Raw genomic sequence first — 144,179 nt, 5'->3', positions numbered from 1 at the left:
ATATTTCTCACCTTGTGGGTCTTCGCTACTGATCATTGTTTCTTATTTTCCCAAATGCACAACAGATTTTGACTTCAATTGCCTAATCCCTCTTTACACCTAGATCGTTGGTTCTTAAACTTTTGACTGCTGTGGACTCCCACTTAAATCGTTATTGCAATCTGGGGACCCCCACTAAGTCATTACTGGAAGCTGGGAATGCCATCTTAAGCAGCTTCGAAGATTTTAACCTGAAAACAATACACAGATACAGAAACAAACATTCATCAAACAAATACACAATTCATGAAATATTGTATTTAGTTCCATTTTAATTTTAAGGTTTGGGCTTCTCTAAATTCTACTGAGGTCCACCGTTATCCATACTATAGTATGTTGGATTCATTTCCGCTGGTGCCGTGGATACATCTGAGAATACCAGCTTAATTTTTAGACTCTAATTTCAAATTCCAAACACATTTACTGATCTTTTTAAAAATATAAATTTTTCATTTTGTTTCCTTATTTATATACACTTTATAAATCTATTATTATCATTTAATTTTCTAAGCAGATGCAGAACCCCTGGCTAGGCATCGCAGACCCTCAGGGGTCCCCGGACCACAGGTTAAGAACTGTGGCATAGAGATTGTCAACCAGCGTAAAGTTAAAATCAAGGACAGACAACACTTCACTTCGGTGACTATTTCAGTTCACTGTTGTTTGTTTCTCATAGACTCTAGTGTTGGCCCTCAAGATCTTGACCAGGTTCTAGAGGGAGGCTTAGATTGGAAGACGCTTGCTTTGCCCATCTCGAAATATTTTAAAAAGAATTTGGCACTTGTGAATATGACTTGAGTGATAATTAATTCAAAATCAACAGGGAGGGAGGAGGAAGGTTAACAGTCCATTCAGCTTCGTTGCTTAATATTAGACAATCAAAGTGGGGGAGAATAGACAACTTGTAACTGCGTTTCCAGGGTTAATTCCTTCTGTATTCAAAAACCCTCATACACGCATGTGGTTCGGGGCGGTATATTTCGATTCTCCGCCTGTAACAATGCGCTAATGCTTCATCATCGGGTCTTTGTTTGTCGTATGTTTACCTCTAGCCAGAGGTAACCACTGGATACATAGTAGTGTCCAGAAATGGTATCTACAAGTGCTCATTAGTGATGTGAGTTAAAAAATTACTGCTCATCCCAAAATAAAATCATTTAATCCAAAGAAAAATGAGTCAAAATTGTTAAAACCACTGGTGTATAGATGTGGATCGGGTAACTGGATCCTCTATACGTCGAGGCCGACATGTTTCTGCCCCATTATGCCCAGCCGGGTCTTTCATCAGGACCAAGGTTAAGTAGCTTCACAAGTTGTGTAAGTACTTACCCTTGGTCCTGATGAAAGCCCCATAGACGTATAGACGTATAGAGGATCCGGTTACCCGATCCACATCTATACACCAGTTGTTTTAACAATTTTTACTCATCTTTATTTGGATTAAATGGGACTGTAGAGAAAACTATATCAACTGACCAATCATGACAAAGTACAGTAATAAGAGACACCACTGACTGCGCAGCTTCCTCTTTTCTTGCTGCTCGCAGTCAGATAGGTGCTCTTATCCTTTGCTCTTATATTGTGGTTTCGCTTTCCACCTCATGCTTTGCCCGTTAATCATATCGCCCGCTCCGGTGATTCCTCCCGCGAGTGCTCTGGCTCGCGCTACTGTCGTTTCGCTCGGCGCTCACCTTTGTGTTCTGTTTGGTGGCGCGAGCGTTACTTCTTGTCTCCTGAGGCCCCTTTCATTTGCGTTTTTTCCCACACAGCTGCCGGCTGCTTCTCTTCACTGCCGCAGCGTGTTGCCTGCTCCGACTGCCCTTTAGCTCCTTCTGCCTTCCGGAGCCTTCTCACTTTGGTCACGCCCCTGGGAGTGGTTTTGGGCCTCTAGTACCTCCCATACCACAACTGTTAACCCTCGCTTACCTTGCCTTTCCCCACAGTTCTCAATATGGAATTAGACAGCTTTCCCAAGCGGGTCCAGGATACTGATGAAGGTGAAGCCTTCAAGAAAGATTTAAATATGTTTATTAATACTTCTGTTGAAAAGGCTGTCGAAGTCTCCATGAAACGCATGTCCAAGTCTATGGAAAATACCATGGTGAGCCTAGTGTCCAAAGCTCTGGCCCAGTCTGCGGGGGAAAGCAGAAAAAGAAAGGTGGTTTCCTCTGCTTCTATAAGTGCTTCTAAGACTGCATCTGGTTTGTGTAGCGAGGGTTCCTCGCATCTGAATGAGGACTTAGTGCCTCCCAGGCCTCCTAGAAAGGATGGGTTTGTTGGTACCGAGGGCAAACGAAAACATATGAGAAGCACGCAGAGTCACCCAAACAAAAATTGGTCTTTTCCACCATTATGGACACGGATGATGACGACGATATGCCTGACGCAGAGGATTTATTTAATGCCTTTGATTTTTCTGACCCATCCTCCCCCCCCATAAAAAAGCCAAGCCTGATTCTTTCTCCTTCAAATCTGTTTTTGACTCTACAGGGCTCCCTATGTTCGACCCCTCGTCCATTCGCCATCCGAATTCCCCTGAATGCATGCCCACTTCCCATGTGGGAGAGTACATATCAGCCTGACTTCGCCTTCCCCTTGAGTCCACTGTTAGGCCACTGTTAGGTCTAGACTAAAATCTGAGTGTCCCAAACCTTCCCTGCCAGAAAAAATTACTCTTGTTCCTGCTATTGATCAGCCTTTACTCACCTTCTTTTCAAAATGTGGTAAAGATCCGTGGAGGGGAGTTGACAAGGCCTGGTCTACCTGCCAGGACAAACTTTTGGACATTGTGAGTCCCTTAGCACGCATTTTTGATATGGCTGAGTCGGCCCGCCTCGATGGTTCTGACCTCTCTGCGGAGGACATGTCCATGTGGGCTCAACGTGCCTTCTGTTTATTGGGGAATGCCAATGCTGCCATCACGCACAAATGGCGTAAGGGCCTTCTTATTAAATTGGATCCCAAATTAGCAAATCTTGCTCCTTTAGGCCCGGGTTCCAAAGCTAATGGCCTCCTTTTCGGCGAGAATCTTATCCGTGACCTCAGTCGTTTGTCTCCACCTTTGTTTCTCTTGATAAAGCACAGCAATCAATAAAGAAAGTGTTCACTCCTCGGGTTTTTGGGCGGGCCGGCAGAGGCAGGGGTCGCTCTTTCGGCCATCCCTACAACAATCAAGGCTCCAGAGGTTCATACAACAATCCACAGGACTACAAATCCCAGTTCTACCCTCCGCGGGTTAGAGGTTTTCGAGGCAGAGGACAGAAGAACTACTGTCATAACAACTCCAATCAACAAGGTAAGGCTTTCTCCTTCTCCTCTGGTAGGGGGTCGGCTAAAACTTTTCTTACCAAAATGTCACACTATCAGCACAGATCCTTGGGTTCTCAACACGGTTCAGGGTTATCTTAGAGAGCTCTATTCGCCACCTTTCCAGACTTCTTTCTCCCCTCCTCTAGTTTTCTCTTCAGACATGGCTCTGCTAATCTCAAACGAGATACAATCCCTTCTTCAGAAGCAAGCCATACAGATTTCTCCCTTTGACTCCCCGGTTTTCACAGCTCCATTTTTCTGGTCCAAAAGAAAAACAAAAAGCTCCGTCCAGTAATCAATCTAAAATGGTTCAACCAATTCTTGGTTTACCGCCACTTCAAAATGGAGACAATTCTTCATCTCCGGGACACCCTCCGTCCCAATGATTGGATGGTGCGGCTGGATTTATAGGATGCTTACCTTACAGTTCCCATACACCCCTCCCATTCAAAATGTCTCCAATTCCAGTGGTCAGGCGTGACGTACAGATTCACTTCTCTTCCTTTCTGCCTTTCTTCAGCACCCTGGTGCTTTACAAAACCCCTGAAACCTGTTGTCGCCTTTCTTCAGGCTCTCGGAATACGTCTAATCATTTATCTGGACAATGTTCTTATTATGAACGCGGACAAACAGCTTCTACTGTCCGAACTACACACTACCCAGACTCTCCTTTTGGATCTAGGGTTTCTGATGAATCTCGAGAAGTCATCGCTCATCCCATCCCAGAACATGGAATTCTTAGGTTTTCTGGTAGACTCTGTCGCAGCCTCGCTCCGCCTCCCTCCGGCGAAGATCTCCACTTTCAAAGCAGAGATCGCTTCAGTTCTCCGAACTTCTCTTATATCCCTCCAGTCCTTAGCGAGGTTCGTCGGTCTCCTCTCTTCTTCTATTCAGGCCATCTTTCCGGGCCCTCTGCATTATAGAGCCCTTCAGCATTTAAAAATCAAACACCTGCGGCAAGGTTTGGCCTATTCCGATCTTATGGCCTTAGATCAAGAATCCCACGACGAACTGCAGTGGTGGACAGCCCATTTAGATGCGTGGAACGGACGCACTATCTTCGCTTCGGTCCCAGATCTTGTGTTAGAATCCGATGCCAGCCTGTCGGGTTGGGGCGCCCGTTGTGGTCCAATATCGACTGGGGGTACATGGTCTCACGAGGAGTCCAGAGTGCACATCAATTGTTTAGAGATGCTTGCAAGTTCCTTTGCAATCCAAAGCCTCTCAAAGAACAGGATCCGCTGTTCCATCTTTCTCCGAATGGACAATGTTTCTGCAGTCCGTTACATAAACCACCTCAGCGGTACCAAATCCAAACCTCTGGCAGAGATGGCGAAAAGTCTATGGGAATATTGTCTATCACACCAACTTTCCTTGACGGCGGAATATCTTCCAGGAGACCTCAACTCGGTGGCGGATTGGCATTCTCGTTTTCTCTGAAACTCCAGCGATTGGAAGCTGCTTCCGTCCGTTTTCCTTTCTCCAAAATGAGGTCCTTTCTTCATAGACCTTTTTGCATCCCGTCTCAACTCTCAGTTGCCCCGTTTCTTCAGCTGGCGGCCGGACCCTTCAGCCTTAGCAACAGATGCTTTTCTTCAGGACTGGTCCCGCCATCTGTAATGACCGGATTTTCTGACCAAATTATCAGCTCACCCAAACACCACAAACCCAGTCATTATGTAACTTCATCACTTCCCAGACCCTATTTACAACAGTACCTGGGGTACTTACCTGGGAATGGGGAACCCACAATATATACAAGCTTACACAGCAAAAATACCACTAAATCCTATAGGAACTACAGAATTCCATCCTATTTCCTATGATCTTACCTTATAGCCCCACAACAATCTGGCTCGGGCTAATCTACTCTCACTCGTGTCGGAGAGCAGCTCTTTATAGTGTTCCCACTTGTAATCCCACGGCAATCCGACCCGTACTACTCTACCCCCTCTCTCTTCGGGGATCAGCTCCAGTATATAACGCCCTATCCTGAGCGATCTCTCTTTATAGTGTCCCCACTTGTAGTCCCACGGCAATCCAACCCGGACTACTCTACCCCCTCTCTCTTCGGGGATCAGCTCCAATATATAACGCCCTATCCTAAGCGATCTCTCTTTATAGTGTTCCCACTGTCCTATTAATACCTCCTGCTCTCTATTCTATGTGGGGTTAATCTATCAACAATTTGGGCATTCCCACTTAGGAGCCGATTTACTTCCGCATCTACAATTACTTACCAGAGAGGAATCACCCATCTCTCTGTCAGCATTTGGTAAAAAAGGGTCCCGATCTTCCTCCACAGAAACTAAGGGCAAATTATATGTTCTGTCTTGCAACCATCCCTGATCCTGAGTAGTGTACCTAGTTATCAACAGTTACCCGCAAGTGGGGGTGTCTCCCAGCCCTCTATACATCAGCATCTGGTTAGAAAGGAACCCTTTACTCTCTCTCAGAGACAATAAACAAACAGGATTTGCAAACTGGGGTCTCTTTATTACACAATGATAAAATGACAAGGAGCTAAACAACTAATGCTCTTTATTGAATAACAACTAACCAGCAATCACCAACACATACATTTATATAAAGAACTGAAAAGTAAAGATGGTTAAACATCAATGCTCTTTATGACACAATGATAGAATGAGGGACTAAAAGGAAAGTGATCAATTGTGGCATACACATAGGTAGCTGAAAGAAAGGTGATTGATTATGAACAGATATAATGAAAGTATTCTTAGAACACCTCACCCTCAGAAAGGGGATCCAATTCTCTCTGTCCCTCTCTGGTTGAATCAGAACTCTCTGCTCACTGAGCCACCATGCCAACCTCTGTTGTTCCTCATGGCTTCTGCACTTCTCTGGCTCCAACTGCACTTCGGATATAATTTCACCAACTGTCCTTATCAACTCCAAAGAATCATCTCCAACTGCCAGCTCCTCCTGGTTTCTCCAACAGACAAATCCTTCTAACTCAAATTGTAGCTGGCTCTTTCTCAGCACACTGCACGTTCCCTTTTGAACATGTAATTCCAACCGCTCCAAAAACCATCTGCCCCCTCTGCTCTCTTGGCCTCTGATAATATAGAATGCTCTCTCCTCATGGAAATTTCCAGTAGCAGGCTGCCTCCCACCGAATTCCTGTGCCAGCTGCCAGGCTCTCTGCGCAAACTCAGTGGCCACTTGCGTGTTGCGTCTAGGACCCAAGAGACAAACACATTCCTTCGATAAGAACCAGTTTTCACCGGCTCCTCACTAGCGAACAACAGGCTAGACTCTAAGCATTACCTTTACCCTCCAAGCACCTCAGACAGCTGAGGCAAGAACAAAGATGGCTTCTCTCTAGTTTAGGCCTCCAGGCCCGAAAAGAGGCAAAGAAGGCACAGAATTATGCCAAAGCCAACAGGTAAACCCTACAAATAGGCACAAATAAGGCTGAAATAAAGGATTCATGAGTATATACTGAGATGGCGGTGGACCACAGTCACCATCAGTCCAAATAGGACAAATTATCCGGGCACTACACCATCTCAATTACGCCTTCCCCCCTTTCTCATGATCAGCAGAGTTCTGTCCCAGGTTCGTCGTCAGACGTCCTCCTTGGTCTTGTAGTAGCCCCCTTCTAGCAATCTCAAATCTGGTTCCCTTCTCTACTGGAGATGGCAGTGGACTTCTCTGTCCTTCTTCCGTCCTGCGACGACTTGCTCTTGAGTCCCCAAGGTGTTCAGCACAACCTCATTCTAGACAACTCCTTGACTCTGTCGGCCTGGAAAGTTTGCGGCCTGTCCCTCCTGAGGTCCTCATTTCACAAGAGGCTGATCTCTTTATCAGCCAAGCCTGGGCTCCCAGAACTTCAAAGGCCTATAAATCCGCCTGGTCTCTTTGGACAAGGTGGTGTCTGGAAAGGAATATCGATCCTCTTTCAGCCCCTCTGAACTTCGTGGTAAATTTTTTGGCTTGGAGGCCAGTTCAGGTAAGTTTTATCGCACAATCAATCTCTATCGTTCAGCGATTTCGCTCAATCATGTTCCTATTGACGGTAAACATGTGGGCGTTCATCCATTGATCTGCCATTTACTAAAAGGAGTTTGTTGTTTCAAACCTCCATTGGTTAAGTATTCCTCTTTATGGGATGTTTCTGCTGTTCTCAAACTGTTTACTGATTGGCCAGATAAGTCTGCTCTTTCTCTCAAGATGTTATCTGCTAAGATTACAATGTTGTTGTGTTTAGTTTCCATCAAACGTGTCTGTGATGTTAGAGTGTTGTATATTTCTTCTCGCCATTTCCCCCCTACAGGTGTAGTGTTCAAAATCCACAGACGGACTACAACACATTGTATTCTGTTTTTTACCCTTATTTCCCGTCTCATCCTAAGTTGTGTGTTGGACAATGTTTAAAAGTCTATGAACAAAGGACTTCTGATCTCAGGTCGTCCTCTCATTCTCAACTCCTTATCTCCTTCCGTAAACCCCACCTTCCTGTTTCCTCTCCTGCCCTTGCCCATTGGGTTCGTTGGGTTATGTCCCTTGCGGGCATCGATGTCTCCATTTTCGGTGCTCATTCTACCAGAGGAGCCATGGCCTCCAAGGCCTTTGGGCTGGCTCCCATCTGGAGGACATCCTGAGATCAGCAGACTGGACCAATGACAATATTTTCCGTATGTTCTTTTGCAAACCGATTTATACTGTGGCTTCTGTTGTTGTTGATATGCTTTAAACAAGCATAATAGGAGCCTCCAGTCTTGCCATAAAATGTAGATTTTCCTAGTTGTTATGACGGAAAGTCTTAATTTTATTAAAGACAAGGAGGCAAGTATTATCCCACCGCTACACTACTAATTTTGTGTTCTCCCCTCCTTCAGCGAATCCGGCCCTGCCGCCTGCTGCTTCGTAGGAAGACTTCTCTCGGCTATCTTAGAGCCTCACCTCGACAGATCTTCCCTCCTGTCTGTCCGTATCCACCTCCTGGAATTCAAGCTGGTCGTTTCTTCTGGATTACACGGCTTCAAGAAGTTTGTTCCAGGACTTTGGCGTTTGTTCTGTTGTTGCAATTTTTCCCTTGTTTTCTGACTGTATCTAATCTGCTCGTCAGCAAAAAGAGGAAGCTGCACAGTCAGTGGTGTCTCTTATTACTTTGTCCTGATTGGCCAGTTGATATCGTTTTTTCTACAGTCCGATTGGCCAGTTGGTTCTCTGAGGCCCCTGAGAACTGTAGTTTTTTATCACTTATCTTGGCTGCTGTTTGGAATAAAGCAAGATAAGAAAGCTTATTAATACTCGCCTCCGTGTCTTTAATAAAATGAAGACTTTCTGTCATAACAACTAGGAAAATCAACATTGCTATTTGGACTTGGTACATACAAAAATGCCTTTTTGCATTAGCAAATGGCCAGATTCTGCAAACCACCTCATTTGGAACCACAAAAATGCCTCGTACATGTGGCCCAAAGTTCAGTACTGGGACCCTCAGTTTTTTCACGGACTCTTATCAGACGCACAATAAAACATAGAAAGCGACACCCGGCATCGTCTTGCTGGGCCATCAGTATAGAATTGTCCTTATGTAGCTTGTGCATTTTGGCCACCCATTCTCCACAATGTGTTTGACATATGTTATCATTACCTCCGCCTCCTTTACTCTGTCCACTAACTTTTTATGGTCCTTGCAGAGTAGTCACATGTAAATAGCTACCGCCTTTGTTTTGTGCTAAAAGGAGAGTCTTAGGGTTCTGGATTGCTATAGGATCCTCTTTTTGTGCGCTGTCAGTTCTGATTCTCCCTCTGCCTTGGCCACTGTGGCCTCTGCTTGGCAGGAAACATCGTGTTCGGTGCCATTTCAGTGTGCCTAGGTCAGACCAATCCCCTACACAGCACAGAGGGCAGTTCATTATTTAAGAGGAAATGGTGGGCAGCAGTCCCGCTGACATCAGCACCCACCCGATGGGAGGCAGTGTGCTCCTGTTCAGGGTCCATTTCCTCTGCCAGGCAATGGGCACTATTTATATTATGGAACCTTCTGGTGCTTCCTGGGGCTCTGACCATGCTATTTTTTATCTGGCCTAGTGGGTTGCTAAGTCTCCTTTGACCCATCATCTGGGGTAGGGTCTTCACTTTCTGTCCAGGCCTAAGTGGTGCTTTTCCTCTCCTCTACAGCCACCAGTGCCTCATCTTGGTGATGCTCATGCCCCAGGGAGGAGATCCAGAGAGCCCCTGGTGTGCTGCCCTTGGACAGTCTTGGCCTGTCCCCAACTCAGCGGCACTATGTGGAGTCCCAAGACACTACTATTAACAGGAGGCTGCACCCAACCTCTGATGCCTGCTGGACTTCCAATCCGGTGCTCCCCTGGGCTGCTCAGCCCACAAGCCACTCCAGTCATCTCCAGCCCCACCCCCCCCTCAAATCGGATTAATCACAGCCGACCACAGATATCTCTAGATGCCATCATGTTACTGGCGCTTTTTTTTCTGCTCTGTCTGCGTTCTCCCTTTGCCACGCTCTGGGCCAGACCTCAGCTGACCTTATTAGAACAACTGGGCACTGTCGCACCTCTCCGTGTGGGAGGCAGATTGGGAAATGATCAGGATATATGAACCAGTAGGGCTCGGAATCTGAAGTCCCATTTTAAGCTGCCATTTTCCTGATACTTGCACTGTTGATGCTTCATTCATACCTTTATTATGAGAATTGCACGCTTACCGTGTAGCTACCTGTGTTGTACCTGTTATGCATGTTTGCCAGAACTTTGGCCTGCTACTCCTACGGCTGCCACCTAACCTTTACCTACTCACTGTGTGAGTAAAGTTGCACTGTTGCTGCCCATGTACCACTGTTGTTGCCCTTGTGCCCTGTTGTGTGTTAGATAGGCTTGGTATAAACCTTTTAACTATACAAAAATGAAAACAAGTGGCATAGTCAGGCTTATTTGAATACTGTGAGTGGAAGAGTGACTCTTTACAAAATATGTGAACGGAGTTTACTGTTAGCTTTTCATGTGAAACAACAATTACCAGAATGGAATGACCACCTTGTAAAATTTTAAAACACAGCTATCAGGGCGGAAATAAGCAGAGAGCAAGATGCCTCCTCTGCTCTCAGCTGATAGCAGGGTTCGATCTGGGGAATGCATTTTAGCACATTACACTGAAAACAGTGTGCAAAGGTAACAATGTATAGTAGAAACAGCAGTATGGTGATGAGTTTTGCCTAGGGCAGGAGAATAGCGATTCTCCAAATGAAATGGTAAGAGAATCTGAATTTCATTAACGACACAGAGGCTAACAGTATGCATTATTCTTTTAATGCCACTCCACACAGCACTTGAAAGAACATTATATCATAAAACAGAAGTAATCTTTAATAGAACATCCACACAGTATGAGTAGTCCATGCAATGAACAACCTTCCTCTTTAAAATGCTAAACTTGTTCTCTGCTTTCTTGTTAAATGAGGATTGAGTAAACAGCAATGGTGTCATTTCTTACAGCAATACTGTAACTCCTCACAGGAACTGTGCCATTGAGTATTATCTGAAAAGATTAAGATTTGTGAAAGTGTCAATGTAAACAAAGCTTTCAATAAAAACTTTCAAATACAAAGATAATCACTTACATATGCAAATAAATATATCAATTTCAAACTTTTTTATTTACCAATGTATGATTTTCTTTTTCTTTTTTTTATATAATCAAGAAAAAACATCCCACTAGATTGGGATGGGAGGGTGGGTTAATGTTAGTCTCCATGTCTCTAATGAATTTCAGAGTTTCTTGACATTTTATTTGGAGACTTGCTATTTCATCACAAGACCAGAGGCTACCATTATGCATGTTGGTAGCCCTCTAATACCACATCAGATTTGTTCAACTGGCATTAGACCAACCTGTTCTTATAATATCTTTAATGTGTTACCTCTTCAGAAGCTTTGAGTAGCCAGAGAATGAGCTTGAACCTTTTGCAAATTAACACCAGTTTGCTGCATGGAACATTTCATCCCTCTTGCGATAGAAACTGTGGTAACTGCTTCAAAGGTTTCAGAGAGGAAATCAAAAATTGGTCAACACCATCAGGTTTAAACTCATTCATTCGAGAATCATAATTTCTCATGCAATCCACTACATACAATTTCTTGCACAAATCAACTCTTGGATAAAATTATCAGCCGTGGCCGGCAGTGGGAGGAAATGCAAGGCGGTGACGTGGGGAGGGGGAGGGGCAGGGTGGGGGGTAGTAATGTATGGATTACGGAGTTTTACAGGTAAGTGAACATTTAAATAAATAAAACAAATTTCGTTGCGCGCACTGCATCGCATTTTGGGATGCAGTGTACTCAACGAAATTCGTTTTTATTTATTTAAATGTTTACTTACCCGTAAAACTCTGTAATCCATACATGACTACCCTCCACCCTGCCCCTACCCCTCCCCACGTCACCGCCCTGCATTTCCTCCCACTGCCGGCCGTGGCTGAAAATTATCCTGAAGTGGTCATAGCACCTGTTACTTACTTCCAATACCTAAATATCTGAAGCTCAACAACAAGAGGTTAGACCTAAAAAAGAGGCTAGTTGCGTGGAATTTCTTTCAAATATAAATATATTTTACCTGCCCATCTAGTAAATAAGGGCACAAACCAAATTGACATGTGTTGAGGAATCTCTCAAACCCCTTGCTGGGGTCCCTGCCAATTGGGCATTAAGCATACTTGTCATGGATGACTGGCCTAGAACATTCGCCTTTAAGACATTCCTTACTACTTTCTCTAGTCGAAAGCCAATGCACCTCTCAATTAATTTGGCCATATGTTCAACCAAGCACCTTTCAGTGCTTATGGGATGTTTAATACTGTGGGGTGAGAACGAATTGTCTCCTAACGGGATTCTCAAGTTGTCTTTGGAGGTAGAAGGAACTTGATCCGAAGAGGCGATCTCCATCAACACCCCCTTGGAGGTCGAGTAAATACTCCTTATAAAGCTCATCATCGTCTCTCTTTAGCTCCTCCTCCCCATACTCAATTTCTTGAATGTCTATGTCTTGTGTATCGCTCAGGACACCCATTATCATTGTATTCATGTCTTGTGTGTCGCTCAGGATGCCCATCTCCATTTTGCCACATCGGACACCTCTCTTTTTTGTGCTGCATAGGACACCATTCCTCCATTGTGCCACATCAGACACCTCTCTTTTTTGTGCCACATAGGACGCCATAAAACCATTTTGCTGCATCAGACACTTCTCTTTTTTGTGCAGCATAAGACACCATTCCTTTGAGGTGCTTGAGCCTCCTTTTAGGAGTAAAGATCATTTCTCAATATGATTGGTCTTCCTCTTTCATACCAACTTTATCCCCACAATCAGAGACTTCCCCTGAAATAGACCATCATTCACTGTCAGAACCACTCTTAGCTTTCTTCTTGAGCATTACTTGCCAATGGTCTCACATACACAGATATGCTTCTCATATTAGAATAATTACTTAAAGATCTCCTCATTAATTTTTGCCTCTGGGATCTCAGGATATTCCTTATCTTTCTCTGGCGTACTGAAAATAAGGAATAAACGTATAGGCTGTTCTTCTCAGGCATAAGGTAAAAAAGGTGCATGTTTATAAAAAGTAGACACAAGTTATAGGCTTAAGGTAAACCTAAATGAATAAAATCCCTAACAAAGAAAGGGACTTTAACTGAAAACTTATTAAGAATAAGCCCTATAAATTGGCTTTAATCAATATCTATTCACCATATTTAATAACCAATGTATTCTATGGAAGTAAAAGGAGATTAATATGCCAGTGAAACAAAGTTGCAGGATGTGGCATGTGATGCGGCTGGTTGATTAGCTGCTTGCTGGGATAGATGGAAGCTATGATTTGAAGGCAAGTCTTAGGGTTTTCCAAGCTTTTCATGTAAGAGGTATGCATGTACTGTAGGAAGGTCACAGATATATATCTATATGAGTAATTACACAAATAACCATATCTCTAGTACTTAATAATGGGTACTTATTACCATCCAAAGGAACCACTTAAGCAACAATAAAAAAAGAAAGATTAATGAAAAACCAGCAGATTTCTACTCCTAAGCTTTATAGTTTGCATGCAGCTTGTTCATGCTAGAACATAAATCACTGAGTTATATTGGAAGAATTCAAACTTGTGACCCACGGGGGTGTGGCTTGGACGCCGAGACAACATGGCGATCCTGCCGTGAGCTCCGCTTGGACGTGGAGCTTCTTCAAACAAATATGCCTCTAGACACTGAGTTATTCAGACTCGGACAGAAGTCCAGCTTACACGATGTGGCGGTGAGTCTTCATGCCGCTTATGGCTTCCCTAGCATAATTTTTGAGCCCTGGAGCAGCAGCAGTGTTTTTTCTCTTCATAAAATGCAAGCGCCGGCCATCTTGAATCACGGCGATCGCGCAAATTATTATTCTTCGTGACTGGATTTCCTTCACCATTTGGGATATCATGCATTCTTTTTTTGGCACCAGGTCCTTAATTTTTACACGGTCCTCTGTTCTTACCTGCACTTCATGATATGGTGAGCTGGAACTGGTGATGTTGATTTCCCTGCAGTGAGTTACTTCTTTGGGTCTCTTGAATCAACCTGCACTGCATTACAGGGTGCTGTCACCTCATTATTGTGTACTGAGGGAGCCTTTTCTTTGCTATGGCTTAGCGCCGGGACACCCCCGTCGGGGGTAGCCACGTGCTTTATAAGCTTCAAAATAAATAAATAAATGGTGTAACACAATATATTTCTGCTGACACTGGACATTTTCTGATGTGGCGATTCTTTTCCTCGTTGGGGTGATTATTAAAGACATTTACAGTCAATACACTTTGCTTCTACCCCTCTGTTTTATTTCCAATTTGCCTGTTTACTTTGAATGCTCATTGATATTGCCTTCTTCTTCGTTGGCATATGGGAAGAACCCATCCGATTCTCCTTACTTTTCATCATTCTTATCAGCAAACTAAGATGGCCAGTGACCCTCACGCCACTTCTAAACCTTCCTTGTCAGGAGCAAAGCCCAAAAGGCACAAAAATGACCCACCTTCTCCTATTTTCTCCTCACAAAATCCGGTACTTGACTATTTTAGATGGGGGACGGGGTCTTCAACCTTTTATGTCTGCTACCAATGAAAAGTTACAACAAATAGAGGACCGATGGATTGTCATGGAGTGAAAGGTGTTGGAACTTGAGCAATGTGTGGGAGACCTTCAAGATGTTACTACAAAAATTCCTCTACTGGAGCAAGAGATCCACAAACTGAAACTACACACCGAAGACCTTGAAAATCATAATCGGAGAAATAATCTTCGCCTTTATGGTCTTCAGGAAAATATTGGCATGGATATACTATCCTTTTTGAAGAAGTTCCTCCCAGATCTCTTAGACATTCAATCCTCCTCACCTCTTAACTTCCAGCGTGTAGATCATTTGGGTCGTCTCCACCCTAATTCCAGCAAACCACGGGGTATTTTAATGCTCTTCCTGGAATTTACTGAACTTACCCCTGTTCTGAAGGCAGAAAAACTCAAAAGACGTGTCACTTGGTTGGGACATAATATCTTAATTTCACAAGATGTCTCCAATGCAATAAATGCCTGATGTAAAGAATTTCTGGCTCTTCGCCCTCAGATGAAACATTTGAACATTCAAGATGGCATTCTCTATCCTTGCCTTTGCAAAATCACTCACAAAGGAAACTCAAAATCTTTTGATGATCCTGAGAAACTGAAACTCTTTCTAAACAACATTTCCTCTTGCAATATGGATACTAGTGCTTCATTTTCTCTTAGTTTACTGGTTGATATTGCTCTTCTAAATTATATCTATTTTGTTTCTCTATTATTCGTTTTATTTTTTCTCTATTTCTTTCTAGTACCTTTTCATTCTTTATTCTTTTTTATGACTTATATTACTTAAATTACTTATATTCTTTAATTTTCCTTTTACTATTCTTTATTTCCTAATATGTGTTATTTCCTTTAATTCCTCAGAGGCCTTTCATTGCCTATTCACTCTTGCCGCCGTTCTTGTCTTCGGCGTCATCATGCTCTTCTCACATCGGTTGCTGATTTTTCTTCAGGTCTGGATTATTTTCCTTGATCTGTCTACTCTTCTATTTTTTTATCTTTTTCTCCTTCTCTCTCCCCTTTTAATTTTGTTCCTTGGCTGTTTTCCCTAACGGATTTTTCTTATTATCTTATTATCTCTATTAGTGTCTTTATTTTTCTATTTATTTTTTACTTTGTGTTTCCCTGTTTTCATTGTCTATCAGTTGACAAATGTTGCCTCTTTTTAGTTTTTATTGGTCTCGCAGCATACTGTTCCTATTTCCATATATCTGCCCCCAACCCTCAACATGTTTAATTTTGTCTTGTGGAATGTACATGGTCAAGGTCATCCTGTCAAGCGTCAAAAGGTATGATCTAATTTATCCAAACTTAATGCTCATGTTGCCTTTCTACAGGAGACTCATTGCAATGATGTAGAATCTCTTAAGCATCAATGGGTTAATCAAATTGTTTTCTCTCCTGCTGTTGCTGCCATGGCGGTGTTGCCATTTTATTCCATAAATCAATTAATGTACAGATGTTATCAACTGAATGTGATTCCAATGGGCGATGGGCTTTGGTTGACACTATTATTTTTTTTAAAACAAATCACTTTCTTTAATATTTATGGACCAGTTAAACCCGATCCACAATTTTGGCATTATATTAAATTGAAATTATCCTCTATCACTAACCCCAATTTAATCATTGATGGCGATTTTAACAATTGGCTGGATCCTTTTTCTGACAGAAAATCTAAATGCAAATTTAAACCTGATAATACCCATAAATCATTTCAATCTGCCATTGCATCTCGTCCCTTGTCTGATGTATGGAAAACATGTAAATTATATTTGCAAAGGTACTTTCTTTACACCTGTTCACCATACTATGTCCCGTATTGATTATATTCTGGTTTCTAAATCACTACTCCTGTGTATCCGTTCCTCTGAGATTGGTTCTATTTTTATTTCTGACCATGCCCCTATGTCTGCCTCCTTTGATATGTCCCTTAACACTTGCAAACATGGCTGCTTGTTTTTAATGAGGTTTTTTAATTTAACAAACCTCTGGATACTTCAACTCATAAAAATTGGGATGCTTTTAAAACATCATTTACAGCCTTTACCATTGCTTACTCTGCAAAGAAAAATAAATCACTCAATGCTAAATATCAGGAGACTCTTCAAGAGGTTAAAACCCTCGAACACAACTTCTCTTTCTCTGAATCCTCCTCCATTCTGCAAGAATTGATTAAAGCCAAATCTACTTTGAATAAAATTGCCACGGTTGATGCTTGTGACATTCTACTTAAGATTAAATCTAAATTTCATGGAGGCCAAAATAAGGCGGGGAAAATGTTAGACAAATATTTAAAAAGCAAATCAGAACTTAAAAATATTGGGCCTATCCACTCAGAAACAACCAATAAACTTCTTTCCTCCGATTCAGATTTAGTAGTTACATTTCAATCCTATTATGAACTTTTATATACTGAAGACACAACTCCTTCCGAAAATGATTTTGAAACTTTTTTCCAAGGTATCCCTAAACTCCCCCCCGCCCTGATACTTTTTTACCTCTTGAAAATGATATTTCCCTCCAGGAGATAGCAAATACGTTTAAATCTTTAAAAAAGGCCAAAGCCGGATGGTTTCTCAATTGAACTTTTCCTAACTTTTTCCATAATTTTTGCCCCACAATTAATGGACCTTTTTAATTCATTCCTCTCCAACTCTAAAGCATGAGGCTCTTTTTTAGAAGCCCTTATTTTTGTTTTCCCAAACCGGACAAAGATTCTCCATTCTGTAAAACATGTTGACCCATTTCATTGATTACCTATGATTGTAAAATATTGGCAAATATTTTGGCTTCTTGCTTGGAAAAGATTATTCCTCATCTCATCAAAACAGATCAGGCTGGCTTTGTTAAAGGCTGACTTGCCTCTGACAATGCTAGAATGTTTTCAAATATTTTTGCCCTTGGAAAAAAGTACTCTTCTCCTTTAGGTGCCCTCTCATTTGATGCCAAAAAAGCTTTTGACCGAATAAATTGGCAATGCATGCCTTATACTCTTAAACTGTTTTGGTCAAAGGTTTATTTCTTATATCAGATCACTATACACTGCCCCACATGCCTGTGTTTTTGTCAACTGTCTTTTTTCCTCATACTTTCACTTGCAAAGGGGCACTCGTCAGGGCTGTCCTCTTTCCCCATTTCCCTTTCGCCTTTGTTTAGAACCATTCCTTGAACATATTCGACATAACCCTAATATTACTGGTTTTAATGTTAATTCCCATCAAATCAAACTTTCTGCATATGAAGATGATATACTTGTTTACATGTCCTATCCCTGTATCTCCCTCCCCCCCTTTTTTTTGCAAGAGATTCTTTGTTTTCCACTGTCTCTGGTTACAAACGCAATTTTTCCAAAACTGAGATTTTTCCTTTAAATTCTTCATGTTATCATTACATGTTTGATAAAAACCAATTTTACTTGGTGCCCCCAAAAGATTAAGGGCCATATGTATCAAGCCTTTTGTGATTCGCAAAGGCCGAATTTCGCAGAATTTCGGCCTTTGCGAATCGCAAACGGCCTTTTTGCATGTTTTGGGATGTATGAAACATTCCCAAAATAAGGAATTGCAAACTTGTGCGATTCCTTATTTTGCCATAGCATTTAGGGAATCGCAATTTTGCGATTCCTTAAATGCTATGTATGTAGCATTTTTGGCTAGCGAATTTTGGTTAAGAATTCGCAAATTACCACCAACTTGTAGTTGATGGTAACTTGCGAATTCTTCAAAAAATGCACAATTTGGCATTTTTAAAGGTGGCATGTGATGCACACACATGCCCATAGGGCATGTATGTGCGCCATATGCACACACATGTACATTTCAGGGGTGCAGTAGGGTGTCTTTGAGACTCCCCTGCACCGTTGAAATAATTCTCAAATTGCGATTAGCAAATTGCGAATTCGCCATTTGAGAATTATTTTGCAATCATTCCTATGGGCCTCCTGGAAGATTAAGGAATCGCTAAAAAAAAGCGATTTCTTTTCATACATACCATTTTGCAATTCCTAAATAGCGATTCCTTAAAAATCGCTATTTAGGAATCGCAAAATACTTTCTTGATACATATGGCCCTAAATACTTAGGTACATGGTTTTATTCAAATATTCCTGATACTTTAAAAATAACTTTTTGGCCTTAAAATGCAAACTTATCAATTTAATATCTTCATGGTGTCCATTATTTTTATCCTGGTGGGACAGACTTGATACGATTAAAATGATGATTGTACCCCAGGTGCTTTTTACGCTCTCAATGCTACCTTTTAAAATCCCCAATTATTATTTCTCTCAGATTATTTCTATTTGTACCAAATTCCTATGGAACAACAAACTAACCTGTATTGCCTTCTCTAAACTAACCCATCCAAAATCTGAGGGTGGTGTTGGCTTTCCTGATTTTAAATTGTACCACACTGCTTTTTTGATTTGTCAATTTTATGCTATGTCTAAAGACTATCAAGACTCTCCTATGCCAACATGGGTTGCTGTTGAACGTTCATTGTTAAATGATTTTACTTTTCAAGATATTACGTTTATGACCAATTGTACTTTAATTTCCAAATATCCTATTTCAAAACAATCTCATCATCTACTACATACCCTTTTTTGCAAGATTTTGATCCCTATCAATCCTTTTTATCCTCTTCCTTATAGTTTAATACACATATTACATTCCGCCACAAATCTTTCTACTACAAGCACTGGAAGGAAAAGGGCATTTTCTATGTATATCAGTTGATGGCTAACAATTCGATTGTACCCTTTCCTCAAGAGCAATTTAACCATCCTGATTCTTGTATTCATCAATATATATCTATATATATATATCTTGTATTCAGCAATATTGCTTCATGTTCTCCAAACCTTTCTCCAAAACTTTAATTCCAACCCTATTCCTATTTCTTTTACTCCTGTTACACCCCCATTTACATTTCAAACTGCCCTTGACCCAACTCCAAGTGCATCTTTTATATAAAAAACCTTATCCTCATCTAATTACACTTGGAGTAAATCTCCCATCGAGTTACTTTAGGAAAAAGATTTATCTCAATCACTTTCGGTTCATCAATGGGACTGAATGTGGCAAAAGATTTTCAAAACCTCCAAAGCTGCCAATATTACACAATCCCTATATTTTATTTATAACAGAGTTGTAATTATTCCCCTCTTTCTACACAAAATTGTCCATTCTATTTCTCCATTATGTTGGTCATGTCTCTCTTCTGAAGGCACACTGATGCATTTACTTTATTATTCTCCCAAAGTTTATGATTTTTTGGAAAGCTATATGGTCGAAATATTTATTGATTTTTACTTGTGATGTACCATTTACTATTCACAATTTCTTTTCAGATACTGTATCTGCAGATTCCGACCACCTGCCTTCTAAAACTATTTTATTTGACCTCTTTATTGGCATTGCCTTCAAAGTTATATTAACATGTTGGAAAGATAACTCTAAGATATCCTTTTTGCTTTGGTGGAATTTGATTTGCGATGAACATAGAATTGCTTCTGTTTCCCATTCTTCTATTTATCTAAAGATTAAAACTGACTTACTATGGTTACCTTTTACTACATTTTTATCTTCACACTCATCTTTATTCTAACACCCATTTTCCATTTTTACCCTATTCATTTACCCCTCCCTTCTTCTTTCTCTCTTTCCCCCTTTTCTCTTCTTTCTTTCTCCTACATTATTTCCTCTATCTCTTTTATATAACACATCATTTAAACATAATATTTTCTCTAATGGAACACATTCCTTTATTACGATTATGTAACTTCTTTCTACCCTTATTTCTCCTTTCCTCTTACATATTTCTTTCTTTCTTACTAGAATATTTGGCAATGTTATTGTGTATTACTCTTGTTCCAAAATATTCATGTAATGTTCCAATTTTGTGTTCACTCTCTCACTAAAAAATTATTTAAAAACAAAAAAAACTTATGACCCACAGGTAACACACGAATCTCTGCAGCAAAAGTTTCAGGTCACTGAGATGTCTACATAAAATATGAATCTGCTTGTTGCACGTTTTGCTTTGTAACAAGCTCATTAATGTTCAATGCTATTTTACATAACACCAAAACTACTGGGAATATAAACACCAAAACTACAGGGAATAAACAAGAAGATGTTTCCATTGAATGCAAAACAAAGTATTGTTAAACAAACCAAGTGAATAGCAATAAAAATATGAAAAGCTTGTTAAGATAAAGAAGTACTTTCCTGAGCAAATAGCAGCATTTAAAAGAGAAAGGTTTTTCAGTGCATTGACTACCCATGCTGTGCGTATGATCTATTCTAGATTTCTTTTGTTTTATGATGTAATGTTCTTTCAAGTGCTGCGTGAAGTGGCAGTAAAGGAATAATGCATTATTTTAGCCTCTGACCTAGTCAGGGCTTTAAGTGGGATGGAAAAACTGAGGGGTCTCTCAAAAAGCTGTGGCTAATGTAATTAGGGACGTGGCTTACAAACTTAAGCTAAAAATCTGTTCTTAACATAGTGTGTCACCCGACTTTTATTTTGCTGTTTCAGTCATTGCATCCAGATATATGATACAACAAGTATCATCATACCTAGAACAAGTCAGGCCCATTGGCTTTGTCAATGGCTGTTAGTTGCATAAGATAAACAAGCAGCAACTATGGCTTGTATATATTATTGAAAAAGCTTCAATGTAAAGCCTTGGTGACACCAATGACGATTTTGCAGTTCCTGAGTTTCAAAAAGAAAAGGGAAATCCAGAGAGAAAATGACTCTCTTTAAAGGATTTACCTTACACTACGACGCTCACCTGTCATGACGTCATGCCCTAACTTCTCCACTAGTGAGAAGTGAGCAGTGGGAGCACGCGTGCATTGATGGGCCTGCTGGCACTGTAGTCTGGAAAAACACGGACCGCCTATGCCTGGGCACAAAACAGAGCCCGATAGAGACCCATTTCAAGCCCCCCTTTAAAAAACTGGCAATGCTCAGACCCGGTGAGACCCGTCCCACTGAAAGCGCTGGGTCTTGTAATGAAATTCCCTCTTTGCTGTACGAAGAAGGTCAGAGACTGTTCCTAAGAAGATAGAGCCCCACTGATACGGTGGATTCTGACCTACTCATTTGTAAGAAAATTTCACCATGTGGAGGGGAAGGGCCTTGGAGGGGCTGGGGCTTAGCACTGAGAAAACTTGAGGTACTTCTAAAATGCCCTCTAACACCTCAACAAAAAAAAGTTTCTAAGGTCCTGCTGGAACTATCAAGTTATGCTGTTTTTACAATACTTACAATACTGAAAAGGAATTCAACATATAGCTGTTAAGTGACTTCTTTTTGTCCAGAACAGCTTTGCTTGTTGTAATTTTTAAGCCCATAATGAAGGTCTGAGGGCTGCAGGGTTGATGCTGTGAGGAGATTCTGGCTAAACACTACTGCAACTGTCTCTCACTACCGTTCCTGACTCCGACTACGATTCAAACTCATCTGAGCCGCGTGGAGACATAATATCACACAGATGCTCCAGACACACTGAAATGTGGAGTACCGAAGGACGTGCAGCACATAGTAGAGATTCATCAGGTAACAGGAGATGCTGGGGAGTGAAACTGATTGAAGCAGCTTGCATATAGCTTCCTCCTAGTGTTACCGTTACTGCCCCACGTTGCCTGCTGTCACCGCAGGAGAGGAAGATTACTCCTTTGTGACCACTGGTTTGTGACCAGTATAGCGGTGCATCACTGGGAGAATTAACCTGCTCATGCTCTTGGGAGACAGGAGAGCTGTGGAACCGATCATCACCGCCCGCCCAGGACCGCACTTTTTACTGCTACCGACTTCTTGCCATGACCTCACCCAAGAGACAGACCCTTGAACTGCTCCCTATTGCTCCACATTGTTTGCTATCTCCACAGGAGAAAAAAGTAGCTTGTCTGTGATCTGGTCGATATCTGTTACAACCACCACTGGATTTGGGTGCGTCCCAGCTGACTACTCTCTGGCTGTGGGGGGAGAGGTTTACCTGGATAAAGCCAGAGGAGAGACTACTACAAAGCCCTCTCCATACCTGCTACTGTTAATCTGCAAGTATCTTTTATCAATAATGGGGCTGAGAGTGAGATGCCCCTAAATCTGGGGTGCCACTTTTTTTCTACCCTGTGTTACCCTCATTGAAGAACACCCTGGTCCTAGTCCCCATCAGTGAGCAGCTGATGCCACCCCACCTAACATTGCCTTCTGATGCCCATTATACAAAAGGGTCAAGAATAAGAGCAAGTGTAAGAGCTATTGTAAGAAATAATTTTTGGCAAGGAACATATTTACCCAATGTGGAAGTGCAAAGCTGCAGATCCCCTTACCAGCACCAAAAACATGAGATAGCTGCAGGACCAGTATTGGCTATGGACGATTGTCACTCTGGACCGATTTGATCAAATAATTGAGTAAGGGTGCACCCTCCTGACCCAGAACATCAAAAGTGCACCAAATAACTGTGCAGGTGGGAATCTCCGGAGCCTAGTGTCTGCTGCAATGCCATAGCTCTTCAGAAAGAAATAGTAAAGTAACTCTAACCCTGAATCTAACACTCCTAGGCTGGGGGATGATTCATCTACAGCTACTAGCAAGAATAGAAAGTCCCAAGTATTATGCTCAAACCTTTCTGAACGGCTAGCTGTCCCTGACATTGAGCCGAGTACTGTTGCGAGGGTATGTTATGAAGGTTGTTATTGAACCCCCTAATAGACAACCTCAGGGCTGAGATTAGAGACCTGAAGGTCATAATGGCGACACTGTCTAATTCACTTGCTGTAGTAGTTGGTCTTTTAAAACTGGTATGTCCCAAAGCGCGGGACAGCACCAAAACATATCTCTTTGAAGGGAGTATTGAGGGAGGAATGGCTGACAATTTATCCCTCCAAGTGAATCCACTGTACATTGTTTGCAGCAAAGAAGGCAGCCTGGAGGCTCATCAAAGGGGGTAGTAAGATCACCATCCACGATGAGAAGTCCAAGAAATGAGCTAACAGCCCCTATCTCTATTGATAAACATCTTACCCCTGATCGGCCATTGGAAACACTTCCAATGCTGTGTACTTAAGGTCATCCTCTGATAGTACCAACGTGCTGTACAGACCCATCAACATACATAACTTGAAACTAGCCATTTCTCCCAAATTTGCATGGGAGATGTTACAGCCCCATGGTTGCCCCTATGATTTTACCCCTGGAAACAATAGGTTTTGGATAATGTGCCAAAAGTGGGGGAAGACTAGAGGATGAGAGTGTAGTGTAGCTCCTATCTTCCCAATAGGCTCTGCGCATTGGAATAGTACCTACAGCAGTAAAGGCCTAGGCCAGACGTTAACTAGGTCTACTACTGTCGATGCTAGACTTAATTTTTGGGTTTTGCCAGCTAAGCTCAGAGTTCGCTAGAAACTTTCTCGAATGTTCAAGGAAGGGATTAACTCCCCTGATTAGACAAGAAGGGATTTAGTTTCTGACAACCATAGAACATGACAACTTTGCTCTCCCCTAATCAAGAGTCAATCTCAAGAGTCGTGTGAGCACAAGGCAATTATTTTACTCAGTCAGTACGTGCATTCTTAGTCTCATCAGAATGTAGAGAAAAGGAAGAGACGGGCGTGTTCAATAAAAGATGTTATTTATTGATCAGTCTCTTTTCTCGTACAAGAGAAATGGATCGATATTATTGCAATACTTATAGTTAAGTAAAGTGCATACATTAGAAGCAATAGTATAAAATAATACTGTAAAAACATTGATATGGTTTCTGAGCCATATGATGTTTAAAATGATTAAAATATATTTACATACACATATACATTTGACTAAACGTACTCAACTGGTGTTTCTAAATACGCCTACCCCGTGTACCTGACCTAAGTCTAATGCGTGGGCGGGAATAGAAAGTTACAGTTTAAGTTAAGTTTGTTTTTGCCAAGTGAATAACTAAAGAATTCTCTGTGAGGGGTTATTCAGTTCTGTACCTGGAAGTTAGGATGGATGAGGAATAGTATCTCTTTCTCTGCTCTCGATATTCCAGGCTGCCTGCGAGGGCTGCCCGAAAGCGCCGGTGCTGGGTCTCTCGGCTTGAGATAGCAGCGCGTCTCTCAGCGCGTCAGGAAGGCGGGGCTGCTGCCAGCGGGGTCTGCTTCTGCTCTCGGCTTCGGCAAGTATGGCTGCTCCGTCTTGTCACCACGCGTGTGTTTGCATAGGGCAAGGTCGGCAATATTTATACCTTAAAGGTGCCGAGATTGACGTAAGGATGGACATAGGTACGTCAATAAAGATGTCATACGACTTGCTCGTTAGCACATTCTTTTGCAAAAGTTCTCTGTGAAATCAAAACAATGGCCGCACGGATTTTCCAGGTTGTCATAGGTTTGATTTGTTATGAGAACGTCGTATGCCTTATCAGGGGCTGGAGGAATGTCGCTTGTCTAATTAGATCTCAAGCGTTATGACCTAATCAGATAACACGTTCCTGTGCCGTAGTGTGACTGCGTCAGATAACGGTATCTGCATCATGGGGGTTTTCTTGCCTCATGGGCTGACTGTTAGTTAACTTGATAGTTAGTTTAACCAGAATAGGGTCAGGAATAGGGGGACTGATTCAGAACCTATAGAAATACACGACACCCACTCCACGCTAACTATGGTCATATCTACTAATCTATGCATAGTATACCATAGTACAACATACTATAGAGTAAAGTGTATACCTTACCACCCCAAAATACATAAATGCATTTCGAAATTTTCAAATATACAGAAAAATTGCAGTCATATATATTGTATGCACTTAAGCTATGAATTAAATGCAAAAGTAAACACGCATTGTTATGCATTATTGCTTATTGGTATATGAGAAATACACATGAAATGGCTCTTAATATGGCTATACAGAAAGGAAGTTCGAGACCATTTCATCACATGATAAAATATTTGTGAACCTACCAGCGGGCAGCTAAAGTCTATATAAAGTATCTAAAAATAGAAATCTTAGTTCTCTAGGAATAGTTTCTTACTTTAAGCAGAAGATCAGTGTCCCGGGAAAAAATATGTAGAAAAATATTTTAAGGGGCATGCTGAAAAAATTGCTGTCCGTGAACTGGATTGTAATTGTTCATGTGACTTTATTTTTAAAGTTGAAGGCCGAATTCAGGGAACGCCGTGTGCGAGTTTACTCAAAAGTCTCTATTTCTGTTCTGGAGAGAACATCATATCATTCAGGCTTTCGAAAAAACTGTCAACAGCTTCATGGGAAAGTTCCACTAAGTCGGAAATAGGGGTAACCATGCATTTGTGCGCATGATTGTCTCCATTGACATTCTGATTTGCATTGCTGACAGAAGGTCGTACCTGTTCGATGCTGCTTTCATCTTGAACTTCACTACTCTTCAATCGTAGTGGTGAAGATTCCAGGAATGCCGTCATCAGGATTGGCAGCCTTTGAGGGCAGCACAAAGCGTGAACCTTGGTAGGAAGCAACAGTGTATCTGCATCCACTGGCGCATCCGATTGTAGCGTCAGACAGGTGTCTAACACGCATTCTTCTCCGCATAGCAGACACCTTAGTACAGGTAAAACACACCTTTGCCACATTGGTCGAAATGATAGAAACCAAGTCATGTTCAGGTCTCTAAGCCGGGAGAGTCCCAGGATTTTTGATATCCGGTCCCGGTATCCAATGGCTAGGATCGTATCTTCCATTGTCGCGAGAGTTTGATCTGTGACATGGGTTGCCATAACGAAAAATAAGGACTAGGAATAGGATTCCTGCAATTAGTCCCAGGATCAGGGGAAGTCCGCCAAAAATCGAATGGACGAAATCTGGAAAAATACCCAGTATGGCTTTGAATGGTGTTAATGCCATCGAAAATACTGTCTTAAATACCTTTGAGACCCCTGTGGTATCAGAAATATTTAAGATTTCGCTCAGGATTTCCGCAAAATGTACGGGGGAATTAGTTGATAATAATGTATGTATCTCTGCAGTCGTCCTTGCGACTTGTAGATCATACGTTTCTTTTGATGACGTGAGCCTTGTAGGCGTCTGAAGAAGCACTGTTTTCATTCTGCTTAAAGTGTCTATTCGAATAGAAGTAATTTTCAAACTGGGCCATGCCCTTGCCTCCCTGTCTGGAAAGGAGCTGGGGAACAAAGAACGTCCACAGCACTTGACCTTCGCTGTTGTAGTTACTAGATAAGGAGTCCCGGGCATAAGACTGCAACATCTGCGGTCTACAATAAGAATGTAACTCCCATTATAGAGTCTTTGAAAGAATGGTTCTATTTCAGTTGCAGGTGCGCCTTGCTGGTGACATGAAAGGTTGTATGAATTCCCTTCACAGGCTCCATGCAAACTAATTCCGTTACACAGAAGCGTGCCGCTTAGTGACATAGCACAATTGTTGCCACTAAGAAACACTTTCTGTCCTTTATTACTGACACATGCATGTGAATAGGGCAGGTTCCAAGTTGTTTTAAGGTACCCCTTTCCCAATTTCTCGTACATGCCAGCCTGTATATATTTTTGGCAGTATTGAAACCTGAAGGTTGAGATTGGAATATTTATGATTCCGTGGATTATCCATTCACTGACAGGTCGTTCTGACATTGTCATTGGTAATCGTTCTAGTTTTTCAATGCTCAAGATTGTATAATCAGCACCCTTTTGCGCCATACCGATTTGTCTATCAGTAAGGTTAAAGATTTGGAATAGTGACGTTGTGTTGATTAAACGCCAAGGCACATAGCCTGAACGCAGATTTTGTAACGTCCAGCCAAGCTGTACAATGGAACGCAATTGTGACTGTCCATGTTGTAATAACAGTAAGTCTTGCGATAATATATCGATTGCTGAAGACACAATGCTGTCCAATGAAAAAATTCTGGAGGACAGAGTCATTAACCCATTGTCCACTACAGAAAGTGATTTTTCCAAATTGATACGGTCAATTTCCCGTATTCTTTCTGCTGTCTCAATTTGAGTAACCTTCCAGGCCTCATTGTATGCTGCATATACAGAGGCTGCTATGAAACGCTTTTGACGCTGTTTGCGTGGTCCCAGTATGAAATCACGCAAGTCAGCACCATCAGTAAGTAAAGTTAGGTGTTGCTTAATTTCAGGCAGTGTGGAAGTCAGTAGCCATTGAAGGCATAATTTGCCCACACTGTAGGTTGTTATTATCCCTGGGTGATGTCTTTGGGGATATCTAGGGTCTGGCCTGGTCATTTTGAAACCCTGTGTTTTATTCAGGAATCTATCTTGACAGTAATTTGTATCTGTGGGCCAGATCAACCATTGTTTCCAATCAGGATGTGTTCTGTTTTGGTTTAATATATGGTTTACGTCTATCTCTTCATCTGTATCAGAGCTATTGCTAAACATTGTTGGCTTCGGAATAGACGGGTTATTTAAATCTTTGATTTTGGCTAAGCCAAGACAGGTGGTTTGTTGAACAGTGTCATTTAAAAATATCATTTGTTCTGGGATCATGCAGGCTCTAAACAAAGCTTCTATACCCTGTACTTGCCATTCTTTTGTACCCCAAACACTTTTCAAATCAACATTTTTGTCCCAATAATCAAATCCAAAAGTATTCATTTTTTCAAAGAATGAATCTGAATATATCAATTTTGTGTTGGTTATCATGGTTTTCATCCCTGTCTTGTTTGACAATTTAAAATAAAATGTTTCAGCATTACTTGTGTTAAAACCTGAAAAATATGAATATTTGTCGTAAACGGTTCTAGAGCTTCCTTTTGGAGGCGTAGCACAATGTTCCCATTGATTATAATTTAAAACATTTCTAGGTTGTGCAGATTTATGCAGAAAATGGTTACCATAATGGTTATAGCAATACATACTATCATAATTTGTAGAACCTTGCAAATAATCATGTTTTGTAAATTTAGCAGACATTACTAAGTCAGACATCATATTGTTAATACTTTCAAAGTCCCAATCATCAGCAAATGAGTTTGGTTTTGCAAAGTCACTCAAAGAGATCTTGATTTGGTGTGGATATTTCAGGATCTCGACCGGACCATAAATTTCATAGTCAGTGTTGTCCCAGGCTACCCCACCAGGTATAGGATTGGCTGTGAAGTTGGCTGAAGAAAGTTCTGAAGAAAGTTCTCTTTTCTCGACGTGTGAAGATGTGTGTGGTTTGAGGACCAAGTTGATGTTCTGACTTGCTGTGTCCATTTTAGCATATTTTCCCTCAATGAAGCGTCCCAAAGTAAATACCATGATGAGCCAAAGTATGAGGATAAATGCACCAAAACCCACCCAAAATTCAATCCATGGAGAAACCAGATATGTTTCTTTCAGTTGTTTCAAAAGTTCCTTAGCTTTGTCCTTAAAGGATTTTGATGATGGCTGTGTCTTTGATTCACTGAGGCTTTCAGAGGAATCATCGAAGTTGATGAAGTAGCCGGATGCAGTTCTGTCAATTGTTCCAATTGGTTCAGGATTTCTGTTTTTTGCATTTTCACTTGGTACTTCAGTATAGATTGGTGTGTCTCTGCTAAATGTCTTTATTTGGGTTTTCAGAGGTCTGAGTTCTATTGCATTGTTGCATAGTCCTTCTTGTTCTTCTTTAGGCGTTTCGAATGTGATGAGCCTTTTTGTTAGGACCTCTGTGCTGGTAGCAAACCTTGGTGTTCTGCTACTTATTGGGAGTCCACTTGGCCTACTGTTTGTTATTGGCCACATGTTGTGGTTTTACCAGGTCGATGGATACAACTCGGTTCTCCTTTTTTCCAGCAAGTGGCGGTAGTACAACTGATCTTGTCCCGTTGACAGACAAGACAGGAACTGCTTTTCTGTAAGAAGGCCCAAATTCCTTCTTTACCGCGATCTTCTCCCTGACTAGATCCCCGACTTTTGGAATCCAGACAGGTCTTGCTGGGACAGGTGGTGATTCTTCAGTGGTCGTTGGCTGTTGTTTCAACTGTATGTTGCTCAGGTCTTTTCTTGTTTTGTTTAAGTCCTGCAAAATAGCCAAACGGTCTTTGACATCAAAGGTTTTTTCTATTACCACTGAAGTCTGACTATCAAGGTCAGAGATCAACATCCTAGTTCCGAATAATAATTCGTACGGACTGAATCCCTTCAGAGAATTTCTTGGCAAGTTATTTAGACTACGTTGGACACTTATTAGATGTTTGACCCACCCAGCTCCCGAACCTAATATCCTTTCTATTATAGATTGCTTTCTGCCTTGGTTTTTTCTTTACACCATCCCGTACCCTCAGGAAGGAAGTGAGAAGATTCCCGCTGGGCTGTGCTCATTTGGCCATGTTTCCCCCCCCAGGCTGGATTGCCTGAGTGAAAACAATGGTCGAACGTAGCATGCTCTTAGCGTATATGCCATTTAGACTCGCAAATCTTGTATAACAGTCCGGACGTCAGCCGAGTGCTGGTGATCTACATTATAAGTGGAAACTAGCCTGTATATGTTAATCGCAAGCCATTCTTTTTGCTGATAATATTATCTGCCTTGATTCAACGAGGTATTAAACTGCTTCTCTCCCCACTGCGATCTCTGTTGCAGTTTGGGCAGTTTTTTACAAACATGGTGTAGTGCAGGCTCATGCCTGGCCACCAGTACCGTGATTGTAATTCTTCCAGAGAATCTTTTAATTTAAGGTGTCTGAGACCCTCGCCCATGTGTGCGTCTGCGATTAACAAGCTTCTCCTGTCCATGTTTGGAATCACTCTATCCCCCACTCCAGGGATTCGAGCAAAAGGGACGGAGTTTGCATCGATTATGTATGTATAATTGAGTGGATAGTTGATTGGTAACGCTGAGCAGTCGCCTTTTGATGACGTTTTCACCGCCAGCATTGTTTCACCGTCAATGTATTTTAATGTACGCTTTTTTCGATCTACGGGAGCCGATTTAGTGGCAGCCGCTGCGGCTGTTTCAGCCAATGAATTCCCTGCAACGTGAACGCCATCACGCTGATTACTCAGTGAGTGTGTCACGTGAGTCTTTGGTAGTTCTTTTTGTAAAATAGCTATTTGTTCCCAGAGCAGTCTCTGCTTTATTGGTGCATCTGTGTCATCTTTGTAACCGTTTTGAATCCATGTCTGCAAATCCTTGTTGTATGATTTGACGCAGTAATATGAATCTGACACTATACGTGTCGGGAATTCGTGATCCGCATTATCTAGCGCCATTTTCAAAGCTATTATTTCAGTTTGTAGTTCTGAATTAGTTTCTACTGAGTGTGATTTTGTTAATAGAGGTCTTAGTTTACCTCCGCGCCACACTTCTTTTGTAATCTCACATGTGGGATTGTATGCATGTTCTCCCCAAACGGAGGGTTGAGCATGTCCGTCTGTATAGATTACACAGGCGTAATGTCGTAGAGGCAGAATGTCGATTGGCAGAGGATACGTCTTTTCGTATTTTAGATTTTTTAATTCTTCTAGTTCTGGATCAAAGTAGTAGTATACTTTGTCTGTTGTGATTGAATTCACCCATTGTATCCATTCTGGATCCAATGTTGTTGATGGTAAATTACACGGTGTTGTTAATGCCTCAAAGGCTGATTCAGCTGTTCTGACTGTGATATGTCTACCGTCAGCTATGTCTTTTTCTCTAGCTATTGCGGTTTGAACTGCTTGAACAATTTTTCCTTGGTTGCTGAATCTCTGTTCAGCTTTTGTGTACAAGTGTGATTTGAATGCAATTGGTACCTTTTCTCCCTAATTAGAGGTTAGGTATGTCAATCCGCATCTCCCTGGGATGACTCGGATCACAAGGTTGCGTGTGTTATCACGTGTTTCTAATTTTGTTTTAATTAGCATGTCTGTTTGTAAGGATCTCAAAATTTCTGTGTGTGTTTGAGTCCAACTGGATTTTTTAAAGTCTGGTTTAATTAGGTCATAAAGGGGTTTGACCCTTTCTGCGTAATTTGCAATGTATGTTCTTCCGAAATTTAGGAAGCCTAGAATTGACTGTAGGTTTTTTAGTGTTTTAGGAGCTTGGATTACGGCACATTTCTCTAGGAAATTGTCTGCCAGGCTTTTGCCTTCACTTGATAACTCATATCCTAAGAATAGGACCGTCAAATGGGCAATTCTGGACTTTTTGAAGTTAAATTTGTAACCCTCTGCAGCGAACCCAAGTATTATGGTGTTCACTCTTTTCAAGTGAGTATCCAAGTCATCATCTGTTAAGTAAATGTCATCGACATAAGATAATGCTTCATCATCATATAGTTGTAGTAATTCTGTTACTCTCGCTGAGAATACCCCTGGGCTGTTCTTGTACCCCTGGGCTAACCGACAGAATTGTTTTTGAGTGCCATTTACTGAGAATGCAGTTAAATATCTGCTCTCTGGTGCTATGTTTTGACAAAAGAATCCATTGGAGATGTCCAAGGTTGTTTTGTATTTTTTGCGCACTATGTTATTCATTAGTGCAGCACTGTGTGAGTTTTGCACTGCAAAGGTTTTGCAACATGTGTTAAGGTGTCGGTAATCCAAAACTAGACGGTACGAATTGTCTGGTTTGGAGACCGGAAACAAAGGATTGTTCATTTGTGAGGTGCAAGTTTCAATCACCCCCTGGTATTCTAGCTGATCTAGTATTTCATTTACTTGTTTTTTAGCTTCTTGCTTAATTGGGTACTGCCTTTGTGCAGTTGGTTGTGATTTTAACTGGATTTTGTGAGGAGGAGAATCCTCATCCCATCCTACATGATTTTTATATAAAGCAGGTGCTAAGGCCACTGCCCACTTTCTAGCAAGTGTGTATTTTTTATGAATCGGTATTTCATTCGAGAAGGCAGGCATAATTACTTCTTCGCCATGAGGGCACTCCCTGACAAACTCTGGTGGCCAGTCTTTTTCAGCTAGAAGGATGTCATAGCCTTTGGAGAGGTTATCCCAAAATAGTCCCCTTATTTTCCTAGTCTTATCTCCCTCTATACGTAATGTTATCTCGTATATCTTGTGGGGCTTGCTAACTCTGGTGTCTGCAGTTTCCACTTGAAGGTATTCATTCGTGTCCACTGTCTCCAGATGATTCATAAGGACTTTGCGAGCTATGCTCACCTCTGCTGCGCTGTCTAGCATTGTCTGAGCCCACTCTCCGTTTTTCAGTTGTGTCCTCAGTATTCTCGGCATTGTTAACTACCTTGATACTGGCTACCTTCTTTTTTGGAAATTGTAATTTCTTTTTTTGTTGAGCAGGTTCCTTGTCTTTGGACTTGGCGTGCTCTTCTGATCGTCCTCTTCTTTCCGATTTCTGCGAGGAAGTCTGAAAAGATTGAGAGGGACGTGTATCAATGTCTTGATATCTATCAGGTTTTTTAATATTATCCCTATTTCTAAGGTTATATCTATTCCCAGAGGGGTCACTCTGCGGTGACCTCTGTCTTTGGTTTGGAGATTTCTCTCTTCGCCTAGGAGACCTTCCTCTGGACTGGAATTTCTTTTCTTTAGGATTGGATTGTTTGTTTCCATCCCAGTTCTTTTTTGGTGAATTATTATTATTAAAAAATATTTTTTCTGGACTTGTAGTCAGTTGCGGTTTTACTGGTATTCCACCTAGACTATCTCTGCCTAGTTCTTCATAGGATTTTTCTATGATTCTGGCAATTTCAGCTGGTTGGTCTGCTATATCTGTCTCTTTTAACCTCTGGCGGATCGCCACGTTTGCTGCTTCACCTTTTATGTTGGCTAGTAATATAGCCGAGACCTGTTTGAAGTCTTTTAGTAATTTCATACCAAGAGTTAAAGCAGGTTCTGGACCGTATTCATCTTGAATTTGTTTTAGCACATCTGGTATCACCGAAATGGATGGGACACCGTGCGTTTTTGTGTAGATGGAAGCAAAGACTGTACCCCAAGTGTCACAGTCCTCAATGTGTGGTGCGATTCCCATTGGGAGACATATAGTCAGAATCCTGTGTTTTTCCAGCGGGGTGGTGTCAGGAAACACCGCCTCTATTTGGGTGATTTTCTGTGCCAACCAGAATGGTATCTGTTCCCGTTTAGCTGGAACTTTACCTAGGCAGGATTGGATGTTCTGTGGTGTAATTTTATTTGTGTTCCCCTGGTGAGGGGTCAGCTGTGGAAGTTTAATCGCTGGCTGAATTGTTGAAGTCCGCATTACATACTGAACTAATTGTCTGTGAATTTTTAGTAGTTGTTTTAGCTGTATTAACAGCTCTGCTGCAGGCATTCTTTCGATGTCTGGATGTGGTGTGTATCCGGCTAAGACCGGCCACGTTGCTCCTGGTCTTCCTAAAGGACCGAGCCTTGTAATGTGATTGTTATGTTTTAGGGCGCCATCAAATAAGAGCAAATGCTCTTGGAATTTGAGTGGTACTTCCACCTCCTCGAAAGGAGTGTACGTTTCAGGAGGTTCCTCTACTTTGTAATAGTGGAAGTACTTTGTTACAGCATTTGCTGCTGGAAAATGTATCCATGAATAGTATACCTCTGTCTGCCGATATTCGTGTGCCTCGATTACGAATATGACTGTGCCACCTCTAGGTGTCAGTCCATTTTCTATAAGTTTTAAGGTTATAGATCTCCTTTTAATGACCGGAATGAGTATTATATCCGCGTCTGCTGCTTGCATGGTAGCATCAGCATCTGCGAGTTCAGTTGCTAATCTAACTGCCTCTCTTTCATCATCACTCTCTGCCATTTTACAGACAGGATGGTATTATGTTTGTTTGCAGATCAGGTTTCTTATGGAACAAAGATAAGATGCACAATATTTCGGAACTGTTTTATCCTTCAACGTTGACTTGACCAAGAACCATACATAGGAGTTCCCTCCTGCGAGGTTTTGGAGGATATAACCTTTCACCCACTCCAGACGTCTTTGGAGTATTCGGGAAAAGGGGTCTGAGTGAGAAAGCACGACTGAGTTACTCTAAATGTCTTACGTTAGTTTTATCGCCCTTTCCAAACGCGTTGGGCGCCATGTAGTGTAGCTCCTATCTTCCCAATAGGCTCTGCGCATTGGAATAGTACCTACAGCAGTAAAGGCCTAGGCCAGACGTTAACTAGGTCTACTACTGTCGATGCTAGACTTAATTTTTGGGTTTTGCCAGCTAAGCTCAGAGTTCGCTAGAAACTTTCTCGAATGTTCAAGGAAGGGATTAACTCCCCTGATTAGACAAGAAGGGATTTAGTTTCTGACAACCATAGAACATGACAACTTTGCTCTCCCCTAATCAAGAGTCAATCTCAAGAGTCGTGTGAGCACAAGGCAATTATTTTACTCAGTCAGTACGTGCATTCTTAGTCTCATCAGAATGTAGAGAAAAGGAAGAGACGGGCGTGTTCAATAAAAGATGTTATTTATTGATCAGTCTCTTTTCTCGTACAAGAGAAATGGATCGATATTATTGCAATACTTATAGTTAAGTAAAGTGCATACATTAGAAGCAATAGTATAAAATAATACTGTAAAAACATTGATATGGTTTCTGAGCCATATGATGTTTAAAATGATTAAAATATATTTACATACACATATACATTTGACTAAACGTACTCAACTGGTGTTTCTAAATACGCCTACCCCGTGTACCTGACCTAAGTCTAATGCGTGGGCGGGAATAGAAAGTTACAGTTTAAGTTAAGTTTGTTTTTGCCAAGTGAATAACTAAAGAATTCTCTGTGAGGGGTTATTCAGTTCTGTACCTGGAAGTTAGGATGGATGAGGAATAGTATCTCTTTCTCTGCTCTCGATATTCCAGGCTGCCTGCGAGGGCTGCCCGAAAGCGCCGGTGCTGGGTCTCTCGGCTTGAGATAGCAGCGCGTCTCTCAGCGCGTCAGGAAGGCGGGGCTGCTGCCAGCGGGGTCTGCTTCTGCTCTCGGCTTCGGCAAGTATGGCTGCTCCGTCTTGTCACCACGCGTGTGTTTGCATAGGGCAAGGTCGGCAATATTTATACCTTAAAGGTGCCGAGATTGACGTAAGGATGGACATAGGTACGTCAATAAAGATGTCATACGACTTGCTCGTTAGCACATTCTTTTGCAAAAGTTCTCTGTGAAATCAAAACAATGGCCGCACGGATTTTCCAGGTTGTCATAGGTTTGATTTGTTATGAGAACGTCGTATGCCTTATCAGGGGCTGGAGGAATGTCGCTTGTCTAATTAGATCTCAAGCGTTATGACCTAATCAGATAACACGTTCCTGTGCCGTAGTGTGACTGCGTCAGATAACGGTATCTGCATCATGGGGGTTTTCTTGCCTCATGGGCTGACTGTTAGTTAACTTGATAGTTAGTTTAACCAGAATAGGGTCAGGAATAGGGGGACTGATTCAGAACCTATAGAAATACACGACAAGAGTGCACTTATTAACAAATGCACCAATTGGTTTAGAGCAAGTCGAGGCTGCAAGTCGATTATACGGGAGGATATCGTAAGTGCGGAAAGATTTAGTTGTCCTACTGAGGTGGTTGACTATATACATATTCCCCTAGAAATTAGAACGTTATTTGGAGGGCTTAATTGTTCAGAAATTAAGAACAAGTACTACCAACACAACACAAATTTGTTTCAAGCTTAGTCCACCAGCCCAGCATCAGCCAACTTGCCACCTGCCCCCACAAGTCCAAAGCCCCTGGTTAGCATGTGCATTGATCAATCTGAACTCTTGTTTGAGGAGTTCGGATTGACTGTGCGTACAGTACCCTGTATCTGTGCCATTTTCCCCCATTTAGTCCATGGGCCACTAGCTAGCCAACAGGATAGGCCTAGAGTGTATGGGCTGGGTTTACCACATTGGAGTTGTATGGCCCATGGCCCGATTGCTGATGCAACCACAGAGATCATTATCATCCTGTCCTGGAACATTGCAGTTATGAAGTCTAAGCTCGATCATCCAGAAAAGGCTCAGTCCATTGAGGGCTTTGACATCTGTGTGCTAAAGGAGATGTGGAGCTTTGAGCCGCTCTACAAGGTAAACTATTCTAACATGTGGGTCCCACCGTTACCTAGCTTATATGGTCATCCTTCTGAAGGCCTTGTTGTGTGGATAAAATTGGCAGCCAATGTAACTGGAGAAGAGATTAGGGTTAATTCACCAGACATTATGAGAGTTGATTTGCATTACTCTACTGGCAGAAGATTGTGTTTTTATCTATAACTGCATTCCCAAGGGCAAAGCTAAATCCTGTACCCTGAGGACCCTAGAGGAAACATTTGGATATCAAGAAACTTTTAAACCCAGTTGTTTGGCATGGGATTTAATATCATGTTCAAGCCACTCGGGGGTGTGGGGGCTGAAAAGGAGGGTAAGCAGTGGGGCATCCCTCAGATTGGGATACAACAGGCCTGCAGTAGTTCGACAGCAGCACTGGTGTTATAGTCACTTTCACTGTCTAAAGACTTGAGATTGTGGAATGGCTGCTCCAAATCTGACCCGCTAGGGGCAGTGACTTTTAATACAATAAATAAAACTTGTAGGATTGATTATATTATATTGAAAGTCAAGCGTTGGTCACATGTGTTACATACGGAGGTAATATTAAAGGGCAATAGGGAACATATGCCCTAATCTATCTTTGAAAGGGTTTACCAACATAATCCCGGGGCCTCATAATCTGCTAAACACAATGAAGGTTAGCTCTGGAAACAATCGGCGTATGCTCAAATGGGATAAAGTTGTCCATAGTGCACAGGTAATTGAGGGCAGAAGGAATATTATTTGGGAAGCATTATTCAGTTTCTCAATAAAATAGAGAGAGAGGGAGGTAACTTGGCTGGTATAATGGTTGACCATCAGGATCATTTTAATACCTTAGAATCACAATTTTGGGGTGACACTGGGAAGAAGAGTAAAATTTCACGGGATGATCAACACATGGTTCAATAAAAACGGCAGGATGGTCAAAATAAAACTTTTAAAGCAATCATTTACAGATCTCCAACCAGAGTTGCACTTGCTAGGAAGGCCTAGAAGGTAACACTGGGGAAAGCCAAAAAAGAGTGGAATGACACCTTATGGGGCAGCCTCATGGAGGCAGACTGGAGAAGGAACACACAAGCTTCATGGCAGACTGTGGCCAATAATCATTCAAACCACCCCGAGGCAATTGGAAACTCCATCCAGCCGTCTGTCTTGTATAAACATTTTTTCAATCTCTACTCTGTTAAACATACCTCACCTGACTCCCCATTCAACAGGGCAGACCTAGCAATGTCTCTGGGAAAATCTGAGCCCCTACTATTTGACATAGCAGATACAACCAGGGCAATAAATAGCATTAATACCAGGGAGTCAGCCAGATCAGACGGTATCCCAGGGGACCTATCTCAGTATGAGATAGACAATTTGGTGCTTCAGATATATTTCATCACAAATGCACTTTCTATGGATGCACTAATGACTGCTTCATGGCAGGGCACAAAAATAATTCTAATCTTCAAGAAAAGGGTCTCATGATTATCCATCTAACTACAAACCGATTAGCCTGATCGATTGCTTGGAAAAAATATTTTGTCGCCAGGACAAGCTGATCAGCTGGGTTGAGGATAATAGCATTTTATCTCCTTGCTACACTGCCTTCAGGGATAACACCAGCACAATCGATCAGATATCTTGATATTTTGCCCTTTATTGGAAAACTGTAAATGGGGTGGGGGCCACCTTTATGTGGCATTCATGGTCTTAAAACCAGCCTTCGATCTGGTCCCCTGGATACGTGGTCTGTTCTCAGTAACATGGAGATTCCGGACAATATCTTGCTTCTTACCATGTGTCTCCATCAAAATATGTCAGCAGGCATGCATTGGAAAGCACAGGTCCAATTAGCAGAGGAGTTCCCTATATATATCAAAGTATGCAACACCGCTGCGTTACGGCCCGACCCTGTTAATGCTATTTTTGAAGTGTGCATTTTCACATCTGGAGGGTTGTGTCCATGATGCTCTTCTCAGACCATACATTACTAGTGTCAAAGACTCCTATGAGGCTGCAGAATTTTATTCATTCCTTTGTAGACTTTTGCATTACACATGGTTTAGCAGTCAGCGGCGCAAAAACAAAGTTCATATGTCTGAATCCCCACGGCTCCTTCAAACATACCATGATGCTTGTAGGGAATCGGTTGGAAAAGGTCATCAAGTTCTACTACCTTAGGGTAAAATTATTATCAGATATGACCAACGAGTACCCCAACATTGCCAATCAGATTGGATTTGAGTCTCAAATCCATTAAAGCTAAGGCTGTGCTTACATTGCAGATATATTTAAGAAGACTAGGAACTACTTCTAATCTTGCTATTTAGGTGGTAGCCCTGAAAGAGGTAATGACCCTGGATAGCCATCACAAAATTCCCTGGTTTTATTATTTGCATAGTTCCTTGGCAGCATTGGGGCTAGACTAGCGTTGGCTAAAGGGAGCTGTTACTACAATTCCCACAATGCAGGAACTTAAGGCATCCTATTGGGATGCCATGGTGAATGAGGAAGCTATGGTCACCTGCCTGCTGAGGTGTACAGAAGCAATCCTTGAACATAAAGACAACTATTTCTATGACCTATACTTGGATATGATTAGCAATCCATCGGACAGGAAGCTTTGTATTTAGTTTATGGTGATTCCCTTCCCTTAAACATGTTCTGTTCTGGATTGACATTGCCGTCCACCCACGAATGGTTGATTTATTGGTTGATTGTTGCATTTATGAAGCGCGGACTGTCACTCGAAAGGAGCATCCTGGTGCTCCCACTAGTAAGGAGTCTTTTTATTGGGTGGAACTAGCAAGCTTGAGAGAGAGCCAAGGGGACCCTATATGAGGGATAGGCAGAATTTGTCTGAGGATCCGAAAATCCAAGTTTTCAGTGCATTCCTGAACTGTGTTTCTGTCTTCCACAACCTCAGGTGTGTTAGCATGAGATTCCAGGTTTTAGTTCCAAATGTGGCTACTGTTTTTTCTCCTTTGGCTTTGTACCTAAAACAAATGTGATTGAGGAGGTTAGCTGATGAGGATCTGAGAGTCCTGGCCGTGGTGTAAGGGGTGAATCTGGCTGAGAGGTACGTAGGGCCTAAGTTTAGTGATGGTCTGAAGGAGATTAAGAGTATCTTAAATAGGATTATTTAGTGGAAGCCAATGGAGGGTTTTAAGTGCTGCGGATGCGGAGGACTTACGTGGTGATTTCAGGACTAAGAAGGCCGCAGCGTGTTGTACCACTTGTCATCTCTTTAATGTTTGTTTATTTGCTCCCTTCAGGAGGCTGTTATAGGAGATCAAAGGCAGGAGAGGATCGTTGACACTGCAACTGTCTTCCTTGCAGGAAGGGGGATGAAATTGAATTTTTTTTAAATGATTTGATAAGGTTAAAGCAGGTCCCTGCCACTATCAATGTGTGTGGTCGGAAGGAGACAAAGGTGTCGAATTGCACTCCCAGGTTTTTTGCTACTTTAACAGTAGTAGGAGGTGGTGTTGCATCTTCCTACCACCAAGAACTTGACTTGAAGGGATTGTCCTTTCCTATCAGTAGGATCTCAGTTTTGTCTGTATTACACCTGAGATGGTTGGCCTTCATCCACTGGATGACCTCAGCTAGACATAGTTTGAAATTGAGTTCAACATTAGTGGAGTCATTTTCCAGGGATTGGATTAATTGTGTATTGTCTGCGTAGGACAATTCTAGTTACCTGTACTGTCTTACATCAGAGAAATCGACTGCACCATTTCTGTTTTTCTGCCTGATGGAAGTAGTAGTAACAATCTGCCATAATTTGAGAGTAAGAGAGCACATAGAGGTCACTATTATCTACGCTATGGTGAAATATCTTGGGTGTGCATTGCGGACCAGGGGCAGACTCCTGCCAACTAATAGCTCCAGAATAGAGCTATGAATTAAATGTACAATGCAGAGGCTTCTCAATTTTATCTACTGAGGGGAGGGGCGAGTGTCATTGCAGGGAAGCCTTATGCCAAGTAGAGAAGTAGGTCTAACAGGGCGGACCTTGAGGGATTTTGATGTCTGCTCACCCCAGAAAAAGGCCTTGTTGCCAGCCCCCCTTCCCAGTGTTTATAGCTAGATTATTTTTTGCCAAAAACATTGGTACCATGTGTTTTGCTGCCCTATAAGTTATTTTATTATGTTTTTTATATTTTTTTGGCATTCATCACCAAAATCAAGTATTTTATTCTACGTGTTGTGCTCCCACTAGTAAGGAGTCTTTTTATTGGGTGGAACTAGCTAGCCTGCCAACCTGGGGGTAAATGAAAGCAGTGTGAGAAACTAGTTGTCATTAGCATTTTATAGGCTGGGGCTGTCTTTTTGGCCTAATGCAATGTAGCCAAGGAATTTCTTTTATGTAAATATTATGCACCTTTGCACAAAGTGCCTTGGTAGTTGTACATATTGAATATATCTTTGTCTAATGTACAGTGGAGGCAACACATTGTATTTTTACATATATTTTTTATGTTGCTTTTATGATTTCTAACCTAAATAAAGTTTGTTTGACTGTTAAACTTCATAATACAAGCTCCAGAATGTGCCATGATGTTGGCTACAAAGTCAGGACTGATTTATGGTATCACTTGGCACTGAGAAACATGATAATTTTGAGGAATGCAAAATAAAATTCTGTTCGTAATATTCCGACTTTTTTCTTTGTGATCTATGATGACCTTCTAAACTCAGCCACCAGTATGCCAGACAATACTCCATTAAATATAAATGTATGGGCAGTAACTGGCAGACTTGCATGCTTCAGGGCTTTCTGCGGAGGAGGTCCAGGACCTCCTGATATCCACAAAATCTGGGTCGCCAAATGACCCATGCCCTGCAGCAGTTATCCACCTGGTATCTAAGACTGTTAATACACATTTCACTCCTCTCCTGAACCAAGTTCTTGAAACGGGTAAATATCCCAAAGTCTGGAAAAAGGCCTGTATAAGGCCAATTCTTAAAAAGCCAGCCTTGGACCCGTTAGAACAAAAAAACTACAGGCCTATTTCGCGATTACGTTTACCAGCTAAAATACTGGAAAGAGCCGTAAATACGGAGCTAATCCACTATCTAGAGGACAATCTTCTGCTGGATCCAACACAACATGGCTTTAGGCCCTGCCATTCAACAGAAACAGTGCTAGTGTGGGCTACGGAGCGGATTCGGAGGATAGTGGATGGGGGTGGCAGAGCAATCCTGGTCCTACTAGATCTCTTGGTGGCATTCGACACCGTAAATCATAAGGTGTTGATGCAGCGGCTGAGAGATGTGGGGGTGGAGGATGCTGAACTAACTCCCCTCTCCTCCTTTCTAGAAAACAGAAAACAAAACATACATTGGGAGAACATGAAAACTGGGACTTTTCAACTCCCATGTGGTGTCCCGCAAGGATCTGCTCTTTCACCAACCCTGTTCAATATATATGTGTCCTCTCTGGCTAACTTAATCAGAAAACATGGCTTTTCTTTGATTATGTATGCCGACAACTCGCAGCTCACCATTTCAGTTTCCGAACCATCAGAGCCAGTAGCCATCAGCTTCCATGCATGTCTGAAAGGCATCATGAGCTGCATGAGTGTAATTTCTTTTAAAATAAATATGGATAAAACTGAGGTTCTAGAATTTGGTAAAGGACCATCAGTATGGAATACTATCTGGTGGCCCACAGAGGAGGGAGTCTGTCCTACCCTGGTTACCAAGGTCAAAAACCTGGGGGTGATCCTTGATGAACAGCTCAATCTATCGGCCCATGTTAATCAACTAACTTCCTCCTGCTTTTTCCTCTTAAAATCCTTGAGGAAAATCTTCCCATTCATTACATATGAACTCCAAAAGACAGTTGTACTTATACTCTTCTTAAAAATTGGATTACTGCAACGCAGTGTTTATGGGAATTGATAAGGCACAGGAGAGGAAGTTACAATCATTACAACATTTCGCTGCTAGATTGCTCAGAAACATCCCAAAGGGTCGCCCCACCTCAGAGGCCATTAGAGTACTACATTGGCTCCCTGTTCATCATAGAGCCAATTTTAAGTCTCTCTGTTTAGTACATAAGGCCCTCTATGGAGGAATATCTGTGTACTGAAACTTTTCACTAGGTATTCTCCAGCAAGAACTCTTAGATCCTCTACTGAGGACTTGGTCTGTGTTCCAAAAAACATGCAAGGCCAGATGGGGAGCCGCACACTGTCTTTCTGTGTGGCAAAACTCTGGAATCAGATGCCTCTCACCCTACACCTTCAACCAAACCGATTAGGTTTAGGAAATAATTAAAAACCTGGCTGATTGCTAAAACCTAAACACTGAGAGTCAGGTCGCTCCAGTCAGCTATGTATCACAGTAAGTGCCAAGACGCCTCAGCATTCGCTGCGCTATATAAATAACAATTCATATCAAATCAAATCAAACCATTGGGTGTCATACAGTGCAATTGGGGAGACTGTGGAGATGGTCTTTTGTTCTGCATGATTACGTCTTATTGCAAATAGCTTACCACCTCTAAGGTCAAAGCAGCACGACAAAACTGGGACCGTAAATAGTTATTTGGTATATTTAAACACTGCTCTTTCCTCCCATGCAGTTTCTTCAAGTAGCAGCAGCAGGTTTGACTGGAAACAACCAAAGGAACCAATGTGCTGGTAACCCTTTTCCCAGCTAAGAGTTTACAGCACTTTATGTGCACATCAGCCACACCTCAATGAAACACCCTGCCACAAACTATAAAGCAGGTGCTGTGCCACGAGGGCTGCAATAGACAATTAAATGCAATACAAGGAAGTTGATTCACAATGGTGTTTCAGATTTACAAAGGAGTTCCGGTTATTACTTCCAGCAATAAAAGGAAAATTAAATGGCCTCAGAAAATATCTGATGATTTGCTCCGATCAGCTATCTATAAAAGAGTCGTTGAGGCCTTAGAAGTATTGGGAAATACTGATCTAAATGAAGATACCATTTTGTCCACTTTTTTTGAGCTTATCATCTAATATAAAGACTATTGTTAGCAGACAGCGTAACATCCAAAATAGCCACTGTTAAAGTAGCTCCATAGTACAATGAAGACTGCAAACAAAGCAAATCAGCTCTTTCTAGGGCAGTAAAAAAGGAGTAAGGATCGGCTATTTAATTAAAGCAGAGCCTATAAGAGAATTCAGGGGAAGGGCAAAAGGGCATGAAAGTAAGAGAATTGGCGGACTCTGGTGGTGGCGTCAAGAAAGAGGACTTCCAGTCATTCTGGCACTTGCTATCGAAAGGTATGAAACAGCCCGCTAGCGAAACAGATTTTTATATACAACCTGAAGTGTGGGTATAGCACTTCCAGAGTCTGTTCTCGGGAGAAGTGCACCTGGAGGAGGATGATACAGTAGCTCTTAATATGGATCCATCTACAGTGCAATGTGTGGAAGAAGTTCATTTTTCACTAGAAGAAACGCTGAATGTGATTTCTTCTCTACAGCCAGGGAAGGCGCCAGGCCTTGATAGGTTACCTGGGGATCTGTACGTTTCAGAACCCAGTGTATGGGCCCCTGTACTCCATTCAGTATATTCAGCTATCACACATGGGGGGGACATCCCTGACTCATGGAAAAGCCCAGAAATGTTTCCCATATTTAAAAAAGGCGACATGGGTGACTTGATGGTATCTATAGGCCCATTAGCCTTATAGATGTATCCCAAAAAATATTTAGTAAAATGATTTTAACACACATCCAAGGCTGGATGGAGGACTTTTGTATACTTTCTCATCAGCAGGCTGGTTTTAAACCCTACACGAGTACCCTAGATCAGGTGTTTCTGTTTTTATTATTAATTTGGAAAGAGGTAACCATTTTCAAGGGCCATTTGTACGTTGTTTTACTCGATTTGAAAACAGCGTTTGATTCTATAGATCACTCTAAACTATGGGTTGCCTTAAGTGAACTTGGTCTCCCAGTGGGGTTTCTTCAACTTCCAGTCCGGTTACACACTGAAAACTATGCTAAAGTTAGATGGAATATAGATGGTAGTCTAACAAAAAATACCCTGGTTTTAAAAGGGGTACGCCAGGGATGTGCCTTGGCACCTACCTTGTTCGACTTATATATGAACGGCTCATCAAAGATCTCCACGATTGTGGTGGGATCCTCCGAAACTTGCGGGCAAACAAACCGCGGTTTTTAATTTGCTGACGACATGCTGCTTATTTCTAAAACCCCTATGAGGATCCATAAAGTACTCACTGAGGGCCAGATGTAGGAAGCCCTTTAACGGTAGGTAACGGCCGAAAATCGGTATTTTCGGCCGTTACCGACCGGTATTGAGCTTTCTGGATGTAGGAGACCAAAAATCGTCTGAATCGGTAAATTTACCGATTCGGTAAAGTTACCGAATCGGTAAAATACCGAATCGGAAATATTACAGAATCGGTAAATTTACCGAATCGCAACGGTTTGCGATTCGGTAAATTTACCGATTCGGTAAATAAGAAGTGGTATAAATGGATATTGAGATGTAGGGAAGCTCTGAAATACCGAATTTGCTTAAAATTCGGTATTTAAGAGTCGGTATTTACCATGGATTGGAATCAGGTGGTAAACAGGTGCAACCTATATAAATGGACCCAAAATGCAATTCTTCTTGCACAATAGCGGCATTTTATGTCATTGCAAGACGGCTACGGCTACAGGAGGAAGGAGAGAGGGAATGGCAGAGAGAGGAGCAGGTCTACAGACAGAGGATAACCCTGTTCATGCTCACAAAGGCAGAGATACTCCAGAGGTACAGGTTGGCCCCAGACACCATCACGGAACTCATCAGGGACCTTCACCCACTGTTGGAGCATACTACCCCGAAGGCACACGCTATTCCTCCCCATGTGCAGGTGCTGTGCAGCCCACACCTGCTTGCGTCTGGGAGTTACCAGAGTGTGGTTGCTGCGGTAGGTGGGGTGACCCAGAGCAGCCTGTCAAGGTTTTTCCACAAATTCCTTGACGCCATGTTACAGAGGATGGAGCATTATATATCTTTTCCTGCAACTCATGCTGAACTGGTCCAAACAAAATCAGACTTCTACCAGATGGCACGTTTCCCCAATATAATTGGCTACATTGATGGCACGCACATTCCCATTTGTCCCCCTGCTGCCATCGAATATATATACAGGAATAGGAAGTCCACCCACACCATCAATGTGCAGGTGATCTGCAATGCAAAGTTCGCCATTACTAACCTTGTGGCAAAATTCCCTGGGAGTACCCACGACTCCTATATATTTCAAAACAGTGGCATCTATGCACGGCTGAATGCAGGTGAATTTGGTGAAGGATACCTCCTAGGTAAGACACAGTGTGCGACCCCAATAACACCTATTGCAGTAAGCAGCACATGTATGCCTGTGAGTAAATTATTCCCATTTCCTTTTAGGAGACAGTGCATATGCCCTCCGCTCCTTCATACTCACCCCCTACCTCAACCCCTCAACACCCAGCCAAAGGAGATATAACCGGGCACACAAGAGCACACGCAATGTTGTAGAGCGAACATTTGGTATCTGGAAAAGCAGGTTCAGATGCTTGCACAAGAGCGGAGGTGCAAGGCAGTATACCCCCATCACCTGCTGTAAGATCATTGCTGCCTGTGCTATGTTGCACAATCTTGCTGTGAAGAGGGGGACTGAGGTGGAGTTGTCAGACTATGAGGATCATGACGACGACATTGCTGTGCCTGAAACACAACCTGCTGGAGTGTCAACACCAAGTGATGGCAGATACAGACGTGAGGAAATAACACGCAACTATTTCTGAGTAAGTGATGACACTGAGAGCTATATTGAAAGCACAAGCTTTTGTTTTATTTAGTATATTTCTAGGTATGTTAAAGAACAAAAGTGCAACAGTAAGCATTTCACAGCAATGCTCACAGTGAGCAAACACACACGGACAGGTGTTGAATCCACCCACCGTAGTTGTATATTGTTACTAGGCAGGTTTAAATGGCACAAATGTGCAACAAAAACTTTTTTATCTATGATTTTAATGTCCAATGGCAGTAGGCCATAGTATCAACTGTTCATTTGCGGCCACGCTTTGCACTGGCAGGTGTATGTGGCTCAACCTGTTCACTGGGCGTTTGGCCTGTAGCCTCACCCTGTCGCCTGCTGCTCCTCCTTGTCTCTACGACATGGGGGCTTGCCATGCTGCTCCTACTGGTGCTACCTTCAGTGTCCGGCACGTCAATAGCAGCAGTTTGTGCACTTTGAGCATTGAGTAGAGCCTTCAGCGCACCGGTCCTTCCGGCTATGCCCCTTGTCAGCTGATTGCTGTTATGAGTCAGGACTTCCTGACTATTCATGCTACGCCTGCATAGCAGGGATGTGGCTGTTGCCAGGTGGTGGATAGATTTCACAGTTCTCTCTGCACGCTGCTTCTCCCTGCGCCTTGATGTAATTTCAGAGTCCAGTTTTGTGCACAGTTGCTGCATGGATTGGGACATGTCATGTATGCCTGTTGCAATGCTCTTGTTAACTTCCACCAGCTCCCTGATGCCCTTACCAATTTCCTGCATGTTGATGTTGAGGTTACGCATTTGTCTTTGACAGCACATGATGCCCTTGCCCTGCATCCTCTGAATCCTGACCATGGATCCCTCCAGGCCTTGGAAGACACTGGACCCCTCCCCACGTGCACCTACACTCCTTCCTTGTAGTGTGCGGCGTCTAGTGGTACTTGGTACAGGCTCTGTGCTGGGCTGCAGTGTGGCAGAGATGGCAGCTTCAGGCAAGTTGTGTGAGTCTTCACCCACCATTTCACCAGCAGCTGTCTCCATTTCCAGCAGTGGGGAAACGACATGCCTCCTGCTAGGGTGTGCAGCAGGTGTTTCTATTTCAAAGGATGCTGGCATTTCGGGTGACAAAATCAATAGTGGTGACTGTGAAGGTATTAGGGAGGCCTGCATTTCTTCACTGATGTCAGGTTCTTGGGAAGGTGGCTGCCCACTCGGAACACCTGTGTCCTGTGATGCACTGGGACCTGGCTCATGACTGTCATCCCTCTCGGGTGCCGTGCCTTCTGCCTCCTCAGACTGCCTTCTGGATGTGTGACCTGTGGACATATGAGCACATATCAGCTAGGTGCAAATGTCTCACAGCCACTACAATTAAACATATGCCATTGCACTTTGTACATGCTGCCTGCCCTTCATTTTGTCTGCATTCATTTGACTACCTTGGTGGTTACAGTGCTGTGTGACATGCTCTTTCATTAACTGACTACGTGTACCATGATGCATTGCTACAGTTTTGCACAGACACCCTGGGACTGGGGTAACTTAGCTGCAAGGGGTGAGGGATGGATGGGGGTATGTGGGGGATTGCTGTGCATGCATCTTACCTTTTTTAGTTGCAGCTTTCGCCGAGCTGTCCACTTCTCCCAGTCCATGGACGCTTTCAGGCTCCAGGGTTGTGGCTACCATCTCCTCCAGGTCGGTGAGAGGGGGTGCAGTGTTCCTTCCTCCACCTGTTTGCGAGGCCTGTTTGTGGTGGTCAGCCAATTTTTTTTGTGAGGCTCCTTAGGTCATAGAACCTCTTTTTTAAATCTTCAGTGACTCTGATGGTCACTCCCACTGCATTGACTTTCTCTAAGATTTCAAGCCAAATCTTCCTTTTTGCTGATTCTGGCACAGTAGGGGACTGCTTTCCAAAACGTCTGTGGTGAACCTTTACCACCTCCTCAACAAGGACCTGTAGCTCCATGCTGCTGAATTTGAGCTTTCTTTTCCTTTCAGTCTGCTCTGTGTCCTTGCTGCTTGCCATGTTAAAGTTTTAAAAGAGCACAAACTCTGTCTGCTGCTGCTGCTCCCAGTCTCTCTGCTCCAACTGCCTCTCCAGAACCTTCTAATTACTTGCAGCTGCCTGTGTAGCCACTTCCTGGTAGGAAGGGGGAGGGTGGTTGCACCTGATTGGCTGTTGTGTTAAGTTTCACTTTTGCTTGCTGTCCGATTCGGTATTTACCGATTCGGTATTTACCGATTCGGTATTTCCAATGCATTCCTATGGGCCTTTTTGCCCATAGGGATGAATGGGAAATACCGATTCGGTAAATACCGAATCGGTAAATACCGAATCGGTAATTTCCGAAAGTCCGATACCGAAATTTACCGAATCGGTAAAAAATACAGATTTTTCCCCTACATCTCATTTACCGATTTTTGAATACCGAATAGGTAAAATTCGGTATTTACGAATCGGTAAAATCAGATTACCTACATCTAGCCCTAAATTTGCAACTGTGTGTAAAGAAAGGGGTTTTTAAATAAACTGCTCAAAGACCAAGTGTTTGCTTTTTTAACCTATACAAATCCACAAAGAATAAACTACGCCTAAATAACCAAAGGTTAGACCAGGTCAAGGCGTTTGATTACTTGGGGATTAGAGTCAGTGAAAACCTGGCCTGAACTCCCCATATTCAGAAGAGTGTACTCTCTCTGCAACATGTAGACTATGCTATAATTAAGAAAGCTAATAGTTCTCCTCTTCGTCCAATCTCCCCAATTTTAGAAATACACAGGGCACTGGGAAAGGGCACAGCACTATATGGGACTGAATTGTGGGGGCTAGAACAATTGAATCAATTTGAAATATCAGAAAATAAATTTTCACAAGCAGCTCTAAACTTACCAAGAAATATGCCACTCATACCCCTCCGCCTAGACCTCGGTCTAAGATCTATTGACCATTTTGCCGTCCTGAAAGCGCTTATGTTTTGGCTTAGACTCTGTCCCAGTGACGCAGATTCCGGTTAAGGAGGCAACGGAGGAGCTTTTTACCTATCACAATCAGACTGGAGAACCCACTATGGTTCAAAAAAGTAAAGTAAAGGTTTGGCCCTATAAACTTGGATGGGGGATATGTGGGAAAACCCCGGCGTATATTGACTCCTTATGTATTGAAGTAAGGGTCAATGGTTCCTTAACAACATGTTTTTAGCCTTAAAAAGTTGGTTTAAGTTTGAACTATATATATGGATGAAATTGAACCCCTTCAAGCATTTGCACTTTATATACAGTTTAGATCTGGGGCTCTTTCATTAAATGCCCTGGAAGGTAATTGGAAGAATGCATCTGTAACCTTGTTATGCCCCCGTTGCAACGCCAGCCCTGAAACACTAGAGCATTTTATAATTTTTCTGCCCATTGTATGCAGCATTGAGGAAAACCTGGATTGTTCCAGCATGCTGCGTGCTCTCTTTTTCACGCCCTAGAGAAGCTCTGCGTGTTTTTAAATCAGATACAACTGGGTGGCTTGTTTTTACACTGTCTAGGTACCTGCTTTATGCATAGTGGAAAAGAACTAGGTTTGGTAAAAGCACGTGTCATGACAATGGAGCTTCCATTGGGGAAGGGAGAACTTAAGTCCTACAGTAGGCCAGGAACAAAAATTATTGGGGCCCGTGTTTAAAAAAGTTTGTACGGTGCTATTCTACCTCGTTCATCTTCTCTCCATCTTTTAAAATTATACTTAGGGGGTAATGAAACGTTTGTCTTTTTATGATATTTTAAAGTCATTTTTAATTAAGTATTGAATGAGGTTCTTTTAAATTATGTTTTAAGATGTGATCAAGGGAGGGATCTCCCGAAACGCGTTATGACGGCATTGGCGAAATAAATTGATGCACTTACTATACTGGGTCCACGCTTGTCTGTTTGTCTCTAGAACAGAAGTTGAAGGCGAGTTGGAGTAAAATATATATATATATATATATATATATATATATATATATATCTAACGTGATGTTGTATTATTCCTTTTTATTGATTGGGAGCAGTCTTTTGGGTTTTGTATTTTCAAATGTGATGTTTTATGAATGAGCATGTTATTGATCGAATAAACTACTACAAAGGAGTTCTACAATTAAGTGTTTCAGGCCCATGTCCTCACAAAAAAACAGTTAATCGAATGGCCTTGTGCCAAGGTGCGTGAGCATGGTTGGCCAAAATTGGATGCACAGAGATCAGGAATTGATGTTGATGTGCTTTAGGTGAGCATTATTCCTTATTCACTCATTGAGCATAATGCTAAACTCCCACATGCCGGCCACATTTACTTACATTTTGCATCATTGTTGCACCACTATTGTGGCGCATCCATGACGCAAAATACTAGTAGATATTTACAAAGCCAGGCAAGGTGCAATTTACACCCCCTTATGTGGCTTTGTAAGAAAAATGTATCGCAGTACAGCAGCTTGTGCTGCATTGCGTTACATTTAATTCTGGGAGGTGTTCTTCAAGCAATCCCAGATTTACTTAAGTTGTAAACCTGGGATTGTGTGAAATCGCTATGCCTCCCAGAAAATGGCGGAATGAGAATAAAAATCTTTTTTCTCCTCGTTATTTTCTGTTTTTATGTGTGCTGCAATCTACAGCACACATAGAAAGAGGTAAATGCCTCGAGAGATTGTTTTGTGTGGTTGATATCTCTTGTTGAACAAAATCAATTCTCTGTGTACCATAGGCACCCTTGCACCATGGCGCAAGGGTGATTGCTTTAGCACTAGGCTGCCCAAAGTGCCTGAGCGCTATGAGAGAAAGCAGAAGTGTACCATATCTTATATTTGGCACAACGCAGCACATCAAGTTGCCTCACTACACTGTGTTGCGTGAAAGGTTAGTAAATCTGACCCTTTGATGTTTGCACATACTTAAGATACCTGAAAATACATATTAAGTGCACACAGGAAATCCCCTATGTATACCTTGAAGACCAGAGAAAAAGTTTCCACTGATTTTATGCCCCTTGCAGAAACTTGACTGCACAAATTACGTACTCATGTGCATCCAGAGCTGCTCTGCTTGGGACTTAATTCAACAAAAATGCCCAATAGCTTGAGTGAAAAGTTGAGCATAAATGACTGTTGCCAGCACAACTCAATTCCTATCAGGGAGATGTGTCTTGGTTGGTGATCAAGCCTGCTATAGGAAACACCAAAGAAGCAAAGTACCTAGTACATTTAATAATTTCAGATAATTACAGATATGTATTCTTTAGTGAATGAATGATTACTCATGTTTGTATACTGACTTTATTCAATGATAGGAGTCTCAAAGCAGTGGTCTGCATGGAAAGTGTCTGAGAAAAGAGTTAAGCTCAGCCCTAAATGAAAATGACATTCTGAACACAAGGTGTCAGGGAGATTGCTGCAAAGCCGAATCCCTATGCATCCCAGATAACGGCCACTCGTCGCTAGGAAGACTTGAATAAGGAAATTATACCCAGTGGATCTAAGGTCCCTTGATACCCTTTTTCATGTAATTAGTGTTCAATAATGAAATAAATACCAATGAAATAAAATTTCCCACCAACAGTAACTGGAAAGAGCACATTTTAATTGTGGGTGGTATTTTCTAGGTTTGTGATGTATCAGCTGATAGTTACTACCGCCTTAATCCCCTCTGGGAGGAGGGGTTGGCGGTCGTAGTAATGATATACTCCTCATTAGACCCATCTTGGTAGTTATCTTTTATTATTTGGAATATTCATGCCACACATTGTATAATATGACCCGTTGTTAAACTTAACACCTACAGTCAAGCAATCACCCCACCCATCTGATAATAAAATTCACAATTTCAGCTGTAAATCTTGGCACATTTCAGGCAACAAAAACTCATGGGTACATCTACACATAGAAGAATCCATATGTTGGCAGGTCATCGAACAAGTCAAACTTGGCCCCAGATGTGGAGACAAGTCAAGTCTGTTGTCAAAAAAAGAGTTACTGTGGATGGATAAATAAGACACTGCCAATGTTGGACTTAACACAGTGGAAGACTGGACGCAGGCAGCATGTCTCTGAAAAATAACAAGACTATTGATATTAATTAAACTGTGATCTTTTTGGATCTATTTACATTTTATGGATATATAGTACATTCATTAAAAGGGTATCACAATGACAATTATACCTTCATCACTCCAGTGAAGATTTTTTCTAATTTCATTAAGGTATGTTTTTTTATTTTCACTATGGCCTTTCCCACCCACCACCCACAATAAAAAATTTGTATAATTACTGTTTCTCAATCAATACCATATTTTTCCATTTAAATATTAAGTATTTTTTGTCAAATAACGTTTGTAACTCAGCATTGTGCTCCTCCCAAATTCCAATCCATTCCCTACACTCACCAGTATTAAGCTCCACCCACACAATAGCGTGCACGCATCAAGCCGCTAGTATATTTTTAGATGGCTCATGCATGTGAAAGTAGACAGCCTTTCCGAATTTCAGAGTCTGCTTGCAGCTCCTAGTAAGTACTGCTCTGCATCCAATGGATGGCAGAGCTTTTCTAATTTTGATCAGTACCGCATGCATATGGGTATGATTGCCTAGTAAAATGTGTTGTTTTTTCAGAAAAGTTAGGGCTGCTGTTTTGCTCTGATCTCTGTATGGCTATAGAAACAAGCCTGTTATAGTATTGTCCTTTGAAACAATTAGGTGAGTCCATTTATGATCATTCACTTTGGTGTGTTGTATTTTAACCTACCCACATGTTTTAAGCGGACCCACCACTAAACAACTTCTTTCCTGTATTTATACAATCTCCCACAATAGTACTTCTTAATGTTTTTTCAACTTTTTTCAACACCTGGTGCCTGCATATATTACAGCCTTTTTTAGATAATTTAACACAAACAACAACGCTTTGAGGCATGCAAATGGAACACTAGCCCTCTGCGTCACTCTGGGGTCCCGGGTTCAAAATGGGTTGCAGGTCCAGTTCTTCTCCCCAGGCATGAGGGCAGCAAGCAGCAGGTCAGCACAGCAAGGCAGCAGCTCCTTAAGAGTAGCAGTACAGCACAGTGGCAGTCCGTCCTTTAAGTGGCACATAAGTCATTCTTCCTAGCAGAGTATCCACAGGTCCAGAAGTATATTGAAGTGGTGATGTCTGGTGTCCTTCTTGTAAACACAGTTGTGTCTTTAAAATGGGGAGACACTTCTAGAGGCTTGCCCTTGAAGTGCCCAGGTTCACAGATGCCCTGTCTTCCCTGCCCTGACTCAAGACTAACTACAGAGGATATGCAGCCCTTTGTGTGGAGACAGGAAAGAGCATATTCAGGTGTAAGCGTGACTGGGCACAGCAAATGCCTCCCATCCTACCAGTGGTGACCCATCCAGTCACACCTAAGCTCCCATTGTGTGTGGCTGTCTAGTAAGTTTATATAAAGTCCAACTGCCAACTACACCCAGTCAAATGGACAAGAGACTGCCTACGAATTTGAGAGATTTTCATGACCAAGATGTGTCAAACCTAAAGGTACATGTCCAACGTTTAAGGACACTCCTCCCTGTCAATGTGGATGTCCAGTGCCTACATTAGGGGTGACTTAAATACATTAAAAGGGAAGGTTTGGGCCACACAAAATAATAAATTTTCCAAGACAACATGACAGATTAAAACTGCACACACAGGCTCTGCAATGGCAGGCCTCAGACATGTTTAAAGGACTGCTTAAGTGGATGACACAATCAGGGCTGCAGGCCAACTAGTAGCACTTACAAGCCCTAGGCACATGTAGTGCACTTTACTAGGGACTTACAAGTAAATGAAATATGCCACTCGTGCATAAGTGAATGCTACCATGTTTTAGAGAAAGAGCACAGACACATTAGCACAGGTTAGCAGTTGTAAAGGGTACATCGTCCAGAGTCCAGCAAAAACAAAGTCAGCAAAAAGAGGAGGATTCAAGGCAAAACGTTGGGGAAAACCATACCAAGGATAATAAAATACACAATTTCAGCTGTAAATCCTGGCACATTTCAGGCAACAAAAACTCATGGGTACATCTACACATAGAAGAATCCATATGTTGGTAGGTGATTGAACAAGCCAAACTTGGCCCCAGATGTGGAGACAAGTCAAGTCTGTTGTCAAAAAAAGAGTTACTGTGGATAGATAAATTAGACACTGCCAATATTGGACTTAACACAGTGGAAGACTGGACGCAGGCAGCATGTCTCTGAAAAATAACAAGACTATTGATATTAATTAAACTGTGATCTTTTTGGATCTATTTACATTTTATGGATATATAGTACATTCATTAAAAGGGTATCACAATGCAATCATACCTTCATCACTCCAGGATATCAGGTCTAACAGGAGAATAGAACAAAATGCATTGCAAATGCAGGACAGAATGATATTATGGTCAAACAAACAGCAAACAGTCCCAAAGACGAGATGCTGTGGGTGAAAGGTCTGTTACATTTTGACATAAATCAACCCAAAACTAAATAGGAAGCGAGCCCCTCAAACAGCCATTTGCTTTCCCAGAAAGTGTTCTGATTACTAGTGAAAGAGCCTGTCACAAGCGCATGTGGGTCCATGGAAGATCAAATGACTTTTGTCGCAACTGATGTACAATTGTTTGTTTTTTCTAATTTCTATTTGCCCCTGTAAAGAATATGATCCTGTTGTCTGGAAGAGTAATAAAAAGTACTTTGCATTTTTTATTTACCCATATAAATTATGTTTAACTTTAAGACATAATTTTGCAGCTATGTGCGAGTGTGTAATCAAGCTGGTATTTGACTTTCCTGACAGATGGAGAATATTCCAATGCAGTACTACAAAGGACAGGATCAACAAACGCAGCAATGTTTGATGCCTGGACACACAAAGAAGTCTCTTTACTATTGTCTCGGTAGATCTTTACATCCTACAGGCTTTTGATTGGGGAGCAAGCAGCAATTAATGACGAACTGCTGTTTAATAACCCCCAAGAGTCTTTAAAAGCAAACCCCAAGCCCCAGCTTCTAGGTAAAGTCAAGTCGAAGCAGGCAAAGAGTTGCAGACTCAAACTCCGACCAGCATGACGTCTTTTGTGACCTCGGCCGCCATTTTTCTGCTGTTAGCAAACATTTGCAGCAGTGTAAACGTCAAGGTAGGTCTGTCTTTCCAAAGCGTCCAAACTGCGCTGCATGCGCTGTTTAATGTGTAAAAAACAAGTAATTCTAGGGTCCCAATGTTTTCCCTAGGAGCCGCTGGGAGATTTGCAGAACACCAGAGTTGCTGAAAGCCCCTGCTGCTTAGTTTTGGTTCTACCCCATGGCTCTTTCTTCCATCTCCCTGCAGTCCCTCTTTGTTTATGTCTCCCTCTCAGGTTTTATTACAATCCCTACTTTCTCTCATTGTCTTTCTTGTCCTGTGTTTCTCTTAATTCCTCTTTTCCCCATTTTCGCCTTTCTCTCTTGCGCTGGGTCAACCGTGAAAATATTTTCCAGTCCCCAAAAATGAGTGACAGTGCTCACAACTTGCAGTCACAAGTTACGTGCTGCGAGAAAGACGATTTATAGGCGGCCCAGCATTTCTGGGTACATATTCAGTTGCTTAAAGCTGGCAGAATACATGCCTGGAAAAGGCCCCGGACTTCAGAAAATTATGCAGAAATTGCCAGCAATATAGCTTGCTGGCCATTCCAGCTGCAAAACTCAGAATGGTGCTGTAACAGCGTGCTGTACTAGTAGGTACGGTAGAACAAATCCATTGTTACAAAACCACTTTTATTGTTGTCTTTAGTTAAGACTCGTTGATTAAGGTACCTCCTCTCTCAAATTCCCAGTTCTTTGACACGTAAACAATTGCATACTATGTATATTCCATTCCATTCATTTATTTTTCTCATTTCAGTTCATTTTTTTAAATTTTGCATGCCCATAGTTGCTGTATTGCGCTGATTCTGAACCTAAATTGCATTGTGAACGGTTGGCTAGCACTGTGTGTTGTATAGATTAGTATGTGTGATCTATAGCAGTAGGATGGCATATATGGGCATATGTACAAGGGGATATCACCTCAAGATAGTTGCAACTAGTTGACTCAGTTCGCAGGCTGCCAGATCTGCCAGGAAGCTATACTGACTTCTGTGTCGGTATGGCTGTCAAAATGTAGATTGAGGTCGCCAAGAATAGTGAAATTGGCAGTGCTCATTGCCAGTTCACTGGCGACTTCAATGAGTGAGAATTTAAACTCCTTAGCAGGACCAGGAGGTCGATAAACCAGCAGCCCTGATATGGTGTGATTGGCACTGAAGGAGATTGCGAAACTAGCGCATTCGCAGCCAACCACCAACTCATTAACAAATGTACAGCGATGCTATCTAAGGGTGATTATGTACCCTAATAACTATCATGTGAAAAGAGTAAATGTAATGGGGTCGCCATGTTTCATGCCTTATTTGCCAGAACGGTCAGCAGTGCCCTAGACCTACCCAGGCTGGCAGAGGAGGGTAGGTCAAGGGCAGTGCTTCCACTAGGATCACTCTCTCCATAGGTGAGCCACGGTCCCTCTGCCTCACCTAAGGGGAACTTCTTCCTGTAATCCTGGGTGGAGCCATCCTCACTGCATCAAAACAGGTGCAGTATATTTAACCTCTAGAGGGTACAGGTTAAAATGTATTGACCCTTGGAAATTAATACATAGGGTGGGTAATGTCTAGGTCATGAAGCAATGCCGTCTGACCTTTCTGGCAAATAAGGCATGAAACATGTCGACCCCATTACATTTACTCTTTTCACATGATAGCTATTAGTGTACATAATCACCCTTAGATAGCATAGCTGGTTTTTATTGTTCAAGTTCAAAGTTCAAAAGTTCAAAATATGCTTTATTCGATATTCAACAATGAAATATCATATAAGCGAAGAGTTTCATAAAATATCATACAAACATACAATTACAACAATAATTTAAAACAAACAATTTGGTCAATTCATTAAAATAAGTAAATGGTAACCAATTAAAAAGCAAGATCTGGAAAACCAATCTTAGAGTGATTAAAAGTTAACTAGAAAAGGAGCAATCAATTAGGCCTTACAAAATGACATAGCATGTACGACAAAATACATATATACAATTATTAAGAACATGATGGGCTTTTTCCATTTTACATGTCTGAGTATGAAAATGATAAAACACATGGTGGCCAGAGTCCCCTTTCACCAATTGTTATTGTTCATTACTCTGGGACCCGGGTAAAAATCGAACAAGTCCCAAGTAGAAATAGGGGCATCACCGGGTTTTGGTTGAGAAAGTCTTAAAAAGGGGACAATGTTCCTGTGTTTAAATCTGATCAATATCAGATCTCCCGAGATGTCTTTAGGCAGCCTGCCTAACCACCCCACCCTCCTGACGCTCACAATTCCGCCATCTAGGGCGGGCGGCAGCGGTCTGTTGTTGTGAAGCCAAAAGATGGTCTTATTTAGCAGCTCCTCGCTTGTTTCGTGATTTCCCTGACCAAGTTCAGGCACCCCGGAAAGAACGGACACGTAGGGGGCAGCTTCAGGGGGTAAATTAATTCTATGCCTTCTTGGCTGAGGATATCTAGGGGCTTTAAAAGGGGCACTAGTGGGGTTAGGAGTGTTATTATGGCCCCTTGGGAAGGGTATACTCAGGGCAGGGTCAATTGTTCGTGCTTTTCTGAGTTCAATAGGAATAGGCTTGTCCGGGTTTATACAGAGCGTGGAACGTGGGGAAACAGCAGAATTTACAGTTGGTGGGTAAGACCTTTTTACTATTAGTTCAACACTGGTCAACCTGTCTCCCAACTCCTTAATTTTAGTGACCAGGGGTAACAAAGCAGCATTCAACAATCGCTCAAATTCGGCCAATAGGGTCGATTGAAAGGGGGAAACAGGATTATTTAATGTAGACCCTGCTTTATGTGGCGTTAACACAATTGGATTGGCAGGGAGGGATGGGGAGCTACAACACATTAGATTAACATTTAATGGAGTTTCCTCATTGTTGAATTGGATTAAATCAGGGGATACAGGCACAATCTGGGTGGTACAGTTTATGAGATCATTGTCTTTGCCCAGTCTGGGGGGGGTTAATATATCAGGGACATAGTTAGTGCCGCACACGGCATTGAGCTCTTCCCAAAAAGACATCATGGGAGGACTATGTATGGCCCGTCGACGACACTGGACAATGGAACATAAATATGTAAACTGTATGGTGTCTCTGTACCTCTTATGTTAGGACCAAGTGGGGTGGCCCGCCCCGGCCTCCTCTGGCCTCCGAGGGCCACAGAGGGCCCGCCCTTTGCCCGGGCTTAGCCCGCGCGCGTCCCGCGCAGCGGGAAGCGCGAGCAGTTTTCAAAGCCCCCGGCGGGAAGGGGAGGGGCTGGCAGTCCGTTGTGGCTCCCGCTGACTCCTGGAACCTGTAGGCGCTGTCTGACTCAGCGCGCCCCACCGACGATGCGTCTCCCGCGGAGCGGGAGGCGCGAGCAGTTTTCAAAGCCCCCGGCGGGAAGGGGAGGGGCTGGCAGTCCGTTGTGGCTCCCGCTGACTCCTGGAACCTGTAGGCGCTGTCTGACTCAGCGCGCCCCACCGACGATGCGTCTCCCGCGGAGCGGGAGGCGCGAGCAGTTTTCAAAGCCCCCGGCGGGAAGGGGAGGGGCTGGCAGTCCGTTGTGGCTCCCGCTGACTCCTGGAACCTGTAGGCGCTGTCTGACTCAGCGCGCCCCACCGACGATGCGTCTCCCGCGGAGCGGGAGGCGCGAGCAGTTTTCAAAGCCCCCGGCGGGAAGGGGAGGGGCTGGCAGTCCGTTGTGGCTCCCGCTGACTCCTGGAACCTGTAGGCGCTGTCTGACTCAGCGCGCCCCACCGACGATGCGTCTCCCGCGGAGCGGGAGGCGCGAGCAGTTTTCAAAGCCCCCGGCGGGAAGGGGAGGGGCTGGCAGTCCGTTGTGGCTCCCGCTGACTCCTGGAACCTGTAGGCGCTGTCTGACTCAGCGCGCCCCACCGACGATGCGTCTCCCGCGGAGCGGGAGGCGCGAGCAGTTTTCAAAGCCCCCGGCGGGAAGGGGAGGGGCTGGCAGTCCGTTGTGGCTCCCGCTGACTCCTGGAACCTGTAGGCGCTGTCTGACTCAGCGCGCCCCACCGACGATGCGTCGGTTTTTATTGTGTCAAAGGATCCCAACAGAATTAAACATTTTCTGGATTCCCTTAGATCTTTGAATGTCACCCCCCTCACCACCCTATTCTTAGCCCCTCACACGCACTGACCTTACAGCATTAAACAGATCAAAAGATCTCCGAAAAATAGCCCACAGACCTCTAAGGCATTGCAGCACCGGCTTGACAAGGAGCGCCCTATGATGAAGCAAGACACCATACCAGGTATGTGAGGGCATCTGATCTTACCAGTCAGATCCCACTCATCCACTAGGTCAGTATAGTCTGATTGCACCACATTACAGGGTCTAATAAGGCCCCCCAGAGGAATTACCTTCTCTTGTTTTGCAATTCATATTCTCGAGGAATATGGGTGTAGGACCTCATTAAATATTATATTCCTCATCCCCCTCGTTTGATTACTTACATCAGCTTGTGCCCATGATCCAGATGAACTTGGGCACCCATTGTACTTCATCATTTGTTACGCAGATGCAGATTTTAATTTGCCTCTGCCAGAAAAAGTATGCATGATGGAGATTTCTGCTTTTTTGGTGCCTGTATGTGTGATACCCTTGGGGCCTCATTTATGGTATTTTGGCATGTGGCAGTACAGTAAAGCACCTTGTTGTTGGGCTGGTACATGCCAAAGTCGAAGGGAAGATATGCACCGGATTTAAGCACAACAGTACATTCCTGTCCTTTGTGCTTGCACTGGTGCCATTTTGTCAGCCTAGCGCCAATGTGGGCACCCTTGCATCATGGTGCAAGAGTGCCTCAATTGCAGGCAGCATTGTTTTTGTGCAGGAAGGGGCACCTTCCTGCAAAAACAATCCTATGAGGCGTTTTTCTCTTTCTATTTTAGCTGTAGAATTCAGCACACATAGAAAGAGGAAATAAAACCTAGAGAAATAAACATATTTCTCCTCGTTACACCTCACCTTGGGAGGCATCCGGATTTAATGCTTCCTAGGTTTACATCACTTTGTAAATCTAGGGCAGCATCAAACTCCATGGGTGTTGTGTGGGAAAACTCACTGCAACACCAATTAAATACATCCCGGGTGCAGAATAAGGTGACACACTGATTTGCTCGGATGTATGTCATTACCACACATGCTTTTACAACGCATGCCTTTACTATGCAACTTGCACAACGCAAGTCGTTACAACGACTTGCGTTGGGGGGTGCTGGATAGTGAATAGTTTAATTTACTATTCCAACTCCAGTCCCCGTGGATAGTAGGGAAGGTTTTGGATAGTAAATTAACTATTCCCTATCATAGAGCGGCCCCCCAGCGCAAGTCGTTGTAACGACTTGCGTTGTAAAAGTTGCGTGGTAAAGGTTCTGCGTTGTAAAAGTTGCGTTGTAAACGCTGTTCCCCATTTGCTCTGCATCACCTTACTCGTGATTTATGAGGCCACTCAAAGCCATGTAGGGTGACTTTGCATGGCTTCACAAATCTTTATGAGACCCCAGCATCATACATGCACCACTTTGAGTGATGCAATATTGGCACAGTGCTCTCATAAATAAGACCCTGAGTGCATCAGTGACAGAACGTCTATACAACATAGTCAAAATGGTTGTAAGATGCATTTGAGATGTTGTTCATACTGTATTTCTGTGTGTGTGTATGCTGAATTTGTGTATGTGTGCCTATATGTTGGGTGCCATTCTTTACAAGAACTGTAAAAAATATCATACCTAATGGCTTTGTCAATGCCTATCATAATGAACAGTACATGCAACATCCTAGTTGTCAGTGATGGTGGTGAGTCAAAGTTCTAACCTTGTAGCTACAAAAAAGTCCCATTAGGAAGCCACAATAAATACGATGGTTTCCAGTTCTCTTGGCAAAGTAACATTTTGCCTGGTCTTCATGCACTGAAAAAAAAACAATTTAAGAAAGTGTTTTAGGAAATGTGACGCCACACTATTATACTCTTGCTTTATGTGCAGGTCACGTTGGCCAGATGACCAGACTGAATTCAAATACTTAAGTCCACCAGAATAAAACTCATCTGCACAATCTAGTTTACTTAGTACACAGTCACAATCACAGAAGCCTCCAAAACATACGGTTGTATGTTAAAATATCAACTACAGAAATATTATGCTACTAAAATATTGTAACTAAGATATCAAGGACTAAAATATTGAGAAAGTAAGTGCTTGTAGGTAAGTATAGATTTATTATTCTTAACTTCACATCTGCATATCTTGTATAGATCTTAAGGTGGAATACCAATGAAAAATCAATCCCGGTTCTAAGAACCGAAATATTGCATTGGCTCCCTATCACATCCAGGCAGAAATTGTTCAGACTAGAAATGCAACAACTTCTCCACAGAACAGATAAAAAAATACCTAACTCCACATATACATGCCTTGGTGATACATATAACTTCAAGGTATATAGCTGTGGAGTTAAGAACAGTAAATGCTTACCTCCCTTTCTGCATATTCCCTACTATAACCATCCTTTAAAACTCATTCCACACAAACACACAGACAGCATGGTACCTACTCTCACTTTTGTGCAATGCTATATCTTGACATCTGAAGGAGATTTCAGAACCATCATGAAAGCCTTTGGCCCCTCCGTTCTGGACACAACTGTGCACTGCTAACTGGAGTTCCAAATTAGACTCCTGCATGACACAGGTCCACCCTTCATACTAATACAATGGTAGACTCAAGAAATTCAAACCCACATTTCCTACTTTAAATACCGTCACTGACCACCGCTTGAAGATGTATCACATTTAAGACTTGTTACATCACATGCAACACTGTAATGAACAGTGCTCTCCCTACCTTGAAGAACTATACATCCGATCACGTTTGTGATGAAGTAACCCATCAGCTGAACTCCAAATGAAGCCCATAGTTTGATCACCAAACTGTCGAAAGATGGATCTCCTTCTCTGAACAAACAACTTGGGGAGTATCAGATTTCAAAAAGAGGTAATTGACATGTGCCTCACTTGTGACCAAAGTTAAACTCGTGAACGCCTCAGGCTGTAGAGAGAATTCCATGCACTAGTACAAGGTTTTGCCTCTGATAGTCTGGGGAAGGGGCATACGTATATAAGGTGTGGCTTGATAGTTCTAGTAATAGTACTCACATCACAGTATGGTTGCATGGCAGAAAATATTGTATTCAGATATCCTGGTCGTCATATACATTGTATCCTAAATATCATTTACAAAAAGCCATCCCATTGGGTACACATTTTCTATTAACTCTTATAGGGCGATATTTTTGGAAAAAAATACAATATTTATGTCGGATGATATACTGGCTACAATATTCTGGTACCACACCGTAAAGATTTTTTCTGTAGTGTTCTTTGATCATGACAATAGGGCCAATCATATAACATGCATGGTAAACATTGTGATTGTGTGTTACTTTTTTCGTACCCACCCAATCGGTGATGCATTGTAGCATCTGATAATTTTGCCTCATTTGTAAGAACATGCTGCATGGGATCAATGCATGAACATCCATTTAAATGTCTGGTAACATGAATACTACTTCTCTTATCCACTGCTTATAGTACTTCTTGCCCCACACACTACTCAAGTTGGTATTGTCCCTCAATATAGGCACAGTACTTTTCATGTGAAACCCTTTTCTATTAACACTTTATTCGAGACACTTTCTTGTGCTCCCCAGTGGTTCCTTAGCACTGAGACAACCTGCCCTTCTCCTCCAATGAATATCCATTTGTCTTGGATGCATGTAATTACTTCTCCTGTAGGCCCGTTCTCTCTACAGTTTGCCCAGTATCCATGCCTAGAGGGTACCATTGTCTCCATATTGGGCAGTCACAAGATGAGCATGGGTGTAGATGCCACCAATATGAAAAACTACTATCGCTGCTTCTTTCACTTCTTCACCGGTCATTCCATTCTCATTTGCGCTAGGCTTCCACTTTCAATGTGCTCTCTCCTACGCCACTAAAATTTTTGCAAACTTCTCCATTTCTCACCTCAAACCAATGGGTCAAATATCACTTCACTCACATCAACCACCTGGGCACTTATTACAGATAGGGCACATTGTACTTCTTTGTGCTACAGTTTAAACAGGTATGCCGTGAGCTAACAGAGACAGTGAGCCCTATTATAAGTAATGAGCTGCCCTCACGGCATCTGTGAACCTGCGCCTGCCCTGGATGCAGGACATTCAGTGAAATATGGAGCGGATGTTTACAAGCTGTTCAGTGTTTCACAATTATGATGGCATGCTCTGTTAAAATGCAGGTCTAGTGAGCGACTGTACCTGCCTGTAGGCAAATATTCTGAGGGGTCATGGGGCCTCCTCCCCCCCCCCCCCCACCCCCCCCAGAGGGCTGACTTAAGGAGGCGCACTGACAATGCACCACTTTTTTGTATTGCACTGTGACTTTACTTCTTAAGGGCCTGTTTGCCCTCTGGGCCTGTATCCATAATATGGAGTAGGTGACCAAGGAAAGCGATTTGCTCAATTGCATGCCCCCATGCAAATGAGGGAACACCTTCTGAAGATAGCATTGGCAAAACATGTGAGCCAGCACGATCAGTATTGCAGAAGTGGCTGTACAAGCATATGAAGAGGGATGTAGCTTAGTCAGTGAGATTTGTCAGGATGTGAATATCAAATTTCCCAACTAAAAAAGCAGTGGGTTGCAAGGTGGAGACAGTGAAATGAGCAAGGTTCCGGATGGACTGTTTCTATGAGGAACTGGGTCAGTACTGATTTGCATTCATTGGGCCTCTGCCTAGAGTGGCACAGCTGGTGAAAAATTATGGGTTGGAGTGCAACCCAGAGCGATTGGCCCTGGTAGGACTATTTGCAAACACTCATCCCATCAACTTTCAGTTGTTTGATTGCCAATAGTATGCCTGGAAACCTGAGACTGGCACAGCTTTTCAAACCTACTACTACCAATGTTTGTAATTTCCAAAAGGTAGTACATTTGCACCCATTCAAGGAGTACATTTATGGGTGTAGATTTACTTATTCTTTGGTAAACCAGTCACTGTAGATATGTCCACTCCAAAAAGTGACCTAACTACTAAACCAAGAATGCATTTAAGGGTGTCATACCCCAGACACGCCCCAGAAGCGTCCAAATCAACTTGGCAGTATTTCACTATCAGGAGATGTCACACACTCCAGTACATGTCCTACCTATTACATAAACTGCATACTTGCCCAAGGGTGTACCTTGGGCCTACTCAGTGCTTAATTTGAGCTGTGGTTTCCGGTGCTCGGCACCAGCACTTTGTTGTTAACCCCGGCACTAATTACAGCTGCCACTTGGTGGTGCTGTTTGGATAGTTTAAAGATCAGCAGAACAGCAATTGCCTAATAATTCATTACCTATTAAAAACTGCTGCCAAGCTATTTCTGTAGCATTTGGGGCCTGGGGTAGTCTGAAGGGTCACACTAGTACTAGTGTGCTGATTTGTTGTTGTGTTGGGACTGTCGCTGGCAACGCCTGCTGTAGCAAGGGCGGTGTAAGCTGCGGAGGCCTCCTAACGAGACCCCGGCACTTATTCTTTCACAAATTACCCACTGGGCCTATCTTAGGGGTGTCTTACATGTACAGAATGGGAAGGTTTGGGTCTGGCAAGTGGTTAAACTTGCCAATTCAGCGTGGTAGTTTAAAACTGTGTGTGCAGACACTGCAGAGGCAGATCTGAGATACACTTACTGGGCTACTCGTGCGTGGCATAATGAGTGCTGCAGACCCACTAGTAGCATTTGATTTACAGGCCCTGGGCGTGCACAGTGCACTTTACTAGGGTCTTACCAGTAAACCAAATATGCCAATCATGGATAACCAATCAGAAAAACAGTTTCCCTAGGGAGCACTTGCACTTTGACACTGAACAGCAGTGGCAAAGTGCCCAAAGAATCTTAAGCCAGCAATAATGAAATCCAGGACACCATCAAAATTACAGTTGGTAAAGGCAAAAATGTTAGGGGAACCACGCCAAGTATACCAAGTCAAACAAACACACACTTGCACACCCACACAACTGATTACACACCCATACAGCCACTCACACACCCACTCACAGACCAACAAAACCACTCACACACCTACTCAGAGACCCGCACAACCACTTGCATACCCACTTACACACCCAATCACACATTCACACACCCAAACAACCACTCACATACCTATTTAGCCACTCACTTACCCACTCACAGACCCACAAATCCACTCCCGTATCCACTCAGGATCACACAGCCATTCACACACCCACTCACACACCCATTCACACACTCACACCCACTTACACACACATCCAGCCACTTACACACCCACTCGTACATTCATTCACACATTCACGCAAAATCAAAGGTTAGAAGGACGTTACAGTTAGGAAATAGCATTTAAAAAATGTCGAAATTCACTCACACACCTACTCAGAGACCCGCACAACCACTTGCATACCCACTTACACACCCAATCACACATTCACACACCCAAACAACCACTCACATACCTATTTAGCCACTCACTTACCCACTCACAGACCCACAAATCCACTCCCGTATCCACTCAGGATCACACAGCCATTCACACACCCACTCACACACCCATTCACACACTCACACCCACTTACACACACATCCAGCCACTTACACACCCACTCGTACATTCATTCACACATTCACACAAAATCAAAGGTTAGAAGGACGTTACAGTTAGGAAATAGCATTTAAAAAGTGTCGAAATTCACTCAAAAAAGTAAAGGAATGTTATACACTGAAAATACAATAAACCTGTAGAACTTTTTTTTATAAGCGAAGGTTACAGGAACATTATAGTTAGGTACAGATTTTACAGACGCAAAACTATAGAAATTCAGCAGTTATAGTTATAGTTATCTCTGGTAACTATAACTTGGGCACTTAGGTAACTGAGGGCCAGATGTAGGTAGGAATCATTTACCGATTTTTAATTACCGAATCATACCGATTCGGTAATTAAAAATCGGTAAATAAGAAGGGGGGGTATGTAGGAACATCCAGATGTTCCATTTACCGAATCGGAAAATATCTGTATTTACCGATTCGGTAAATACCAACCGGTAATGCTCCATTCATTCCTATGGGCTTTGCAGCCCATAGGAATGAATGGGGCATTACCGGTCGGTATTTACCGAATCGGTAAATACAGATATTGCCAAGGGTGCAGGGGGTGTCACTTTGACACCCTCTAGCACCCCCAAAAAAGGTTCGGGGCCATGTGGCAGGCATACCTGCCCTAAGGGCAGGTCTGCCTGTCATATGGCACAGGTGTGCATGCACACATGTGCATGCACACCTGAATCGGTATTTTACCATCAAATATATTTGATGGTAAAATACAGATTCTGTAAGGGTTGTGGGACTCAGAAGAGTCCCACCTACATATCAAAAATATCGAATAGGTATAACTACCGAATCGGTATTTTACAGAATCGGTAAATTTACCGATCGGTAAATTTACCGATTCTGTAAAATATGTGTCCGTACATACCAAAGCTCAAATACCGGTCGGTAACGGCCGAAAATACCGATTTTCGGCCGTTACCGACCGACCTACATCGGGCCCTATAACTCATGCCCTCCCCATGCGCTGCTAATTACCTCAAATATTACATCACTGATGACATCTATCACATCAGTGATAATATCACTGCAAAATTTTCAGTGAAAATATTGATGAGAAAACTGTGCTTGGTGGGCGAGTTATAGTTACCTGAGGGCACAAGTTATAGTTACTTGTGATATCTATAAATGCTGAATTTTTATAGTTTTGTGTGTGAACCTAACTATAACTTCCCTTTCACCTTTGTTTTTTTCAGTGATGATTGATAGATAGATAGATCGATAGATAGATAGATAGATAGATAGATAGATAGATAGATAGATAGATAGATAGATAGATAGATAGATAGATAGATAGATAGGAGAGCGGCCATTAGATCTCACAGAGAAAGAGCTGTGCAAAGCTTCCTTCCACCCTTATATCCAAGAATTTTGGACAGCCCATCTGTTTTGAAGTCACGATCCTTCTGCGTTAAGCTGGCTCCATTTCAGGACCATATGACCTTTCAATGTCACTTGCTGTAATAACCACTTAACACTCACTGACTTTTAAATGTATGGTGTTCTAAGGACACCTGATGCAAAAAAGGAGACAATTTATGTGTATGTATGTTCTACAATGTTAACTTATGCACGTTCAAACAAAGAAGGAACAATTATCTTTTTCAATAAATAAACATCTCAGTCTAATTTCCTCCCGTATATTCAGCACGTTGTTTTTTCTTTTTTCACAGTCTGAGCAACTGATTTATCAAGGACATTTTGGAAAGAAATAATTTCCCGATTTTAAAGTTAGCTGGTAAATAAATCGTTAAGGCTGCCCTGGTAATTCCTCTACCAGCTACTGTGTTCCCCATGCTTAAGCCTGGACACCTATGTTTGGAAAACAAAACATTGCTACCGTTGTTAATTCCCTCAGCTTTCTTCAGAAGCAAATGATTGTTAGAAACATCGCCGAGAATTACCAGGGGATGCACGGTGTTGTTGGAGTAAATGCACTGCAATCCCCGAAAATATTGGGGATGTTTTAATAATAGTGCAAAGTGAGAAAAAAAAGTCCTGTGATCTAAATATAGGTAATTTTTCCTATCTGCTCCATAAACTCCATGAGCATAATGGAGCCCAAGGTAATGTCGTTGACTACATCATCGGAGGACTCTACTCAAAAGTTGCAATGGTGGAGGGCGGGAAGCATGATTTTACAAACCTCGCGTAATCCTCGTTTCTTATTACATGCAGGTTGGAGGGCACTCCTTTACCCTGGATGAGGTGAAGGAATTGAAAAACATACCCAGAATAAGTCCAAGAAACTATGGTATTTGGTGCAACGGCCTTCCTGCGAAGTTTAAAGCGGCGTGTTTCGCCAAGCCTGGAGAAGCCTATGCAGTACTAAGTAAGATAATTTAGTGTATAAGCTGGGTATGAGCTTTGCATGAGAGTGATCTGGTCTGGAGTGATCCAGGTGATGTGGGAGATGAAAAACTACTTGTTCAGTGGGTTTGTGTGAAAGTGATTACATCCTTCTCAGGGTGGAGTGGGGGTGTTTATGAGCAATATAAAGGTGCTCCATCCCAACCATGTCCTCCTCGTGAGGAGTGTGACCAACTGGCATGGGTGCAAATTCAGGATGGTGAGTGTAAAAATTCAGGACAAAAATTCAGGACAGGAGGTCAAAATTCAGGACAAAACTTCAGGCCAAAAGGTAAGTTTTACAGATCCATCAGAGGAGGTTGCGCAATAGTATATAGTATATAGTTAAGCCCATCCATATCCAAACATATTCAACCATTTGTAAACCTATCCATCATGTATACTTCCTTCCATCATTTCACTCATCCATCCCTCCATCCACCCTTTCAACCTATCCATCGGTACACTCATCCATCCACTCTTCCACCCATCCATCCATTCACTCACTCAACCACCCAGCCATCCTTTCACTTACTCATCCATCCACCCAGTCACTCATCCTTCCACCCATTCACCCTTTCAGTCATCCATCCATCCGCCCTTTCTCTCTCCATTGACCCTTTCAATTAGCCATCCTTCCTTCCACCCATCAATCTACTCATCCAATCATGAATCCATCCATTGACCCTGTCACTCATATAATCTTTCTCTCATCCATCCTCTTTTTCACTCCTCCACTCATCTATCTATCCTTTTGTCCATCTACCCTCCCTTTCACTCACACATCCGCCCTTACATCTACCCTTTCACTCATCCGTCCATCCATCCACCCTTTCACTTATCAATTAATCAATCATCCATCATTTCACTGATGCACCCACCCATTCACTCCCCCATCATCCAACCTTTCACTCATCCATCCATCCTTTAACTCACCCATCCACCCTTTTACCCATCCATCTACCCTTCCACCCATACATACATCTATTTACCTTTTCTCTCATCCATCCTTCCACTCACTCATCCATCCATCCTTTCTCTCAGTATCCATCCCTTCACCCTTACAGTCATCCATTCACCCTTTCACTAATCTATCCAGCCATCCACCCATCCCTTCACTTATTCACTCGCCCACCTTTTCATATTAATTATGACCTGAGCCTTTGTCTGCAGAGACAGAAGAGGCCCATTAAGAATTTCACCCTTGCTGTAGTTCCTAAGGCAAGGGGTGGGTTGGAGATAGGGTTCACTATGCCGTTGCACATAGACAATCTGAAAAGTGGAAGACATGAGTCATGCATGATGCACAGTGCCAGGGCATGTGGTGACTGTGGCATGGTGTTTTTTCCAGGGATTTAAGTGGGATGAAATAACTGGGGGGTCTCTTCAAAGGGGGTGTTCGATGTAATTAAAGGTGTGGCTTAAAACACCTAAGCTAAACATCTGTGCTTAGAATAGTGTACCACCTGACTGGTATTTTGCTTCTTCTGTCATTGTATCCAGTTATATAACACAACAAGTACCGTTACACCTGCAACAAGCCAGATCTATTGACTTTGTCAATGGGTGTTAGTTGCATAAAATAAAAAAGCGGCAAGCATGGCTTCCTTTTTTTTTTTTTCTTTTTTTTTTGTTATCCTCATTTGCCTGGCCCACTCTTATTCAGCCTCCAACTGCCATACATGTACTCATAGTGCAAGGTAACCCCTGCCCCTGATAACACGATTGGTGGGAACCGGCAGGAGATGGCCCGAAGAGTATCATGGGTAGTGACTCCGAACTTGATGTTTTGATCAGTTGAACTAGCCTTCGGAGCCGATTGAGGGGGCCTAGTTCTTGGAGTTCCAAGGCATAATCATAGGACCGGGGAAAAAAAAACCAAAAAAAAACCCCCGGTTACTATCTCCAAAGAACTAAAAAGTTCCAGAAAGCCCGACCGCGTTCACCACCTGATCTCGACATGTCTGTTTTAGAGGTTGCATAGAGAGATGATAACCAGTTTGCGTGTGTTGGTGCTAGATTTTTAGTCCAGACCTTGCATATCTCTCTTCTTGCAAGCAATATAGCATAGAACAGAAATGTCCTTGCATGGCCCTTTATGCTGTTGTCCCATCCAAATATAATCAAGGAAAGTGTGATGGAGATCGAGATGTTAAGAATAGAGTCCAGGGTTGCTTTCACTTCGTTCCAAAACTGTGATATGTTAGGGCATTCCTTAAACATGTGGATATCTGAAGCTGCGATATGGCCACATTTGTTACATTTCTTACCTGGGATAAATTTAGATAGCTTTAACGGTGTAAAATATGCTCGGTGCATTGTAAAAAAATGATTACGCCTGAGCCATGCAGGTTTGACACACTTATATAGCAAGGTACAGGAATTCTGCCAGGTTTCGATACTCTGAGCACCAAGTTCTGTGCCCCATAGTTGTTCCGGGAGGATGAATTCTCCATCTATCTCTTCTAGCAAGCTCCAATACCACTGCGAAACCTCTTTGCCCCCTACTGATTGCACTACCAGTTTCTCTTCAGTGATGCTATGCTTCCCAAGTGTTGCCCCTGACCTGTTCGATGCTTTGACCCAGCTATCTAATTGTAAAAACTTAAACCTCGAAAGCTCTATACCCCGCTGGTCCCGCAACTCCTCCCAGGGCCTCAGTGATTCGCCTGCCAACACATCTCCCCATGTTGATATCCCTCCTGCTCTCAACGGAGTAGTAAGCCTGTCATCCAGGCAAGAAGGCAGCCCTGGAGATTCCCAGATGGGTGCGAAGTTAGAGTAGTATGACAAACCCAGGTTCTTCCTTATATGTGACCATAACTTCACTTGGGACATAAGAATCTTTAATTTGACTTTTTTAAAGTATTTCTTATCTCCAAACTTAAACATGTAGCCGTTAGTTGGTAATCCAGCACCAATCAGCATGGCCTTAAATATGAGGCCTATTGATGTATTAGATGGCACTTTTAAAAGCATTCTCGAATGAGATAGTTGGAATGCCCACGCATAGTATTGCAAATCAGGCAGAGATAGACCCCCTTTTCCCTCCTCCTTCTCAGCTTTTTCCATGATATTCTTGCCGATTTGTAGCCCCAAACGAAAGAATTGAGCTCTCTCTGACATTTCTCTAATACTGTTTTGTCAAATGCGAGAGGAATAGTGTTAAATATAAAAGTAAATTTAGGAAGGATTGACATCTTTATCAGACTTACTCTGCCTAGGATAGTCAATGGAAGATTAGACCAAGATTTTAGTAGTTTCTTGATTTCATTGAAGATTCTCTCAAGATTAACTTGAGCAATTTGAGCGACGTCTTGCACTACCCGGATTCCCAGATATCTTATTGAATTGGTTATGTTTAGCCGTAAGTCGGGGATGTTCCATGCCATGATGTCAGTTTTGCTTGAGTTAATCTCATAACCCGAGATTCGGCCAAACTCTTCAGCTCTCTTTATTACTACTGGGAGTGCAATCTCCGGGTCTGAGGTAAAGACTAAGATGTCATCTGCATACAGAGCTACCCGTTTTTCCCACTACCCGAACCTAAAAGATGGAATAGAGCCTTCCCGTCTTAGAACTTCCGCAAACGGTTCTATGTATAGGTTGAAGAGGAGGGGGGAAAGTGGGCAGCCCTGTCTAGTACCTCTAAAGATCCCGAGTGTTTCAGACAGTGTGCCGTTTATTAGAAGCCGTTCAGAGGGTGATTTGTACATAAGCTTTATTGCACGGCAGAGTTTCTCCCCTAAGTTAAACTTCCTTAGGGCGTCATTTAAATAGGCCCAATTTACCCTGTCAAAAGCTTTAGCCGCGTCTAGGGTTAGAGTTGCGAGCGGTAGAGAAAAAGATGAGGCGATGTCAATTGCCCCCACTAGTTCGTATGTTAGGTCAGAAAGCTGACGCCCTTTAATGAATCCCTTCTGGTCCCGATGGATTATTTCCCCCACTACTGAACCCAGTCTAGCTGCTAGGATGGAAGCAAATATCTTATAATCATTATTCAGTAATGATATAGGGCGGTAAGACCCACATAAAGTTGGGTATTTGCCGGGTTTAGGGATCAAAACTATAGTGGCCTCACTCCATGATCGAGGGGGATCGGTGCCGTCCTTCAAGATGCCATTAAAGAGGGCCTTTAGAATAGGGACAGTTGTATCAGCCAAAGCTCTATACAGTTCTCCGGGGAGTCCATCAGGGCCTGTAGCTTTGCCGTGTTTTAATGACGAAATGGCCTTTCTTACTTCTGACTCTGAAATATCCATCTCTATTGCCTCACTTTGTGCAGGCGAGAGGTGTAATAGGGGTATCTGATTCAGCCATATATTCCTTGCCTGTTGGTTATCAATAATGTCTTCCCTGTATATTTCCCCAAAAAACTTCTTGAAGGCTGTACTGATTTCTAGATTTGATGACCTGAGCTCACTTTCCCCCTCAACCATGATCCCTCTTATATGGTTTTTGGCTTGGTCCGCTTTAACCTTCCAGGCTAAGATCTTACCCGCAGTTTCTCCAAATTTGAAACTGGATATTTTACTCGCCTCCCATCTCTTTGAAACCCTTTCTTGTAGGATGTTTTCTAACTGATTTCTCAGATCTGACATGTTTTTTTGATCTTGTAGTGTCCCGATGGAAGCCCCAAGTCTATGTTCGATTGTCTCCAGCTCCTGTTCAAGATTCTGGATTTTTGATAGATAGATTTTTCTCAAATAGGAGGCTCTATTTGTGATACAACCTCTCAGATATGCTTTAAGAGTCTCCCAGACCGTATCAAGAGAGGTCGAACCCAGATTGATATCTAAGAACATCCTGGCTTCGGACTTAAAATATGTTACTTCCTCCGGGTCCAATAAAATGGTTCGGTCAAATGACCAAGAGAGATGTTTTTTATGATCTTGGAGTTTTAATATAAACAAAAGAGCTGAATGGTCAGATAGGTGGGAGGGTATATACTTGATGTTAGATATGGAGTTTTGGAGACAGTAGCTAAACAAGGCAAAATCTATTTGTGACGTATGTTTGTATTTTAGATTTCTATAGGATATCCCTGGTTTGGTGCCGGCTCTTTCTCTCCATAGATCTGCCAAACCTATATCCTCCATAATCGCCTCAAGAGATTGTCTAGTTTTCGAAGGGGGTTGACATCTATGTCTGCTGCTATTGGTGGTTTTGTCTAGTTTTGGATTCAGAATAACATTGAAGTCCCCTGTCCATATTATGGGGTCTGAAGTGGTTATTAAATTGTTTCTTATTTTTTCTAGATAGGATGGATCGTCTATGTTAGGACCATAATATCCGACTAGGTTGTACTCCCGCCCCTGTATAGAGAGCTTCACTAAAAGCCATCTTCCACTATTGTCCTCCCTGAAATCAAGAATCTGCACATTTGCTGATTTTTTGCAAATTAAGAGGATACCTCTTATATTTGCGTTGTGGTCAGTACTTATAAATTTATCTATCCACTTTTGTTTTTTTAATATTGAGTCTGCCTCACTTTTTAAAAGATGTGATTCTTGGATGATAATGATCTGCGCCGGGGAATCTCGCAGGTATTGTAGAATACGTTCTCTTCTCCCTTGTACGCGCAGACCGTTAACGTTCCAAGATAAGAAGTGTACTGATGTCATTGTTCCTTCCTAACGTGTGTATCCATACTGCACAGTTTAATATTGGTATCTTTATTGGCTTTGATTATCCTAACTATACTAGCTATGGCAGTTGGACTGTTTAAAATAAAAAGAATCTGTTTTAAAGGACCAAACTCCTGAGGATATTTTTGAGTTTTTATGCTTTTGTGCCCCCCCTCCCCCACCCCCTAGGAGAACCCGTCCATACTTACTCCGGCCAGTTGTTGGGCCGGTTTGCGCCAGGCTACGCCTCTCTTCCCTCGCCACGGAGTGCTCTCCTTTAAAAAGAAGAAAAAAACTAAAGAATTACCTGTGCTTTATCTTGTGCTTTTATTTTATGCAGAGGCTTACATATAGTCAACTTCCGCCATCACCCTTTTGATTTATTGTTTATTTTCCCCAAATTATATCTATTTTTTCTTTCTTTTTTCTCCATCCCTTCTCTTTTTTTTTTTTTTCCTCCTATTTTTTTTTTCCTATCCTTCTCTTTTACTTTCTCTCTTTCTCCCTTTCTCCCATTTCCGCTTGCCTTCTCTTTTATTTTTTTTAATTTTATTATATCCAGAGCTTCCCTGTGGGTTTTGAATAGCTCATATAGCCCTACATATCGCCTCTAAAAAAGTGTTCTCGCAGACTAAATTTATGACCTAACGAGTAAGAGTAGGCAGAGTGGACAGGGGGATTATGATCATTTAAAGTTGCCCTGGGAATGATTTTGAATAGACTCCAGAAGCTCATCCGCCTCAAGAAGTGTTCTAACATTATGCATCTTGTTGTTGTACATAATGCGTAGAAAGGCCGGGAACCTCATTTGAACTGTTGCGCCAGCCGCTCTGAACTTGTCCATCTTCTGTCCCAACTCCCACTGCCTTTCAAGCGTAGTCTTGGATAAATCGGAACGGATCTCAAAGGGGAAATCAGAGCATTTTGTGGATTTAAGTTTAAGTGCAGTGTTAAGTATTTTCTCTTTTAGAGCATAAGTGAGGAAGTTGATGAGGATTTTCCGGGGTTTAGACCTGCCTGCGTTGAGTCGAAATGGGTCGCGATGAATCCTCTGGATGTCTTTCTCCAACACTTCAACCGATTCCTCGAGGTCCAAAGATTCCTTGAGTAAGTTCACTATGAAGCTCTTAATGTCTCCACCTTCCTTTCCCTCTGGAATCTTTAGAAGACGTAGAATATTTCTGCGCGAATAATTTTCTAAGGATTCCACTCTATCTTTCATCGCGTCCCCTTCCCTCCGTAGGTTGTGGATTTTTAGCTCAGCTGCTTCGAGGTTGGCTTTCATCCCTCCCACTGTACTTTCCAACGCCTCCGTTCTTTCACCCAAGCCATCTACTTTCCTCTCTAAAGCTTCACAGGATGACCGAATATCATTTTGGTTTGTCTTAGAGACCAGAAAGTCATTACGGATCTCTTCTCTCATTGAGGCAATTGAAGCTGCCAGAGCTACCAATACAGATTCGGTGTTGGTAGGTATCTTATTACTGTCTCCCTCTTCCTCTTCTCTCTCCCCTAAACTTTTTGGGGAACCTGTTGATGTCAAAGCTTGGACCTCTCCCTCATCATCCAGGGTGTTTGCTAATACTGACAGCGGTGGAGAGGTCAGTGATGGAGGGGACAGTAGGTCCGCCATACCTGTTGTTAAAATTGCCGAAGTAGAGATACCTGGAGATCTGGTAAGATTTACAGTAGTCAGATCAATATCAGTATCAATATCAGTAGTAGATTGGCTGATAGAAGGAACAGAAGGAATATCAGTACTAGAGCTCTCGTCCGGACTGTTGACTGGAATTAAATCCAAGACTTGAGGCAGGACTTTGAAAAATGAGCGTAGGGAGGGGGTTATTTTCCCAACACTGTTAGTTGAATTCAGAGCCTTATCACCCCCTTGACCATTTTTACAGCTTTTTTTACGACTCTTCCCTTTGGCTTTCGTCTTAGGCACTTTCGTCTTGGGCTTCTGGCTTGTCTTTTCTTTTGTCAGGGCCACAAAATTAGAAGAAGAGGACTCGCTTATAGCTGGGGTGGAGGCAGAGGCAGAGGTAGAGGGCTCAATTGCTGCCACTTTTTCTGTCTCTATCCCTGGCACAGGGGGTTCTGGTAGTTGTAGTAACACCTGACTGACCCTTTTTATCTCTTCTAGATTTTTGATTATGCTTTTGAAATTTTTCGCTCCCCCTTGTGAGATTTCCTTACCCTTCTCGTGGCACTTTGTCAGCGGTCCCTCGGAGTGCACAGTAATCTCCACCTGAGACCCTTTGCTAGCACCGGAGTCTAAGCCCCCCGCTCGCGTCTGCCGTTTGCTGTCAAGTTCAGTCTGTTCCAGCAGCAGCTGAATCTCTGCGCCCCCAGAACTAGCGCAGCCAGACCTACCTCTGAGCAGCCCACGCGCCGAACGGCCCCGGCGAAGCTCCACGGCTGCTCTGCGCCACAGGCCCTGCAAGGGCGAAGAGCTGCCGGAAGGTAGCAGGTCGTAGCACATCCGAGGTAGGGCGGGTAGGGCGAAAGAGAACAAACCGGCAGTCCGCGTCTCAACCCAGTCCGGTCGGGAATCGCTAGGGGTTTGGTTCAGAGAGATTTTTAATTTAATTTAGTGCAGATAAAGGTGCGCCCCTGCATATCGGATTTTCAAGGGAGCAACAGGTCAAAGCAGAGGAGAAGCAGTCTTCCGTGACATGGGAGCTTCGGCGTCTAGCGCGCGCACCGCACTAGCCTGCGGCCGCCATGTTCTCCCTCAAGCATGGCTTCCTTGAATAGAATATTGAAAATGCATCAGTTCTAAAATGATGAGACTGTGAAAGAACTCTAGCCCCTTCTTTTAAACTTCCTTCACCACCTTCTTTTCTTGAACTGGATTCTCACGTGGCAGTATTGGTGTTTTTGCACATTTCTTCCTTCTGACAGAATGCCCTTCCTTGGACAGAGGCTGTGGGAGACCCACACACGCTTTGCAGACCAGACTGGCCCATTGGGCAGGGTGGGGCTGCTCTTGTGCTCCGAGGAGGAGTGTGAGGCAGTCCCATCAGGGAGCTGAGGCTTCATGCAGGGAAACAGTGCTGTTCCCTGCAATGCCCAAAATTACGGACACAAGGTGTCCGTAAAAGAGATCCTCACGGACAACGGACGTTAGGTCCAAATTACAGATGGTCCGTGAAATTTACAAACGGTTAGTCACCCTACTAGTGAGTCAACAGAAATATCCTGCAGACCCAGAATGTTTAAATGTGCGCAGACCATGGTCCATTGCTGCTTCTCTGACGCTGCTGGCACAAATTGGTGGTTCGTCTGCTGTTTATGTGCGCAGAGTGCCTTTCATGAGCTCACAACTGCTGTCAGTGTCTGCTACTTGGTTCTTTGCTGCTATCGGTCTTCCTGGATTCTTTTTGATGCTCTATGTGGCCGCTGGTTGATTGCCAGATCCAGTCAGGCTGCTTGCTACCTTTTTGCTTCTACTAATATCCAGTGACAGCTCTTCAGCTCGCTCTGAACTGATGCTTCATGTCTGCTTCTCTGCCTGTGGTTCTTGACTGTTCTGTTGCTTGTGCTTACCTCAGATTTGATTGCTGCTGTGCCTGTGTCTGTTGTCTACTCATTTATTAGAGCCTGCTCCTCTGCCACAAACTTTACGCCTGTGCTACTCCTCTTCTGCACTGTGGTTGCTTCACCAGAAGTGCGTGTGGATCAATTACTTAGATGGTTTCATCCCAAAAGGTTTAAATTAATCTCAATATTCTTAATTGTAAAAAAAGTACTGATGATAATTCAAACTGTGACAAATATGGTAAGAAGACTATGGGATGAATGTTTGTTTCATCATGAGATTACATGGAAATGTCCTGAGAAGAGAATTCACAAGAATCTTGGGTGAATGGCAGTTCACAGCCACCCAAAATGATGGTATGGTTTATAACCACTGAGGGAATCGTTGAGAGATGTACACAAACTCTTTTTAGCTCCTAATACCACTATCATGTACAGTACTTAGTTGTTCTCAGCTAGATATGTTTGTGATGCATAAATACAAATACATATGCTTACTTGCACACAGAATATGTGGAACGGGTGCACTTCTGTAAATCAGGTTGGCTTCTGCTCCACCAAACTGTGGCCTCCTCACCACATTTGGAGTTTGGAGCCCTCGAGATTAACAAAAGATGAAGCCTTTTCTGGCTCTGCCGGAAGTAAGTCATTGACACCTGACACAAGGTCACCACCTTTGAGGTGAGCAGAGGCCAGCCATATTTAAGGCGGGCTACCTGATGCATGTTTTCCTTGCTTGCGTCTGCCTTGGGAGGCAATACCTACCCTTTTTTATTCCTAGGGGTATGTGGGCTAGAAGGAGGCATAAGGCGTTCCTACCTGATCATTGAAGCAAAACCTTACAATGTTCTTTAGAGGGCCCCTATCGGTATAGAGGGAGAAGATGCTTCCCTGTTGGCACATTTACGCCAAGGGAGTAGCTTCACTGGTAGAATCTAGATTGCTTTACTCTGCCGCATCATACCAATTATTTTAAGTCCCTATTTCAATTATTTTCTAGGGGAGGGTGTTTTAGAACCAGTTGCTGGCCATAAGTGGTACTTGACTTGTTAGTGTTTTTTTATTTTAGTAGTAACATAGTCTCGGAGTTTGTGACTAATGAAAAATAGTAAACTTACTCAAAAGTCTAACCTCACTCAAAACTGTAAGCTACCTTTCTCAATCAGGCCCAATGTCTGCAATCATCCATACATGCTGATTTGCTTTGACCTTAACAAAGTCTGATTTATGAGAAATATATTTACCTTAATAGCCATTAGCTTTTTTTTTTCAAATCAGATGAGGTTTCATTTAGGAAATTGAACAAAGGGTTCCATGGCCTGGGAAACCAGATCAAAAACTTTAGTGTTCCTGGAAGCACTATTTTTGGAAACAAATACAGGAGAGATTCACCCTAATGTAGTGTGGGAGGCTTTCAAAATAATCTTTAGAGGACAGTGTATTGTTAAAAGAGTGCGGCAAGACCATATATATGGGACTAAACAGTATCTCTGGAAACAGTGTTTGAGTAAGCCTTGGACCACCATAGACAAATGGGCTCCCTGGAGGATTTTTTGAGGTTAAATTGATCTTCTTGTCACAGAGAAATTAAAAAAAGCTTTGCTTTGCCACTACCAGAAATGTTATGACAGGGCAACAAGACCAGCTCGCTACTGGTGGAAGGCTCGGAGCTCAGACATCCTCTAGGGCGAATCCCTCCTTTCAGGGAAGCAGGGATGTCACCCTTATAGTAGTGAAGCTAATGATGTCCACCAGGGACCTTTTTGTGGCCTTGTATCAGAAGGATCCAGTTCGATGGAGCAGGCCTCAGAAACTAATATAGATAAGCGAGAGGAATTAATAATTGAGAAAGTGGTCTCCACTGCAAATTTACACCATCACCCAGGCAAGTCCCCTGTTCCAGAAAGACTTACAAATTGGTTTTATAAGCATTTCAAAGATGTTGTGGTCCCCCAATTGGTTTCCCTATTTAACTCTTTTCTATCTTACCAAACAGTATCCCACTTGATGGCCGAAGTAAATATTAACCTGATATACAAGCCTGGTAAATCTGCTGACAAGTGTTGCTCCTACCAGCCCATTGCCTTGTTAAACTCCAACGCAAAAATCTATACAAATATTCTGGCAAATAGACTCATGCCCCACTTACTGTACCTAATCGATCCAGCTCAGTGAGGATTTGTCCCACAAAGGCAGGGGCAGACCACTTCAGAAATGTATTACTTTTTATATAGAAGGCCAACTACAAAACTACTCCCATGGTGATTTTATCAATGGACACCAAAGAGGCCTTCATCAGGATGGTAAACAGTCATAATATCGATTCCAAAATATAGAATGGACATAATATCGAAGTAAAAATATAGAATGGACAAAATATCGAATGGACACAATATAGTGGTTAAAAATATCGAATTTAAGGTAAGTAATATCGATTTTCAAAATATAGAAGTCAAAATATCGAAGTATACAATATAGGCATTAAATATATAGATTTTTTAATAATATCAATTTTTTTAAAGTGTTTTGTATGTTAGTATATGTGTAAAAAGAGTATATTAATTTTTGTAATGTATGTTTAATGTATTTTAAGTATTGAATTTTATGTTATTTAATTTTTGCGTAATTTAATTCTGTAGCGGGTTGTGGGTTTATAGGGGAATAGGGTGGGAAGTAATTTAATTATATTAAATTAAATATTAATTTTTAGCAATTATTATTAATTTTTAATTAAATTTTGCTTTTTAGTTCTGTAGCGGGTTGTGGGTTTATGGGGGAATAGGGTGGGAAGTAATTTAATTGTAATTAATTAAATATTTTTATTTATTTATTGGTATTCATTTTGAATTTATTGTTATTTTTTAATTTGTAATTATTTTTTATTAATTGCCAATTAATTTGTATTAATTGATTGTTAATTATGTTAATTTTCTAAATTTATTTACTGTAGCGGGTTGTGGGTTTATAGGGGAATAGGGTGGGAAGTAATTTAATTGTAATTAAGTAAATAATTTTTTTCATTTATTGGTATTGATTTTAAATTTATTGTTAATTAATTTGTAATTGGTAATTAATTTCTATTGATTGGCAATTAATTTTTATTAATTGGTAATTATTTTGTATTAATTAAATATTTGATAATTATGATAATTGTATTAATGTATTTTCTGTAGTGGGATGTGGGTTTATAGGGGAATAGGGTGGGAAGTAATGTAATTGTAATTAATTACATATTAAAAATACTTTTTGTGTATTGATAATTAATTTACTGTTAATTTTTAAATGGTATTAATTTTTATTTTTAATGTTTTTGTTATTGAAAATTAATTAGTTGTTAAATAATTATGAATAGGTTATTAATTTTTAATAATTAATATGTTGTTGTATTTCTGGTTAATTATTACATAATATTAAATTGGTTATTAATTTCAATTAATGTTTTATTGGTATTGATATTTAATTTATTTTTAATAATATATTAAATCATTACTTTCCCTACTGTTAAACTCACTGGAGTGGGAATAGTAATTTTCACCCTCCCGCTATCCAACGCTTTCCCTACTGTTGCACTCTCTGGAGTGGGAATAGTATTTTTTACCCCTACGCTATCCAACGCTTTCCCTACTGTTGCACTCTCGGGAGTGGGAATAGTAATTTTTACCCCTACGCTATCCAAAGCTTTCCCTACTGTTGCACTATCTGGAGTGGGAATAGTAATTTTCACACTCCCGCTATCCAACGCTTTCCCTACTGTTGCACTCTCTGGAGTGGGAATAGTAGTTTTTTACCCCTATGCTATCCAACGCTTTCCCTACTGTTGCACTCTCTGGAGTGGGAATAGTAATTTTTACCCCTACGCTATCCAATGCTTTCCCTACTGTTGTACTCTCTGGAGTGGAAATAGTCATTTTTACCCTTCCAATATCCAACGCTTTCCCTACTGTTGCACTCTCTGGAGTGGGAATAGTAATTTTTACCCCTACGCTATCCAACGCTTTCCCTACTGTTGCACGCTCTGGAGTTGGAATAGTAATTTTTACCCTTATGCTATCCAACGCTTTCCCTACTGTTGTACTTACTGGAGTGGGAATAGTATTTTTACCCCTACGCTATCCAACGCTTTCCCTACTGTTGCACTCTCTGGAGTGGGAATAGTAAATTTTTACCCGTACGCTATCCAACGCTTTCCCTACTGTTGCACTCTCTGGAGTGGGAATAGTAATTTTTACCCCTACGCTATCCAATGCTTTCCCTACTGTTGTACTCTCTGGAGTGGAAATAGTAATTTTTACCCTTCCAATATCCAACGCTTTCCCTACTGTTGCACTCTCTGGAGTGGGAATAGTAATTTTTACCCCTACTCTATCCAACGCTTTCCCTACTGTTGCACGCTCTGGAGTTGGAATAGTAATTTTTACCCTTATGCTATCCAACGCTTTCCCTACTGTTGCACTCACTGGAGTGGGAATAGTATTTTTTACCCCTACGCTATCCAACGCTTTCCCTACTGTTGCACTCTCTGGAGTGGGAATAGTAATTTTTACCCCTACGCTATCCAACGCTTTCCCTACTGTTGCACTCTCTGGAGTGGGAATAGTATTTTTTACCCCTTCGCTATCCAACACTTTCCCTACTGTTGCACTCACTGGAGTGGGAATAGTATTTTTTACCCTCCCGCTATCCAACGCTTTCCCTACTGTTGCACTCTCTGGAGTGGGAATAGTAATTTTTACCCTTACGCTATCCAACGCTTTCCCTACTGTTGCACTCACTGGAGTGGGAATAATATTTTTTACCCCTACGCTATCCAACGCTTTCCCTACTGTTGCACTCTCTGGAGTGGGAATAGTAATTGTTACCCCTACGCTATCCAACGCTTTCCCTACTGTTGCACTCTCTGGAGTGGGAATAGTATTTTTTACCCCTACGCTATCCAACGCTTTCCCTACTGTTGCCCTCACTGGAGTGGGAATAGTATTTTTTATCCCTAGGCTATCCAACGCTTTCCCTACTGTTGCACTCACTGGAGTGGTAATATTAAATGTTACCCTCCTGCTATCCTACGGTAAAATATTGTACATTTTTTATTAATAACTTAAATTAATTATATCTTAATTTTAAGGTTATTTGAGTATTTTTAAGTATGTTTTAGTTAATTATATTTATTATTTCATTCATTTTAAATTACTTTTAAGACATTTAAAAAAATTCGATATTTTGACTGACTATATTTTTTACAGACTATATTTTGGATTCAATATTTTTGTACTTACCTGTTTGTAGATAGGAATTCGATATTTTGGCATTCTATATTTTGGTGACTATATTTTGGTAAGTCTATATTTTGTCATTCTATATTATGTCAGTGATCCCATCAGGATCAACTGGGTTTTTCTCACTAAAGTTTTGGAGGTAATAGGCCTTGCATCCCGTACAATATCCTGAATAGCCCTGCAGCAGTTATAAATTCCCATTGTCATGGGTTCTTGACAACAGGGGTAGGTCAGGAGTAACTTCTCTGTCCAGTGGAACAAGACAGGGCTGTCCACTGTTTCAGCTGCTATTTGTGCTCACTGTTGAACCACTGGCTGCAGATATCAGACAGCATTTGGAGTATGCCTTTAGAGGGTGTTCAACACATTGTACATTTATTCATTGACGATATCTCCATGATGCTGAAAGACCCACTACGGTCAATTGCAAGGTGATGGAACTCCACTAGGCCTACAATAGGGTTTCAGGGTTTAAGGTGAACCTAGGAAATTGGAAATGCTCAGCGTGGTCTTGCCATTGGAGATTAAAACTAAACTGGTGAATATGCTTCTATTTCGATGGCGGGCAAATTAAATACTTAAGTACCTGAGGGATTACATCATCCAGCAGTATCATTCACAAAATATACTACCCAGACTGCAGAATCTTTTCTAGGCGCTCCCTGTTAAGTTCCCAGAGACTGAAATAAAGGTCCTACAGAATTCCTTAGATCACTTTATCTGAGGTGGGAAAGACCATGAATTTCCAGGAATGTTCTAAGAGCTTCGAAGATGTCTCGTGGGGGGTGGATGGGGCTGGGTCTTCTAGACATTTGAACTTATCAGGCAGCTCAGAATTCCTTTTGAATGGTTGTTATATGAAACATGGACACTGCAGTAATGGCCGGACACCCTAGACGATACCGTGGCTCCAAAAATATGCAAGCCTTTTGTTTGCCACTTCTCTGAAAATATGAAATTGACCTTAGATGTCTGGGATGCCCTCATCAGAAATCCTAAGCTTACTATTTTCCCATCCCCATTTACCTCCTTGCAGGTAAACATGGATTTTTCTCTGGGTACATAAAGAATGACTGTTCGAGGTGGGCTGATAATGGCTGTATGATGCTGCACAACCTGACACCAGATTTGAAATGGTTTTACATGAAACGTTGGTCTCAGAATCTTGGTCACTCAATTCCTCTGGAAAAGTGGCAAAAACTTTGGATTGGCATTTCCTCCTATTGAAAAAATGTGCAACTTTACAAGATCATGATGTTGTAGCTTATCACCAGCTCACTTAATATGAATGTATGGAACAGAAGAAGAGCTATGTTAGAGATGTTGCGGTAAAGATGGTGATGTATTGCATGTGTGGTGGTCATGTCCAAGGTTAACACTGTTCTGGAAAGCAATCTTTGGTCATTTTAAAGGGGTTATTGGATACCCACAATGGCCTGACTCCACAACTATAATCCTGGATCATCAACCCATCAGTTGCAAACAAATGGCCCTTGTGGACTGGAGCCTTATCTGCAACATGCTTCTAGCCGCAAAGCAATTGCTAGTGCCAAGATGGAGGTCCCCAACCATTCCACCTGTCCAAGACTGGGCGGGAAAGCTAAGGACCTTGAATGTCATGGAAAATCTAAGATAGAGGCTCTTGGATATGGGCCATAAATTTGAAAGTGGCAAGTTCTGATGAAAGACAAGGGGATGGGCTTGGGATGTATTAGGTCTTTAAGATTATTCAAATTGGCGACTTCATGGGGGAGGTACTTGTAGGTCTCACGCGTATCCTTTAAAAGTGAAAGATGATTTACCATTATAACCCTGATGCCTGTTGCATTAGATGGTCCCTTCTTCTCAGCAACTTTTAAGCAGGGAGCAGGAGGATGATTGGTTCAAGAGTAGGGAAGGTTTCTTATCTGTAAAAAAATACTAATATGCAACTTTACTTTTATAGTCTTAAGCTTTCCCATAACATGAAACAATTAAGGTAAATTACTCACTATTTCATGGTGAGCATTCATGTTGTAGTTCACGGAAATCAGTCCCATATCAGCAGTTGCACTGAAGCAGAGTATCCAGGCATTGGATGCTGTCCTTTGAAGTACATGGATGGGTGGTTGCACTTTTGTTTTCTTGCGTTTAACCGTCGCTAAAAATTAACTTTGACTTTTTAAGGCAGTCCATGCATGCGATGTGTACTCTTTGGTTTTCAATAGCATAAGTTGTGGTAAGGGATGCAATTCATTATATTTCTTCTCAGTCATAATGTTTATTGATGTATCTCTGTTGATGATGAAAGTTATCGAACAACCATTAACTTTCAGTGTAATTTTCAGACAATCTTTGAATGATTTTGATGCTTTGGCATGTCGACTGTTCTTTGACTGACATTTTTCTTCACATGTGACCGGTCCAACATGCACATGCTTTTCTGAGGTTAACATTGGCATGGCACAAGCATCTTCTTCACATTCACTTGATACTGATAAAAAATAACTTTGACGATGATTTAGATGACAAACAACTAAGTTAAGTGTCAATAGCTGGCATCACCACTGGGTACATGTCGAATGTTGCTTCTGGAACGTTCTGACGGGCATTTTGTCTTCACGCGGTGGTACACTTGTTTGTCCCTTTGCTTTGCAAACAGTCATAGAATGGTTCTCCTTCCCAAAGCCCTTACATATCTACCCAAGAGTGGGACATTTGTCTTTGTGTGGAAATGAAAATCCACATCTAAAACATAACTTCTTTTTACATATGGCCATCATCTTGTGTCCTTCAGTCTTTTGTTTTGGCTTACTTTTCACACTCATGACTGATTCATTCTGGGCATCTATGGCCTCCATGTCAGTAGCTTTGATCTGCATGCTCTTCAGCTCTAGAAGCCATTAACACTTGTTCCAGTCTTAAAGTTTCTCTCAGCATTCGCCACCAGAATGAATCGGACAAGCACTCAGGCATCTTAGGCAACTTTATCCGTGGGGACAGTTCTGATTGAGTTAGGACTCCCGCTGCATTGGCAGCACCATTGATACTATGGACTCAGGGCATTTGAGTCCCCCTCTGAGATGTCCAGTTGGCTAGGGAGACTGCGAGATTTGTTGGGCACCAGGCCCTTGTACGTATATGTGGTGCTAGGAAATGTTTTTCATGTAATTTGATTTCCGCACACTGTTCTGAGTACCTCTACAGGTGGTCTTAAGATGACGAGGTTGTTGTGCATTTTTAGATTTTGCTAGTCAGATTCTGCGCTACCCTATGCTCTTTGCCCCTAACGTTAGTGATTCTCAGGAGCTTAGGGTCCAATAGTAGTCTGCTGAGATCATGGGCGTACAATGCGGTTGGTGCCAAATGTGGTTCTGTTAACAGGCTGGTGTTAAGTGCAGTGTTCACCAATGGTCACTGGGTGTTCGTTTATATTCTGTTCTACTTCGACTATATTTACTTTGTGAAGGTTCTGAAAGTGGTCAAGTTGGTCCTATCATATGTAAACAATTCCCTTGTAAATATTATCTAGTGCCAGGTGGCATCATGTATTCCTAGATGAAGGGCCCAACAAATATCCACCTCACTTCCCGGACGGCACATTAGTTCTGATATCTTCACCCAACGTCCGGAATATGTGCCCCCTTTATGCCCTTTTACTTCTCCTCACCACCGCTTTCCCAGTAGCCCCCTTCTCATATCCCCCCACCCTCCTCCGCCTCACTTTCCCAACATGGCCACCACTCGAGGTAAGGCTGAAATGAATTGCTACAAAATCAATTATCCTCCCAACCAGACTAAAGCTGCAATAAAACGATTGAAGCATAACTCTATTGAACGTTTCCCTGATTCCCTCCTTGTTGATCAATTTTACAATGGTCGCTTTGGGAGGCTCAAAAACGATTTAATTTTCTTCACTCATGACACCCCGTCTTGGTCCACCAGCTTATACAATTCCCTTAACGTCACGTCCTCCTCCTCCATCCCTCATGGGAAACAATTAAAATTTTCCCCCTCTGCGTGTTTCAACCTCACTATCTCACTCTATAACAACGGTACTGTCATGATCCAACGCAAAGACACCTGTCTCTCACTCGTTGACCACCTCTTCCCCTTCCTACTTCCCTCCTCTGCGACCAGGTTTGCCCCTGACTCTCCTTCTAGCACTACCCATTACTCCCTTTCTCCTCCCCTGACCCCCCTACACTCCAATTGGCTGCACTCTCGAGAAGCACAGGTCGGCTCTCTTCCCTCCCCCTCCCCTGTGACCTCCTCTCCTATTCCTCCCCCCTCACAGCATGCCCCCGCATTACTTCAGCCTTACCTCTAGCTAATACGCTCCTCGTCCAATCTGCACCATCCCGGTACTCCAATCTCTTCTCCTCCCCCATATTCCTTCCTGTCACTCTCCTTTTTAGTCCACCTCTCCTCCAACCTTCTCCCCCAGTTAACTTTCCCTACGCTCCCCTTATTCCTCCCTCCCCCCTCTTTTCTACCCCCTCCTCCCCTTGTTATTCACCCCGATTTCTCCACAAACCCACTGCATCTCTCTCCTCCCTCCCACTCCTCCAGCAATGCTGTGCTACTCCCTTTCCCCCCTTGGTAACCCTTTCCATTTCCCTCCTTCTCGGGCCCAGCAGAACCACTTCCTTTCTTCAACTTCCCTTTCTCTCAACCCCCCTCACTCTACCAGATGCCCGTTCCCTCACAGCCACCTCTCCTAGCTGACAGGACCTCTACAACCACCTCGCCTCTATTCCTCCCAAACCTCCTACATTCCCATGACTCCACACAGTCCTCCCCTCTCCTTCCACCTTACCGCCTTGTTCCACACCCATCTCCCCCTAAATATGTCCTTAATTCCTCTCCCTCTTGCAACGCCAACAAAGACAACTCTCCCTTCTCCTCTGATTCACCAACTCCCGCTCTCAACCTCTACCTTTCCCCACTCTTGAACCCTATACCCCAACTCACCTCCTGTCCCCCCACCTCTCCCTGCCTTCCACCACCAATTCCACCCCCTCCTGTTTCCATCGAGCCACCCAATCTTCCCTGCTCTGCCTTACTCTCTTTGGAAAATAAGCTAGGCTCTCTTATCTCCTCCATCTCCCAGCTTGTAGCTGCCATTTCACTTTTAAGCTCCAAGATTTCCACCTTTCCATGCACCTCTACTCCTTCCCAACTTCCCACGAGTTGAACCTCGCCCCCTCACCCCAATACAGCCAAGCTCAACCTGTCGTCTGCAAACTCCGTTAACTCACACAAGCCCTTGAACGCCACCCTTCTTCAACCTGCATCCTCTAGTAACCCTACTATCTACACTATTCCAACAATCTCCTCTGTCAGAACCAGGCATCCACCCAAACCCTTCCGAGCAACCCCGCATAAGTACAATTTCCTGATCACCCTTCAGAGCCCAAGTGCCCCTGTCACCTAAACAGTCTTGACAGAGCTGCGCTGTCTGCTCCACAACTGCAGATCTGCAGTAAAACACAAACTTGAAATCTCCGATACCATCACCTTTCACAATATTGACATGATCTTCCTTACAAAGACCTGGTTCAACGATACCTCTCACTCTATGTTTGATCTCCTATTACCCACAGGCTATTCTATATTTAGGAATGACAGAACTGACAACATTGGGGGAGGTGTTGCAATCATCTTTAGAAACTCCCTTCAACTTAAGGCTTCTCCTAGCAGCTCCTTCCACACCTTTGAATGCCTTTCTCTTGAGCTTCAATTGCACCACTGCTCACCCCTCAGATTCCATGTCATTTACTGCCTGCCTGGTAGTGGCCCTTCGTTTATGGAGGAACTCACTGACTTCATCAGCGACCAATACTCGCGAAGTGACAATCAGACCTTTGTGGGTGACTTCAATCTCTACTGAGGCGTACCGCATGACTCTTCTGCGAACTCGCTGGCCACCTTCCTCTCTGCAAACGATCTTATCCAACACTGCACAGAATCAACACACTCTAAGGGCTCAATCCTGGACCTTGTTATTTCTAAAGCAGGCATGCTCTCTATCACTACCCCTATTCATGTAGACTGGTCCGACCACCTCCTCATCCCATTCTCTCTTCACCTATCACACTCTATAACTCTTGGTCAACCTAAGAGGGCTACCTCCTGGTTACGTGATGCTAAAATTATTGATGTCGGTCCCCTCTGTGAATCAGCTTTGTTATCACTTCCAAGGCTGGACCCGAACCTAGATGTTGATGAACTCACCTCCCAATGCCTCACAGTCCTTGCAGCCGAAATCAATAACATTTCTCCACTCAAAAGCAAAAAGATAGGGCCCACTCCCTCAGCACCTTGGTTCAACAAATCCCTCCATGAAGAATGGAAGCAGCTAAGATTCCTGGAGAAACAATGGAGGCAAGTGCCCTCCACCGATAATTTGGCCACGCTTCGTTCAGCAAGATCGAAGTACCACAAGCACATCTTCCTTGGGAAAACCCTTCTTGACTCAGCCAAAAATAGACCCAAAAAACTATTCGATCTCATCAAGATTCCTAACTGCTCTCCCCCAATCTCCAAGTTGGAGGATTCTACAAAGAAAGCAGCGGATTTCGCTATATTCTTCGATGAAAAAGTGAAATCACTTGTGGATCAGGTCGCTCATCCTACCCCTCCAGAGGAGCACAAATCCTCAGCCATTTGGCAGAACTATGACCCAATATCTGAAGATGCCCTCCTCAAGTGCATCTGCGAAACAAAGCCCTCCAACCATTCTCTGGACCCCATCCCCAGTGCCATTGCCATTGACTTCTATACCCATTCCCTTTCCTATTGGACCACTCTGGTCAACCTCTCCCTCTGTCAAGGCTCCCTTCCTGTCTCCTTCAAAACTGGACAGGTCACCCCTCTGCTTAAAAAAACCCACTGCTGATGCGAATGACCTCAACAACTTCCGCCCCATCACTAATCTACCCTTTCTTGCGAAGATCACAGAAAGATGTGTAGCTATACAACTCTCTCGTCATATCAAGGACAATGATCTTCTTGACAATTGTCAGTCCGGCTTCATCCAAAATTGCAGCACTGAAACAGCCCTACTGCAAGTGGTTGATGACGCACTGAGGATACTCGATTCGGGGGGTTCCTGTCTTCTAATTCTCCTAGACCTTTCTGCAGCCTTTGAAACTGTCAATCACATCACCCTCCTCAACACTCTTCAACAGAGAATGGACATGGAGGGCACTGTGCCTAAATGGTTTGCCTCATTCCTCTCAGATGGATCCCAAATGATCAAAATAGTGAACAGTCTTTCAGCTCCTGTGGTGGTAGGTCAAGGTGTTCCTCAAGGCTCTATACTTGCACCCACATTGTTCAATCTCTATTTAGAACCACTGGGAAATCTCCTAAGTAAATCCGGGATCCACTATCATCTCTATGCACACGACACTCAAATCTACCTCAAGGTTGCCTCCACTCACGATCTCTCCATCCTAAGCTCTACTCTCGACTCCATTCAAAACTGGATGTCAACTCATCAACTGATTCTGAATCCCTCCAAAACTGAATTCATCCTCCTCTCCTCCTCACTCTTTCCTCCCCCGGTTCAATCATGGATGGATCAGATGAATCTACTTAACTGTAAACCCATCATTGTCGACAGCACAAAATCCCTTGGTGTTATACTCAACAAAAACTCTATCTAATTTCCCACATCAATTCCATTGCAAAGTCTGCTCGATACCAACTACGCCTTCTTTGGGGAATTTGTCGCTTTTTCGCAGAGCAGGACCTTAAAACCCTGGTGCAATCGCTGGTCCTCTCCAGACTGGACTACTGCAATTCTCTTCTTACTGGCCTCTCCAAATCCCACTTGGTTCCCCTTAGATCTGTTCTCCATTCAGCAGCTCGTTTCATTTATGGGGCCAAAAGAAGCAACCACCTCACACCGATGTTATCCACCCTCCGCTGGCTTCCCATCGAGGCTAGAGCTATCTACAAGACTGCCTGTATCACCCACAAAGCCTTGCACTCCTCCTCTCCCCGCTACCTGGCGAATAAACTGAAACTCTGTGGAGGCTCTAGACCATCACGTAATGCGGAAATTCTACTGCTTGAACTTCCCACTTTCAAGAAGGAAAGATTGATGGCCCAATCCTTTTCAGGCAACGCGGTGAGAATCTGGAACTCACTTCCGCCTCAGCTCCGGACCACCACCTCCTCCCAGGTCTTCAAAACGGACCTCAAAGTTCTCCTCCTCCAAAGACACCTCCAAAAGTAATTCACGCCCTCTCTATTATCTGAAGGAAGACCTCCGATTACTGAAAACTCTATTCTCCATGACTATGGAAGCGCCCTCCCAATGTGTTCTTGTGGTTGGAGTGTTTGCCATTTATTGCAGTATTATCCTTGTACCTGTGTTTGGTACTCTTTTGTAACATGCACACGCCACTTTTCTCTTGTAACACACTGTTTGCTACCTCTCTCATTTTGTTTTCTTTTGATACTTGCACAAGTGCCACCATTGCCTACGTAACGTTTGTTCTTGCGCCTGAGTGTCTAGCATATATTGCAGTATATTACCTCTAATTGCACTTTGTTTTCTCTTGTAACCTGCTCACTTGTCACTCTTTCCTCCTGTAATGCGCTGTTTGCTACCTCATGTATTTTGTTGCTCACAATTGTCACTTTTACCTCATGTAACTTAACGTCTGCTTTTGTAATTTGTTCACTTGGAATTTTCTGTTCCTTTTGTGAAGCGCTCTGACGCCTTCGGGTAAAGTCCGCGCTATATAAAAACGCATAAATAAATCAATTACCCTAAGCCGTCTGGCTTATTCGTCATTAAATGAATTGAACTAATTGTTTAATGAGTCTGTTAAGTCTTTCTACAAATCCATTGATGATATTGCCAACTTTCTGTCATTCTTGACTGACAATATATGTTTCATAGTCAACAATGGGCATTGGATTGAACTTGAGATTCAAGGTGTCTTTAATCTGATGGTATATGATTTCTTCATCAATTTGTGGCATTTTCTTTATAACTTCCATTATACCATCACCTACAAGATTTTTTAGGTATTTGATAATCTTTTTGTTATCAGTTTCTTCAAGTACCTCAATGAAATCTTCAAATGTCTCTATCCACGTAGTCCTTCGGTTGCCAATATTTTGCTTTTTTGGCAGCATTGATGGATGATGGTAGTTTCAAGAAGGCAGCAGCATTTCAACCATTTGTGGAACTTACAAATGTTGAGAGTAATGTTTTCTCTGTCACAATGTGGTGATCTTTTCATGCAAGCCATCTCTGGGGCCTTGCGATGTACTAGCTTCGGGGTCATCTTTGGCACTGATGAGAGACTTCAGTTCTTTCTTCCCTGCCATTGAAGACTTGCACTGTTCCGATTGTCGCTCTTGACTTTCCATTCTTCAAAGACCTTGGGACTTGTTCTGAGCCCCATTCAACAGCTTTGGTGGTGCACCTCTTCAGGTATGGACAGCTCCATAAACACAACCCTGGGCACTTCTCCTTGGGGTTGCTGTGTCCAGTGTTCTTTTCCCCCCTATTTCTCCTGATTTATTTCTTAAATATCTGATCAAAGTCAAGTCGGGCTCTCCTGCGGACTGTGCACCGGCATGCATTCTTAAAACCCTCTTTACTAACTGTTCTGCCCCCCCTCTTGCTCTACTCAATTCTTCTTTGGCTCTTGGTTCTGTTCCTTTATCTTTTAAATCTGCAATCGTTCTTCCCATTCTAAAAAAAACTGGTCTGGATCCCTCTCTCCCTTCTAATTTTCGACCCATTTCCCTTCATCCTTACCTCGGCAAGATCCTTGAGGTCCATGTTACCTCTTGCCTCTCCTCGTACATCGAGGAGAACGGTCTCTTGGCATCCCACCAGGCGGGCTTCCGCCCGGGCCACTCTACGGAGACAGTGGTCCTCACGGTTCTGGATGAACTCAAGGGGAAGGCTGACTCTAACCTCCCCCAAGCCTTGGTCCTTCTCGATTTGTCCGCTGCGTTTGACACGGTTGACCATTCCATTCTTCTAGACCGTGTCAGCGCAGCGGGCATTCAGGGCGCGGCCCTATCCTGGCTCGCGTCCTTCCTTCGGGATAGGTCCCAGGCTGTTCACCTTTCCGGTTTCTCTGCCCCTTCCCGCCCGGTCATCTCTGGAGTGCCCCAAGGTTCCTCCCTCTCCCCCCTTCTCTTTAATCTCTATATCCATCCTCTCATCTCTTCCCTTCTTGAGCTGGGGGTCTCTGTGTACAATTACGCCGATGACCTCCAGCTCATCTTCGACCTTTCTTCTCCGGACTCTCTTCCTAAATTTCGTTCCACCTTAACCTTCATTTCCGAGTGGATGAGCGCTAACCATCTTAAGCTTAACCCTGACAAGACGGAACTTGTCCTCACTGGTGGTCCCTCTAACCCTTGGTCCCCTGCACATTGGCCCCTTTCTTTTGGCCTCCCCCCCTCACCTGTCCCCTCTCTTCGCACCCTTGGCATTAAAGTCAGTCATGACTTATCCATGCACAGTCAGATCAGTTCCGTCGTGTCTTCTTGTTTTCTATCCCTCCGCCTTATCCGAAAAATCTCGCGATTTTTCTCCATCGATGCACTCAAAACCATAGTCATGGCTTTAGTCACCTCTCGCCTTGACTATGGGAATGGCTTGTACGTGGGCATACCTGCCTACGAAATCCGTCGGCTCCAGGCCATCCAAAATCAGGCTGCCCGCCTCATTTTGTCCCTTCCCAAATTCTCCCATATCACTTCCGCTCTCAAATCCCTTCACTGGCTTCCTATTCGTTTCAGATCCTTCTTTAAACTGGCTTGCTTAGCCTTTCGGGCTCTCTCTCGCTCTGCCCCCTCTTTCATCACTTCTCTCATCTCCTCTCACGCCCCCAGTCGCACCCTTCGTTCCTCCTCTCTCTCTCTTTTGCACATCCCCCGCTTTCGCAAATCCAGAACGGGAGGCACCCGGTTTTCGGTCTTGACCCCCCAGTTCTGGAACAGCCTCCCACTTTCTATTCGTTCTATTCCCATTTATACTCACTTTCGTTAGGCCCTTAAAACTTTCCTTTTTTCTCAGGCATTCCCTTCTTAGTTTCCCCGGTTTCCTTCTGTGAGCTCTGATCAGGTCCCCAGCGCCAGGAAGCCGCTTGGCCGCAGTGCGCTTTATTAAATACTTTTTTCATTTCATTTCATTTCAGTGCTGCGGTATGACGACTCTCTTTAATTACTTCTATTAAGCAGACGGCTGATTCTTGCATTTAGGTAGCTTTTCTTTCGACCTCTCTGTGCACTTGCTTACACCTGTTTGATCTCTGCCTTACAGCACTTGTAATCATAGGGTTATTTTGCGCTTGTCCGGCACTTTGCATTTTTTTAGACCAGATTGATCTCTGCTTGGCAGCACTTGTAATTGCAGCGTGATCACTTCCTACTAGGTGTGGTTCTATGTTGCATAGTAGTGCGGTACCTTTATGTATGGCTTGACCAACAGGTACTCAACCACCAACGTGCCGATTCTCTGTAAATGGTTTAGTTTTAAACTATTTTACAGTGCCTGGAACTGCGCTTTGACTCTACATGCATTAAGCATTGATTCTATACTTCACCGATGGCAAGAATGGAATGCAAAAATAGTTTGCCTGGACCACAGCAAACTCTCAAAGGGAGCAGTGTTAATCTTTGGGTTCCTTACCCTCTATCTCATTGCCATTTGTAGCCTATTCCCAGCTTTGGTACCCTCCAAACAGTATGCCACACTCGGAGATTGGTATTACACGTCTTTATTTGTCTGCGTGTAACTGTGAACTCAACATTAAAAAAACAACCTACACTGCAATACTCTCTAGCCATTATATCATAGCTCTACAGAGTTCATCAGGTGCCAAATGGGTTCTGTAATTTTTAACTCACAAGACACTACACCAGACAGCATTTATGTTTATCTGTTAATGGTTATAGAAATTGCATCATGTAAAAAATGACAACCTTAATGTGTGAATGACGTATTTCTATCCTCTTAAAAAAGAGCCGATCAGAAAAGTATTACAGAAAGAAATTCTGCTCCAGCCAGGCAGATTGTTAAGCAGACCATTTGGAAGGTGTTTCATTGGGATCGCTTGGATTTCCCTCCAGCAGCCACTCCCTACACAGTAGTTCTTGCAAATGCACAGAGATTAGCGGATCATGAAACAGAATATTGGGATACCTTTAGAAATGAGGCACTTCAAAGGATAGGTATGAAAACAGGCCTAATCCAGCCACTCTTTTCAGATTTCAATATGGTGAAAAGAGTTAGCTAGATTCGCAGAGAACCTACAATTTGGCATGGGGACTGTGTGGTATTATCATTTAAATCACCATCTTTGGTAGAAAACGTTCTTAGAGGGTTGGGTAGTCAAACAATTACAAGTAACTGTATTTACCTTTTGCAGTTATGTTTTTTTCCATCATCCCCAAGTAAACCTTAGCTCAAGACCCAGAAATAGGTATGGGGAGATAGGTGAAAACACATAGTATGCCTATAACCTCCCTGTCAGTAACCGATTTCACGGTCTCCCAGCACTTGACGAAGTAGACTGACTGAATAGGACTGACATTGGGGGAGTTTTAACCAACGCACATATGCTAGATATAGTCCTAGATCCACAAGAGAGTATCTTTGAAACAGAGATAACTTCACTCAAGGGTATAATACAAGACACACCACCTATAATGTTATCTACTCATCACATAAGGCTAGATGTAGGTAATTGAAATTTACAGATTCGAAAATACCGAATTTTACTGATTGGGTATTTTTGAATCGGTAAATGCTATGTAGATAAAAAATCGGTAAAAATTACCGAATCGTTAAGATTCTGTATTTACCGAATCGGTATTTACCGTTTTGGTAATTGCCTGGAGGCCCATAGGACAAATGTCAATTACCGAATCGGTAAATACCGATTCTGTAAAATAGGGAAAGAGTCAAGGGTGGCAGGGTGTCACATTGACACCCTGTTGCACCCCTGAATAGAGCTTGTGTGCACATGTGGCAACCATACATGCCCTAAGGGCATGTATGTCTGCCACATGGCACTGGTGTAAATGCACAGATTTGAATTTACAGAGGTATTCGTTATTTACCACCAACTTATAGTTGGTGGTAAATAACGAATCCTTAAAGCACAGAAGCACTCTTCACCATGCTTCCTGCATGTCATTTACAGATTCGGTAAATACCGAGTCGGTAAATGATGATTCGGTAAATACTGAATCGGTAAATACCGATTCGGTAAATACCAATTAGGTATTTACTGAATCTGTAAATTGGCCACCTACATCACAAAAGCCTATTACCGGTTGGTAACGGCCGAAATTCATTAATTTTGTCCGTTACCGACCTGTAATAGCCTTCCTACATCTGGCCCATAGTTTCTAATACCTCAAAGAGCAATCCCGTTGAAAGAACAGATGGAGAAATAGACTTAAACTTTAACCCTCGATCTATTACCTCACCACCCCTTCTAATGGCTGGTGAAATCCTTCGAACGGCAGTAACAGTAAATATGACCAAGCAAGAGTATTATTCTGGAATGTCGCGGGCTTACAGAAGAAAATAACAGATCCCCTCTGGCTAGGCTTGTTAGAGAAATTTCATATTCTTTGTCTCCTGGAGACTTGGGCAGAAGACCCTATGCATATTAATGGGTACAAGACCTACCATACCACAGCAATACCATTGGTACATGGGAGATCTAAAGGAGGACTAACTACGTATGTATCTAATTATATGAACACAGATAGGATAACTCTGGCAATATCTGATACCCATTACCAGCTAATTATTATTGAAACAGGTAAACATCACTGCACAGTTGTGATTAATTTCTATAATAATGCTTGCCTGACCAAATTTTTGGGGTCTTAGGGAAAATGAGTGCTGATCTTCATAATGCACTGCATTGGTCCGCAAAATATACATTAATACTCTGGGGTGGGGATTTTAATATTGGGTTGTGTGCTCTCAACGAGGGGAAAATTGTGGTATAGTATCTGATGATAATGAGCCTTACACCCACTTCCTACACTCACACTATGAGGATTATTTAAATGGTATCCCGCCTGGATTTGACTTAGGTTTTGCAAATGATTCATGTACCCACTCGGTGCCTTTTGCTTTTACCTTTAATGGGAGTGGTGCGAAATCAGCTATTGATTACATAATCATTTCAAATAGACTCAAATGTTTTAAAACTCATGAAAATGCTTAAAGTGATTACTTTCCCCTGAGTGTAGGTATCCAAATGCCAATAAAGGCGATAAGTACTAGGGGTACAACTACGCACCTAGTGCAAGTTATAGCACTCAATAAAATTAATGGTTATGCCCTACGATAATTAAAGGTGGACCCATCAGAATTTACTTGAAAAATAGTGAGAAAATATCAACCAGCCTTTGCAGTTTGTCTTGATGGTGCGTCCGATGATTCGAAATTTTTAGAAGACTCGCAATGATTACTAGAGGAGTTAAGGAGGGACTAGCAATGAAAATTAGAAAGGAACGCAAGAAACCCCAAGGTTGGTTTAACGATAGATGTATGAAAGCATACACTAAGCTGAAACACGTTCTACATAAGACACCAAAAGACAGCAGTGAGATAAAAGAATGTAGATGGGAATATAACAGGCCTTGAAAGAGCGCAAGGTGGATGTAAAGAGGAAAGCATAGACAGCGCTAGATGAAGCAACAACGGCCAGAGATAATACAGTCTTTTGGAGGGCGGTCAATGCTCCATTCCTGACATCTCATGATACGCCTACTATAGAAATCGCCATTGGCGAAGTTGAATGGGTAAAACAGTTTACAGACATGTATAAAGCCACAACAGATAAGCCAGTCATTGACCAAACCCAGTTAGTGCGGGGTTCAACTGTCATAAGGATACACCCAATGGATATCCACATTACTTTAGATGAAGTAATCACCACAATTAAGTCTAGTAAGGGAGGTAAGGCACCTGGACCGAACAGTGTGCATGTAGACCTATTTAAAGCCAATTTGCCGCTTTGGGCCCATTGATGACCCAAGTTATACAGGCTTGTAACTCCTCAGGGTTCATTATGACATGGTCAGAATCACTCCTGGTTCTGATCTTTGAGAAAGGAATCAACAAAACCCACATTTTACAGGCCAATATCACTTCTTGATTCCCTGGATAAGGTGGTAGGGCACAAAGTACTTAACAGACTCCAGGATTAGGCTGAGGACAATAATATAATATCAGAGTTGCAGTTTGGTTTCTGGGAAGGCCTGGGTAAGGTTGAGCATTAAATTTGCTAATCAGAATGTTTGCAGTGGCCAAGCAGGGCAGATTATATCTGGCCTTTGTTGACCTAACTACAGAATTCAACTGCGTGGCACACGATACGTTGTGGACCATACTGGCCAATATGGGTGTGGAACCCCCACTCTTACATATTTTAGACAGCTTTACACAAATATGAGAGCTAGGTTACATTATGGGGTAAAAAGTGAATGCATAGCTACATTTGGCATGGAGAAGGGGGTAAGACAGGGCTGCGTCCTGCCATAATTTTTATTTACGCTCTACACCAATGGATTAGGACAAGCATTAGCGGATCAGTGCCAAGACTTGCCACAAATTGGCAAACGCCCTATACTGGCCATTCTCTACGCAGATGATGCAGTTTTGATGTCACTCACACAATTGGGGCTACAATGGGTGTTACCCTCTTTCACCGTTTTTATGCAGAAGCTGGGTCTCTGAGTAAATATACCAAAGACATTTATTATGCTGTGTGGAAAAGGAAGCACTAAGTGCAGAGACATATATATATATATATATATATATAAATATATATATAGACAAAACAATGATAGACTCCACGAAGACATTTCCCTACTTATGGATTCTTTTTGATCATAAGGGAACATGGTCCCAGGCAGTTAAAGCTGGGAAGCTCTCATTATTGAAATCTACAGCAGCCCTACCAAATTTTTGCATGGAAAATGAGAAAAAGAAAAGACCCCCTGAGGAACTGATAAACATATATAGGGACAATTGTGTTACTACAGCTTTATATGAGACAGGTATATGGGGTTATACTAATGCCCAGCCCCTACAAATGGTGGGAAATGCTTTTCTAAGATGTCTCCTAGCAGTCCTAGATAGTTCCTCCATTTATACATGTCATGCAGAATTGGGGTTACCACACATAACTGATTAAATAAAAGCCCAACCAGTCATTTTATGGCACAGACTATGGACTAACACGAAAATCAATCCCAACAGGGAAATTATAAGAGATTGTATTGAACTTGACCGTGCTTCCAACATCCCATGGTTAAAATGTATAAAAGGTTTTATGCATGATTTAGAACACCCAGAATACTATGAGGAGCCAAGTTCTACACTCTTGGTTACCAGAAAAGATGTATAAAAAAGAGTGTATGACTCTTTTAGAGTCCTGCAGATTCTCTGCAGAAATAGGGAGGCCAACAGTCCAGTCCAATCAACTGAAACTTACTACATATGACATGCAGCCATACCTAAAATACATGGAGGATATACAGGATAGATTTGTCCTTACCCGATTTAGGTTTGGTATCGTCCACTGTATAACATCTTTTCCTACAATGAACGATAAGGCAAAAATGCTAAGTAAGTGTCCATGTGATGATGTGTCAGTCCAATCTACAATTTATGTGGTGCTGTTTTGTAAATTTTACTTGGTACAAAAAAAGAGATGGATTTTACCATTTTTAAAGATATTGGGGTTTAGAGAATGCTGACCTGCTATGTTGTTTTTGCAAATTTTTCATTTTTCAAATGTATGATATCATGTTTTAAAAATTAATGTTTTTAGGATTCTGTATAAGATTTGCAGTTTGATTAGATCACTGTATATAATAATTTATAAATATATGTTTTTCTTAAATATGAAATGTGTACGATGATACATACTGTTTTTTATTGTTTCTGCTTTTATGATTTTTTGTAAAAAATCGAATAAAGCATATTGAATTGAATTATGACTATCATCTCATAAAATGTGTTTTCTTTGTTAACAGCACAAGTGGCTGGACATCCAGACAAGTGTGATGTCTGTGCATTCGCTGCCTGCTTTGGCTGTTGGAGCACCAAATGAACTGCTTGAGGATCTTTATTGCTAAATAAATGTGTTAGAATTCATGAAAATATTTTAAATTGCGCAAATATGAATGTAGGTTTGATCTTATCATTTAATTAATTGTGCTATAGAAAGAAACACGTCATATCTAAAAGGAATGTTTATGAATATCTCAGGTATTTGTAGCACTGTAACCTTTAGCTTGATACTAGTGAACAGCAGGTTTTAAACAGAATTGAACAATACTTGCATCTAGCAGCAAACATCTGAATGTAATACACTATTTTAGTTTTATGATGCTTGTTTCATTGTATGTATGATCCGTGACCTAGTGATTGTTCATTATTACATTGTGTGAATGTAAAGATTTTAACAAATTTACAATAAATTGCCTTTCACTTTGAATATACTTATTTTACACAATTTTACAATTGTACATGTCTTTAATCCTTACATCTAATGGTTACCAGAGTATAAGTTTTTCCTTAACTGTCATCAAATAGTTCCAGAGGTTTTAGTAGATGCAGTGCTTATTGGTAGTGTCAAGGGACACTGTTTGTCAAGTGGAGAACAATGGGACTTGTAGTCTCCCAAGACAAGGAGTGCCCTTAATCACTTCCGAAAGAACTTTAACATAATTTGAATCAATCACTTTCTGCCAAGTGGCTAATGCACATTCATAAACCACTGATTCTTTGATGTATCTCATGGGACTCACAGGCTGCATCTTACGGTGACAATTTCACATTAAATCAAAAATAAACTAAGCATGTAGGATTGCCTTAGTTTCAGAAAATGATTTATTGTAGATTTATGTCCTTCACAAAATATGTGATCCAAGTACTGAAGATACTGACTCCTAAGGACTTTTTCAAAGACAAGGATTCCCTGTAAAAGGATTATCCTCTCACACCTATTTATTGCTCTTTTGTAACTCAATCATTTCAACAGCCACTGTCAACACTTTATAAAGTTTAAACTATGCTTTAAAAAACTTCAGTCACTAAAAAACTGTTCACAGTGGTTTGACTGTGAACTCTAAAAGAATATGTGGATCAAATGTTGTGAACTAGCTACATGTATGCTCAACGGACATATTATGTGGGCCCTCTAAACAGAATCCTGCTGATGATTCTAAAAATCACATTCAGGTTATTACTACAGCACAAAACAATAATGCCACCACAATGTTATTATCCGGGTTGTCACAGTGATAATATAAAAAACAAAACAAAACAGTAATGTAAATACAATATTCTTAAATGGCCGTAAAGAATTTTTCTTATAAAAAATATTCTGCACACATTAAGAATCATATCATCAAAACATCATACAAAAATTTAATCAATGCGAGGGTTAAAATAAGAAAACTACATAAAAAAGTCGACACAGTGTTTCAGTGAAATTCGAATTGGTCACCTTCTTCAGGACATAGTTTTCTACAAATTTAATATACAAAAATGCATCAGATTAACTCGCTATTACTTCAAAACATAATTAGAATAATACATTTCATAGAAATGAACCATAATTAGATTATACATGTGTGTGCATCACTTACTACTACATTACTGAACCCCTGCATGGTATTAATCAGAAATTAATCTGCCCAAAAACGCCCCTATATTGGGCATAGAGAGCACAAACTCAAACAATGGCATAGTGACTAAATGTTAATATTTCGCTAAAAACAACAAATGATCCAACATATTTACATTGTGACCTACCTATTAAAAAAAGTTTTCAAAGGTAGTGGATCCCCTGTTTGATTCAGATGGGAAAAGGCCTTTTCAATATAAAAGCCAAGGAATGTCCTGAAATGAGACAAATTATGTAAGAAAACTTACAGGTATGTTGATTAATGCTCTCTACTGAACTGATAATTACTACACTCTTATGGTGTGACATACCTTTCCATATGGTACAATTCCTTTTGTTTCTTGTGTACATAGGAGCCACCGATATATAATGTCTCTAATGGCAAATGCCCTTTAAAGATATAAATAAAAGGAAACCATCAGGACTAATCCCATGGGGTTTTGAAAAATTAATTTGGTTTTCAACTTCAAAGGATTGTACCATTAAAAGCTTATAACTTTTCTTACCCAAGTCTGGTGAGCCGTGATTGGACTCCCCTACGGTATTAGTGCACTTTATTTCCTTCACACCACTGATCCTGGAAAATAAATCAATATATTACAAGTTATTAATCTTGTTTATTTATTCTTCCTTATCTATCGGATTACACCGGTTTAGTGGTTATTGATATCAGTTACCTGATTATGTTGCCAATCTTGAAAATGGAACTTTAATAGATGGGTCAAAATTGGAAACCACAATTAGTGCCTACTATGCGTACATTCTAAATATTGTTTAAGACACGCTCTAGACCTAGTCTGAGCTTAAAATTAGTTATATCCGAGCTATTAGTTCTATCTAACGATTTATTACTGTCCTTACCAACCTCTTGGGAACTATACATACGAGACATGTCTCGCAGTAGCAGAGAACCCCGTCTGCTTGAAATTAATTATGTCAGAGCTGTTAGTTCTATCTATAGATGTTATACCATCCTTGCCAGCTTCCTAGGGACTAAAACTCCAGGGATATGAGTAGTGTCTTGCAGTAACTGGGAACCCCATGGTCTATTTGTAAACACCTCTCTTCCTATCCATTGGTAGCCTATTATCCCTTAGACCAACTACTTCCTTTATTATTACTCGCGTTGCAGATAAAGCAAGTTCTATTAGGCTACGTTCCCTTGCTAAGTTTGGTTTTAGTGCCCCTTACTACCTAAATCAAAACCTTAATAAAACAAGAGTATTTTGTTCCTCGCGGCTTACTTGTTAAAAACAATCTGCCCTCCCCGCTCCTACGTCGCCGTCTTCCGGGTCAGGATCGTGATACGCCTTTGCCCTGATGCGGTTTATATATCCTGTGGGTGGTCATGTGTTACAATTAACTCCGGAGCGCCACAAGGAGATTACCTAACAACGCGGTGGCCATCTTTTACTGTTATAATTTTGCAGTGTATGAAGCCTTTCTTTTACCCACTCAAAGGCTTCCTTTATATCATTTGACTACTGGTAAGAATACCAACATTTAAAAAATGACATGATTCAAAGAATAAATAAATATTTTCAAAATTTGCGTACAATCTTTTTTTCGAAGCGATCTCCCTTCTTCAGTTGAGGGCTATCAAACATTATACATTCCCCATGTCTATCACGAAACAGGGAAAAGAAGACAATCATATACCTCAATCTTTTGTTACATCTTATTAAAGTGCCATCGGGAATTCATTAGGCGATTAGTGGCCATCTTGCATTATAAACGTTGTTCTTGTTACTTAAGTCCGAATTCATATCTAAAAAGACCTCTCATGATAACAGTCTATTTGAGTCAAAGTGATTTTTAAACTGATATAAAATAAATGCGAACCCTAGAGGATTTTTCATTATGATTATTTCTGATCGGAATTGAGAATAGAATGTCTGTGATGGCGGCCCTCTCGTAGTATACAATCTCTATGTGCTCCCCAAGTGTAGAATTTACTGCTGACATAAATCTACAAATAACATCAGGATGAAAATATTGTGGACACAGCCACAACTGGATTTGTGGTATTGCTAGAGTGCCCAGACATGGAATCCTACTTACTGAGTTTCATCATGGACACGTGCTATTGCTAAAGTGTATCTACATGGAATCCTATTTGATGAATTTCATCATAGTTGATCTAAAAACAAAGAACCCCATTAAATGAGTTTCTCCCAGTCTTCTTTGTTGTTCAGGCCTAATCTGAATATCTGAAATGTAGACATATAAAATTATTCTTGTTTTTTATGTTTTATTGTTATGTCTCCCCCTCGTGCGTTCACTGGAATTATCTCTATCACGCTCCACTTCAGATCATCAGATGTATGACTCTTTTCTAGCCAGTGTTCTACTAACGGGGCATTTCTTTTACTGGTTCTGATAGCAGATTTATGTTTGTTAATCCGGATACGAATTTCTCTGGATGTTTCTCCTATGTAACCCAGATTACATGGGAATAGGATCTAATAAATCAGATTCTTTGGCCGGCAGTTTGCCATGTTTCTGATTTTTTTTTGGGTTACCTTATTGTGTTCAAAACTAGTAACCTTCAGAATATTATTGCAGTTGTTACAGGCGCCGCAGGGGAATGTGCCTAAAGGTAGAGAAGCATTAGTTATGCTCACTTGTTTCTTATTAGGTTCATTCTTATACGTATGCACTAAGCAGTTTCTGATTGTTCTATTTCTGCAGAATGAAAACATGGGTTTCTCCAGTTTCATTTTGCCCTATCTGTTTAGTAAGTGCCAATTTCTGTTGATAATATTTTTCACCTTATTCCTGATGTTACTATAATTTGTAACAAAGATCATTGGCAAATGTCTAGCATTTTGGTTCGCCTCTGTGTTTTCAAAAAAGACTATCTGTTATAATATTTGGCTAGTTTATTTGCCTGTTTAATGATCCTCCTAGGGTATCCATTATCTGCTAGTTTCCTGGATAGTCTATCAGCATGTATGTTATAATCTATGATGTTACTGCAATTTCGTCTGATTCTTAGGAACTGCCCAAAAGGTATATTATCTTTTTGGCATGCGGGATGATTGCTTTTATAGTGCAAGATCGTATTTCTGTCTGTGGTCTTGGTATACAATTCCACTTGCAGTTGTTCTTTTGCACTTTTGATGTCTACAAAGTTGCAACTGTGTTTATTAATGGAGTATGTGAACCGAATGTTCTCATCTCCCAAGTTAAGCCAATCAGTGAATTCCATAAGTGTCTCTTTGTTTCCTGTCCGGATGAAAAAAATATCATCGATATAGCGAGACCATGCTGATGTGTTCCCATAGAATGGGGCCGCTGGGTTAAAAATGTGTTTGTCGGGGGGCGTGGCCAAGATGGCGTCGGAGTAGGACGCATCCCTGAGCCTCTCCGACGCCGCACCGACATAGCTTCGAACAGCGGGGTCCTTGGTGTGCTGTTCGGTACTGCCAGGAAGGTGAAGACTGGCGGAGCGCTCCGGTGCCACCGGAGAGGGGATTTGGTGCCTACGGCGCTTTTTAGCGCGGAACCGGGCTGCGGCCTGTGAAGCAGCGGCCTCGGGTGCTGGTGGCTCAGCCTCGGCCTGACCGGAGCCTGGCCTTGGGGGGCCGTCCACTGCTGCCGATCCCGGCTGGGGCCTGACTGAGAACGGGACGCATCACGCCCGAGGGGTCGTGGAGCTCAGTGCGACGTGGACAGAGTGCACAGCGACTCCGGCAGGGTGAAGACGTGGACTGGCTGGGCGAGCGCCGGCGGATTAAGCCCGGCTGGGCGCGTGATTGGCTGTTCCCACCACCGGGACGCATCGGAGGAGAGCTGGCGCGACAGAGGGGTGAGCCGAGCCGGAGGAGAGAGTGAGGTGCGCCGCTGCAGTGGAGAGCTTGGCCCGGGGGGAGGTCAGGAGAGGCGTCCTGGACTGAAAGAGAGGAGGCATTGCTGGCTGGTGACGCCGGGGGGGCTCTCTCGGCCTCCCTGCAGTTTGTGACTTGGATAGGCTGCCTGTGCCGTTGCTGCTTCATTGAAGGGGGCATTTTGAGCGGTCCGAGCGACCGGGACGCTTTGCTGCCCCGGACAGGCGGACTCAGGGGGCACTCCTGCGGCGCCAGTGGAGAGAGGCCTGGAGGACGCTCGGCACTGCCATCTCTTGGCTGCCTCCCGGACTGGACGGAGCGCGACGCGGCCTTAACGCGCCTTTAGCTGGCTGCGCAGTTGGCCCGTAGTGGTGCATATCTTGCCCAGTTTTTGCGGAGGGGCCGCCGCTGGTGACCAAGGAGACCGGATTGAGGGTCCCCTCGTGCGAGGGCACACGACCCCCTGTTGCGGCGGGCCTTACGTAGCGGCCTTTAGAGGGCCGATCCCGAGGATCCTTGGGCTAGCACGAGACTCTGTTGCGGAGGGGGCCTTGCGTAGCGACCTCTGGAGGCCGATTCTGTGGGTCCCTAGGCCTGGTTTCAGACAAGAGCGCAAACGGAGGAGTCCCAAGAGCCCTCTGCCGGACGCCGGCATCGAGGAGGGGTTCTGTCGACCACTAACTGCTGCCTGGATTGAAGGGAACTCTCGGTGCCCGCGGCTCTGGTGGATCGGCGGCCGCTCCTAGGGGAGTGACGCAGCACTGCTGACGGGGTCTCCCGAACTCGAAGGTCGCTGTTCTGAGCTTCATCCTCCCGGCTGCGACTACCTTAGGCCTGGTGGTAGGAGTGTGGCGGCATTTCGCGGTCATGTCTGGCTCGCAGCGCAAGGGGGGGAAGACGGTGAAGGAGGTGGCCTCCAAGTCATCGCAGCAACCAGCGTCGCCTGGAGCCAGCGGGTCCTCCAGACAATCGGATGATGAGGCGCCAGCGACTAAAGCGTTCATGAAGGAGCTTTTCGCAACTATAAAAGAGGACATCTCCGAACTCAGAACACAGTTGGCATCAGACCTCCGGGAGGTGCGGAGGGACGTAGATGGGATTGGCGAAAGGGTGGCGACGCTGGAGGACCATGACCTTAGCATGGCTCATGACGTGCACCAACTCCAACAGGATATCATACGACTTACGGAGCAGAATCTGGACTTGCAAACCCACGCAGAAGATTTGGAGAACCGCTCCAGGAGGAATAACATTCGCATCAAGGCGGTACCGTGGGATGGCGAATCGGGGGACCTGCGTGGCTACGTCCAGGCCTTGTTTCTTCAAGTCCTGGAGGATGAGGAACTGCGGTACATCCAGATGGACAGAGTGCACAGAGTGGGGCTGCCTAGAAGGGGAGGGGGCCCGCCGCCAGATATCCTCGTCTGTGTGCACGACTTTCAGGTCAAAGAAAGGATTCTGAGGAAAGCTAGGACCATCACCTCTTTGCAGTTTAGGGGCCATAGCCCCCAGCTTTACCAGGACCTGGCGGCGACAACCTTGCAGAAGCGGAGGGACTTCCGGCCTGTGACCGCCTTCCTCCGGGGGCGCGGGGTGTCCTACTCCTGGGGTCATCCTTTCCGGATTATCTTTCGATGGGAGAACAGGCTACGGCAGATCACTTCCCTGCGGGAGGCAATGGATCTTCTGGGCATCGTAGAGGAGGAACCATCTCGAGAGGCTCGTAGCTCACCGTTCCGGCGGAGGCGTCGCTCCTCTTCCTGGCACAGAGTGGGCCCGTCCCCAGAACGACAACGACCGGACCCAGCGACTAGAGAGCAGGAGAGAGGGGCCGCAGTGGCATCGGTGGCCTCCGCCACCATGACGGATTCCCAGACGGGCTCTGGAGCAGCATGACCCCGACATCATGGCATGGCGTCGGAGGGGCTCTTGGCCTGAGGTCCCCGGGGTATAAAGGTACTTTTAGAGAAGACACCCCGGACCTTGGACCTGGGGGTCACCGAGTTGACACCCCTGCCCCGATTCCAGTCCAGTGGGGGACTCCCGAACCTTGACCTACTGGAACTGAAGACTATGAGGTTCAGGTTCAGTGCCTTAACTGGCGTTTTGTTGTTTCTTGTTACTTGCGCTCTTGTTTTTGGGGGGGGCGGGGGGGAGAATGAGGATGGGGAGGGATGTTGGGGGGGTTGGGACTGGGGGGGGTTGGGAGACCAGTGGTGGCGGCTCTGTGCGGTATGTCTGGATTGCTGAGCGTGGGACGGGATATGGGATTTACTGCCTATCCTTGATTTGCTGGGGTTGGAGGTCTTATTTGGCTTTCGGTTCCCGATGGAGGACGACCTGGCGGGCGGGAGGGGGGTATGTTGGGTGGTTGGGTGCTTTGCTGCTATTCCCACCTGTATTTCCTGTGTTGCTCTGTAGTGTGACTCCTTTGGGCCCTGCATGTTCTGGAATCATGGGGGTCTCGCGTGGCTTGAGGGTTGACCGTGTGGGCCCTTTGGGGTGGTTGTGGCTGAGATCTCTTCCTCGAGTTCCTGCGCTTGCTTCTCTTTCTTGGGCGTGGGTTCTGGCGCGTCTGCAGGTCCAGTACGAGGCCCGGGGCTGTTCGGATGTGTGCATGGCGTGGAGTTCTTACTTTCCCTTATGCCTGTCAGCGTAGGAACTTGGAACGTAAAGGGCCTTAACTCCCCGCAGAAGCGGCAGAAACTCTGGAAGTACATTGTGGATCACCATTTAGATGTGGTTGCCCTACAGGAAACCCACCTGGCTAGGAAGGATGAGCTGAGGCTTCGTCATAGGCAGTTCCCTCTTATTTACAGGGCGTCTGCGACCACGAAGCATAGAGGGGTGGCCCTGCTCTTCCGGGCTTCCCTGCATTTTCAGCCCACGGGGGTGAGTGGGGATAAAGAAGGCCGGTGGCTCCTGGTGAAGGGTCTGTTGTGTGGCCGTCTGTGTACTTTTGCTGTGTTGTATGCTCCTAATGCGGGTCAGAATGGCTTCTTGCAAGGCCTGCTGGACAAGATGGGGACCTTTGTGGAAGGTCACTTACTTTTGCTGGGTGATTTCAATATGGTATGGGACAGGGGATTGGATAGCTCTGGGGCCCGCAGGGCGGACGCTGGCGTCTTCTCAGACGAAACTAAACGTCAGTTGGGTGATATGGGACTGATTGACAGTTGGCGCTTTCTTCATGCCCAGACCAGGGATTACACATTTTTTTCCAACGTACACCAATCGTATTCCCGCATTGATTACGTCTTGGTTAGTCAGGCTCTTCGGGGGGACATACAATTAGCTGAAGTCTTTCCACTCTCACTTTCGGACCATAGCCTCGTGATTCTGGGTCTACATTGGGCTACCGGGGGGGATGGTTGGCGTAAGTGGTATTTCCCAGCAGCTCTAGTGCGAGATGAGGTGTCCTGTAGGGCTTTACGCAAAGCTATTGGCGAATTTTTTCTCCTCAATCCCCCTGCGGACACATCGGTGTATACCACTTGGGACGCATGCAAGGCCTCTTTGAGGGGCACATGCCTCGCTCTCAACGCGAACTTGAACAAGCTGAGGCGGGAGGAGAGGGAGGCTCTTGAATCCGAGCTGGCCTCTTTGGACCAGGCTCACAAGGCGAACCCTTCCAGGGTGACCCTACGCCCCCTGACGGCGGTGCGTGGGAAACTGAGGGCCCATTATAATAATAGGGCGGAGTTTACCCTTCTGCGTCTTCGACGCACCTCCTACTCCCAGGGCAATAAGATAGGGCACCATCTTGCCCGGCAACTTCGGGACAAACGCGAGAAAGAGTATATAGGGGGAATTCGCGACCATGCGGGCTCAGTTCAGCATCGAGATGCAGACAAAGCAACCATATTCGGACGCTTCTATGAGGCGCTCTATTCGAGTGACTCGCTCGATCCGGGGGCTCAATCCACCTTCTCTAAAGAATGGAACGAGTTACTATCCTCCCCCATCACCCGAGAAGAGGTCTTAGATGCCATTAAGGCCCTGAAGCTGCACAAGGCACCTGGGCCTGACGGCTACACGGCACTCTTCTACAAAACGTTCGCCTCTGACATTTGCGACTACTTAGTCTCCCTCTTCAACGCAATGGCGATTGATGGTAGGACCGCGGATTCTATGGCCGAAGCATTGATCACTGTTATCCCCAAGCCGGGGAAGGATCCTACCTCTTGTGCCTCTTACCGCCCGATAGCGCTTCTCAATCTAGACGCCAAGCTGTACTCCTCCATTCTGGCGGGTAGACTACAGGACCTGATGCCTGCCTTGATCCATCCTGATCAATCTGGGTTTATTAAGGGCAGGCAGACTCACGATAACCTACGTCGCGTCGTCCATCTCATTGAAAAGGCGGAACGGTTTCGCATACCTGCAGTGCTGGTCGGGCTCGATGCGGAGAAAGCTTTCGACCGTGTCGACTGGGGGTTTCTGCACCGGACGTTAGTAGCCTTCGGATTCTCGCCTTGTTTCATTAGAATGATCGAGGCCAACTATAGTGGCCCTACCTCTCGGGTGTTAATCAACGGCCATAGATCGGCGAGATTTCGTCATTCCCGAGGGACGCGCCCGGGGTGCCCCCTCTCGCCTCTGCTTTTCGCCCTTAGTATAGAACCGTTAGCACTGGCGGTGCGAGAGGACGAGCGGATTCTGGGGCTTCCCTTTACAGGCGAGCAGCATAAGATCTCACTTTTTGCTGACGACGTCTTGTTATCCATCAGGGACCCAGCACTGTCGCTACCTCATGTTCACACGGTGCTCTCTACCTATGAGAGGGTGGCGGGCTTTAAAGTTAATTTCGATAAATCTTACATTCTAAATCTAACCTTATCGACAGGGGAGGTGCAACAGACCCAGCTGCTTACTCCACTCGCCTGGGCGTCGGCATCCTTGCTTTATCTGGGCGTAAGGTTGACCTCCACAGTGGGTGCCCTGTTCCATGCTAACTTCCCCCCGATGTTGTCTTCCATTAAAACTGAATTGGAGCGATGGAAGCCCAAATTCATTTCGTGGCTGGGCAGGATACACGCTCTTAAGATGGTGCTCCTTCCTAAACTGTTGTACTTGTTTCAGGCTTTGCCTATTCCGATAGGGCTAGACTACTTCCGCCGTTTGAAGACTATGATGCTGAGATATATCTGGCAGGGTGGCCGAGCGCGGCTTCCGTTTTCGGTTCTGCGACGTCCGCGGTTGGAGGGGGGGGGTTGGCTTTCCGGACATGCATCTGTACTACAAGGCCGCCCAACTGAGGGTCATCGTGGAGTGGTCCCAACAGTTGTCAGAGAAACATTGGCTCCACATGGACCGGAGCGTTGCAGGCCGCTCCATCTGGGATCTGGCCTGGTTGCCTAAAGCAGACCGGCCCAAAAACGCTTACATTAGCACTCCCACGAGCACAGTGTTGAAGATCTGGGACACGCTAAGGGGCGACGACCGCTGGACCACATTCCCGTCCCCGTTTACCCCGATTCATTTCAACCCGGCCTTCCCCCCGGCTCTAACGGAAGGTCCCTTTGGGGCTTGGAAGGAGGGTGGCTGTAGAGCTCTCACCCACTTGTTTCATGGCACCGCACCCCTCACTTTCCACAACTGTATGAGGGACTATGGCGTTCTCCCGACGGAACGCTTCAGACATCTCCAACTCCTGCATTGGGCGACGTCGCCTGCGGTAGTGGACGCTGCTACTAGACCCTTGTCGAAATTTGAATCCTTCCTTCTCCGCACGTCTGCCATGAAAGGAGCAATTTCATTCCTGTACAAATTGTTATTAGACTCTGCCGTGGCACCGCGGCCGCGATATCAAGACCATTGGGACTCCACCCTGGGAAGGGATATTTCTACTAGTGAGTGGCAGGGCTTATGGAGGGACGTGACGGCGCATAATCACTCTACTGACCTCAGGGAGGCTCACATGAAACTTATCTTTGATTGGTACCTATATCCTTCTAAATTGCACCACATATTTCCCACTACTTCAGATAGGTGTTGGCGGGGATGTGGGCTGTTGGGAGACTTTAGCCATATATGGTGGGAGTGCCCCACCATCAAGCCATTCTGGAATGAGATTCTGTCCCACATAAAGGATATTTTGGGTTACCCGATCCCGGACTCCATGGCTTTTGTCTTATTAGGGCTTAGGGACCCGCTGCTTGAGCACCAGACTAGGGCGGATAAGCGTGTTATGTGGTTGTGTCTAGGTGCGGCTAAGATGACGCTTGCAGCTGCGTGGAAGTCCCCATCTGCTCCCGCTATTTCCTTGTGGCATGCCCGATTGTGGCGTCTGTTAAGCATGGAACGTCTCTCTGACATTTTCCTGGGGAACTTCAAGAATTTTATGTATAACTGGGGCCCACTTGTGAGGTTTCTATCCCGAGGCCTGCCCTCGGCAGTATGTCCCTCAGCGGTGCGGTCCCTGCATCTCTTCCAGATTTGATTTCCTGAAGGTCTATTTTGCTCTGTATGCTTGCTGGCCGCCGCCACTGGGGGGAGGGAGTAGTTGGGGAGGGACGAGGGAGGGGGGGTTAGTTGGGGTAATTGTTTTATGCTCCTTCTCCAGTTGCGACTGGCTCTGTTTAGGGATGACCGCTTGACCTTGGATGATGTTCGGGCTATTTCTTATGTCTGAGGAAGCCGTGTCCACTGTTGGGTTATCTGCCCTGCACGGGAGCTGAACTGAACGGACTTTCTTGTCGGAATATCGCTAGCTTCTTGTGGACTCTGGAGCCTTGTCGCCCCTTATCCTTGAAGGATTCCCTCCCTGTCTTTGCTCCCCCTGTGTGGGGTTTTGTGGCGATGTGTCGCCTGTCTTTCTTCTTTCTTTCCTGTCCCCCCTCTTACAGTTTTCCCTCCCCTCTCTATTTCCTTTGATATACTGCAAAATAAAAATTTTATTAAAAAAATGTGTTTGTCCTCGAATCTGCTAATGTACAAACAGGCCAGTCACAATCCCACCGCCCTTGTCGGCGGGTTTTATAGTTATGTTTTGGCATTATTTAAGGGTCGACAGTGCTGTGCGCTGTTGTACTGTTATGTTTTTGTCCATCCAAATATTTTTGTCTAGAAGATCCTCTATGCTTTTTTCCACTATTCTCTCAAAGATTTCAATGTCTTTGTAGACGAATTGCAATGATAGTGTCCACGTTGATTTTGACACCAATATTTGGATGGACAAAAACCTAACAGTACAACAATGCATAGCACTGTTGACCCCTGAGCAATGCCAAAACATAACTATAAAACCCGACAACAAGGGTGATGGGATTGTGATTTTTGAGACCACAGACTGCAATGAAAGAATGATGTCTCTTCTGAATGACACACAACATTGCCAGAGATCAAGCAGGAATGAGTGGAATGTTTTAACCCATAAAATAACTAACCTTTTATCATTAGCAAAAGAGGGTGATATTATTTGCGAAGATGAATTTAGGTTTTTGCATCAGTTACATCCGGTCATATCCGCAATATATGGGTTACCAATAATACACAAAAATATAAACAATCCCCCAATGAGACCAATTGTGTCAAGTATCAACTCCCTCACTGAGCCACTTAGTAAATATGTGGACAATTTCCGGCAACCATTGGTGCTTCAACAACAAGCATATATAAAGGACACAACTGCAAGGAGAAGTAAAATTGAGAATTTAACTTTTAACATCGAGACACAATCCCTGGTGACATTAGATGTGGGAGCTTTGTATTCAAATATCCCTCAAGACGCCACAATTCACACGATAAATTATCTCCTTTTCGATAGTGAGGGAGAATTGACTACACATGCAACTTTTATCACAGAGTGTGTCGAGATCATTTTGAAGAACAATATCTTCCTTTTCAAAACAGATTTCTTTAAACAAACTAAGGGGACCAGTACGGGAGCGACTTGTGCCCCCAGCCTGGCCTGTTTGTGCATTTGCAGATTCGAGGACAAACACATTTTTAACCCAGCGGCCCCGTTCTTTGAGAACATATCAGCATGGTCTTACTATATCGATTATATTTTTTTCATCTGGACAGGAAACAAAGAGACACTTATGGAATTCACTAATTGGCTTAACTTGGGAGATGAGAACCTTCGGTTCACATCCTCCATAAATAAACACAGTTGCGACTTTCAATCAATCAATCATTTGTAAAGCGCTCTACATACCTGCGAGGGTCTCAAGGCGCCGGGGCGCTACAGATCGAACAGCCAGGTCTTGGGTATCCTCCTGAAGGTCAGCAGGTCTTGGGTCTGTCGTACGCTCAGTGGGATGGTGTTCCATGTCTTGGCAGCGAGATGGTAGAAGGATCTCCCACCGGTGGTTAACCTTCGGATGCGCAGGACAGTGGCGAGTGAGAGGTCGGCGGAGCTAAGCTGGCGGTTGGGGATGTAGAAGGAGAGCCGTCTGTTGAGGTAGGCTGGGCCGGTCTTGTGGAGTGCTTTGTGTGTGTGGGTAAGGTGCTTGAAGGATATCCTCTTGTTGACGGGGAGCCAGTGCAGGTTTCTCAGGTGGGGGGTGATGTGGCTGTGGCGTGGTATGTCGAGGATCAGTTGTGCTGAGGTGTTTTGGATGCGTTGTAGTCGATTGATGAGCTTGGTCGGGGCTCCCGGGTAGAGGGCGTTTCCGTAGCCGAGTCTGCTGCTGACGAGGGCCTGGGTGACTATCTTTCTTGTATCTGTCGGGATCCATCTGTAGATCTTACGGAGCATGCAGAGGGTGTTCAAGCAAGAGGAGGAGATGGCCTTGACTTGCTTGGTCATTGAGAGCGTCGAGTCCAGGTTGATTCCCTGGTTGCGTGCGTGATCGGTGGGTGTCGGGGCTGCCCCCAGTGCCGTCAGCCACCAGCAAAAGTCCCAGGCTAAAGGTTGGAGCCGAGGATGAGGACCTCCGTCTTGTCCGAGTTCAGCTTCAGATGGCTGGTCTTCATCCAGTCGGCGACAGCCTTCATTCCTTCGTGGAGGTTGGCTTTGGCGGTGTCGGGGTCATTGGTGAGGGAGTGGATCAGCTGAGTGTTGTTGGCGTAGGAGATTATGTTGAGGTCGTGCTGTCGGGCTACGTGTGCGAGCGGGGCCATGTAAATGTTGAACAGCGTCGGGCTGAGGGAGGATCCCTGGGGTACGCCGCAGATGATCCCGGAGGCTTTGGAATGGAATGGGGGAGGCGGACGCTCTGGGTTCTGCCGGAGAGGAAGGAGGTGGTCCAATCCAGAGCCTTGTCTTTGATCCCTGCGGTGTGGAGGCGTGTGCGTAGTGTGCGGTGGCAGACGGTGTAGAAGGCGGCAGAGAGGTCTGGGAGGATGAGTGCTGCGGTCTTGCCATTGTCCAGCAGGGTCCTGATGTCGTCGGTGGCGGCGATGAGGGCAGTCTCAGTTCTGAGGTTGCTGCGGAACCCTGACTGGGAAGGGTCTAGGATTCTGTTTTCTTCGAGGTATCGGGTTAGCTGTCTGTTGACGGTTTTCTCAATGACCTTGGCCGGGAAGGGGAGCAGAGAGATGGGCCAGAAGTTCTTGAGGTCTCTTGGGTCTGCCTTAGGTTTTTTGAGTTGGGCGTTGATCTCGGCGTGTTTCCAGATCTCTGGGAAGGTCGTGGTCTCGAGGGACAGATTGACGATGTTGCGCATGTGGGATTTCGTTGGTGTTGGAACTGGGGTTGGAGAGTTCCTTCACGATGTTGAAGAGCTCCTTGCTATTGTGTGCGTTGTTGTAAAGGCAGTCTTTGAAGGAGGTCCTCTTGGCCGCCCTGATGAGGTGGTGGTGGTCATTGCGGGTGGCGTCCTTGTGTGCTGCGTGGCTGTCCGGAGTTTGTTCACTGTGCCATGTCTTCTCTAGTTTCCAGCAGGCTTGCTTGGAGGCTAGGAGTTCTGGGTCATCTTGCTGGTGTCTCTGTGGGGGGGTTTCTTCAGTGGGGCGAGGGTGCTGGCGCAGTCCTCATCCAGCATCTGAGGCTGTGGGCAGCGTCGTCAGTGTTGAAGGGTTCGGTGGGTGGGCTTAGAGCGAGGTATGCGTGTAGTTGGTCTTTGGTTATTTGGCTCCAGCAGCGGCGGGGGATCTGTTGGATGTGGTGGTGTGAGGTGGGTTTCTGAGAGGCGAAGTGGATGCAGCGGTGGTCGGTCCAGAGGAGTTCAGTGGTGGGGCTGACGGAGACGTGCGGGCTTCAGGAAATGAAGGGGTCGAGCGTGTGGCTGGCGGAGTGGGTGGGCGTTGTGACGAGTTGCTTCAGTCCGAGGTTGGCGATGTTATCGATCAGGGTTGTGGAGTTGTTGTCGTTGTTGTTCTCATGGTGAAAGTTCAGGTCTCCGAGGAGGATGTGGTTGGTGGAGGTCATGGTGTGCGTGCTGATCAAGTCGGCGATGGAGTCGCTGAACTGGGGGCAGCGTCCGGGGGTTGGTAGACGAGGGTGCCTCTGAGGGTCGAGTTAGGGTCTGTGCGGATCTGGAAATGCATGTGGTCGGCGGTGCTGAGCGCGTCGTCGGTGCTAGTCGAGACCCTGATGCTGTTCTTGTGGACGATGTTGATTCCTCCTCCAACTCCGTTGGTGCGGCTCTGCGGGTGATCTTGTAGCCGTCTGGGATGGCTATGGCGATGTCAGGTGAGGAGGAGTTGTTAAACCAGGTCTCTGTCAGGAAGGCGACGCCTGGGGATGTTGTGTCTAGCAGGTCCCAGAGCTCGACGGCATGCTTGCATGCGGAGCGGGTGTTCAGTAGTATGCACTGGAGGTGGTTGGGGTCTTTCTTGGCGGGTGGGTTGTTGGCTCTGAGGCTGGTGTAGCTGCAGTTCCGGCAGGTGAAGGGGCTGTGTGTGCGTTTCGGGGCGACCTTGAAGCAGGTGTGGCTCCGTCCGGAGTTGAGAGCGTGCAGAGTGCTGGCCTCGTAGTGGCGGTGGTCGTCGTGGTGGGTGCGGGGGATCAGGTTTTCTGGTGCTGGGTGCGGTCCAGGCACGGACGGCCGCAGACGGGCTTGCACGCCAGCTGTGCAGCGGCCGGATTATATGGGGAGGTGGGAGGGAGGAGCAGCTGGGAGGCGGGAAAAACGAGTGGCACAGATGGCAAAAGGGCACAAAAACCGAGTGGAACAGAAGGCAAAAGGAGTACACAAATGAGGGAAAAACGAGTGGCACAGAGGGTAGAAGGGCACAAAAAAACGAGTGGAACAGAGGGCAGAAGGGCACAACAAACCAGTGGAACAGAAGGCAAAAGGGGCACAAAAACAAGGGAAAAACGAGTGGCACAGAAGGCAGAAGGGCAGAAAAAACGAGTGGATCAGTAGGCAACGGGGGCACAAAAACGAGGGAAAAACAAGTGGCCCAGAAGGCAGACGGGCACAAAAAACGAGTGGAACAGAAGGCAAAAGGGGCACAAAAACGAGGGAAAAACGAGTGGCACAGAAGGCATAAAGGGCACAGAAATACCAGAAAAACGAATGGCACAGAGGCAAAATACAGAATACAGAAATACAGGGGCAGCTAAGAACAGGAGGCATAACGGGCAGAGAGGCACGGGGACAGCGAGGGGAACAGAAGGAAAGACCGGGCAGAGAGAGCACGGGAACAGTGAGGGGAACAGAGTGAAGAAAGGAAGAAAAAGGGGCACGGACCACGTACAGGCAGCGGGGGAAGACAGACAACAGCAGTCACAGACACAACAATGAAAATACAGGCAATACAATAAAAGCAATAAAGCGGACTTTGTAGACATCAAAATCGAAAGCGCAACAGAACAACTGCAAATAGAATTGTATACCAAGCCCACAGACAGAAATACGATCTTGCACTATAAAAGCAATCATCCGCCTGCCAAACAGATAATATACCTTTCGGGCAGTTCCTAAGAATCAGACGATATTGCAGTAACATCAAAGATTATAACATACATGCTGATAGACTATACAGGAAACTAGCAGATAGGGGATACCCTAGGAGGATCATTAAACAGGCATATAAATGAGCCTAATATTATAACAGAGTCTTTTTTTTAAAACAAGTAGGTGAATCAAAATGCTAGACATTTGCCAATGATCTTTGTTACAAATTATAGTAACATCAGCAGTAAGGTGAAAAATATTACCAACAGAAATTGGCACTTACTAATAGTACGGCCCGAGGGCCAACTTCGGGCAACTGCGGCCCGGCAAGCCTTCCCTGGCGGCCCGCGGACCGTGCAGATATGGTACCCGTGTTTTTTTTTTTATTTTTTATTTTTTTTTTAGTGTGTCAACAATCACCCCTGCGGCAGCGCGAGCCGGGCGATTCCCAGCATAGTCAGAGTGGGGCTGCAGGGGCCTAAGAGGTGAACAAAGCCTCATTAACATGCGAATGGTCTTTTAAAGACCTGTTAAGTGCTCGAGTGCGGCTGTGTATGTGTGTGCCCGGAAGCTGTTTCAGCCCGGGCACACACAGGCAGGGTACACACATGGGGCCTTTTGTATTTCTACGTCATTAAAAGAATCCTGCACTTGTGTAAGGTAGCTGTTGCTCGTGTAAAGCGCTCCAATTAGGGTCGAGTTCGCGCTATATAAAAAGCTAAAAAATGGCTTGGAAAATGTGGTAGAACAAGCAGTGCTGTGGCTGCAACGGCGGGTACATTCCACGGTGCCCGTGAAACAATGGGCACCGGCTGCTCCCAGCTCTGTTGACATTGACTTGGCAGCGGGGCAGGGATCTTTCCATACAGTTTGCAATAGACACACTGGTCATCCCACACAACTTACTTTTGTTCCCTTGTGCTGTTTATGGTAGATATGCTCAGCTCACCTCTCTCCGGTTTTTGATTGGACCATTAATCACAGTCATGGTTGTCATGCCAAGAAAAAGGAGACATTTATGCTACTTGGAAGCCCGGCATCCTGGCGACTTCCGCTTTAACTAAATCCGCAATTCAAACGTGAAAGTGAAGTAAATCTAATCTGTAGCACTGACCCTGGTCTATTTCTTCAAATGCTGCCAGAAATGTGAGAAAAATACAAAATCCATGAAAATGTATACCTGTCACTTTCAGATGCTCCCCACTTCAACTCCGTGAATGATGGCATCTTTTTTTACTTTAAAAGTTCATTTAAATGGGAAGATCATGAACTGCAGGATAATAAGTAAACCCATATATTAGTAATAGAATGGTAAGATTATAAATTATAGGACAATGAATAAACAAATATATCAATAGTATTTAGTAAAATTAGTATGTATAATGCAGTTAATAATATATGTAATCTGTTAATGAATATCGGATATGCACATTCAAAATGACATCCTAAAACATAACTACTTTACTTGAGAGTGAAAATTCGAAACTATATCTTGTTAACTAAAGAAATATATAAGCAAATATTGTCAGGAATAAAATTAGGTCCATATTATTTATCAACTAATAATGCTTCACATCTGAGAATATTCTTTGTGCAGTTTCAGGTTCTCATCGTTCCTGCAGTGCAATAAAACCAGTAAATATTTGAAGTGACCCATTATAAATGCGGCACACACTGTTTCGACATAGGACTATGCATGGCCATCAGAAAATCAAGAGTTCAACAGGTAGAATGGAACTGATAAAAATCATTTAACACCAATAGCTAAACAGAGATGTAGGTTTTTGGTTTGGACACCCTCAAAATGGAAGGTTTATTGCCAGGGCAGGCGGGCTTCCAGTAAAGTGTCCTATCAGGGTTGTCACAATCCTTTCAGAGGGCAACGGGGCAAGCAGGGGTTACTGGGTCAAACCATGGTGTTTGAGGCGTTTTACTCCTGATGTCACAGGGCGCCCATCCTAAAATGGATTCTGAGCAACTGGGCAAAAAATCTCTTCAGCACTTGGCTCTCAGCAATAGCGTGGTCCGAGCAACTCAAGGGTCCTCCCAGGGCTCAAGTCGGGGTACCACGTGGGTGGAGGGCGTCCCCCCACTCATTTTACTGGGAGCTCGAGAACTTGAGCAAATGCAGCCACACATTCCCTCTTTGGCCTCTCTGGGGCGAGATCAGAGCACATTCAGAATGCTACTCACCCGCTGGCTTCTCTGATGCAATCGCATCTAAGGGGTGAGCGAGGGGAGGCAATGAGTCTGATAGTTCAAGCCACCTTTCGTGACGTCACTTCCTGTCGTGACGTCAGCGTTCCCCCACTTCTATTTTTCGGACTTGTACCCTGGGTCCTCCGGAGGGGCATGTGAATACGGGGAGTGAACACAGACTCACAACTCAAAATAGGTGAAGCAGCAACAATATATTATTGTCTAGCAAATTTAAAGGTTATTCCGAATTAAGATCACATGAGCAGAAATATGTAAAATCATGCACATCTGTAGCCAATATCAAACTGCCAGTATTAAAGTTTGATTAAAACTTTGCTTTACAAATTACCTATTTGTTTCTATAATTGCCAAAACTAGATCTTCAAGTGAAAAAGAGGATCGTTTGAACATTTAACACCAGCTATTTCTATACAGGAACTACACTGTCTAGGGCTCTTAAGTGTTTAAAAACAAACAATAAAATGCAGAGGGTGACAGAGGGAGAGGGAGGGAGGTAGAGGGAGTGAAAGGGAGGGAGACAGAGGCAGACAGAGGGAGGGAGAGCGAGGGAGGGAGACAGAGGCAGGCAGAGGGAGAGCGAGGGAGGGAGACAGAGGGAGAGCAAGGAAGACCGAGGGAGGTAGACAGAGGCAGACAGAGGGAGAGTGAGGGAGAGAGAGGGAGAGCAAGGGAGAGCGAGGGAGGGAGACAGAGGGAGAGCAAGGGAGAGCGAGGGAGGGAGACAGAGGCAAGCAGAGGGAAAGTGAGGGAGAGCGAGGGAGGGAGACAGAGGCAGACAGAGGGAGGGCGAGGGAGGGAGCGAGAGGCAGACAGAAGGAGAGCGAGGAGAGAGAGGCCGAGGGAGGGAGGCAGACAGAGGCAGACAGAGGCAGAGCGAGGGAGAGCGGGAGGGAGACAGAGGCAGACAGAGGGAGAGCGAGGGAGGGAGACTGGCAGACAGAGGGAGAGCGAGGGATACAGAGGGAGAGCGAGGGAGAGAGACGGAGGCAGACATAGGAAGAGCGAGGGAGGGAGGGAGACAGAGGCAGAGCGAGGGAGAGCGATGGAGGGAGGGAGACAGACAGAGGGAGACAGAGGGAGAGTGAGGGAGAGTGAGGGAGAGTGAGGGAGAGCGAGGGAGAGCGAGGGAGAGCGAGGGAGACAGCACGAGGGAGGGAGACAGAGCGAGGGAGGGAGACAGAGCGAGGGAGGGAGAGACGGAGAGAGAGGGAGACAGAGAGAGGGAGACGGAGAGAAAGGGAGACAGAGAGAAAGGGAGACGGAGAGAAAGGGAGACGGAGAGAAAGGGAGACAGAGAGAAAGGGAGACAGAGAGAAAGGGAGACGGAGAGAAAGGGAGACGGAGGGAAGGAGGGAGAGGGAAGGAGAGAGAGGGAGACAGAGGGAAGGAAGGAGAGGGAAGGAGAGGGAAACAGAGAGAGGGAGAGGGAGAGGGAAACAGAGAGGGAGAGGGAAACTGAGAGAGGGAGAGGGAAACTGAGAGAGGGAGAGGGAAACAGAGAGAGGGAGAGGGAAACAGAGAGAGGGAGAGGGAAACAGAGAGAGGGAGACAGTCAGAGTGAGTGAGATAGTCAGAGTGAGTGAGACAGTCAGTGAGTGAGACAGTCAGTGAGTGAGACAGAGGGAGAGAGTGAGTGAGACAGTCAGAGTGAGTGAGACAGAGGGAGAGAGAGAGACAGAGGGAGATAGAGGTAGAGAGAGGGAGGGAGACTGAGAGAGAGAGAGACAGAGAAAGAACGAGAGAGATGTGTGTATGCCAGGTCTGGTGGCTCAGTGGACGAAGGCGTCCACTGCAGGGGCCTGTGTTCAACCTCATAGTAACAGTTTTTTTGTTGCTCTAGCCCCGCCCCCTCCCCCACTGACCCCGCCCCAACTGGTGCGGCCCTCGGACACAAACCACACTGTAAATTTGGCCCCCGAGAGAAAGTTTGTGAGTACCCATGTACTAAACAGATAGGGCAAAATGAAACTGGAGAAACCCATGTTTTCATTCCACAGAAATAGAACAATCAGAAACTGCTTAGTGCATACGTATTAGAATGATACTAAAAAGAAACAACTGAGCATAACTAATGCTCCTCTTCCTTTAGGCACATTCCCCTGCGGTACCTGTAACAACTGCAATAATATTCTGAAGGGAACTAGTGTTTAACACAATAAGGTAACCCATAAAATCTGAAACATGGCAAACTGCCGGTCAAAGAATCTGATTTATTTGAACCTATGACCATGTATTATGGGTTACATAGGAGAAACATTCAGAGAAATTTGTATCCGGATTAACGAACATAAGTCTGCTATCAGAACCAGTAAAAAGAAATGCCCTGTTAGTAGAACACTGCCTAGAAAAGGGTCATTGATCTGATGATCTGAAGTGGTGCGTGATAGAGATAATTCAAGTGAATGCACGAGGGGGAGACATAACAATAAAAAGTAAAAAACGAGAACAATTTTATGTCTAAATTTCAGACATTCAGATTAGGCCTGAACAACAAAGAAGACTGGGAGAAACTCATTTAATGGGGTTCTTTGTTTTTAGATCAACTATAATGAAATTCATCAAATAGTATTCCATGTAGATACACTTAAGCGATAGCACATGTCCATGATGAAACTCAGTAAGTAGGATTCCATGTTTGTGCACTCTAGCGATAACACAAATCCAGTTGTGGCTGTGTCCACAATATTTTCATCCTGATGTTATTTGTAGATTTATGTGGCCAGTAAATTCTACAGTTGGGGAGCACATAAAGATTGTATACTACAAGATGGCCGCCATCACAAACATTCTATTCTCAATTCCGATTAGAAATAATCATAATGAAAAATCCTCTAGGGTTTGCATTTGTTTTAAATCAGTTACAAAATCACTTTGACTCAGATAGACTGTTATCATGAGAGGTCTTTTTAGATATGAGTTTGGACTTGAGAAACGAGAACAAAGTTTATAATGCAAGATGGCCACCGATATCCTAATTAATTCCCGATGGCACTTTAATAAGGTGTAACACAAGATTACAGTGTATGATTATCTTCTTTTCCATGTTTCCTGATAAACATGGGGAATGTAACATTTTCGACATCCTTCAACTAAAGAAGGGAGATACTGAAAGCTATTGGGTAACCGGGTTAAGATAAGGTGCTCAACTGATATCTGGGTCCAAATATCTATGCAATAGTTATTCTAAGCGCCGGTGCTCACAGGGGAAGACGAGTTGGTCACCTAGCAACTCCACCTCTACCCGCTTATGCAGATAACACTTTTAACAAAAAACCCTCCCCGAGCACACACATTTTTTTTAAATAAATTCTTCTTCATAAATTTCAATGTCCATAAATGTATTCCTCTTCTTCTCAAAGTGAAGTTTCTCCAATTGGTACAGCTCTCATGTCCGTACGTCCGAAATCAAACAAAGTATTATATTCATCCAAAATAAATCATATCACTTAGCAGCCAACACGTGTTTCGTGATGCTAAATCTAGCATTCTTCGACTTCTTCAGGGCTGGAAAGTCGTTGCCAAGATTTCGCAACTGATACTTTAGTCCATAATAATATAACAGCGCACAACCCTCACTCAATTATCCTCTGGATATCGTCCCAATCATTGATATTTGATCCTATGTATTCGATCAAAATTAATAAATAATCCTCTCTTGTATAAATGTCCAAACGGTATTCAGTTTCAGAAACCTTATGTCTTTACGATGTCATCTTCATTCATGTCTGCTCTGTATTCAGAATCACTCCAGTATTATTCTCTGTTATCGTACTCGCCACTATCCAAATCAGCAATCAAATCTCTGTGGCGCGCATCATCATTCAAACGTGAAAACCGGCTTCTAGTCGGACGCCAGTTTTCCCGTTGGAGAAACTTCACTTTGAGAAGAAGAGGAATACATTTATGGACATTGAAATTTATGAAAAAGAATTTATTTAAAAAACAAATGTGTGTGCTAGGGGAGGGTTTTTTGTTAAAGAAGGGAGATAGCTTCAAAAAAAATGTGTATGCAAATTTTGAAGGTATTTATTTATTCTTTGAATCTTGCCATTTTTCAAATTTTGGTATTCTTACCAGTAGTCGAATGATATAAATAAAGCCTGTGAGTGGGTGAAAGAAAGGCTTCATACACAGCAAAATGATATCACTAAAAGTTGGAAGTCGCGTTATTAGGTAATCTCCTTGTGGCGCTCCGGAGTTAATTGTAACACATGACCACCCACAGGATATTTAAACCACATCAGGGCAAAGGCATATCACGTATCCAGACCCAGAAGATGGCGATGTAGGAGCAGGGAGGCTGGATTGTTTTTAACAAGTAAGCCGCAAGGAACAAAATACTCTTGTTTTATTAAGGTTTTGATTTAGGTAGAAAGGGGCACTAGAACTAAACTTAGCAAGGGAACGTAGCCTAATAGAACTTGTTTTATCTGCAACACAAGTAATATTAAAGGAAGTAGTTGGTCTAAGGGATAATTGGCTAACAACGGATAGGAAGAGAGGTGTTTACAATGGGACCATGGGGTACTCAGTTACTGTGAGACACTACTCATATCCCTGGAGTTTTAGTCCCTAAGAAGCTGACAAAGACTGTATAAAATCGTTATATAGAACTAACAGCTCTGACACAATTACTTTCAAGCAGACAGGGTTCTCTGCTACTGCGAGACATGCCTTGTATGTTTAGTTCCCAAGAGGTTGGTAAGGACAGTAATAAATCGTTAGATAGAACTAATAGCTCGGGTATAACTAATTTTGAGTTCAGAATAGGTCTGGGTTGTGTCTTTAACAATATTTAGAATGTACACATGTTATGCACTAATTGTGGCTTCTAATATTGACCCGTACAGAAACCACCAGTATTAAAGTTCCATTACCAAGATTGGCAACCTAATCAGGTAACTGACATAAATAACCACTAAACCTGGATAATCTGAGAGATAAGGAAGAATACATAAACAAGAGTAATAACTTATAATATATTGATTTATTTTCCAGTATCAGTGGTGTGAAGGAAATAAAGTGCACTAATACCGTAGGGGAGTCCAATCAGGGCTCACCAGACTCGGATAAGAAAAGTTATAAGCTTTTAATGGTAAAATCACTTGAAGTTTAAAACCACATGAATTTTTAAAAATCCCTGGGGATTAGTCCTGATGGATTCCTTTTATTTAAATCTTTAAAGGGCGTTTGCCATTAGTAACATTATATATCGGTGGCTCCTACGTTCTCAAGAAACAAAAGGAATTGTACCATATGAAAAGGTCGCCACACCATAAGGGTGTAGTAATTATCAGTTCAGTAGAGAGCAATCAACGACATACCTGTTGGTTTTCTTACATAATTTGTCTCATTCCAGAACATTCCTTTGCTTTTATATTAAAAAGGCATTTTCCCATCTGAGTAAAACAGGGGATCCACTACCTTTGAAAAAAAAATATAATAGGTAGGTCACAATGTAAATATGTTCGATCGTTTGTTGTTTCTAGTGAATTAATAATATTTTGTCACTATGCAATTGTTTGAGTTTGTGCTTATAATCCCCAATATAGGGGTGTTTTCGGGCAGATTCATTTTTGATTAATACCATGCGGGGTTCAGTAATGTAGTAATAAGTGATGTACACACATGTATAATCTAGTTATGGTTCGTTTCTATGAAATGTATTATTCTAATTATGTTTTGAAGTGATAGCAAGTTGATCTGATGCAATTTTGTATATAAAATTTGTAGAAAACTATGTCCTGAAGAAGGTGACCGATCCGAATTTCACCGAAACGCGGCGTCAGCTTTTTTATGTCGTTTTCTGATTTTAACCCTCGCATTGATGACATTTGTTGTATGATATTTTGGTGATCTGATTTTTAATATGTGCTGAATATTATTATTTTTTTTGTCAACTCTTTTTATTGGCATTTCTATTTCATTTGCAACATCCCATTGCGTGCACCATGTACATCAAAATACTTTGTCAACAGTGTCCAGTTATCAGTGCAATGTGCTATTAAGGCGCTAATACAATTCCACCCATCTGTCAGGTGACTAAGTCTCGGGCGCCCAGACATGTCCGAAGCTTGCAAGAGTTTTTGCGTCTCATTTCTGCATGGAGAGTCAAGTCATACATGTGTAACTCAGTTGCAATCGTAACATTTGCAAGAAAACAATAACAACAGGATATGGCATTGCCACTAGGATTCAATATAAATCGTCCCCTCATTCCCTTCCCCGAGGCCCGCCTCCCCCTCCCCATTCTGAAAAAGAAAAATATGTGCTTGTCCCCTCATTCTGCCTTACCGACTCTCCCGTCCCCCTTATCGTGGGCATGTATCACTATACCTATTGCACCCTCGCAGCGTTTCCACGGCAGGCCCCATTTTGTGTGCCAGTGTCAGTGTTCGCCGCGCACCCCTCCCCTCTGCTATCAATTCTGCCCGCTGTGTCCCTCTCCGCCCCCTCAGCTGCGTCAGTCCCTGCCGCCTGCAGTGCGTTAAGCATGCCCTCCCAGCTTTCTGCCATGGGCTCTCTGCGGAGCCCCACTGTTTCCTCTCTCCTAATGGCGGTCCACTCTGCTCGGGCCCACGACAGGAGAGACAAGGTCCACGCCTGCACACTGGGCGAGTCACTTGCCTTCCATCTTTTTGTGAGGAGCCGCACCGCTGTGACCATCCCCAGGTCTAGAAAGCGGAACGACGCCTTGTCCTTAGGTGTCCACTTGAAGTGGTGCAGGAGGAATTCAGGCCAGTTACAGGGGATTGTGCGGCCAGTGCATTGCGTGAGCCGGGCTCCGATGTCCCTCCAATAGGCACCAAGCCCTGGACAGTGCCACAGAAGGTGAAGGAGGTCCGCATCCAGCTCGCTACACCGGGGGCAAGATGCATCCGCCCCATGAAAATATTTGTTGATTGAGGCGAGGGTGAGATAGGCCTTGTGGACTACATATTGTCAAGACTGGTACCTGAAGTTCCTGGATTCCTTAGGAGCGCCAGCCGAAGGTTTGAAGCTATCTCCCAATTCCCCTACTCCGCTGCACCAGATCTCTCTAATGACAGCAGAGAGGGGGAAAGGGGAAGTGGAAGAAAAAACAGAGAGACTGCCACACTGGGTGTCTTCACCTCTTCGTCTTCTAAGATGAAGGATTCACCTGTAATAGCAAATAACAATTACTAAGTTCATTCCACTCCTAACAAGGTATTAGTAATTTTCCTTAACCCCTACAACCTGTACCTGACTGAGTGTGGACATTTGCCTCTCTCTAATAATGAGCAACAGAAGTTCAGCCAACTGTAGAACTGGAACTCTTGTAAATACGTGCTGAAAAGTCTTTGAACTGATTGATTGCTGCGAGGAGTATAAAGGTGGTACACCAAAATATATATATATATTTTCATCTACATTCTGGATTCGTGGATGGATGATCAAACAGCAACTGCAGTCCGTAATTCTGATTCAGTAGGCTATGAGGCTGAAGTAAATCAAATAAGGTTCAACTCTAGTCGATAAGGAATTGCCAACTTAAATATTGCCAGTTCAAGTTGAGGACTCAATATACAAACTGTCTTGTCAAGAAGAATGCTGTACAGAAACTTATGGCTCAGATAGTCTCTGCAGGAGTTCTTAAATATCAGGCTTGTCAGAATAAGTCTCTACTCACTGCCACCAACACGGAAGACAAGGAACGATCTTACCGCGTAGCAGCCAGAAGCAGGAACTCAAGAAGAATCTGTCACTGGAACGCTGTTCCTCAATGCCGTGCAGACTTTGACTGACGACTGAAGATAATTCCGAAGAATTACAGGTTGTCAGCGAAGCAATACTGGAGGCTGCACAGGAACACCGAAGTCAGGAAATAACCTCTGTAACAGGGAATATTGAACCGCTGAAAATAAGCGGAACGAGGGAGAGCACAAATAGAACCTCCGTCTCTCAGGAAAATAACGGTTGAAGTGCGCAGCGGCTAATTCGCTCGTGCACCAAATGCACCTGAAGGCGAACGAGTCAGAAAGGCTAGAGCGCTAACCGACAAGCGTTCAATGGCACACAGTAAGAGGTATCTCCATCTTGGATCTAAATTTGGAAACTAACTGTCTCCAGCAGACGGTGTAACAAGGGGTTTTATCAACCCTAACTTTCATACATTGAGGGACTTTTGAGGCTGGAATTCGACCAATCCTGACAGTACCCCCCACCAAAGCCCCCTCTCTAGGCTTCAATGGATAGGTCTTATGGAACTCCCTCACCTATCTAGGGGCATGAATGTTTGAACTGGGTTCCCAGGACCTTTCCTCTGGACCATACCCCTTCCAATCTACAAGATAAAATACCTGGCCTCTCTTAATCTTAGAATCTAAAATCCTACTCACTTCAAATTCCTCAGCTGAATGGACTAGAATGGGGGATGGAGGAAGAACCTTACGCAGATTGGGTGGGTTTTGTCTGATCAAAGACACATGGAACGTTGGATGAATCTTGAGTGACTTGGGCAGGCTTAACTTAACACTCACTGGATTTACCATTCGAACAACTGGATAGGGACCCACAAATCTAGGCTGAAACTTCCGATTTCCTCTCAATCGCATATGACGAGTTGAGACCCAAACTTGATCCCCAGGTTCAAAAATGGGACTTTCCTTGCGACTCTTGTCTGCCTGCTTCTTGTAAACAGCCTTGGTCTTATTTAAATTAGCTGTGGCTAAATGATAAGCCTGTTGTAATTTCTGAACAATCTCCCCGGCTGCCGGAACATCTACATCTACATGACCCACCAACATATTGGGATGTCGACCTGAGTTCAAAAAGAAAGGGGAGAAACCAGTAGCTGAGTGAACTGAATTATTGTAGGCGAACTCCGCAGTACTAAGTAAGGAAGGCCACTCTCCTGCTTGTTCCATCAAATACAATCGTAAATATTGTTTGAGGTCTTGATTCACCCTCTCAGTCTGTCCATCCGTCTCCGGGTGGAAACTGGTGGACAGACGGGAATCAATTCCTAAACCCTTTAAGAAAGACCTCCAGAAATGAGACACAAATTGTGAGCCTCGATCTGAAATCACCACTTTAGGAATTCCATGCAATTTTACCACATGTTGCACAAACAAGGTAGCCAATTGTGTAGCATTAGGAAGACCTTTTAGAGGGATAAAATGACTCATCTTAGTAAACTGATCGACCACCACCCAAAGGACTGAGTAACCCTGACTAGATGGTAACTCTACAATGAAATCCATTGATACAGTATGCCAAGGATATGGTGGAACTGGCAATGGCATAAGGAGACCCTGGGGGAATTGTCGAAGACTTTTCCCTTTCAAACATGATTCACAAGTGGCAACATACTGTCTAACCTGAGCGTCCATGCCAGGCCAATCAAAATTTCGCTTCAAAAGCTCCAGAGTCTTTGTCACTCCTTTATGTCCCGCCAACTGTTGATCATGGAACAAACTGATGGTTTCTTCCTGTAGCTCAGATCCCGGAACAAATATTTTTTCTTGAATGTACGGTTTTCCATCCTTGACTGAACGATCCGGACCCTCAAATTCCCAATTTGAGTAATCTTCTTTCAGGAATTCTTCCTTAATCCTTTCTTCCAAGACATCAACTACAGAAACAGCAATAATTTTTTCCTTGGGAATGATACATTCTTCAGTCTTAACCTCTGACTTATCTTCAGAATCTTTTCCCAGATTCAAGCGAGAGAGAGCATCAGCTTTTCCGTTAACAACCCCAGGCTTGTAAGTTATTACAAAGTCAAAATCTGCAAAGAAGAGGGACCATCTAAGTTGCCATGGAGTGAGGGTTCGGGCTGATTTCAAAAACTGCAAATTTCGAGGATCAGTGAAGACTGTGACCACATGTCTGGCTCCCAATAAATAATGCCGCCACTCTTGGAAAGCTTCTTTCACAGCAAGTAATTCTCTGTCTGCAATGGAATAATTGATTTCTGCCGGAGATAACTTTCGAGAGTGGTAAGCTACTGGATGAAGCTGTCCAGTGTTCTTATGACGTTGCGACAGAACGCCTCCAATGGCCCAATTTGAAGCATCCGCTTCCACAAAAAACGGTTCCTTAGGATCTGGGTGATGCAAAATAGGTGCTGAGACAAAAGATTCTTTCAGGAATTGGAAGGCTTCCTCCGTTTCTGTCCCCCACACAAACTTTTCATTCTTTCTGAGCAAACGGGTGATGGGACTGACTTTTTCAGAAAAGTTTTGGATAAAACTTCGATAAAAGTTAGCAAAACCCAAAAAGCTTTGAATTTCTTTCACAGTTCTTGGAGTGGGCCAATCTTTGATTGCCTTTAACTTTGAATCGTCCATGGACACTCCCTGTGGGGAAAGAATGAAACCCAAAAATTAAACTCTGGACAAATGAAAAACACATTTCTCCAGTTTGACGAAAAGTTGATTCTCCAATAGACATTTCAGGATGGCTCGAACATGAAGCACATGTTCTTCAATATTCTTAGAAAAAAATCAAAATGTCGTCTATATAGACGACAGCGAATCGATCCAAGAACTCACGTAGAATATCATTTACAAAATGTTGGAATGATGCCGGTGCATTGCACAAACCAAAAGGCATAACCTGGCACTCAAATAATTCAAATCTTGTTCGAAACGCCGTTTTCCACTCATTTCCCTCTGCCATCCGCACCAAGTGATAAGCCCCTCTCAAATCTAATTTGGTGTAGATATGGGCATCCTTCACCTGGTCCAGAAGCTCGGAAATGAGAGGCAACGGGTAACGATTTTTCTTTGTCACCAGATTTAATGCCCTATAGTCAATGCAAGTTCTTAAACTCTTGTCCTTTTTGGGAATAAAAAATAGAGGAGAGGAGACCGGAGACTGAGAGGGTCTAATGAAACCGTTAGCCAAATTCTGATCAAGATATTCTTTCAAGTGCTGATTCTCAGACTCAGAAAGAGCATAAATTCGACTACACGGCAAAGATGCTCCAGGCTCCAACTCGATCTTGCAATCGTATTCCCAATGAGGAGGGAGTTTCAAAGCTTCTTTTTCATCAAAAAACGACTTTAAATCTTGATATTCCTTCGGTATTTCTGGAATTTCCACAGTACAAATCATTTGAGGTTGATTAGCCAAACAGTAGGAGTTTAATGGTTGGTTCTTCTGGGGAAATGGATGAAAGCAATGGTCCAAACAGTAAGCTGAGCTCAACTCTACTGTTCGCCTAGCCCAATCAATCTTAGGATTGTGCTCGGTGAGCCAAGGCAACCCCATAATCAGTTGGAATTGCGGAGCATCAATTAAATTGAAACTGATGTGACTACAATGTTCTCCAGGCCCCAAAACTGTGATCACCTCAGGGTCAAAAGAAATTGGACCTGAGGAGAGAGGGGTACCCTCAACAGCTCGTACCGGTTCTGGTTTGGATTTCTTTACAAATTGAATGTCCAGACTTCTAGCAAACTCTATGTCACAGAAATTCCCAGTGGCTCCAGAATCGATCATAATAGCCACTGTGGCGCTTTTGTCTTTCCCAAATGATATCTGACAAGAAAGAATAAGGTGAGGGGCTGAAGACTGCAAAGTATTTGCCAAGCTTTGCGGATTGGGAGTCAACTTTGAATCAGCTTCCACCAGAGCAACTCCGTCTACTGGTGGAGCTTGTCTTTTACCCAAGACTCAGTTTTTGGTCGCCGTGGACACTCCTTCAAAAAATGGCCAGACCCACCACAGTACATACACAATTTTCCGACTCGTCTTCTTTCTCTTTCTTCCTTGCTGAGTGGGCCTCTGACAATTCCAATTTGCATTGGTTCTTCGACGGGGACTTCTTCCTTGGGCTTCCCCACTTCAGCACGCATTCGGTCAAATCTAGGTGGGATGGTTCGAATTTCTTTCCGACGCTCAGAACGTATTTCAGATTGTCTCTGATCTATTTGAAGAACTAAATCGATCAATTCCGATACTTCGGTAGGCCGCTTGGGAATTTGGGCCAAACCATCCTTTAATTCGTCCCTCAAACCTCGATAAAAGATGGCAGCTCTTTTGGCCTCAGGCCATTTGGTTTCCACAATAAGTTTATTGTACTGTGCGAGATATGCTACAAGCTCTCTATTTCCTTGCTTCAAATCCAAAAGTTCGTTATCTGTAGATTGAGAAATGGCTCTTCGATCAAAAATTCGCAAAAATTCGGTTTTGAAATTTTCAAAATTATACAACACCGGGTCATTGGTGGACACCAAAGGCAGGGACCATGCCGCTGCATCTCCACTCAGGTAAGACAGCATGAACGCCACTTTTGATTGGTCTTCCTTAAAAATAATGGGCTTACACAGGAAATGCAACGAACATTGAGTGACAAATACCTGTGCCTTATTTGGGTCTCCCAGGAACCTTTCTGGAGGGGCCAACGGAATAGTGGGAGACATAGCATGCACTACCTGGGTAGTTAATTCTGAGGAAGATGGAGAAGGGCTAAAGGTTTGAGATTTCTGACCCCCAAAATTGGGACTGGGACTAATAGTGAGTTCATTGAGACGTTGGCGTAAATAGCTAGTTTCTTGATTAGATTTCCTAACCTCCTCTCTAGTATCACTTAATTGTTTCTGTAACCCTTCCAAAATGGATCCCAAAGCCTTTAAGTCTAAACCTTCAGCCATGACGCCCAGACGGGAGGCAACTGCTGGCACTTCAATCTGTCAAGACTGGTACCTGAAGTTCCTGGATTCCGTAGGAGCGTCAGCCGAAGGTTTGAAGCTATCTCCCAATTCCCCTACTCCGCTGCACCAGATCTCTCTAATGACAGAAGAGAGGGGGAAAGGGGAAGTGGAAGAAAAAACAGAGAGACTGCCACACTGGGTGTCTTCCCCTCTTCGTCTTCTAAGATGAAGGATTCACCTGTAATAGCAAATAACAATTACTAAGTTCATGCCACTCCTAACAAGGTATTAGTAATTTTCCTTAACCCCTACAACCTGTACCTGACTGAGTGTGGACATTTGCCTCTCTCTAATAATGAGCAACAGAAGTTCAGCCAACTGTAGAACTGGACCTCTTGTAAATACGTGCTGAAAAGTCTTTGAACTGATTGATTGCTGCAAGGAGTATAAAGGTGGTACACCAAAATATATATATATATTTTCATCTACATTCTGGATTCGTGGATGGATGATCAAACAGCAACTGCAGTCCGTAATTCTGATTCAGTAGGCTATGAGGCTGAAGTAAATCAAATAAGGTTCAACTCTAGTCGATAAGGAATTGCCAACTTAAATATTGCCAGTTCAAGTTGAGGACTCAATATACAAACTGTCTTGTCAAGAAGAATGCTGTACAGAAACTTATGGCTCAGATAGTCTCTGCAGGAGTTCTTAAATATCAGGCTTTTCAGAATAAGTCTCTACTCACTGCCACCAACATGGAAGACAAGGGACGATCTTACCGTGTAGCAGCCAGAAGCGGGAACTTAAGAAGAATCTGTCACTGGAACGCTGTTACTCAATGCCGTGCAGACTTCGACTGACGACTGAAGATAATTCCGAAGAATTACAGGTTGTCAGCGAAGCAATACTGGAGGCTGCACAGGAACACCGAAGTGAGGAAATAACCTCGGTAACAGGGAATATTGAACCGCTGAAAATAAGCGGAACGAGGGAGAGCACGAATAGAACCTCCGTCTCTCAGGAAAATAACGGTTGAAGTGCGCAGCGGCTAATTCGCTCGCGCACCAAATGCACCTGAAGGCGAACGAGTCAGAAAGGCTAGAGCGCTAACCGACAAGCGTTCAATGGCACACAGTAAGAGGTATCTCCATCTTGGATCTAAATTTGGAAACTAACTGTCTCCAGCAGACGGTGTAACAAGGGGTTTTATCGACCCTAACTTTCATACATTGAGGGACTTTTGAGGCTGGAATTCGATCAATCCTGACACATATACTTGGATCTGGCGAAAGCGCATGCTTCTGGGGATGTGCACCGGGCTTTTGAGTATCCTCTCCCATTCTTTGTCCATCAACGGTCGTCCCAAATCGCGCTCCCACTTTCCACAGAGAGGGGTCAGGTCCAGCTCCGTGTGCGTCTGTAGGCACGCGGCAAACAATTTAATGAGATACTTGCCCCTGCCCATGACATGCAGGTATTGCATCGTCAAGTGCTGCGCCGGCTCCTCCGCAATGTCACCCATCCTGTCGCCATCCGGGCCGTGAGGGACCTGTGCATGAGGAATCCCCCGGGGGGAGCCCAACCTCTGCTACCAGCGTCTCGAAGGGGATCAAGACTCCGTCTTGGTATAAATCGCCTAGCGTCTGAACATTCGCCTCCTGTCACTGCCCTAGCATTTGGCGAGTGAGAACACCCGCACCTCCTGGCGAGCCCTCCAGTGGCACCGCAGGCGCATATGGGAGCACCTTCCTTGTGAGGGACAGTGCTCTGCGGAAGCATTTGTACACCACTCCTAGTAGAAGCGGGGCAGGTCTGGCCCTGGCCGCCAACGGATGAAACAGCGCGGTGATCCTTTCCATGGTGTAGGGCGGCTCGCTCGTGGCGGTGTCCTCTCTTGCTCTGTCCGCTAACCAGCGGGCAATCCATTGGAGCTGCGCAGCCAGATAGTAATGCTGAAAGCAGGGGGCGGCTAGGCCACTTTTGTCCGTAGCTAGGAACATTTTCCCTAGGGCCAGGCGGTGCCGGGATGCGCCCCAGATAAAGTCGCGTAGGGTCCCATTGAGTTTAGAGAAGAAAGATGCAGGCATGAACAGAGGCAAATTCGTGAAATAGTATAGAAGGCGAGGGAGCACCACCATTTTAGCAAGGGCCACTCTACCTGCGGGCGTCAGGGGGAGCGTGGACCAGAAGCATATCTGTGCCTTGAGCGCCGCCACCGCTCTACCTAGGTTTCCGTCCATCAGGTCTGCCTGATGTCGGTAGATCTGGATCCCCAGATTTTTACGTGTCAGCTCGCCACTGTACTCTCGTGCCCTGGAGGCTATACTCAGGATCGGCAACCTCGCTGTTAAAGGCATAGAGGCATGACTTGCCCGCATTGACTCGGAGCCCCGAGAGACCGGCAACGCGACTCAGTAATGGGGCAAGCTGTTCCGGCATGTGGTTTACATCTCTGACAAAGACCAATAGATCATCGGCATATAAAGACACTTGATGAACACCGTCCCCTAGTGGAATTCCGTCAGCCAGGAGTTGTCTCATGGCTGTCGCCAAGGGCTCAATGGCTAGCGCGAAGAGCAGCGGTGACAGAGGGCACTCCTGCCGTGTGCCCCTGCCCACCGCCACTCCCTCCGAGACGTACGGTCCCAGCCGGACGTGGACCACGGGATTCCTATACAGAAGCCCCACCATCTGCATGAATTCCCCTTCTAGCCCGTACGCCTCCAATACCGTCAGGAGATAGCCCCACTCAAGGCTATCGAAAGCCCTTTCTAAGTCGAGCACCAGGCACCCCGCTCGGGGCCAGACCGCCGCCGCTTCCGTCGCTACTCGGAAATACCTCCTGAGGTTCACAGACGTAAACCCTGCCGGTACGAATTTATTCTGATCCGGGTGGACTAAATGCGGGACTATTGGCGCCAGAGGCTCCGCGAGCATCTTGACCAGTATCTTATAGTCTTTGTTGAGCATCGCCAACGGGCGATACGAGCTCAGGGACATTGGGTCTCTGTCAGGTTTAGGTAGGGACACCAAGAACGCCTCTCATAGAGAGGACAGCAGATGGCCCTCATCTATCGATGCCATATACATCTGGAGTAGCCGCCTCGCTAGGATGTCCCTATTTGCTTTGTAGTATTCGGCTGGCAGGCCGTCAGGCCCCGGCATTTTCCCGGTCGCCCACGCCTGGATCGCGTCACCCACCTCTTCTAGCGTGAGCGGGGCATTGAGCTCTGCCTTCTGAGCATCTGTGACAGCGGGCAGCGCAACCGATTCCAGAAAGTCAGTCATCACATATTCCTGGCCAGTGCCTCGAGCTCTATACAGGTCCCGATAGTGCTCGGCGAATGGCTGATGAATTTCGCGCTGCGTATACACCACTGTCCCGTCTCCTAAGCGGATGGCACCAATCGGGGCATTACATTCTGTGGCCTGTATCAGCCAGGCTAGTAAGCGGCCAGCTCTATCCGTCTTCGTGTGCATCTTGGCTGTGTGCGCTGCATAGTTGTGACACCGTAGTCTCTCGAGTAGGACCGCGTGCTCACCTCGTAACTCCCCCAGCTTGAGCGTATGCCTACCTGCACCCTCCCCCTCCTGCTCATACTGCAGTAGCTCGGATTCTATGCGGGTCAGGGACGCAGACACCTGTGCGCGGATGTTCCACTTGGTCCCTATGCAGTGCCCCCGGATGGTTGCCTTATGGGCGTCCCATTCCACCATAGGGTTGCTCGCTGTGTCCTCATTCTCCTCAAAGTAGGATAGGATGGCAGTACCCAGTGATGACCTGAACTCGGCGTCCTCCAGCGCAGCCGGCTGAAGTCGCCAAGTGGGCACCGGGGGTCTATCCACTGCCCAGTTGATCTGGAACCACAGGGGGTTGTGCTCTGAGTGCTTCCTACCTAGGTATTCCGACTTGGTCAGGAGCGGGAGCAGGGACTGAGAGCCTATTATTCTGTCCAGGCGAACATGGAGGCCGTGCACCGGTGAATAGTATGAGTACATTTTGTCTGTGGGGTGCTGTGCACCCCAGAGGTCATGAATGCCCCAGTGCGTTAACCAGTCTCTGAGAGCCTGCCCCACCGAGGTCGCTGCCACTGCACGTAGGGGTGGGTAAGAGTGGTCTAACTGTGTGTCCAGCACCATGTTGTAGTCGCCGCCTATCAGCCAGGGAAGGCCTGCATACTTCTGAAGGCTGTGATTTAGGGACGCCAGGAAGGCAGGTTGCTCCGTATTTGGGGCGTAAATAGAACCCAATACTATCTCCTGCCCATTAAGCCTCCCCCTCGCAAAAGTGTACCGCCCCTCCGGGTCTACCTGTGTGTCAGTGCATGTGAAGGGAACACCGGCCCTCACCCATGTCAGTGTGCCTCGCGCGTGTGCTGAATAGGTCGTGCCATGAAGCTGCCCCCTCCAGAGCCTGCGAAGTCTCTCCAATTCCACTAGGGATATGTGTGTCTCTTGAAGGAGCGCGATCCCCACTTGGTGGCGCTGCATGTATGCGAAAACAGAGTACCGACGCGACGGGGTGTGCATGCCGCGAATGTTCCAGGTCATGATATTAGTGCATGCCATGAGTAATGCTGTGGTGGAACCGCCTGGGGAGTCGGGGAATGTATCATGCAGGGCTGAGGGGCAGGCTCTTGGGTGGGGATTGCTAAGCGCCGCATCAGAAACATGTGAACCAGAACTAACTTTATAACTTTATGGGCGTACTCCCAACGGGGAATGCGTCCAGACTAGGCGACTAAGCTACTGCTTAATGTATTGTGACAGCAATGTGTGTGCGTGTGTGGGAATGCGCAGCCAGTAGTGTTGTCAGGTTACTTCCTCGTCTAAGGCCCTTAGCGCTGTTGAGGTGTGTTTGGTGTGTCACTGACAGCGGAGTGTACCGGGTTGGTGCGGGACCCCCATGATTATCTCCCCGCAGTTTTGGTGTGTAAACTCGTACCCCAGAGGAAGGCGCGGCTGTGAACCTGCGCTGTTCTAGCAACTTCTAGTATTATGCTTGCGCAGTTGTGTGACTCCTGGGCCAACAATGTGGCCTACCAGTGTGTTACATCAGTCATACAAAGGATACAATGGATCTTGCTCGAAACACCGGCCATGCAGTAGTCCATCTCAGGTCCGCCATCAGTCACATGATGTAATCCGCTGTCTGGGGTGTTACTACCGGTAGTATAGCGTCCTCGGACATTACAGTGGATGGCTTGGACGATCCGCTAGTTACGGTTCCGCGCTGCCGTCTATGTTCCGGGCCTCCATAGACTGCCACCACTCCCAGTGTCGCGACCGCCTCCAGCGCCTCCTGTTGCTCCAGCCGCATCTTCTCCGGGCTGGGCGCCGTCTGCCCCAGGCCCGTTCCTCATCTGGCCCCTCATTTCCTCCTCCTCTTCCTGGAGCGCCGCTCTTGCCATCCGGCGTCCTCCGGGCCCATCGGTCGCGTCCCCGTCCACTGCCCAGTCTCCTCCAGCCAATCCCAGACTTCCGCTGGGGTCTCAAAGAAACGTGTGCCCTCCTTGGAGACCACGCCCAGACGTGAGGGGAACAGCAATGAGTAGGGCAGTTCTAGGTCTCGTAGTTGTTTCTTCACTGCCATATAGGAGCCACGCCTCTTTTGTACTGCTGCTATGTAATCCGGGAAAAGCATCACATGACTATTGCCCACCTGCAGGTCACTCATCTTCCGGGTTTCCCTGAGCACCGTATCCCGGTCTCTGTAGTTGAGAAGCCTGAAGAGAAACGGGTGGGGTCTGGTTCCCGGTCTCTGGGCTTGCGCCGGCACCCTGTGCGCTCTTTCCACTACGAACTGCGGGAATAGTACTCCATCCGGCAGGATTGTCCTCAGCCATGTCTCTGTATATCTTTCAGGCTCTGTCCCTTCTTCTCCTTCTGGCAGGCCTACTACTCGGACATTGTTGCGCCGAGAGCGTCCTTCCGCGTCCTCAGCGTGGTCTTCTAGCACGTGGACTCTATCAATCAGGTCTTGTAGGGCTGAGGCATGGCTACGCACCACCAGTTGCAGTTCCTGCACCGCTTGGCGCTGCTTTGTGACGGACTCTGCCAGTTTGCGGTGATCTGCATGCAGTAATGTGAAGTCAGACGTTACCTTATCAATCCGTCCCTCTAAAGACGACTTGGTTTGCTCCAGGGTCGACCCAATACACTCCACCGCCGCTAGAACAGTGTCCATTTTGGCCACTAAAGCAGCTGCGGGTTCCATGGCTATCCGCCTCTGTTCCTGCGGTGTGTCGGGTCCGCTCGCATCTTGCTGCCTCAACTGCGCTTTGTCCCTGAGCCTGCCCATTACCATTTACTGCGCCGTGGGCATCAACTCGTCCGGCTGCGGGCCTCCAAGCAGCGGGCCAAGAAGGGGGGCCCACGTTCCCAACAGCCAATCTATCAGAACCTTGGGTCTATCAGAAGAGCGCCCGTCGCGCCAAGATGGGCTCCCAGGTGCCGTCTCCTAGGCGTCCAAGGGCAGTCCGCCTTACAGCCTTGCTCCCAGACTCCCGTATGGGCTCCCTCCCATCGGGGTCCGTGAGTGCAGACAGCAAACCTCCCCCCAAGTGCTTCCCGCCCAGCTCGGCCGCCGACTATGGCTTCAGGGGGGGTCAGGCTCGCTCAATCAGCTGGGGTACGCGGTTGCGGACAGCAGCCCACTCTCGATTATTCCTCGGCCTGACTCCTTGCTAGCGGCAGCCGTGTGGGCGTGTGGTCTGCATCCCAGCAGGCAGGGCCGTGTGTTGGCAAATGTATGTGGGACGCAGTCGGTCTCCACCGATTGACATCTGTGATGGGGCAATCAGGAGCTGTGCACCGGCTGGCTCCGGGCTCCCGATGCTCGGCCCTTTTAATGCGATTGCAGGGCCGCAACGAGCAACATCCCTCCAGAAGCATCCCCGTGCCAGCAGTTCAGGCGGGTCCCTCCGCTTCCAGCTGTGCAGTATTTGCGCTTTTTCTGGGGCCGGCGGAGTTCTTAGATGGAGGGCCTAGCGCTGAGTCGTAATGGCAGGGGCCTCTCGCTACGTGAGCGCTCAAAATGGCTTCTGAGCCAAAATGGCACCTCAGTAGCCCAGTCTATTGGCAGTCTCACCCTCGCGCCGTTTGCCACTGCCCTCCGCTGCCCTGCCGTGTCTTTCAGCCTTTCCCGTGCCTCTAGGCGCCTCGCATCCAGGAAGTATGTTGCGCTGTAAAGCGCTGGCACTCACTGGGGCCGAGTCCTCGTTCAGCCGCCTGCCTCCAGGCCTCCGCAGCTCACCGCAGGGGCTCCAGAGGTCTCCGGCTGTCATCCACTCTGAGATTTCCCTGCTTCTTGCAGTCAATAGAGGAGCGCACTTCTCTCCTCCGATGTCGGCCCCTCCGGACCTGCCAATGGCTGTCCCTCGCTCCTGCTTTCGCCCTGGCCTGCCGCGATGCTGCCAAATGGCGGCTCACTTCCCGGCTCCGGGAGCGGGCGCCGCAGTGTTCCTCCTCCCGACCCATCGGCGGCTTTGGGTGCTATCCGGCCGCTCACTCCGGGGCCTCCTCTGTTCCTCCCCGGCGCGCTCAGTAGCTCACAGCCGCAATCGGGCTTCCTCTACAGCTTTCACGTTAGCAGGGTCGGGCCCCCCTCCACTCCGAGACCCGGCCAGGCTTTGCGCCTTTACTGCTTCTGCCAGCTCCTCCCGCCCAGCGGCTTGTTCTCGGCGCCCCGACCTTGTTTCTCAGCTCTGGACACACCAGCGGGGTCCTCGGGTGATCCCGCAGCTGCTCCGCCCGGTATGGATAAGCCTAATTCACACTGTCCGGAGAAATGTAGGATAAGTTGGGGCCTCACTGACGGAGCTCTTGTGAGTTGCGTCCGTCATGTTCCTGAATATTTTTTATAATAAAAATTGTTTACTGCCATTTAAGAATATTGTGTTTACATTAATTGTTTTTTTGTTTTGTTTTTTATATTATCACTGTGACAACCCGGAAAATAACATTGTGGTGGCATTATTGTTTTATGGTATAGTAACAACCTGAATGTGATTTTTAAAATCATCAGCATGATTCTGTTTAGAGGGCGCATATAATATGTCCATTGAGGATACATGTAGCTTGTTCACAACATTTGGTCCACATATTCTTTTACGGACTTGTTGTATTTTCTGTCTCAGTTACCCTGTCCCTATTCGCAGTAATAGGTGGCTCTTTCGTTTTGACTTTGTACTTTTGACTGTGAACTCACCACACATTCTGAAATTAGGGTACAACCAAAGATGGACATTCTAAGCTTTATACATATTTATCCTTGTCAACCTGTAACCAAATGCCCACAGGTAGCAGATTTTGTAGCCAATACCGTTCCCTGAGGAATATAGTCAACAAGAAGCAATAACTACAAACACAAGTGTGCATGCATATAAACATGAGTATCTTTATCTCTTTTCACTGAAAAAACGAAGGTTAAAGTGACATTATATTCAGGCATGTTAAATAGATCTGTTTTGTTTAAAAAGAAAAAAGAACCTTAGAAGTTCCCTGACAATACTAAAGGTTAAAGTAATATCATAGTTAGGTGAATATGTCAGTGACAACATTAATATTTTGAACTAAACAAAACACAGAAATTTATCAGTTATAGTTAGTAGAGAGAACTATAAATTGTGACCCTGCCATAAACTACGTATGACCTCTTATGTTACATCACTTGAGACATGTTCTATGACATCGTCTATGGCATCATGACATCTCAAATGACATCATTGATGACATAACATCACTGATTAATTCATCCAATGAATGTGTTAGTTTGTTTCATTTTTTACATAGTGAAGGGTAGCTACATATTAGTTTTCTACCTAATTTTTTACAGGGTGTGCCCAGCTAAAGAGTGTAAGTGTTTAGAAAACACATTTGCGCCTAATGCATCATAAAGTGTGTAGAGATATTGAACATGTTGTAAATGTTTGTATTGAAGAGTAACTCTGTGTGTAGGTGACACTTGATGACTTGTGTCCAGTATGTTCCACTCAAGTTTTTTAGTAAGGCAGAAAACGTTTCTAAAAGGGCAAAGATTCTATGTTGTAGATAGTAAGTGGTATATTTACCAACTTACCAAGCAGTGCAGCACAGTGCACCAGCTAAAAATGCTATGCCGCTTGATAAGGAGAGAGATGGAGCGCACCATATAATCAGAGATAAGGCACTGTCCTCCTCTCTCTCTAGCACCGGTGCACAATCAGGCAGCTGTACACCACACACACACCTTTGTACCATAGTGAAAGGGTGTCTGCGCGAGTCTAGTATACGTTTTGTGCTGGATGGATACGCTTCCAGTGCGAAATACCTTGCTTAGGCTAACTTTAAGCTTTTGCCACTTTGTGCATGTGCTGTACAGTGCAGCACACATGCAACGTCTGCACAGAAAGGAAAAATAAAAGCATTTCTTGTTGACAGTGTCTATTTGAAATGGGAATTGTTTTTGATGAAAATCCTTGTCAATTTTGTTTAGCAAATAGGTTTTTGTGTAAATTATACATGGGTGGGTGCCTGGGAACACCCAAACACCACCCATTGAATGCTCCCTGGGCACTAACTAATGCAAAGCAATGGATAGCGCTGTTTGCATTACTTTCAAGGGAAAACTCGTTTTGCGTTGGAAAATAAATTGGGAAAAATATATTTCACGTAGATTTGTGTCACTTTTGTGAAGCAAACACGGCACAAATTCTTAGTAAATATATACTAATGTTTTGTAAGCAGCATTGCGGCATGACAATTTCTACATAACATAAAAGACTGTGTACACTAGGTACCAACCTATGTACATGTGTTTCGTTTGCTACAGAAGATGGGCTATTTGTAAAGTTTTCCCCCACAGTATGAACCCTCAGACTTTGGGTTTTTTAAGCGAATACAGACTTTTTTGACAAATGTTGCATAGATTGTACACTGTTCTTAGTAGATGTTTTTTTAATACTGTGTGATGTATTTCTCATGAGAGTTTCACTGTCTACAAACAGTGCAATACAGAGTAAACTCTCTCCATAGTGTAAACACTGTTTACAGTACCCACTTTTCTACTCAAATGAACTTTATACTTCAGTGTAGGTTCGGTGACTGTGAGGGGTTTGATACAGATAAAAGCTGTCCGTAGTAGAGCATTCATTTTGGAACAGACGTTGGACAGGGTGTGCAATGAGGAGTTCCCACATATTTGTGGTTGATTTTGTATTGTGAACTAGACTACCTGTGAAGTGTATGGCACAGGGTCAATGTTCCACATGAAACATGCTTGCATGTATCTGTGATGGCTTTAATGATGCTTCAAATTTTTCTGAGCTAATGCGTACTTACTTTCGGGCATCTAATGCCATGCTAGTTTATAGAGTAATGTGAAAAAAAGAAGCTTGGATGATGCCAGCAAAGTAAAACAGAGTATATAAAAAGGGTTTACCCAAACATAGTCAATGGGACCTGGGTTCAATAAGTACTAAGAGGGAGGGGTCCCAACTAGAAAGTGACGTGATATGCAAAATTTCGAGCAATGAATTACACAAACAATAAATGGGTCCACATTGTTTTAATCACAGAGGGACCAAGTATACTATATATATATGAGCAAATCAATAATACAATTGGTTGTACAGTGCCCCAGGAAGAATAAGGGTAGGGAAGGGGTAGTGATAGGTGCTTTGGTGAGGATAAGGTGATAGACAAAGGTACGTGACAGTAAAATCATATGGTCATGGATACTGTATTATCAAGTTGTTACAGTGTAGTGGACCAATGGTTCATCACATTTGAATCAATAAATCATCCTCCACAGATAACAATGAATGAAACAAATGTTGGAGTGGAGTTGAAGACACAGTAGGTGGTTGTCGACGTTTCGACCCTCTGATGCAGAGATCAGTTGTGCCCTTGCTGTGGGGTCTTCATCAGGACAGATAAGGGGCTGGGCAACCTAATTCAATATGTAAAATTAAGAATTAGTATCAATATGTCGGGAGATCCTCAACGTAGTTAAACCAAAAGTTGGCACACAATCGATAGAACAAGTTAAGCTAAACTCAAATTGAGTTAAAAATTATTGTTCGTTGGTGCAAGAAGCCCAATTACAATTATGGATCTAATGGAGCTGTTCTACTGAATAAATTCACATTTGATGATTGTCCCATTCGTAAATATTCTTTGAACTTAATTGATTGGGCTGCAGAGAGAGCCCATACTTAGGATTAAATCACAGTGGTAGGAACGGTAGAGAAGAGGGACTGGGGGAAGAGGCGGATACAGCAATCCCCTTCACATGATAATTCAAGGTGATTAATTACCGTAAAATCGTAGTCAGATGGACTCCGTGTAAGGCCACCATCTACTTGAATCCAATCAAGAGGTTCGTGCCTAAAATATGTAAAAAGGGGCCATGTAATCGCCGAGCGCCGGCTATGAAAATAAACATATGCAGTCAGGTAAATTTAAAAGGGAATAAACTTACCACGTGGTAAAATCCAATAATACCACGAGATGCAATTGGCGATGAGTGCGGTACAAGAATGTCCCTGATGGTAAAAGGAAGCCAGTCAGTAGAAAGTACATATGCCGGTGGGCATATAAACATGGGTTCATTACAGACGCTTAAAAAATCTCTTACAAACACTGCTTACCCGGTACCAGTAGGAGACGCCCACGGGACCCGCAATGAATGAAAAGTCAGGACGACCTGTAAAAATGAATTGACGAATAATGATTCAAGGGGACCGGGGAGGGTGACCAAGTTGGAATTGCAACGAGTGCGCAAGTGATCAGGTCTGGGTGACTTACTAGGAATTGCCGAATGAATCGGACACAGGACGCCGAAGAACCTCGCAATGGCGAGCTGCAGTTCCTGTATTGCTATTTCACCATGGAGACCGTCCCACGTGATGCGTGGTCTGACTGGGAACAAAGAAAAAAGACTCAAATCACGAATGACTACATATTATAGTAGATAAAATTATTTGAGCTGTTATGAGAAAAACATTCTCGTGCTCGATTTTACGAAGTTAGTTAAATGACTCATTGTTCTTCAATGTGAATAAAGTATTACATTAATCATTGACACTTAATGGATCGCTCCATATGAAGTAGAGCGGTGTACTGGAAAAAGCTCTTGGTACATGTTGTATAGGGGTATATGAAAA

At 44.0% G+C, this 144,179-nt stretch overlaps 1 protein-coding gene across 1 annotated transcript; it reads left to right on the top strand.

Moving 5' to 3' along the window:
• Positions 1-55,242: 55,242 nt before the first annotated feature.
• On the top strand, positions 55,243-100,371 carry LOC144753326 (guanylin-like). The gene is made up of 3 exons (XM_078641062.1): positions 55,243-55,395; positions 68,257-68,410; positions 99,908-100,371. Exons 1-3 carry the CDS (start codon positions 55,324-55,326, stop codon positions 99,982-99,984), a joined length of 303 nt encoding a protein of 100 aa, XP_078497188.1. The 5' UTR covers positions 55,243-55,323; the 3' UTR covers positions 99,985-100,371.
• The last annotated feature ends 43,808 nt before the right edge of the window (positions 100,372-144,179 follow it).

The sequence above is a fragment of the Lissotriton helveticus genome, chromosome 5_1 (genome assembly GCF_964261635.1).
Source record: "Lissotriton helveticus chromosome 5_1, aLisHel1.1, whole genome shotgun sequence".
Lineage (NCBI taxonomy): Eukaryota > Metazoa > Chordata > Amphibia > Caudata > Salamandridae > Lissotriton > Lissotriton helveticus.
This window is presented reverse-complemented; position numbering and strand designations above follow the sequence as displayed.

What these genes read in the sequence shown, in the direction of transcription:
- LOC144753326 (XM_078641062.1), top strand. Translation starts at nt 55,324, where the DNA reads ATGACGTCTTTTGTGACCTCGGCCGCCATTTTTCTGCTGTTAGCAAAC. An exon ending in GCAGCAGTGTAAACGTCAAG is followed by an intron (nt 55,396 to 68,256) that starts GTAGGTCTGTCT and finishes TATTACATGCAG; the next exon opens with GTTGGAGGGCACTCCTTTAC. An exon ending in AGAAGCCTATGCAGTACTAA is followed by an intron (nt 68,411 to 99,907) that starts GTAAGATAATTT and finishes CTTTGTTAACAG; the next exon opens with CACAAGTGGCTGGACATCCA.